This window comes from Stegodyphus dumicola, chromosome 2 (genome assembly GCF_044657685.1).
Source record: "Stegodyphus dumicola isolate Sdum_Otavi_A_Nest chromosome 2, ASM4465768v1".
Classification (NCBI taxonomy): Eukaryota; Metazoa; Arthropoda; class Arachnida; order Araneae; family Eresidae; genus Stegodyphus; species Stegodyphus dumicola.
The window spans coordinates 64,006,362-64,150,540 of NC_140769.1; the positions used below are offsets into that span (position 1 = coordinate 64,006,362).

The following is a 144,179-nucleotide window of genomic DNA, read 5'->3' on the forward strand; positions in this document are numbered from 1 at the left end:
CACTGAGTGGAATTTGAAACAAAGAGGACTTAACATTAGAACTTGGCAGCAGCTGTTAACCCTCTGAGCGATATGACCGGCTTTATCCGGTCATCAGAAGTTCTGCTACTTGACATATATTGGCTTATAATTTATGATATTTCACTTTCTTACTTTCTTTAATAATGTAAATAACATCTTAATGAATGTAAGTTTATGAAAATATGGACTAAAGTAAGTAATTATACAAATTCAATTAATAAATGCTGTTTAAATACTGGTTTTCATGATGGATCTAAAATCCTGTGCCGCTCAGAGGGTTAACTGGCAACATGTTGAAGTAAATACCAATATCATGCAGCAATAAATTGAAAAGATTCATAAATTTTCATTATTAAGAAATAAGATTGGGAGACAGACAGAAGCAGAGTGAAAAACAAAAACAATCGACAGTGAAATTTTTTAATTTTTATGTTTACACATTTATAGCTGCCAAACATGCTCAATATGAGAACTCGCATTGTAAAACATTTTCTCTAGCTTAAATATTGTACCTCATTATTTTATTAGGAAAGCTATATTTACACATAAACTTGTATAAATGTAAGGTTTTTTAACATTATGGAATTTAATCAAACTGTTTTCTGTAAAATTTATCCAGTTTATTAGTATGAACATAATGTACAAAAACATAAAATAACACAGAACTCAAATATGTTACATATTACAAATATGGTATACATCAATAGTATATATTTCCATAGAAAGCAATACATTTAAATGAATGCATAATGAAGGGAGAAGCATTATAATGACTAAATAAGTTCATGTTCATATTAAATTTACAGGAAATTTAAATTCAGAATTCAAGACAAATAATAATAATAATTATAAAGCAGTCATCTTCTTCATTCATATAATGACTGAGTTCCTTATAATTAGCCTGTTAAAAATATTAATACCTTTGTGTTCTATCTTGATGATGATTTTGATAACTATGATTTTTCCAGTCATCATGTTTTTTGTCTCTGTCCTGATTTTTATATGGCCTGTTATATGAATCATCGGAAGCATATCTTTTATCTCTGTAGTTACTAGGTTCTCCAGCAGGTGATCGGTCATGGTATCTATCCCGAGAATCATTTCTTTGATGCCTACGATCATTATGTCTTGAACCATCTCTCTCTTCTTGGTGCCTACCTGCATTATAATCCCTATAATGAGAGGGAAAAAAAAAAAAAAAAAAAACAGCAGCTAGAATTCAGAATTATAACATGTGACCTACAACAATATATTGATATTTCTCAAATTATTCACTTAATGGTAAAAAAACCTAAATTTTTAATCAAAATTAAAAGCTATGATATTTTATCAAGTCTTTTATCAATTTTCACAGTATGTTACTAATTTATAAAAATTTTAAATGGTAGATCTTTCACAGCAAATAATGTTAGGCTAGAGTTGCACAGCTGATGACTGCATTTAGTTTTCATTATTTCTTTCATTTTTAAATGGGATATGAAACAGTTTTCCTTAGAAATAAATATCCACAAGGCATAACCCTTCTTGTTTTATTTAGTGACGGTTGCGACCAAATTTTTAAAGCTTAAAAGCTACCATGAAGTAAAAAATTCAGCATTTTTTTTAATAATTCAAAATATTAATGTGAAACATACACATACATACATATTTTCAAACAATTTCATTAGAGAAGGGGAAAATGCAATTTTTTTAAAAATTTGTTAAAAATTGATTTATGTTTTACAACGTCAAATTTATTTCTGGATTTGCAGCATTAACAGTTTTCTTTGCTAACACATAAAATTTCAGTATGTTTAGCAAGATATTTAGACATTTTGGCTTTTTACATTATCAGGTTAAAACTTGAAGTATGCATATTAACATGTGTTGGAGATAAGGAATTGCTAGAAGGAAGAGAATGGTTCATTGAATGTATGGAACTTACACAAAATTATATCTAAAATCTTTACCAAAGCATCTTCAGAGTGATTTACTGACTCCAAACCCTTTCTTGTACTTTTGTGTAAACAAAATAAATAATATTTCAGTCTGCATAACATCTAGGTTATCAGTGCTCAAGGATGTTCCGTGTTTTGTCATAATGTTACTTATATAATTAAATAAATTTCAATAACAGGTTGGAAGTAAAGTAAAACAGATTTAATCAGTTCTGTCTATGCTAGGTATTTCTGTTTTCATCTCCTCTCAGTATGAAAACTTCAGCTCTCGTCTGACTTCTGTCTAAAAGTCTTAAATTTATGCTATTTCTAAATGATGTAGTTTTACTAAAAGAAAGTTTGAGTAAGATAATGAGTCTGCATTACACAAATTTGGAAATTCTGGATTTACGAAGGTTAAAAATCCAGAATTCCTCCTAACTCCAGACAGCAATCATCAGTTTATTATAAATATGAAAATAATCTTATAAGCCAGTACTAAATGTCTGTTACAATTAAGGCCATTAAAAGACCATCAGAGGGAATCAGAGTATTTGCAAAAAAGGTTTAATCCATATTTTGAAATAAAGTTTAGATACAGGTTGATACCACGAATTGAGCCACATAATATTGAATATAAAAATGTTCATATAAGTATAGCAAATTTTACATAGTGTTCATAAATCAGATTATGTTTGGTGAAGAAAGGTGCCTGAATTAAAAGAAATTATCTTCTGTTTGCCTTGTAGGATCTGATTTCATAGTTAACAAGCAATGCAAGTACATGTAATTATATACCACAATAATTACATATATTTCATTAATACAATTTGCTTGTTAGTAAAAATTTTCGGTTCTTATATATTACTAGTTTATTTTCCTGCATGGAATTAAGAATGAAAACTTGCACAAACTAAATATTAGTTTTATTGTTTTGAAAAATGGTTTCAGAGACTAGAAACATGGAACAAGACCTGAATATTTTTAAAAGATGCAATAAATGTTTCCTTTTAACCTTTTTCATCAATAAATATCTCAAAATTTATTGAGCATTCTTCCCAGAAGGAAAAGAAAATATTGATAAGGACTTGTGTGCTAGATAAATGCAATATTTTTTAAATAAAATTTTTTAAAAAAAGTTCATGCATTTGCAGATATTAATAACTACCTGAAAATGGCTCATAGACAGCCCCAACTACAGTATTTTAATAGCCCTAGGTAATCAAAGCAGCTGTCACACTAAAACACACTAATTCAAAGCAAATTATACAAAATACTTGTGTGAACTACTTATCTGGTGCCCCAAAGCAACTGCCTGTGTTGCCTATACTTGGAGTTAGCTATTTGTTTTACTATCGATTTCACATTTTGTAAAACTTTAACGAATTTTTGATTAACAAACTCAACAATTTAAAAGTGAGAAACGGCAATACTCTATTGGGAGGGGTGAATCTTTTTATCTCCAGCGCGTGGAACTGTGTATCGGAAATTTTAAAGATATGCTCATTTTAAAATTATTTTGTAACATTGCTGTTGAACTGAATTTTATGGTTTAAGTGCAAAGAACATGATATTTAATTAGGTAACACACAAAACTTTAAAAAAATGCCCCTTTGGACATAATTTAAAATCTGAAACATTTCAGACTTTTTTTAATTATAAGGGCACAGCCCCAATCTTCCTAGCTGGCTTATGATCAAAAAATGGGAGTGGCCAGAAAAAAAAAAAACAAATACAGTCAAAAGTCGTTAATTCAGACACCCATAATCCGGACCTCAAAGCTACAAACTTTCTGCGCATGCGTCGCGTTCACGCATGCGGACAGGCGTTTACGAGAGCGCTTACGGCTGCGAATATGTTTGTGCGCATGCGCGTTTAATGTGTAACGGAGGCATGTTCCTAAAACATACTCGCTGTACCTCCTGCTGTGAGAGCTGCTTCGCTGCTATTGGTTAGAAGAATTTAGACGTAACATAGAGCTTTCGATGTCATTTGTTTTGTCACGTGGTAAAGCTTCTCGTACTCCAGCCATACTTGTTCGGATTGGATCGCATACAGCGGTTATGTTTTAATCCTTTACAAAAATCAGTTAAGAAGTCAGAGGTGATTTTATGTACAACTGAATTAATTCATATGTTAATATATATTTTCACTTTATGCAATACACACTTGAGAAATACCGGATCATTACAAAGGAAGGAAAATGGGTTATTTGCTTGAGAGGGTTATATCCATATTGCATTTTGCTAATGGAATGTTGGAAAAACAATATGTAACATAGTTTATTATCTTTTATCGTTATACAACCACATTTTTAAGAACAAGATTACAAAGTTTACAATTATACACCTAAATTTATCTCAGTTTTCACTCTGAGATGGAATCCCAGGAAAAATATTGTTAATGATGGACTAGATCAAAGTAGTTATATAGAGAAAGCACACGTGGGATCTTTTCCTTTACTGAATAACATTTGCCAGTCAATTTACAGCAAAATATATATGCCTACATTGCCTAATGTCCATTAAATTAAATGTAACCTTTGAATCGCTCTTAATATTATTCTTGTTTTAAAAGTAACTATTGTCAGTTAATTCTATCAGTAACCTTTAGTATGCATTAGGTAGTAAGGAATATACTTTTTAGACACATAAACATTGCTTGGATTATCCTAAATTTTCATTTATATTTTTAAATACACAGTGTCATTTCCATTATCTATTTCTACTTCATTACTTTTTTTTTTTTTTTAAAGATGGGGATGATCTTGTGTGACAAATTGCATTTTGAATGTATTTTAAATGTACCATTAATATTTTAAACTACATTTTGCACCAATATTTATGTTTGCTCTACCATTAAGGGAAACAAATATAATAATATAAGTTATTAAATTAAAATTCATATATTTAAATTAAAATTCCTGTGTTTAATTTCATCTTTAACAAGAGCCATAAAATATATGGAATTTACATTCTTACCACAGATGTGGTAAGTCATGAACTCATTGGCACTGAAAAGTCATGAACTCATTGGCAACTTTGAAGAGCATTTGCAAACTTGTTGGTGAGTTAGGAGAGGGATGTTTGTTTGCATATCTTTAAATTTATTTCAATGATGCATCCACCACCACCTATTGTTTTACATACTTCTTCTTCAATACAAGACACGCACAATGCTAGGCTTTTTTTCAGCGTTGTTTTCCCTATAAATCTTTTTAATAAAAAAAAATCAGAAAATTGCAAAATGTTGGCACCAGAATCCTAAAATGAGAAAGGAAAGAGAGGCATGTGATGCCTTTTATGTTGTATGCATGCAGAAAGCAACATCGCCAAAGATTTTACCAGAGACAACAGAAACCGCGGTATGTGGTCCACCCTTATGCTGAAGTACTGAAATTCCCATGGGAGGGATCATAATCTGCAACCAGACTGGTGAAAATATCTGGGGAAGTGCTGTTTGGGAGAATGCTATGTGTATACTTGGGTTGCCATATAAATAATTTTTAGTGACATGTGTAGCCACATAAATTTTTCTTCGCATCATGGTTTAGATCATCAATACTTTTTCACAGCATTCTGGTGAGGTTCAGAAAATTAGAAAGTACCAAAATTCATCATTTTAGAATTATTTTGAGTAAGTTATACACTTTGTGAACTGTGATGAACAAAAATTAATAAGCTGTGCTTCCCTCAAACCAATTTCCTTTCTTCCACATAATGATTTATTTGCATATATCAGAACTTTACTATTGCAATATGCTTTTGGAATGATTATTATTTCAATCTATGAAATTTTTACTTTACCACCAAAGAAAACGCACAGACATCATTGCTGGGAAATAACTACCTCTAAAAATCTGAGATGTATTAATAATAAATAGGTACCTTTGTCACAATTTGAATTATTATTTTTAAAGCACATTGATACTTAATTATGTTAAAAGAAAAAAAAAAAAAAAAAGCACTATCCTACTTGATCTGGTTTTCCTACCTGAGCTGGTGAATGAACTCACTAGTTTGACTCATTGATTAAGATAAAATAATCTGTATGTATGGCTGTTACAGTTATATTATTCTTCAGTTCAAAACTAAGTAGGTGCTACATAGCAAAAAGTTAAAGTAGTTTTTTTTAAAGTGACCATTGTTTCAGCTAACTTTGGTAGAAAAAATAAGCAGCCCTTAGATGCTTTGCCATGTTCAAGTAACCTAACCAAACCCTCGTTAGAACATTATAAGTGACTACAGCTATAGTTGTGCATAGAACTTTGCAAATAGAAGGATAAATAATATAAATTCATTTTATCCAGATGAATCATAGGAGCATCAAAATTTTTAGAATTTTGGCAGGAACTGGAAGGCATAATTTGCAAGCAGCAGTTATTCTATTTAGGTGATAAAATATCTAGCTCTGGCTTTGCTAGTAACCAAGCAGTAAAGTAGTTGAATACTGATAATTCGACCTGGGTTTACATTCTAGCGAACAAACACCCCCCCCCCAAAAAAAAACAGCCTCCATGTTTAATGTGCAGTTGAACAGGCGCCATTGTTTAGGGCTACTGTAAATGATTTATCAGATTTAAAAATTCTAATATCGAAAATATTATGCATATTATAATGACTGAATTTAAGTAAAGAATGAGAAATTATCCAAATTTTCTTTACGTACAACAAATGTTTTGCTGTGTATGTTATGTGAGCACCAGCTACATTATGTACAAAAATACCATGTGAGCACCAGGTGCATTTTGTACATAATGTATTAACAGTACATTATGTACAAAAATGCACTCCTTAATGTTTGCCGAATGGAAGACTTCAAATGTGATAGATGATGCAGTATGGAAACTCGTACAAAAAATGTGAAATCAATAGCCATTTGGAAGTGTGCTATGTGATCAATGTTCATAAAATGTATGTAGCATGCGAGGTAATTTTTTAGTTTCTAGTTTATTTCCATAAATTGATTATTGTATGTATACTATTTATGAAAAGGCAGTGTTTTTAAAATCTGATGAATCATTTATTATTACTCTGAGGTTTTCGAAGCTCACTGCTGTCTATCTTTAGAGGTTGTCTAGAACTAGTGATCAACAAGGAATGTCTGGCACATAACAGAGAGAAACTCCTAAGTTCCCACCATTTTTTTTATTGATCTATTAATCCCTTGATCTATGATTTCATCAGATCTGTTACCTACTGAATATATCAGGCCTATGATTATAAAAAAACTAACGTACCACAGTCTACCCATGGCTACATCAGCTGAACACTGGTAATAACTGAAATCTACTTTTCTCACATATTCTAGGTGCACATCCATTATCTGTTTATCTACATGCAATGGCTGTACGAGGTGGTATACTTTAAGTTTAACTGTTTTTTAAACCATGTACTTTAAGTCTAACTGATTTGCTTACACATGTACAATTAAACCATGTATTAAAATTTATTTGTATAATAAATATGGCTTTATCTCCTGTCTTCAATAATGTTATGCTTTTAATGGCCATCAGTGTTTTATGATTACAACAGTTATTTATATTAATGTTAACCCCCTAAAATATTAAATCATTGTGGAAATCTACAAATTAGACAAACTGCAATTATCATTTTCTTCTAATATTTAATCTAAAGCAACGGTTCTCAACATTTTGACAAACGCGTACCATCTAAACAAAAATTGAAAACCTTTAATACCACCACCACTCTTGAACAAAGCTCAAATCACATAAATTTACGAGTGTTAGAAAAAAACTCAACCAGGATGTTGGGTTTTAATTTTTTAATTTAATAGTTAAAAATACTTTGCTTCTTTGTATACCACTGGTTGAGAACCCCTGATCTAAAGAAATGTTCCTATGTTGTTTAGATTCATCCACACTCATTCTGCAAATAAATTAGAAAATTTTTATATTTTTGTCTATTAACAGTCAAATGGTAACTGCGTTAAGTCATAATATCAGTAGAACATATTCGCTGTACTGATGATTTTCATACTCTTTCTCAAATGTACACATAACTACTAATAATTTATTCATAGTAAATCATTAATAGAAGATTTTACTCTTTGATGAAACACAATTTACTTAACTTATCTTTTTTGCACTTTTGTAACATACATGTTAAACGTCAGTTTACATATTTTCTAATTATTATTTCTTTCACTTAAATCATCATTTCTTAGAAACTGGTATTGCTGTTTGTTATTAATTTTTCATTAAAATGCTTTCATAAGTTTTTTTTTTTTTTCCTTCTCAGAATTTTACTTCATGTAATGAATAAGCATTATTTCCATTAAGTTGGAAAAGTTGGATCTAGGAAAATATAAAGTTTGTCCAGTTTTGTCTGACATCATTCTAAATCTCAAAACAAATCTATAGCGCATTACTTTAGAGACAATTTTGATTAAAAAATCTGTGCAAAATAACATTAACAAGAGAAGTTATCCTAGCTGTATCTAAGCAAATGTTCTGTGATACATATTTATGTAGGTATAATATATTTATGATATATTTTATTATAAAGATTAAGAGTTTTACTAAACATACATCACTTAACCTAGCTTCATATTTAAAGACACAAAACATTTGTACGCTGATTTCAGGCAGGTCATGGCTGGCTTGGTCTTTCATGTATTTTCTAATCGGAAAAGCAGGTATGACACAAATATCATTTAGTAGCTTCCATGAGAGCATCTCTCAAGAAAAATACTTGTCAAAATTAATTAATTAGCTTTTAAAGGTACATTAAAAGCATGATGTTACGAAGAAGAGAAAAGTTCCACAAAGCAGAAAAAAAATCTAAAGTACAAATTAGCAGGAAATCCAGCCTTAGTCCTACGAAGCTTTATTATAGCACTATTATATTTATTGTTTTAAACTCTAATTCATTTACTCAGAAAAACCATTCTATTAAGAAATTTTATATAACCATCATTAAGAAAAATATATTGTTTTTAATATGTTTTTATATGACTACTTCATTTTAGACAACATATTACTTTATGAAGCCAAATAATAGATATGCAAGACTTAGTTGAATATCAATTGTGTAGATCTTTTGAAATTTTAATATATAATTAGGTGCTTTATTAGTGTTGGAAACATGATTTTGTAAGTAATTATTTTCTTCTCAGATGACATGCTGTATTTTTGTCTTAAATCTGGCTGGTATTTTCTAGGGAAGATAATCTTTTAGAAGACTTTTGCTTACATTTTTGTTTGATTTACCCCTTAGAAAATTTCATGAATATCATGATGTTGACTGAGCAATGCTACTAAGGCATTAGTTTTATATCATTATGCACAACGGCAAATGGTATGAGAGCGACTAAATGGATAGTCAATAAGACAGTGATTATTTCTGGTGCTTTTTATTAAACACGATCTGTAGCTTTCATAAGTATAATAAAATGAGATAGAGTTAGTAATTCATCACGAATCAACTTGACTGCTTTATGTAATCTTAAACAATGCCTAAGACCTATGGAAAAGCCACTTTAATAAGGGAGTGTACAAAGTGTCTTTCTAAATTTACAGCTGATATCACTCAAAACAGTTTTATGTATCTTATCATGCACATAAATTATGTCATGATGCAAAATATTTTCCCAACATGATGATAATGTAAGTCGAGCCTCCAGCAATGCACACTTCACATTATCAGATATACCCCATTAATAGAGAATTCCTGATTTAAGCAGAGAACCACTGTACACATATATAGCAATCCTGTAACTGTCTAGTAGCGGGTGGTTTTACTATTCTTCACCTTGTTGTAATGATGCTATTAATTATATCTTCAAAGATATCCCTGCCACTCTATGATAATCAAAAACTGCAGTTGCTTATGATAGTGTCAAACTTAATTTTTCATCTGTTCAAATATTAATTTGATCCAAGACACTCTGATATTTATTAGTAACAAAGTGCCATGCACATATTATGCGAATATAATTATTTTGGCTTTGTATATATTGTTAATGTTTACTTCAGGACAGTTTGGCTATGTTGTAATTGTAAGTCCCTTTGTTTTTTATTTGCAATCTATCGGTAATTGGGAAAAGTATAAAAGAAAATCATCTAATATGAATGTGTTGTCAACTCCATTGATGGCTGCACGAAGTCTTTAGGCGCTATCTATTCTGCATCAATAATTTTTTATACAGAAATATGCAATAGTTTTATAAACTATGTAAAGTACTTACTCTTGAAGTCTCTTAGATAACTGTTAATCAATAATACACTAATAGCCATTAAAATTGCTATAGCATGAAGGAAAACAAATAAAAAAAATATTTGTTGTGCGTAAATAGTATGGCATGAAGACAAAAATGATTAAATTTGTAAGCAGCCTGGGGTTTACAAGGGTGCAAAATCAGTCGAAACAACAGCTCCACCTGGCAGCTAAAACGGCCCTTATCCGGTTAGGCACCGAGTAGAATTTCACTTGAATGACAGAAATCGGCATCTCATTCCATTCTGATTCAAGTCCATGCCACACTTCATCAATCGTATTAGATGGAGAGGGTTGCTAGGCCAGTCCTCAGCAAAAGCAAGTATTTTCAATGGGTGACAGATCTGGAGACCGTACAGGCCAGGGCAGCAATCAAATACACCTAGGAAGATCAGAACACAATGTGCAACATGTGGTCTTGAATTATCCTGTTGGAAGATTGCATTTGGCAAGCCTCAAAGATAGGGCACAACCCCTGGATGTAAGATATCACAAATGTACCGATCTGGCATTCAAATTACCATCGATCTGAACTAAAGATGTGTGTGCCATGTGCTCAGTGGCTGCCTATACTATCACATTAGGGTTCCTATGCTGATACTGAATGCAACCAGGTGATGTGCGGTCTCCTTGGAGCCTCTAGACACTTATACGACCATCAGAATAATGCACACAGAAACGGGACTCATCTGAAAAGACGACATTGTACCCCTCCTATATCCAGCTTTGCTGTTGGACACACCACAGTAGCCATCTCTGTCTGTGCTGCATTGTCAAGGAAAGCTAAAGTAATGGACACTGTGCTGATAATCCATGCTGATGCAAACGTTGACACACCATACGAGCAGATACTGGGCATGCTGCAAATATGCCCATTTTCTGACTAATGGTCTGTGATGTGGTTGTAAATTTGGAGGGCTGACCTCACAATATGCCTGTCCTTTCGGGTATTAATCATGGGACGGCAATGAGATCCTGCATGCCGTTCAGTATAATCCTCAGCATTCCATACATGCCATATTCGCTTAACAGTGGTTGGATGTCGACTAGTGCAACGGGCGATATCACAGAGCGATAATCCACATACTCTATAGGCAACAATCCTGGCTCTACTGAATTCTGACCCTTGCTGGTAAGCATTTCTTCTTATTATTCAAGGCATACCATGATATTCTGAGCACATTCCAACCTTGCAAAGTGCTTTCCGAATGACAAATCCACTACACAACTTTTTGAAATTATTAATTCACCATGGCAAACTTTGCTTAGAAATACCATAATGACTGTTTCCAAGTTTTTGAATGCTTATTTTTTTCCTGTGATTCACATAAATTAGTATGCAACTGAATACCCACATCCAAAAATGAAACAATGCTTTTTGATACATTACTTGTGACAATGACAAAGTAGTGTTCTAGTTTGCCTTTTTGTACCTTTTTAAAAGACGGACATCATCAGAAGTTGCTCTATATTTTTAAATAATCGAAAACAATATTCTTTTCAGAATATCGGTTATTACTGCAAATATTAACAGTCCTCCATTTTTTAATTTTAGTTCCAGAAAATATTAACACACCAATGAAATATTAAAAGGTTAAACTGTTCTTCTGCCAAAAATTTTCAAAAATACAAAACTAATCTTGTTTTATTATAAAATAAATAAAAAATCCCTTCATGCCAAGCTCCAACTCCCTCAAAATTGAATCTCTAATGTTAAATCAAAATTCTCTTACATTATATCACAACCTCTGATATTTGAAAATCTAAAGTACAATAATAGATACTTTTATGCTCCGGTAACGAAATTTCTTTTGCATAATTATATATTTTGTTTGCCGAAATTTGTCTTCCTAGTAAACATATCTTATGCCGTCCGAATAAAATACTTCAAGCGTTATGTCTGAAGAGGTTTGTGTTCTATATTCTTTACCAGCTGTACCTTTTAGTGGTTTATTATTAATTCAGAATTGTATATGCACACAAAATTTACTACGTCTTATACAGCAGACTACAAATCACACTTAAACAACACTTCAGAATCCATGCAATCGGCTTGTCACGTGACCAAACAAGTGACGTTTTTTACGTAGCAAGTCGGTCAGCCAATAGTGATTCAGCATTGTCACAGCAGGGGGTACGGCGAGTACTTTTTAGGAACATGCGTAACGGAGTTATACGCTAAGCTAAAGTTATCTAATTCAGTTAATGTTGCAGATTGCGTTGTTCCTTAATCTTCGAATTGGATCCGGCTTATTATTTTTTGCAGACTGTTAGAGCAATTTTATAAAAGTAAGCTTGAACTTTCGATGTTAAATAGAATTTCCGATATATATTTACTACAAAGCGAAAGTATGTTTTGAAATCCGAAATCTGTTTATCAATTTCACGCTGCTCTGCGGCAGAGGGGGGGGGGCAGAAACGTCATTATTAGATTATGATAGATTAGAAAGATAATGTCAAATAGAATTTCCAATATATATTTACTAATATGTAATTTGTATCTACAAAGCGAAAGTATGTTTTGAAATCCGAAATCTGTTTATCAATTTCACGCCGCGGATTGGAAGTTGATCTCTCAACACTATCCTTATCTTCAAAGCAGATGTTTTTATTTTATTTGGATTATAATTCCATACTAAGTTTAGTATTTCATCTCGATGTACTCCGTCTTTGATATGATTTAAATCAAGTTCCTCGTCATTATAATTCGCTTCCGATAGTGAAGAAAGTAACCCAGAGGTTATTGAAAACGAAAACATTTCGATTGACAAATTAGTCGGTATTCTCAACACAGCAATTATAGGACTTGAACAGCGGAACTTTGTAACTAAACAAGAAATTATGTCTGTTTAATAGAATTAAAGAGAAAGTATTATCACATGAAACGAAGCAACTTACATTGAAGGAAATGTTTAATAAAGTATACAAATAAATATTAAGCCTTTTCTTTTTGTAAATTTTGATACCCTTTAGATCATAATTATTTCATAAATTACGGTTTCATATTTTTAATTTTGTAATTTTTGCATGCCATCTTACCAGATTTAAACTGATGATCTATAATCCGGAAAAATCGATAATCCGGAATCGCCGAAGTCCCGACGAGTCCGGATTAACGACTTTTGACTGTATAAGAAAAAACATATAAAGTCCAAAATCTGAGTTTCAGTGGCAAATTCCAATTCTATCTTTGTCCGTATTTATAATCTTCATTATTGCCTCTGCAAAATATTTAAAATTTGAATAGTTCCTTTTAAAATCTTCCTTAAAATTCTTTCTATATTTCTCTCTTGCACTCTGGGTAAGCGTACATTCATTGACGAAGTGCCTGGCATCCACAAACTTATCACAAATTAAGCATTATCATTCTTCTGTAGATGGAATCAATTAAAATAAGGCGGGAAATGCACATGATTAGTCAGTACCTGATTTATATGAACATTGCTTATAATATCAATCTTCCTGTTTAACTTTATATTTTTCATTAACTCTTTTTTCTTATTAGACGACTCCCAGCAAAAACTCCATTTTGTATAAATCCAGTTTTCTATTTCAGCAATTGTCTTTTTTCTTGAATCTTAGATATCAAAATTATCGGTTTCATTCCCAAGTGAAGCCATTTCAGCAAGCGTGCCCGCTCTTTCACTTCCGACAATTCCACTATGTAATTTAACAATATGTTGTCTTTCAGCCTTTTTAAACAAGTCTTTTATTTCATTAATCAGTCAATTTTTATGATCTGAATGGGCGAGTGCCTGAAGCGCAGATAAGGCCATCAGTATAAATATTTATAAAACATCAAACTGTTAATTTTTATTAATCCAATTCAGAGCCTCTGGCAATGCATATAGTTCTGCTTGATAAACTGAATTCATTGGTTTAAGTTTTATTCTCACATTGTCTCTATCTCCACTACATGAAAATAAATTACCACAGCACTATTCACTTCCCCATTATTTTAAGAACCATCTGTAAAAACATCTATTTCACCACCAGAAGGAAACTCAAGATCATAAATTAATCCAAAGTCGTGTCATTGGGTGAATAATATCCTCATTCTCTTATTGAAAGGCCTTACTTGTGAGTACTTTTTGTCCAATTTCAATATCTATAATAATTTTATTAGCTAATAGAAACTTTTTGTAGTATAATTTGTATAAAATCGAGAGGGGCAGAACACCCACAAGGACGCAGGCAATTTCAGTCGAAACGGTTCTGAAGGCTCTTGTAATGGCAAGCATCCAGCCTCTCTTCAGGGTGTCCAATTACATTCTAATCCTAAGTACCTACTCTGCCCGGCAGCCCAAAGCTCCGACTCCATAAATTATCCAGAAACGGTTCTGAAGGCTCTTGTAATGGCAAGCATCCAGCCTCTCTTCAGGGTGTCCAATTACATTCTAATCCTAAGTACCTCCTCTGCCCGGCAGCCCAAAGCTCCGACTCCATAAATTATTTTAGGTATGATCACATTCTAAATATCTGCCTCAAGGTGGAACTCTTTCTATTCAAAGTATCAGCACTAAAATTATAACATTCTAAAATGTTATCTGTGATTCTGTGTATATGCTTAAAATGTTCCACAAAACTTAATTTGCTATTAATAATAATTCCTAGATATTTCATATTTTCACCAAATTTGATACGATTGCCCTTAAATTTCAATTGTGGGGGGATCTAGTCTTTGTGCCAACCCGAGGGGGGAAAAGTCCACAAGTTTTTTCCATTATTAAAATATATTTTCTCTCTGTCACTCTATTCTTTCAAATCATTTTCTACTTTTTAAAATACTTTCTCCATTTTTTCAAGAGAGTCTCCCTCCACCATAACCAATATATCGTCGGCATAACAGACAACCTCACAATTCGAAATATTGACTTTCTGCAGTAAGTCATTAACAATGAGGCCCCAGAAGAGGAGTGCTGCAAAAGCCTTGTGGGGGGGGGCAACCTTTTGTAAATGTCAAAAACCAGGTTCAGATTATCAGATGGACCCTTAAAAACCATCTTTCACCTTTTAACATAACTTTTTATAATTTCATACATATTCTTAGTAATTCCAATATTCTTCAAGTGTCGCATCAAGGAGAGCCACCTTACATTATCCTACTAAGGCACTCCTGGTGTCAAATGAAACCAGAGCCACATGCTTAGTCTTTCTTTTCTTTCTAATGCCAGATATGACTCTATAAACAGCCAATTCAGTTGGCCTTCCCTTTCCAAAACCAAACTGCCTTTTAGAAATAATATTATTCTTATTTAATATATATTGCCGTCTATTAACTAAGACTTTATCATAAACCTTTGCAAATGTTTTCAGTCCGCAAACTGGACATTATCCTTTGGAATCAAGATTAATTTTCTGATTTTCCATACATCTGGAAATATCCCCTACTCCAAGCATCTATTATACAACACTATGAAAAAGGAAGGAGAATCCTCAAAACAATATCTTTAACAATGTAGCCCTGATCCCATCCAAACCAGGAGCAGACGTTATCCATAGACTTTTCATCGCAATCAAAATTTCATTATAAACAGTCTTTCTCCTCTTCATCCTGCTTTATAATAATTTCTTCTTCAAAAACTATGGTTTTTGGTAAGAAAAAAAATGGGAATTTCTTTACCTAGTGTTAGTATCTTAAAAAAATGGAGCATTAAATTTTGTTCAAGAATTCAGAGCAATGTTCTCGCTCTAACAAAGAAAAGCTTCAAAAATTTTAGTTCTGTGGAAAAAATACGTGTCCTCAGTTTAAAAAAGGATACCAGTTCAAAGCTTTGATTCTCAACTAAAATCTTAGCTCATTTCAAAAATTTCAGTTTATGTTAGTTAGAAGTCTTTATTCACAGTGGAAGAAACCAATATTCTTTGATTTTGACACTCCAATGAAGAAAAAAAAATATTTTTTATTGATAAAACTTATTCAATTTAGATGAAGTCAGCAGTATTATCTGAATTAAGAGAATCTCATACTTTGTGGTATAAACTACAGATTTAAACTAATAGTTTTCAGTTTCCACATTCAGTTCTGAAAGCACAAAAAATATATCCCCCCCCAGATTTAGTGCACTTCTTCAAATTACTGAGAAACTGCTTTTTGGATAAAGGATTGGTTGAAGAACATGGAATGGTTTAAATGCTGATACTACCAAAGATGTTTTAAACAAAACAAAAAAAAAACAAAAAAAAAAAAAAAAACAAGAGAAATTAAATTATGTCACACATTTAAATTAGATTATTCAACAGTCTTGGTAAGACCAAATATCTAATTACCTTATGGCTAATGAGCATTTTTGTTCCTAGCCCTTCTTCTGAAAAATGAAACATTTCTTTTTGGATATTGTGAGTATTGCTTTGTCTAAATCAAGATAACAATCATGCACTCATTTAAATTTATACTAAACTGATCTAAAAAGTAAATACCATTTAGGCATACCTCCTGAGCATCTAATAATCTATACTTACATTGCTCAATTCGAATCATTGAATTAGCTTAACCATTCTGTCTGTTTATGTTAATGTTCAAAGTCACAGTTTGTCAGCTATCATGTTTAAGCTGTGATATAAGAGCCATTAGCAAGTTTCTGAATGCAAGAAATGTTCAACCTTGTGAAACTTACAGAGAGAATGACATGAGTAAAGATATAGTGCGAAAGTGGGTTAGGATGTTTAATAAAGAAAGCGAAATTGTCCACAACAAGGAATGCAACAATACCCATCATTAATCACTGAAGAACTGGTGCACTGCATTGACAAAAAAATTCGTTCCAACAGGCGATTCACAATTTCTGATTTTTTAATTGCATTTTCAAAACATTTCATAATCTTTATTACATGAAACTGTGACTGAACATTCGTTTTACAGAAAAGCATGTTTGCGAAGGGTACCAAAAACAGAAAAGGATGTTCAAACACAGAAAAGCATTACAGCAGCTTTGAAGTTTTTGCGGTGTTATGCAATAGAAAGAAATGATTTTTTGAAAAGTATTGTCACACACGATGAAACATGGATTTATTATAAGACACTTGAAATAAAACAACAGTCACTGGAATATATTGGTTCCCTGAAATCCAAAAAAGCCAACTCTATCTTCAAGAAGAATCATGTGCACCATGTTTTGGGATTGTCGAAGAACTTTATTAGTGGACTGTATGGAACAAGGCACAACAATCAATGCTACAGCTTACCATGAGACACTAAAAGTACACAACATAGAACAAAAGCTATGAACTAGTGACTTTTGGTATTACATTCGTGCATGATGAGGCACAACTGCATACTTCAAGCATGATGACAATGCTGAATTCATTTCGTTGGTAACAATTCTGGCACCCTCCTTATATAGTCTGGACCTAACTCCCTATAACTTCCATTTGTTTTCTCATCTCAAGAAATTTCTTGCCGGGATAGCACTTTGCAATTGATGAAGAAATCAAGGTTAATGTCCATAACTGGTTCAGGTCACAGGTGGCCAAATTCTACGAAGCAATTATGTTGTATTTAATGTCAAGATAAGACACTAGAAAATTATTTAAAAATATTTATTACATTTAATTGGAAAAGAAACATCACAATGTAAAAAAGTTAAAAAAATCTTAGACTAGCATAAAATAATTAATAAAATTATTGATTTTGAAAACCATCAAACAAAGGTCCCTATTCTCTAAGAGGGAAAAAAAAAAGTGCCACACAGATTATGCCAATCTGAGATACTTTTTTTTGTCCAAATTTTAAAAGATGTTATTATAGTTATCTTAAGAATAGTAAGAGAATTTTCCTACTTAATAAGTAAAGGAAGAAAATGTTGGCTTAATGGTTTGTAAGCCTCCCTTGCAAATCTCATCAGAAGATAGTCGGCCGTAAACTAATGTGGTTGCCACTTAGTGGCTGATGACTCATGTCAGGAGGATGTTTGTGCTACAATTAGCAAATTCTTGAGACTTGCTCTTTTTTCCCATGCTTTAATTTCCTGTAAATGTTGCTGTTGCAGCCTAGTTCTTTTAATTGTGAGTAAAATAAATGTTACTTTTGTTTTAGATATGTTCTGGCGTTTTATTTCTGAATAGCAAACTAGGCTTCCCATAAGATTGAAAAATCACCCATGCCATTAGGTTATGGACAAAGCAAATTGATGTTAAAAGAATAAGCGAAGGAGCCCAAAGCAAAGACAAGAAGGCAGACATATTGGTTCAAAATGTTGTGCTTATGTGTAATGGAAGACGTCACTACTACCAGATACGTTTGAACTGCTAAACCATGACAACTGAAATTGATAGAAAGTCGACATAAAAATGCTGCTGCTTGATAGATATTGTTGGAGTTTCAAAGAAGATGAATTGGATAAAAGTGCAACAAGGTATGAAAAGGATTCCATATTGAGAGAAAATGGAGCGTTCATTATGTTACACAATGGTATTAAAATGGAATTCAGACATTGATACACATGTTCAAGTGGTAAAGAAGCATGGGAGTTCTACAGAGGCAATTTCAACCAAAATCTTAAGCAAGAATAATTCAGTTACTGGAAGAATTTTTCAGCATTAGGCATAAGTTAGATGAAAAAAATGAGGTTATTCATTGTAAGGATAAAAATGACTGTGAACAAGTTGGCTGGAACAAGGATTTCAGCCAATTCCGCATTTACAACAGAAATACTCTGGGCTTGTATAATTGATTTATGGGTCAATGGACAAGGATTTTATATTGGGGGAAAAAATCACCAAAGAACTGGTAAAGGAAAAAAGCACTTTATCAGGTACATGCCAATTTAGAAGACAGCAAGGTAAGCATATTTAATACTATTAGTAAATTTTAGAAAAACACAGGGAATGCAAGGATAAGACCTCGTCACAAACTTAATAAATTTGGATACTTAAGGACAACGTAAAGAAAATTTGAATAAAAACTTCAAGTTTAAATCAGACATCAAAAGGGACAGTTTAAAGATAGAGAATTAATGCTAGTAGAATTTATTATAAGTGTTATCGTTATATTATAAGTGTTATCATTGTGATAGGTTGATTCACGGAGGTGAGGGGGGGGTCGCCATCTATGTAAGGTACTCACTGCAGTCCTGCCTAATTAGTGAAGAATGCAATAATGGCCAAGAATCAGTCACAGTTTCAGTGCTTCTCCCCTTTTATGGATTTGTGTATTTCAATTTATTGTACAATCCCCCATAGAACCTCTTAGAGATTAGCAGGCTGGAGAGCATACTGGACACGAATAAAAATGTAATATTGGCAGGTGATCTCAATGCCAAGAATACAGAATGGTATTGCCAGAAGACGAACAAGAATGGTGAACAGCTGTTGGAGTTCATTAATAATTACCCTGTGTATTTTTATGCTACTAGTGAGTATACATTTCTGCTGCACAACCCGTGTAGGGGTGATATTTTTACCTTGTTCCTTTCCACTACTGCCTTACCACTCTACCGTGAAGTTCTCCACGAAATGAGCTCTGATCACTGCCCAGTTGTCACCACTCTTGGCACTACTAAGAACATCGAGAATGACTATGTTAAGATCACTGACTGGAAGCTTTCCTATGACCTTCTGGATGATAACTCCCTCGATACTTACAGTCTCAGAACACCTTTGGATATCGATCTTGCTGTGAATCAGCTTATGATGAAAATCCACACTGCCTATAATAAGGCTATCAGGAGCATTCCCAAGCAAAATATCGCAGATTGATTTCCTAGTCATATCGGAGAGCGCATTAAAGACAGAAACAGGCTCAGAAAAAGGTTCCACGTCACTTGGAATCTGCACACCAAGAGGCAAATTAACAAGCTAAATAAAGATATTAAGAAGTTAATTTCCATGCACCGCAAGGAGCTTTGGGAGGATAAGATCATGAGTTTTAATGAACCTGATAATAACTTCTGGTCCTTTGTGAAGAGACTCAAGAATAACCCCACTGTTAACAAGACTATCAACACAGAGAATAAGAACGCCCTTACAAATAATGACGAGGCTTGTCTACTCGCAGAGCACTTTGAGAAGCAGTTTTATCCTAATAGTTGGCCATGTGACGACAACTTTGTTTATGATGTCAGTTCTTCTGTTAATGACTGGTTAAACTTCCCAAATACTCAAAATTCTCTTGAACTCACTTCTCCCCACAAGGTTACAGACATCATCAGGAAGTTAAAGAACAGAAAAGTGCCCGGATTCGACAATATTAACAATGTTGCACTCAAGTGGCTTCCACTTGGCATCATCACTAGGTTTACTGGAATTTTAAATGCACGTCTTTACAACAGCTACTTCCCCAGGCAGTGGAAAAAAGCTAAAATGATTGTCATACCGAAAGTCTGGAAAAGAATAGACAAAGCCGGAGGGCTATAGGCCAATTAGCTTGCTGCCCAGCATGGGCAAAATTTTAGAGAGACTGATTCTAAGCAGAATGCAGCTGTATCTTGAGAATGGTACAACTGCATTCTGCTTAGAATACCCATGGAACTTACCCATGGAAAAGTTTGGTTTCCGAAAGGCCCTCTCTACCACGAAGCAACTTGTGCATCTCAATGAGTTTATTGGAGGCATCTTGCATAATAAGCAGAAAGTCCCCTTACTCATGCTGGACGTGGCGAAGGCATTCGACCGCGTCTGGCATGAGGGGCTTATCTTCAAGGTAATTGGTTTCCAGTTCGGCAGAGAACTCATACTTCTCATCCACTCTTTTCTCAAGGAAAGAAAGTTTTTCATGCAGCTTATAAATGAAACTTCTGATTGCAAGCACATCAACGCTGACGTCCTGCAGGTTTCGATTATCGGGCCCATGTTATATCTGTTTTATGTTGCTGATTTGCCTACTATGAATATAGACTTCACTTATTGTGTTGGATGTTCCATAGATGATACTGCTATTGCAGCCAAGTCCTTCTGCCTGAATCATGGCATTAAAAAGCTTCAGAGACTCATGCCTCAGCTCGAACAATAGTGTTTGAAATGGAGAATTGCGATAAATGTGGACAAAATCAATCTATTAATCATCAAGAAAAAGCACGCACAGACACCAGTCACAGCTCAGCTCAAGCTTTTCGACACCCTTGTGCCGACTGTCACTAAGGCCACTTATCTTGGTGTAAAGTACACCTCAGCCTTTAAGTGGAAGGAGCATATCAGCTATGTAAGGATAAAAGTGATCAGAGTTATTCAGGGCCTCATGCCTCTGCTTGCTGCAGTCTCTAAATTAGATCTCAGGAGGAAGTGGCATATCTATATTGCCATTATCAGGCCCCATTTTTGACTGCACGTTGCCTGCCTGGGCTGCGGCTCGCACGAATGACTACAGATCACTCAAAATAAGTTCTTGTGCCAGATTACTCATGCACATCGTTTTGTCTCCAATGAAATGCTCCACAGAGACCTGCAGATCGAAACTGTGGACAAGTTTCTCCATAGGATGACTGACAATTTCTTCAAGAATGCTCTGACTTGTTCACATCTTGGACAATTTAATGTCTTCAATTATGAAATTCTTGAAATGACTCAGATATTATACCCCTCGTGGTCAACCTCACCTGTAATTCAAACTTCCCTACCAAATTTTTGTACATACTCCTGTATATATTGTTTTTACCTTATTTTATCCTTTATGCATCTTGTATTTCAGTAGTATTGTATTGTAATTTTCCCCATTTAGACCGTTTTTGGATTGTGAATCCTAATCACCCCCTTTTTACCGAACTTAGACCTCCACTTCACTACGTCCGGCATTTTCAAATGTCATGTGCCTTTTAGGCCTTGCTTATATTCTTTCGCTTTGTAGATCCTTTGGCAGCTCTAGAATCGGAAATTCTTTTTGACATAATCGAAAGTTCAAGCTTACTTTTGTAAAATTGCTCTAATAGTCTGCAAAAAATAATAAGCCGGATCCAATTAGAAGATTAAGGAACAACACAATCTGCAACATTAACTGAAATAGATTTAGCTTAGCTTATACCGTCCGTTATACATTAAATGTGCATACGTCAACGCATATGCGCATGCGTTAATGCATTATGCGTTGACGCATGCGCAGAAAGTTTGTAGCTTTGAGGTCCGAATTATAGATCATTCCGGATTATGGACGTCCAGATTAAAGTCTTTTGACTGTAGTAAGTATTAGTAAAGTATTGTCAAATCTGCAATGAAAATGCGCAATCGAATAAATTGGATTGAATTAGGAAATATGTTGTAAAAACCAAACTTATGAAGAGATTTATTATCGGGAGCAAGGTAAGGAAATGCCCATTTTGTAGGTTCAAATGGTAAACTGTGGATATACTTCATAGAATATACTTCATAGATAACTGGGATACATTTATGTTATATGAAACAGTATGATGCACTCTATCATTCATGAAAAGATTTATTATTGGGAGCATGGTTAGGAAAGGCAAGTGTCCATTTTGTAAGTTCAAATGATAAACTGTGGATATACTTCAATAACTTTGATAAAAATATGTTATGTGAAACAGTATGACGGTCTCTATCATATAAAACCACTTAAGTATGAAACAGATAAAAACGAAATTGGTTACAGTACAGAAACCAGAGGGTTAATTAAAGTAGGTGATGCAAATTTCTGGCATAGAAGATTTTGCCAAGTAAATTTTTATTATACTCAGAACACTAGTAAAAATCAAAGCATGAAGGGATTCCCGATATCGAAAACCGATGGAGAAGTGCAAACCATGTATTATTGCTAAATCTGATAGAACATCTTTTAAACCAATTCGAAAGAGATTCAATATACCATCAAAGTTGGTTTATTTAGACATTTGTAGTCCATTCCTATTTACATCTAAAGATAGGAGTAAATATTTCATCACTATTGTAGATTAGTAACTGTATATTATACGAGAAATAAAAACAAATTGTTCATAATTTAAAAAACTATCTTGGGCAAATGAAAAAATTTACGAATAGAAAATTTATCAATATATGCAACAAAAATGGGGGCAAATTCTGTAACAGTCAATTTGAATGATACTTAGATGAAAATGAAATTAATGTTGAATGTACAAATGCGTGCACCCCAAAACAGAATGGTGCATGTGAACATTTTAACTGAATGGCATTAGATACAGTTAAAGTTATGCTTAATGAGAATAGGAAAAGAATGGTGGGAGAAGCTCTTGGATGTTTCATACATACTTGGAACAGAGTGTGTCATAAGAATAACTGGACCCCTTATGATGTTCTTTAATATAAAAACCCAGTGTTATTTATTTCAAAGTGTTTGGATATAAAGCACATGTTAGTGTACCAAAACAGATTACAGACAAATTACAGATGAGATGCAAAGAAGGAATCATAGTAGGATATGCCAAGGATACTAGGCCTTATAGAATATGGCTACCAGAAGAATGAATATTAATAGAAACTTACAATGTGAAGTTTGATAAAAGAACGAACGCATCAGATAGCATTATGAAATCCAAAACTCAGTTTAAAGGACCAGAAAAATCACAAATGCTATCAAAATCAGATGGAGAACAACTAAAGTCATTAGAAGAGAAATCCATGCTGAAAGATGTTTCAGACTTAAACGGGTAAAGAAAAGTAGTTAAGAGGCAGATGGAACACATATAGATATTTATAACCATATGGAAGGAAAAGACACTCGGTTAAAGTAGACTTTAAGATACTCCTTGTATTATCGCGAAGTTGTTGTTTCATTTATGGTAGCCTGAGTAGTTGAATGTTATGGAAACCCTACTGTGACATAATCGGGTGCATGATTCTGGGAAATTTTGAATCATGGGATGTTTTGTAAGCATTTTTGTGGTGTGTGTTCGTTTGATTCTTTAGATGGTAGAATGGCTGAATGTAGTAAGATTAATTTGAAGTTTCTGTACGATTTAGAGCAAAAGGGTAAAAGAGCGTTAATTGAGTGGTGTGTAAATGAAGGTTTATTTAGTAGCCATTATAAGTGTCCTGTATGCAGGAAGTATAAGCGTCTAGTCGAACCTAAAAACCATTTAGATGGATTTGAATGGGTTTGTAGGAAGAAAGGTTTAGATGGTCACTATGTGAAGCGTTCGATCAGAAAGGGTACCTGGTTTGAAAAAAATCATTTGAATATGATTGATATTTTGATTTTTACCTGGCTCTGGGTGTAAGAAGCAAACTCGAAAATCATCAAGACGCGAAGTGTGGTGAAGAGAGATTGTCGAAAATTTGTGAATTCATGTGGCGACATTGATATACGTATTCGAGTTCAGATAATTTTAGGAAGTTTTTGGATGCTGTTAAGGAATTTTGTGTGCCACAGACTAAAGACGAAGGAACTTCTAAATACGGTAAGTGAATACAGTCAAAAGTCGTTAATTCGGACACCCATAATCCGGAATGATCTATAATCTGGACTTCAAAGTTACAAGCTTTCTACGCATGCGCGTAAGACCTTTACGGCTGTGAATATGCGTGTGCGCATGTGCATAATATGTTTACACATGCACGTTTAATGTATAATGGATGGTATAAGCTAAGCTAAAATTATCTAATTCAGTTACTTTCGTAAGTATTAAGATATGCCTGCTCACGCAGCTGAATTTTCTTCGCCCACGGGTTTTGGTACTTCCCTAGTACCATTTATTTGAAAATATCTTTGCCTAGTGCACTTTAATGCGATCTACTGGCGAAAATTCTTTAGTAGTTAATGACCAGAAAAAAGTAAATCATAAGTCTAATTCAGTAAATGTTGCAGATTGTGTTGTTTTTTAATCTTCGAATTGGATCCGGCTTATTATTTTTTGGAGACTGTTAGAGCAATTTTATAAAAGTAAGCTTGAACTTTCGATTATGTCAAATAGAATTTCCGATATATATTTACTAATATGTAAAGGATCTACAAAGCGAAAGTATGTTTCGAAGTAAATTAAACAAAAAGTAGAATTGCTGCAAAAAATGGATAAAGGCATATCCTTTGCTTCTAACTATTCCAAAATCTGTTTATCAATTTCACACTGCTCTGCAGTGGGGGGGGGGAGACGACGCTTGTGCACAATGAACTGGAAGTCGATCTGTCAGCACTATCCTTATCTTCAGGGCAGACGTTTTTATTTTATTCTGCTTATAATTCCTTACTAAATGTAGTATTTCATCTCAATGTACTCCGTCTTTGATATGATTTAAATCAAATTCCTCGTCATTATAATTCGCTTCCGATAGTGAAGAAAGTGACACAGAGGTTATTGAAAACGAAAAAATTTTGGATTGACAAATTAGTCGGTATTCTTGACACAGCAATTATAGGACTTGAACAGTGGAACTTTGTAACTGAACAAGAAATTATGTCTGTTTATAGAATTAAAGAGAAAGTATTATCACATAAAACGAAGCAACGTTTAATAAAGTAAACAAATAAATATTAAGCTTTTTTTTTTGTAAATTTTGATACCCTTTAGATCATAATTGTTCTTTATTTCATATATTACGGTTTCATATTTTTAATTTTATAATTTCTACATGCCATCTTACCAGATTTAAACTGATGATCTATAATCCGGAGTTGCCAAAGTCCCGATGAGTCCGGTTTAACGACTTTTGACTGTATTTGCTTTTGGTAGTGCTCAAATGTATAACATGTTTTTCCTTTTTTATGTTATTTTATTGTTTGGTTTAAAATGTATTTTATTGAGATTATGTATTTTTTGTTTGCCTATATTGTAGAATTGGGAGCTCCTTTGACTTTTTAAGTAAAATATATTGATGTGTACATGGACAAAGTTAAGAGAGTGCGCATTGCAAGTTTGTGCAATTCTGGGATTTTTTTTAAGTGAAAATAGGTCGATGTGTACATGGATAAAGTCAAAGGAGTGTGCAATGCCATTTTTGTGCAATTCGGGGATTTTTTTTAAGTGAAAATAGGTTGATGTGTACATGGATACCAAGTTTGTGCAATTGTTTGTCTTGTTATTTTGGCTTTGCGTAGCGAAGATTTTTGGTGCAAAAAACGCCGTTTCGCAAGCCAAAATAACGAGTCAAAAAATTGCACAAACTCAGTATCCATGTACCGCCAAAAATCGCCAAGGGGTACCCTAAACTATACTTTTAGAAAGACACTCATTTCAGAATGAAAAATACTGTGATGCTAGAAATATTAAGTCTGATCTGAGAAAGATATGTTAGACTTTAGTGGCAAAAACAAATACTCTGGAAAAGTCAATTTTGTAGAAAAAGGAGGATACTTCAGTATCTGAAGAGGCAAATTTTGGAAAATTATTATAAAATACTGAATAAGCATAAAAATCTGAAAATGCCATAGAATGGGATATAGCAAAGAAGGAAGGAAGTGTGCAAAGAGGGAAGGTAGTTGTGAAGCCAGAAAGGAAAAATATAATAGAAAACAAATAGGTCCATACCAGCGGTTCTAACCCGTTTGACTATTGCATACAATTAAAACAAGAATTGAAAAACTTTAGTACCACCACTACATTTTACAATGATTATTTTTCAATTCCTCAACAGAAACATTTTTAAAAAAAATTTTTGCCATTTGTACAACTTATTGGCTATTTGTATTAAACATACATACATAAAAACAAAATACTAGATTAAAAATTGGTTACCACTTTAGTTATAATACTTTAATTCTAAAATTTAGTGTGAAATTTGGATCTCTTGAAGAAAGATCAATTTCTTTATGTCTGGTTTTATTTCACCTAAATTTAATGGTAAATTAGGATCAACTTTTAATTTTGTTCTGTATTTATTTTTAAAATATAACATGGAAGAAAATCCAGCTAATCTTTGGAATATGGTAACAGGTAGTTTGGCGACATTTTGGTAAGGCGATAAAGGTTACTAGCCAGGACTTTAGCAGTGTACATGGATAAAGTCAAGAGTGTGTGCAATGCCATTTTTGTGCAATTCTGGGATGTTGTTTTAAGTGAAAATAGGTCGACGTGTACATGGACGATTCCGTGTATGTGCAATTCTTAAAAACGCGGCAAGCAGTGGGCAATTCTGCACTTTCTCCCAATTTTGCACCTAATCTTCATCATGATTAAGCACTTTTCTTCCATAAAAGTTCTAGCATAAGCGTAATTCGGCTAGCAGATTGTTGGAAAAAAATTTTGAGTAAAAAAAAAACATGCCTTTACTGGCTAATCTTTGGAATATGGTAACAGGTAGTTTGGCGACATTTTGGTAGGCAATAAAGGTTACTAGCTAGGACTTTGGGAATAATGTGAGACGTACTCAGTTCCGATTACGCATTATTTTGTGCGAGGGAAATGAGAGATCATGAGATATGTCATGTGACATTAATGCACGAATTACAGTTATTTAATCGGAAAAGGGGGAAAATCTGGAAATTTTGTATTTAGCTTTATTCTGTGTTGCGTGAAACAGTGTTGGTTAATTTTTGGATCCCATGGCCCTATCTAAAGTGAATTCGAAATAGGTATTTAGTGGGATTGAAAGGGGTAGTAATAAGTGTTTTTTTAAGGTTGTGCGAGATAGAAGTAAAGATTGCTTATTAAGTTTTATTAAGTTATTTATTCTACCTGGTACAATAATATCTGATTGCTGGAAGTCATATGTCTGTTTGGAGGATGAAGGTTTTCAACATCTTGCTGTGAACTATAAGTATGATTTTAAAGATCCTGAAACAGGCGCACATACGATTGCTTTTTATTTAGTGGAGGAAATAAGAAAAGTTTATCCGCCACGTAATCATGATTCTGAAGAAGATTAGGTAAGTTAGTATTTTTAATTATTTGAGGATATTATTTTTATGCATTGTTCTAAATGTAAGGAGTAAATAAAGTAATATGGTATTATTGGAAAATTGGGCTAATCTTTGTAATATGGTAACAGGTAGTTTGGCGACATTTTGGTAGGCGATAAGGGCTTTGGGAATAATGTGAGACGTACTCAGTTCCGATTACGCATTATTTTGTGTGAGGGAAATGAGAGATCATGAGATATGTCATGTGACATTTATGGACGAATCACAGTTCTTTAATAGGAAAAGGGGGTAAATTTGTAAAAATATCTGCCGTACTTTATAGCTTTAGGTTCATTCTATGTTCTGTGAAGGTGTTGCTTAATATTTGGATCCCATGGCCCTATGTAAAGGAAATCCGAAATTTTTATTGTGTTTATGTGTAATCGAAAAGAATTGCTTGAATGGTGTATGAGTGTAGGATTAATTGTGGATAAGTATGAATGTCCAACATGTGGGAATGAAATGAGATTGTGTGAAAGGAAGGATATTTCAGATAAGTTTGAATGGCGGTGCAAGAAATCTGGTGAAAATGGACATTTTGTGAAACAGAGTGTAAAGAAGAGCACATGGTTTGCTGAAAGTTGTTTGAGTATGGGGGAAATTTTATTAATTTCTTATTAGTAGGTGAATAGACTGCCAGTTGACAACTGGATTATTTAATCTATAAGAAAAGTTTATCCGCCATGCACTCAAGATTGTGAAGAAGATTAGGTAAGTTAGTATTTTTAATTATTTGAGGATATTATTTTTATGCATGTAAGGAATAAATAAATTAACATGGTATTATTGGGAAATTGTTATTAGCAATGAATTAGTTTAAAGTAATTAGGATTGTAATCTAATTTTTATTAATTTAATGTATGTGCTTATTTATATTTTAAGTAGTGTTTTTTAATTTAATGATCGTGATTTTGTGAGTTATATGTTTGTAGTATTTTGGAATACGTTTGAGTAGAAGTAAATGTGCATAGAAAGAATTTAAATATTTGACACTAAGTATTTGGAACCATTTTTAATGTTTGCATTATAAATTTGCAGGTGACGTTTATAATAGATAATTTAGAGGGAAAAGTTTTTGGATATTTTATTTATTTTATACGTGCAAATGTTCATCCTTGGAAAGGGCATATACTTTTTTGTGATCAGGTAATTTCATAAATATCCTTCTTACCGAATTTAAAGATTCACAAAATTTTCCTGCATTTTCGTGAAATTTTTGCAATTTATGAGAAAAAAGCAGTGTACATGGATGAAGAGTGTGCGCAATGCTATTTTTTGTGCAATTCTGGGATGTTTTTTTAAGTAAAAATAACTCGACGTGTACATGGTTTAATTATATTTTAATTAAATGATAGTTATTTTGTGAATTATATGTTTGTAGCAATTTGGAATATGCTTCAGTAGAAGTACACGTGCATGGAAATAATTTAAATATTTGACACTAAGTATTTGAAACCATTTTTAATGTTTGCGTTATAAATTTGTTGGTGACGTTTTATAATAGATAATTTAGAGGGAAAAGTTTTTGATATTTTATTTATTTTATACGTGGAAATGTTCATCCTTGGAAAGGGTATATACTTTTCGCGATCAGGTTAATTTCATATATGTGCTTTTTACCGAGTTTAAAGATTCACAAAATTTTCCTGCATTTTCGTGCAAATTTTTTTAATTTATGAGAAAAAAGCAGTGTACATGGCTAAAGTGAAGAGTGTGCGCTATGCCATTTTTGTGCAATTCTGGGATTTTTTTTAAGTAAAAATAAGTCGACGTGTACATGGTTACTGTGTATGTGCGATTCTGAAAAACGCGGCAAGGAGTTTGCGATTCTGCACTTTTTCCCAATTTTGCAGTGAATGTTTGTCATGATTAAGCAGTTTTGTTTGATAAAATTTCTAGCATAAGTGTAATTCAGCTAGCAGATTGTTGGAAAAAGTGTTCAGTAAATAAAAAGAAAAGAAACATGTCTTTACTGGCGCCGAAAAAAAAAAGTAGAAGGTTGATGTAGCAGAGTTGGTTGCCAAATTTTTGCCAAGAAATCGCCAAGTTACCATAATCCAAAGATCAACCCTTTACTTCGTGAAAACAAAATGGAATGCAAAAAAAAAAAAAAAAAAAAAAAAACTAGCAGGTTGCTGTAGCAGGGTTGGTCGCCAAAAAATCGCCAATTTACCATAATCCAAAGATTAACCGAAAATCCTTGTTCACACAAATAGGTTGTGCAAAAAGGCAGTAAAAATTTAATATATATATTTCAAATGCTTTTAAATTCTTTTTTCAGTTCAGCCAGAAGTTAACAAGTGTGTTATTTTTGAAATCTTCAGTTAGAGTTCGATTACAGGAAATTTCTATTAATTTTTCTTTTCCTTCGCGAGAAAAAATTTCAGGTACATTTGAACAAAATAGATTTCTGATACAATTTTCTTTTTCATAATAATCGGGAAAATACTTGTGAAAACTATTTATCAATGGAAAACAATGATTGGCTAATCTTTGGAATATGGTAACAGGTAGTTTGGCGACATTTTGGTAAGGCGATAAATGTTACTAGCTAGGACTTTAGCAGTGTACATGGATAAAGTCAAGAGTGTGCGCAATGCCATTTTTGTGCAATTCTGGGATGTTTTTTTAAGTGAAAATAGGTCGACGTGTACATGTATGATACCGTGTATGTGCAATTCTTAAAAACGCGACAAGTTGTTTGCAATTCTGCACTTTCTCCCAATTTCGCACCTAATCTTCATCATGATTAAGCACTTTTGTTCCATAAAAGTTCTAGCATAAGCGTAATTCGGTTAGCAGATTGTTGGGTTGATCTTTACAATATGGTAACTAGTAGTTTGGAGACATTTTGGAGGCGATAAAGGTTACTACCTGGGACTTTGGTAATAATGTGAGCAGTACTCAGTTCCGATTACGCATTATTTTGTGTGAAGGAAATGAGAGATCATGGGATATGTCATGTGATATTAATGGACGAATTACGGTTCTTTAATCGGAAAAGGGGAGAAATCGGGAAAAAATCTGGAAATTTTGTATTTGGGTTTATTCTGTGTTGTGTGAAACAGTGTTCCTTAATTTTTGGATCCCATGGCTGTAACTAAAGTGAATTCGAAATGGGTATTTAGTGGTATTGAAAAGGGTAGTAATAAATGTTTCTTTAAGGTTGTGCGAGATAGAAATAAAGATGTTTTATTAAGTTATTTATTTTACCTGGTACCTTGCTGTGAAATATAAGTATGATTTTAAAGATCCTGAAATAGAAACAAGGAAAGTTTATCGGACGCGTAATCAAGATTCTGAAGAACATTAGATAAGTTAGTATTTTTAATTATTTGAGGATATTATTTTTTTGCATGTTCTAAATGTAAGGTGGAAAGGAATTTGGTATTATTGGGAAAATTGTTATTAGCAATGATTTAGTTTAAAGTAATTAGGATTGTAAGGTAATTTTTATTAATTTAATGTATGTGCTCATTTATATTTTAAGTAGTGTTTTTGAATTTATTTATATTTTAATGAAATGATAGTTATTTTGTGAATTTTATGTTTGTAGGAATTTGGTATACGTTTTAGTTGAAGTAAACGTGCATGGAAATAATTTAAATATCTGTCACTAAGTATTTGTAATGGTTGCGGTATGAATTCTTTGGTGACGTTTATAATATAATAGATGATTTAGAGGTAAATGTTTTTGGATATTTTATTTATTTTATATGTGAAAATGTTCATATTTGGAAAGGGTTAATACTTTTTCTCGATCTGGTAATTTCATATATGTTCTTTTTACTGGGTTTAAAGATTGAGAAAATTGTCATGTGTTTTCGTGAAATTTTTCTAATTTATGAGAAAAAAGCAGTGTACATGGATATAGTGAAGAGTGTGCGCAATGCCATTTTTGTGCAATTCTGGGATGTTTTTTTAAGTAAAAATAAGTCGGCGTGTACATGGTTTATGTGTATGTGTTATTTTGAAAAACGAGTAAGGAGTATGGTATTGTGCACTTTTTCCCAATTTTGCAGTGAATGTTTGTCATGATTAAGCAGTTTTGTTTGATAAAATTTCTAGCATAAGTGTAATTCGGCTAGTAGATTGTTGGAAGAAGTGTTCAGTAGATAAAAAGAAAAGAAACATGTCTTTACTTAGTGAAGACAAAATGGCGGCGGGGAAAAAAAATAGAGGGTTGCTGTAGGAGAGTTGGTCGCCAAATTTTCGCCAAGTTACCATAATGTAAAGATCAACCCAATGATTTTTTAATGTCAGATGCTAATTCTTTTATTTTCAAATTAGTGGGCGATTCTGCACTTGACCCTAACATATTATTATCCAATTCTCTGATTTTTAGCTCCAGTTTTATCATTAAGATTGGGGTTCATGCAGTTTGTATTGGACAGTTATAATGGTAACAGTGTCTACTCGCTTACTGTAATCGAACATCAATTGAAAATAATAAATACAAATAATATTCCAGTCTTTCCTTATTAAGAAAAGAATACTATAAATAAAACACAATATCTTAAATATACGATTTGCAGATGTATGATACAAGTATATCAATAAATTAAAATCAGATTAAGTACCATCGTTTATTCCACTGTTTTTGCATTGGCTTCCAAGGATGGATCACAGACGGCGGAGGGATTTTTTTTGATTTAACTGCTACATAAGCTTCGTCTTTTTCAGTAAAACGGTCCTGAAACATTTCTTCAAAAGCTGCAACTTCCTCTGCACAATCAACATCTGTCATTATATTGCCGACACGTTTACAAAGAATATCTAAGGTTAGAGATTCTTTGACGTTTATACACAAATTACAGAATTTTCAAATTGTTTACACATACGTTTTTCTCTATTCACTTCACTTCTATCTGTTAGGAAGATATAAGTTATTTTAAATTTTAGTTTTTTTGCAAAAAAATAAAGTACTTATTCCACCATTAAATAAATGTGAACAAACAATTTTATATGGAATGAAAAAAAGTATTTTCATAAAAATCCCACAATAAATAAAAAGTACATAATGAGTACTTTTTTATTTGTTTATTCCGGTGTCAGCTGTGCAAATACATTGTTTACATTAATGTGTATGAGCATTATTGTTTATAGTTCTAAATGATCAACAAACATTCTTATATTAGAGAGTAATTTCTAAATTTTATTCTTGAATTAAACAGCATGTAGGAAAAGTGTAAATAACCGAAGTATTTTTTTATAACAGTGCATTTTAAAGTAAAGAAGGTTGACAACATTTGCTCCGTAAAATTTATGTTCATTGAATGCGTATTGATACTGCATAATTTTTTGTTCTAATTCAAAAGTTAATATTTTATTGTATTGACAGGATAATGGCTCACTATTCAACTTGTAGAAATTGTATTTGTCTTGGACAGCGAACATGACTAAAAGACTTCTAGATAAAAAGGTTATAGAGATGTAAGTTTTATTTTTTTTTTTTTTTAATATTATTTAGCTCGTGGATAATCATTGTAAACAAATACTGTTTGTTCAAAGTATCTGTCTTTGAATATGCATGTAGGTTTGAATGAAGTGAAGTTTACTATACATACATAGTGAGTGTGCATGTTCATAAAAGTTACCACTAGAGCATAAAATTAGGCTGAAAAGTAAGCGTAATCATCAGCGGATGTATAGTGTATTGTTTTACTAGGTAATTAAGAGTCATCTTCTATTATCATAGAATTAAAATAGATAAACTATTCAATGTTTTTGTGTTTATACAAATGCTGTATTTACTGATGCATTTGTTTTCAAACAAATTAAAAAGTGAATCCAAAGTATTCTAAAAAGCATTTATACATGTACAATTAATAACATTTTGATGTCATCTTGGGATTACTTGGAAAGGCCATTTTGGAGGCATTTACCTGAAATGCGACATGGAAGCAACAAAGCAAAATGTCAATAAAGTTTACATGTGTGACTAATTATTTATGTTACCTTGGAAGGCTAGAAAGATAACTGCTGAGGTGTTAATGGCATTTAGAAGTATTGAAATAAATACAATTTAAACAGTGGCGTAGCTAGGGTGGGGGCAAGGGGGTGCAGCATCCAGAGGGTGCCAAATTGATGTTACAAACTTTAGAAGAAAGGTCTTCTATTCTTGTCCCACAGAAAGGGGGGCAAAATCTCCATTTGTCCCCAAGCACTGAAAACCCTAGCCACGGATCTGAATTTAAATATGGCTAATCTTTGGAATATGGTAACAGGTAGTTTGGCGACATTTTGGTAGGCAATAAAGGTTACTACCTAGGACTTTGGGAATAATGTGAGACGTACTCAGTTCCGATTACGCATTATTTTGTGCGAGGGAAATGAGAGATCATGAGATATGTCATGTGACATTAATGCACGAATTACAGTTCTTTAATCGGAAAAGGGGGGAAATCTGGAAATTTTGTATTTAGCTTTATTCTGTGTTGCGTGAAACAGTGTTGGTTAATTTTTGGATCCCATGGCCCTATCTAAAGTGAATTCGAAATAGGTATTTAGTGGGATTGAAAGGGGTAGTAATAAGTGTTTTTTTAAGGTTATGCGAGATAGAAGTAAAGATTGCTTATTAAGTGTTATTAAGTTATTTATTCTACCTGGTACAATAATATCTGATTGCTGGAAGTCATATGTCTGTTTGGAGGATGAAGGTTTTCAACATCTTGCTGTGAACCATAAGTATGATTTTAAAGATCCTGAAACAGGTGCACATACGAATACAATAGAGGGCACATGGAGTGCTATAAAAAGCGCCATTCCGAAGCATTATGATAAAGAGAATTTTGCTTTTTATTTAGCGGAGGAAATAAGAAAAGTTTATCCGCCATATAATTAAGATTCTGAAGAATATTAGGTAAGTTAGTATTTTTAATTATTTGAGGCTATTATTTTTATGAATGTAAGGAGTAAATAAATTAATATGGTATTATTGGAAAATTGTTATTAGCAATGATTTAGTTTAAAGTAATTAGGATTGTAAGCTAATTTTTATTAATTTAATGTATGTGCTTATTTATATTTTAAGTAGTGTTTTTTTAATTTAATTATATTTTAATTAAATGATAGTTATTTTGTGAATTATATGTTTGTAGCAATTTGGTATACATTTCAGTGGAAGTAAACGTCCATGGAAATAATTTAAATATTTCACACTAAGTATTTGCAACCATTTTTAATGTTTGTGTTATAAATTCGTTGGTGACGTTTATAATAAATAATTTAGAGGTAAAAGTTTTTGGATATTTTATTTACTGTATACATGCAAATGTTCATCCTTGGAAAGAATATATACTTTTTCGCGATCGGGTAATTTCATATATGTCCTTTTTACCGAATTTAAAGATTCACAAAATTTTCATGCATTTTCGTGAAATTTTTCTAATTTATGAGAAAAAAGCAGTGTACATGGATATAGTGAGGAGTGTGCGCAATGCCATTTTTGTGCAATTCTGGGATTTTTTTTTAAGTAACAATAAGTCGACGTGTACATGGTTTAATTATATTTTAATAAAATGATAGTTATTTTGTGAATTATATGTTTGTAGCAATTTGGTATACGTTTGAGTGGAAGTAAACGTGCATGGAAATAATTTAAATATTTGAAACTAAGTATTTGTAACCATTTTTATTGTTTGCGTTAGAAATTCGTTGGTGACGTTTATAATAGATAATTTAGAGGTAAAAGTTTTTGGATATTTTATTTATATTATACGTGGAAATGTTCATCCTTGGAAAGGATATATACTTTTTCGCGATCAGGTAATTTCATATATGTGCTTTTTACCGAGTTTAAAGATTCACAAAATTTTCCTGTTAATCTTTGGATTATGGTAACTTGGCAATTTTTTGGCGACCAACCCTGCTATAGCAACTTGCTAGTTTTTGGTTGGACGCCATTTTGTTTTCACGAAGTAAAGGCATGTTTTTTGTTTTACTCAACATTTTCTTCTAACAATCTGCTAGCCGAATTACGCTCATGCTAGTACTATTATGGAACAAAAGTGCTTAATCATGACGAAGATTAGGTGCGAAATTGGGAGAAAGTGCTGAATCGCAAATTGCTTGCCGCGTTGCACATACACGGTATCCATTTAAACGTCGACCTATTTTCACTTAAAAAAAACATGCCAATTGCATGAAAATGGCATTGCGCACACACTTGACTTTATCCAAGTACACTGCTAAAGTCCTAGCTAGTAACCTTTATCGCCTTACCAAAATGTCGCCAAATTACCTGTTACCATATTCCAAAGATTAGCCAATTTTCCTGCATTTTCGTGCAAATTTTTGTAATTTATGAGAAAATAGCAGTGTAGATGGACAAAGTCAAGAGTGTGCGCAATGCCATTTTTGTGCAATTCTGGGATGTTTTTTTAAGTAAAAATAAGTCGACCTGTACATGGTTACTGTGTATGTGCGATACTGAAAAACGCAGCAAGGAGTTTGTGATTCTGCACTTTTTCCCAATTTTGCAGTTAATATTTGTCATGATTAAGCAGTTTTGGGCTGATCTTTGGAATATGGTAACTGGTAGTTTGGCGACATTTTGGAGGCGATAAAGGTTACTAGCTAGGACTTAAGTAATGTACTTGGATACGATAAAGGTTACTACTTAGGACTTTGGTAATAATGTGAGAAGCACTCAGTTCCGATTACGCATTATTTTGCGTGAGGGAAATGAGAGATCATGAGATATGTCTTGTGACATTAATGGACGAATTACAGTTGTTTAATCGGAAAAGGGGGGAAATCTGGAAATTTCGTATTTAGCTATATTATGTGTTGTGTAAAACGTGACATTAATGGACGAATTACAGTTCTTTAATCGGAAAAGGGGGTTAATTTGGAAAAGCTTCATTGTGTGTTGTGTGAAATAGTGTTGATTAATTTTCGGATTGCATGGCGCTATGTAAAGTGAATTCTAAATTTTTAATGTGTTTATCTGATAATAATAATCAGTTGAGATTGTGTGAAAGGAAGGGGTTGATCTTTACAATATGGTAACTGATAGTTTGGCGACATTTTGGAGGCGATAAAGGTTACTACCTGGGACTTTGGTAATAATGTGAGCAGTACTCAGTTCCGATTACGCATTATTTTGTGTGGGAGAAATGAGAGATCATGGGATATGTCATGTGATATTAATGGACGAATTACTGTTCTTTAATCGGGAAAAAAATCTGGCAATTTTTTTATTTGGCTTTATTCTGTGTTGTGTGAAATAGTGTTTATGAATTTTTGGATCCCATGGCCGTAACTAAAGTGAATTCGAAATGGGTATTTAGTGGTATTGAAAAGGATAGTAATAAATGTTTTTTAAGGTTGTGCGAGAGAGAAATAAAGTTGTTTTATTATGTTATTTATTTTACCTGGTATCTTGCTTTAAAAGATAAGTATGATTTTAAAGATTCTGAAACAGAAGGAAGAAAAGTGTATCCGCCACGCAATCAAGATTCTGAAGAAGATTAGGTAAGTTAGTATTTTTAATTATTTGAGGATATTATTTTTATGCATTGTTGTAAATGTAATGTGGAAAGGAATTTGGTATTATTGGGAAAATTGTTATTAAAAATGATTTAGTTTAAAGTAATTAGGATTGTAAGGTAATTTTTATTAATTTAATGTATATGCTCATTTATATTTTAAGTAGTGTTTTTGAATTTAATTATATTTTAATGAAATGATAGTTATTTTGTGAATTTTATGTTTGTAGGAATTTGGTATACGTTTAAGTTGAAATAAACGTGCATGGAAATAATTTAAATATTTATTATTAAGTATTTGTAATGCTTGCAGTATGAATTCTTTGGTGACGTTTATAATATAATAGATGATTTAGAGGTAAATGTTTTTGGATATTTTATTTATTTTATATGTGAAAATGTTCATATTTGGAAAGGGTTAATACTTTTTCTCGATCTGGTAATTTCATATATGTTCTTTTTACTGGGTTTAAAGATTGAGAAAATTGTCATGTATTTTCATGAAATTTATTAATTTATGAGAAAAAAGCAGTGTACATGGATATAGTGAAGAGTGTGCGCAATGCCATTTTTGTGCAATTCTGGGATTTTTTTTAAGTAAAAATAAGTCGACGTGTACATGGTTTAGTGATATTGTAAAGAAATGATAGTTATTTTGTGAATTTTATGCTTGTAGGAATTTATTATACGTTTAAGTTGAAATAAACGTGCATGGAAATAATTTAAATATTTGATATTAAGTATTTGTAATGCTTGCGGTATAAATTCGTTGGTGACGTGTATAATGTAATAGATGATTTAGAGGTAAAAGTTTTTGGATATTCTATTTATTTTATATGTGGAAATGTTGATATTTGTAAAGGGTAAATACTTTTTCGCGATCATGTAATTTCATATATGTTCTTTTTACCGGGTTTAAAGATTGAGAAAATTGTCATGCATTTTCGTGAAATTTATTAATTTATGAGAAAAAAGCAGTGTACGTGGATATAGTGAAGAGTGTGCGCAATGCCATTTTTGTGCAATTCTGGGATGTTTTTTTAAGTAAAAATAAGTCGGCGTGTACATGGTTTATGTGTATGTGTTATTTTGAAAAATGCGTAAGGAGGATGGTATTGTGCAGTTTTTCCTAATTTTGCAGTGAATATTTGTCATGATTAAGCAGTTTTGTTTGATAAAATTTCTAGCATAAGTGTAATTCGGCTAGTAGATTGTTGGAAGAAGTGTTCAGGAGATAAAAAGAAAAGAAACATGTCTTTACTTCGTAAAGACAAAATGGCGGCGGGGAAAAAAAAATAGAGGGTTGCTGTAGGAGAGTTGGTCACGAAATTTTCGCCAAAAAATCGCCAAGTTACCATAATGTAAAGATCAACCAAGGAAGGATATTACAAGTTTAAATGGTGGTGCAAGAAATATGGTGAAAATGGACATTTTGTGAAAAGGAGTGTAAGGAACAGTACGTGGTTTGCTGAAAGTAATTTGAGTATAGGTGAAATTTTATTAATTTTTTATTACTTGGTGAATAGACTTCCAGTTGACTACTGGATTTAGGATTTAGAAATTAGCAGTAGTAATGAAGATTCTGCAGCGACGTAAAGAAGATTCTGAAGAAGATTAGGTAAGTTAGTATTTTTAATCATTTGAGAATATTATTTTTATGCATTTGTTCTAAATGTAAGGAGTAAATAAATTAAAATGGTATTATTTGAAAATTGTAATTAGCAATGATTTAGTTTAAAGTAATTAGGATTGTAATCTAATTTTTATTAATTTAATGTATGTGCTTATTTATATTTTAAGTAGTGTTTTTTAATTTAATGTATGTTTATTTATATTTTAAGTAGTGTTTTTTAATTTAATTATATTTTAATCTAATGTTCGTGATTTTGTGAGTTTTATGTTTGTAGTATTTTGGAATATGTTTGAGTAGTTATACGTTGAGTATTTTCATGCATTTTCGTGAAATTTTTCTAATTTATGAGAAAAAAGCAGTGTACATGGATATAGTGGAGAGTGTGCGCAATGCCATTTTTGTGCAATTCTGGGATTTTTTTTAAGTAAAAATAAGTCGACGTGTACATGGTTTTAGTGATATTTTAATTAAATGATAGTTATTTTGTGAATTTTATGTTTGTAGGAATTTGGTATACGTTTTAGTTGAAGTAAACGTGCATGGAAATAATTTAAATATTTGACACTAAGTATTTGTAATGTTTGCGGTATGAATTCGTTGGTGACATTTATAATATAATAGATAATTTAGAGGTAAAAGTTTTTAGATATTTTATTTATTTTATACGTGGAAATGTTCATATTTGGAAAGGGTATATACTTTTTCGCGATAAGGTAATTTCATATATGTTCTTTTTACCGGGTTTAAAGATTCAGAAAATTGTCATGCATTTTCGTGAAATTTTTTTAATTTATGAGAAAAAAGCAGTGTATATGGATATAGTGAAGAGTGTGCGCAATGCCATTTTTGTGCAATTCTGGGATGTTTTTTTAAGTAAAAATAAGTCGACATGTACATGGTTTATGTGTATGTGTTATTGTGAAAAACACGCAAGGAGTTTGTGATTGTGCTTTTTCCCAATTTTGCAGTGAATATTTGTCATGATTAAGCAGTTTTGTTAGATAAAATTTCTACTATAAGTGTAATTTGGCTAGTAGATTGTTGGAAAAAGTGTTCAGTAAATAAAAAGAAAAGAAACATGTCTTTACTTCGTGAAAACAAAATGGCGGCGGAAAAAAAAAAATAGAGGGTTGCTGTAGCAGAGTTGGTCGCCAAGAAATCGCCAAGTTACCATAATCCAAAGATCAACACAGTTTTGTTCCATAAAATTTCTAGCATAAGTGTAATTCGGCTAGCAGATTGTTGGGAAAAGTGTTGAGTAAATAAAAAGAAAAGAAACATGTCTTTACTTCGTGAAGACAAAATGGCGGCGAAAAAAAATAGAGGGTTGCTGTAGCAGAGTTTGTCGCCAAATTTTCTTCAAGTTACCATAATCCAAAGATTAACCTTAAATACATTATTATACTTTTGAAAGCCATAATGTTTTGAATGTCAGAATTTAATGAAAAAGGTATTTTACATTAATATGTATTATTAAAAATACAATTGTAATTCAAAACTAATGTTATTTCTTGACATTATCAGTTAAAAATCTGAATTTTGATAATAGAAAATGCAGATTCTAGATCAGTGGTAGTGTAGAATTTAACTCTTCTGCATCGAGAGAGTGCAAAATCTCTTTTTTCTAAACATATAAAACATTCATATTAACCTGGAATGCTTTTCCTTCCCCCATGACAAATTGAATACTACAGCGCTAATAGTAACCTACTTAAGTAAAGTGAGAACTTCTTTTTTGGGTGCTTTCAGCCTGGGTGAAGTGTCCCCTTGGGAGGGGATTCCAACTTCGGGCATCAAAAGCTAAACATTGATAGTAAACAAAGGAAAACAAAGGTGCATTGAAATAACAGAACTACTTTAAGTCATTTAAAAAAAAATGACTGACATGCCATTCAACAACACCTGAAAGCAAAGAGCAATGCAGTAAAGTGATGGGGGAAAGCACTAGGTAGGAAATTATTCAGGCATTTGGGCGTCCAGCCAATGTCTGAATGCTCAGAGGTTTGAGGCGACTTTGATGTGAAAGAGTTAATGAGAAATTTATGCATAATTCTTTCATAATAGAAATCATATTAATATTAAATTACCTCCAATTATTGTACACATGCATATTTTAACATAAATTATTAAAATGACTGATTTATGAAAGTATATTTTTTGACGAGAATAATATCACTTATCAAAAACATTTTTGATTTATAGCAGTTTAATGCCAAAACTATCAGCACTGGAAGTGTAATTTGTTTTATAATATCTAAAAACTATCATTTGATTGGTTAGTTGCTTTAAATAAACCTGAGATTTGATGAATTTGAGCAGTTTGCTATTTAATGCATTTTGTCTAAATTTGTTATTTAATGCACTTCATCATACTTAAGTTACTTTTCCAATTTAAAGTTACAAAATTTGGTTAATCACTGAAATATATTTATTTTATGGAAGGTAACTTCTGCAATATAAATATAAGAAGGCAATAAGCATGTAATTAAGTTTATTATTAATTAAGTTGCAGTTTAAAGTACACATGATGACTGTATAATTAATTTGCAGCTGAGAGTACCCATGTGTTGACATTTAGTTCAACTTTGAACTAGTGGCAGGTATGTAGTCAGTCTAACTACATGTGGCTGGCAGTTTTAATTTTAAATCATTAGGCCATTTCATACATTGGCTGTATTTTGGGATTATAATCTCATGTGAGATAAAGGAGTAAAGTTAAAAGGAGGGTTCTAAGGAATTGAAGATGAACAGAAGTATTATAATAATTTTGTACACAGAAGATGTAAAACAGACAAATTGTACGTACTTTTTTATGATATAATAAAAAGAAAGAAAGAAATATGTATGAGTTAAGTGTCATTATGTATGTTTGGTATTGCACTATGCATTAAAAAATAGAATGTTTCTTAAATGCAGTTCTTTTCCCTGTCATTCACCACTTTATAATAACTCTTGCTGTATACTGTTCTAAAATGGTGACCTCAGCCTTTATTTACTTAAATGTCCATCTTGATTATACATGTATACTTTGAATTGCAAAGATGTAAAAGAAGCAGGAAAATATCATAACTGTTTCAGTGCTATTAGTTGGAAAGTTGTCTAAAATTTTGTATGTCATTGCTATAGAACAAAAATCCTTATTAGTAAAATTAAAATTTATTTTTCTGCTTTAGTTTTTAAAAACAGAAAGTTACCTGTCTGTTGAGTGCCAATTTATAGAAATATATCAAATAAATATTTTCAAAGATATCACCTTTTCTAAATTGAAGATGGAATTATACTTGCCAAAATGAACAATTTTTATTTTGTCACTTCTTAAATTTTTTCTCGAATATTTTGAATTTTTTTGGCAGCAGTAATGGTAAAAGGTATGTATAAAAAGGATGTATACAAAAAGGTGTGGAGTTTTGTTTGTTTGTTTCACATTATGAAATGTTTCTGTGAATTTTGTTTGGTGAAGTTTGGGATATTTTTACCTCTTTTCTCTTCAGTTATTAAATATTGTCTTTAGGTAACCATATGTCCTGAATTTCCTGGGGCAGTCACGAATTTTCAGGCCCTCTCCTGATTTTTTACAACTTCTTTTTTGATCCCAAATATACATAGCATTTGCCCTGAATTTCCCCGAAAAGCAGTAATGGGAGAATGTAAAAGTTTAAATGCATATATTTATTTAATTAGTGTATGTAGCAAACTAAGAATACAAACATAAGTTAAGAGATGCATGCCGTACCTGCTGCATAAACAGAGGATTCCCCATCTAGTATTACCTTAGAAAAATTTTAGTTGAGGAGTTCTTATTCCTATATTTCTTTCTCCAGCCCCCACCCCGACATACAGGAATTTTCGCTCACAGTCCATAGTTGCAGTTCAGACTTTCATTTACAGACAACACTACAATTTTTAATTGATATATTAATTTGATTGTGATTTGAATTAATGATGTATACATATATTTTTTAATTATCACCGGTCCATTAGATATGTATGTGTTCAGCAGTGCACTCATCCCCTTGCACGTTATTACACGGCATCTAAAAACAGTTCTTTCGTCATTAGCTGAAATTTTATTATAAGTATATCCATCTAAAATCATTTTTCTTTTGTCATCTTCAGATTGTAAAATTTTTACTGCATTGTCATTTTGATTTTGCATAAGGGTTAAAATTTTTTTTTAATCTGCCAAAATGATGATGTGTAATGATGTTTCCCATTTTTTAACGACATATATTTTTTAATTATCAATAATGCAATATATATGTCCTAAGGGTATGCATGTTTTAATGCAGTTTACTTTAATTCATTATTTATTTTTACTACTTATTTTCTTAGGCATGGGTTAAAAAAAAGGAAGTGTGCATTTAACAAAGACATACAAAATGAATACCTGTATATTGAAAAAAAAAAAGAAGCAATTCCGATGTAGGATGCAATACATGTTCTTTGGAGTTTTCAGTAAGCCATGGTGGATGCACAGATATTAAAATTTATATAAATAGTAATAAACATAAAATGTGCTGCTGCTGCATCTAGTTTGTCTTTAAAAAATGTCTTCAAACAGGAGAAAATGGGTGATAAGAAAGAAGAATTAGCTGCATTAGAAGGTACTTTTGCGTACCATACTATTTGCCACAACTATAGTTTTAGGTCTATGGATTAAGTTTAGGCCGCTTCAAATTGCATTTGAGCCTAAATTTACATGTGCGTGAACCAAGGCCAAAGCAATAACACTAAATGTTTCCATGCCTTATGCATTAAGAGCCTTGCAAAATGATTCGGAAAAATGTTGATTTGTTAACTGATGTGACCAACCACAAGGAAGTAACAATTTTTCCAATATTTGTTAGATTTATAGTTATGGAATTAGAGTAAAAATTGTAGAATTTAAATCTTTACCTGAGGCTTTTTTCAATCTCAAGCAAAGTGTCCAATGCTTTCTTTGAAAATCCAGTGGCAGAAGCTTGGCTACATTTTATTAACACTCAGGCTTCAGTATTTCCTAAAGTTATTACAACAGTTGAAAATCAAACTGCATTGATGTAATTGCTTCAATGGACGCTCTTAAAGCTTAAAGCTCTTAAAGATAGAGGATAACTTATTTCCAATAAATGTTAGAAAAGCTTGAAGAGAGTGGAGACGTGCTACCATACGAAGTTATTGAATTTCAAGAAGCTATTGTTGCATTTTATCAGGCTGCTCTTACTTATTTGGAGAAGTAAGCAAAAAGAATGTATTTCAGAAGATGGAAACACACAGCTGGATCATATGAAATGAAATGCTTTCTTGGAGTCAAGTTGGAACAGCCTTTTTGTTAATTAATAAAATGATACCTGATCATAAATTATTGGAATGATAAGTATGAGAAATATATTAACTTTAAACAATATATCATGGAAGAAAAAATATTGGAATGGTCAAAAAATAACATGTGCCCATTTCAGAGATGGATGGAAGTAAATGCATATTTTAATAAGAACCAGATTCCTTGTTCAAATATTTTAAAAGTGCCGTAGTTTGTCTTTATCTTCCCGGCTCTAAAGCTGTGATCAAACAAGTATTTAGCATTATGACCAGTTTTGGGACTAGTAGATAAGACACAGCTGAAAAAGGATACTTTGAGGCACATTTAGCATTATGAACAGTTTGAAACTAGTGATAAGACACAGCTTAAAGTGAACACTTTGAAGTGTATGTTAATTACCAAAATAAATTTTGATGAAAATTGTATAGGCTTTTATAAGAAGATCAAAAAAGAAGATGATGTTCTCTAAATATTCATGCCTTGGACAAATATTAGTCTACTTCATCAAAATAATTTAGAAGGTTACAAATTTATTATTTTGTTTAAGAATGAATACTGTATTTTAATTTATTTTTTATTTATTAAAAAAACTATAATGGATCACTATTAAAAATAAAACAAAAATTAGTTATTTTTATGTATGTATATTATATATTATATAAGAATAAATTGAATTTAATTAAAAAATTTAAATTTAAATATATATTTAATTAAATATTCTTTGTGCATTGCTGCAAGGAATGAAAATTTAAATTCTTAACAAATACGTATAAAAGTAAAAAAAATTTAAATTCTAAAAAAAGGAAAAAAGCCAAAATAATTTAAAATAATTTTTTTTAAAAATGTGCAAATATGTAAAAGATTTAATTCTCAAACTAATCTACAATATCATTTAAATTCAGAAGCATAAGCTAATCAAGTACAAAATCTATCCATGAAAAAAATTATATTATATAATTATATAATATAATATATATATATATAATTATAAAATTATATTATATATTATATAATTATATTTTTAATATTATTTTATATAATATAAAAATATAGATTTTGCACTTGATTAACTTATGCTTCTGAATTTAAATGATATTGTAGATTAGTTCGAGAATTAAATCTTTTACATATTTGCACATTTTTTAAAATTATTTTAAATTATTTTGGCTTTTTTCCTTTTTTTAGAATTTAAATTTTTTTTACTTTTATACGTATTTGTTAAGAATTTAAATTTGTTTAAATTTATATATTATATATATATATATGTATGTATGTATGTATGTATGTATTTGGACTTACATACCACTTCCACCACAATAACAATAACGATAAAATAATTTACTTGTTAAAAATAAATATTAAATATACAGTGTCCTGAAATTCAAACTTCGAAATTTAGTAACCTTAATTGTATTAATCAAAGTTTTTACTCTACCGATATTATGCAAGGTGTTTAAAAAAAGATGGGTAAAAATAAGTAGAACAAATCAAAATAAATATTTTTCTTTGTGGAATACATATTATATAGGAAATCAAATGATGCTTTTCAGTGAGGATATAAAAGAGCATTTTTCACACTGACTGTCATTTGCAACCTTGATACCTAAAGACATAGATCATTATTTCAGTGCTGAGAAGGCTGATGTACATTTTCCTGTGACACTCTCGATGGCAGTACTCTGGAAATGCAGTCATTATAAAAGGAGCATATTCTCAATGGACCAGTTCCCAACTGAAAAAATCTGAGTATTCTGGCAATTATGTGAGATAGGATCCCTTCTCACTGGCAGAGATGGTACAGATTATTCAAGCATGATAAGAATGCCAGATATTATAAAGACCAATCTACTCATGGTGAAAAGTCAGTCAGAACTAAGCACATAAGTTATATGTTGTAGCCTTGATGTGGCTCGCATCACTGTATAGAAAGTGTTACATGAGGAATAGTTGGAGGAAGTCAAGACTTCGTCTGCACAAGGCTTGGATTTTCCTCTTCATCAGGAATTTCCCTGCTGGTGCTCGTGGCCAACAATTTGGCAATCACATTTTCCTGCATCTTTCCTACGCATTGATAAAACTGATTTCACCTGTGATGGATTGTTTAACATGCATGATGCTAGCAACCATAAATTCACACAGTATGTCAATCAATTAGTAGTTCTGAATGAATGTTTAGACAGGAATCTACTACTCAGTTAAGCTAGTCTTAAATGAATACATATATACTCTGCAAATGTTTTTGAAAAACAACTCACCGAATTAGCTGCAGAATGTTCCAGCAGCCAACTAAGGATGCAGGTAGTTCCAACATGACTGCCCATTTTTTATTATGAAATGTGTGAGTAGGTAACATTACATTTTCATATGAATGGATTTAGCACACTGATCTTCCTCTCTGTCTTTGTTTTGACCTTTTGTGGGAGCATCTCAAAAACATTCCATTAGAGATTTTATGAAAATTTGGCACAAACATGTTATACAAGTGTTATTTGCAAAAATGTACAGGATTCACTTTGATGATGCGTTGAAGCATGCATCATGGTTAACAATTGTTCTTTTGAGTAATTACTATAAGTATCCAAGATTTTTTCCGCTTATTCTGTATCATGTTAGCACTATACTTCTTTAAGTGCTGTCCTGCTTTTGTTTGTGCCTCTGCCCAGATGGGATAATGGTTAGTTACACTGACTGTGGTACCGAAGGGCCCAAGTTTGGATCCCAAAGAAGGCATGGACACTTTAAAGTATGTAATAATGCAAACAGATGAGTATAAGAAAATGCTCATTCTTTTGAGAGAGTGATGGTAGAGGAAGAGAGATGATAGACCCTGGGATCTCTTCCCAGCCATTCTTTCTCAAAATTCCAGTGATTCAGCATGGGGCGGAAGTTTAGCAATTAGCAAGACCTGATGATGCCTAATACTACCCGCATGGAAGCGGGTAGTATTAGGCATCCTCCATGCCTTCCTTCAACCTGTACTTATAAGTTTGTGTTTCACCACTTCCTAATTAACTGATTACAATAATAATAATAATAATAATCACCTTTTAAATTTTTGTCCATTTTTTAAACCCATTGCAAAAAGTTAGACATTTTGGTACTCCTCTGTTAATGGGACCAGATTCCAATTGTATGTATATATGCACATGTATATGTGTGTATGTGCGTGTGTATAGATGGATGCTTATATACATACATACAATGCAGGAACACATTCATCCGTACATGCATGCATACATAAATTTCTCAATCTGGTTCCAATAACAGAAGTGTACCGACTTTTTCTCAATAGAAACCCTTACTCTTGCATTGAAGCTATTTTTATGAATTTCTCTATTCTATTTCAAAGGGCTTTGTGAGCGAGCTTACGTGTCAAAACCAGCATTATAGAAAATAAAGGTTGTAGTTACTTTATTTCAAGCATGTTATAGGTAACCATTTTCATATCCTGGCTAGGAATGATGCCTGTACAACAGTTAAAAACACATACATCAAAACAATAATATTTGAAGTATATATTAAAATAAAAATTTCAATAATTAGTGGAATTTGAATCTCTTGTTTCTTACAGGAAACCCCCATAATAATTATTTATTAGGGCATATTATAATCATAATAATTATATACATACATATAATGCTTAAAAACTTTGTTGAGATCTTAATTCTGGAAATAATTTTTATTTATAGATCATTCTTAGACTCATCTAATGAATATGGAGATAATTTATTTCCAAACTGGAAACTGGATATGTCAAGGTAAAGCAGGAGAAATTTGAGACTAAATTGTATTGCAGTTAAAATAGGCGGTGATGTTAGATTAGCTTTTATTTAAATATATAAATAGAAAATAATTAAGTGTAGTATTTTTATACATTGATTACTATGTTAAAATATTTTTTTGCATAGAAATGTAGCTATTTTTACGAATTCATAATTTAATCATTTGAGAGCAAACCTGTTTCTGCATGTCATTTGATATAAGAAAGCATTGTTCCTTGGTTGTGGTCAGAAAATGTATGATCCAAATAAAATAGTATTATAGTTTAGGGTAGTACCTCTCCCCCAAAAAGACAACTTACTTACTTCCCCCCTCTAAAAAAAAGAATGCAGTCATAAATAACCGCAAGTTTCTTCTTTCAGAAATTATTTTTGAAAAAAATTTCTCATTGAATGAGAAAATCTGTACGGGATATGCAGCAGTTTTCTTTTGTGTAATTTTTTGCAATTTGTCATGTTTTTCTTTTTAATATTAATTTTTTTGAAGAATTTATTAGCATAATGCAAATTTTGATTGACGTAATACGTCAGTAAATGTAGATGTAGGTATTTTCTGGGTGAGATATGTCTCAACCTTATGTGTTCTATACTTGCAAATAGTTTCCCCAAACTCTCCATATAGATAATTTATTATTAACAAATTAACAACTCAGAAACTAATTTTTGTACTTTCTTGTTAAAGGGACAATCATATACATTTTACATAGAGGTGACATTTTAGGTTTATTCATTAGAGATTAGGTAAATAAGTTTGCTAGGTTTGGGGACTAATCACAGTGAACTTTTTACCAAGGAAGTATTTTAATTTCTTCTTCTCTGCAGAAGCAACCAAACCAGATTTTTTCTCACAGCAATAGACTTATCTTCTTTTTAATGTTAGCATATTTTCTTAGTTCGAAAATGCCCCAACTGACAAGGAAGATATTGAAGGTACATTAGATTAGCATTAACTTTTAATACATGCAGTAGTTTACATTTATAGGATGCTTATGTTTTTTAGTTACATTTCTAAATATCTGTCATTAAGTATTAACGAAATGATTTTATTTTTCTTTCACACATGTCATCTATTTTTAAAATTTGCTTGTTGTGAAAAATGTTATTCAAAACATATTTGCTTTTAAAAAAAGAGAATGAAATATTAAAAACATTCTGGAAATTTACTCCCATGAGTATTTGGGCTGTTTGAATAAACAGTTTATATTTAATAAAAACATCAAAATAGCGGATTATTCAGTATGTTGTTGGATGTTCCTTTAGCTATACACATTTCATGGATTTAGCATGGCTTTGACTTAAGTTTTATATAAGAATGTTCCATTAACTTCATTCTTATGTAAGACTTGATTTTAATAGAGCTTTCGAAGAATTATCATTTATATCTTTATTCTTTTCTCTAACCCATTCCATACACATCCCTTGGATTTTAAGTCCAAAGACTATGGAGAAGTTTTAATAAGTTGTATAACAGGACAGTTGTATAATTGCAAGCAAACATTTTAGGGCTAAGAAACCGCAAGTAAACATTTGGGCACATAAACACAAGCAAACATTTAGGACTGTATGCTTAAGATTGTTATTCTGATAGAATTTGAATGCATTTTGCATTTTAAGTTAAGTTGTTTTTTTTTTTTTTTTTTTTTTTTTTTTTGCATATGCATTCAGTTTTTATTGAGAATATTATATATTTCTACTAATCAATATTATTTTTTATAAACACTAAGTTTTTAATTCTAAAGGCTGCAAAACATCCCCAAATCATTATGCCTCTACCCCTGTACATAACATAAAGTAATAAGATTCTTTAATGCAATTATTAATTTAAATTTTTCCACCTATTAATTCATTTCTAGGACCCAATATATTAAATGTTCCAATGTAATAAATCGTTGCTTATTATAGATATTGTGAGGATCAGGTGTATTTATCTTGTTTTCTTGTTGATGAAGAATTTTCTTCTTGCTGATCACCCATTTTGTCCATGTACCCTAAATTACTATTCTAAAAGCTTCAAAGTTAACTTTTATTGTAAATCATTCTTCTAAATGTATTGAACATTTTACAGTTCTAATTTTTAGGTGTTGTTTGATTTTTTTAAGAATAAATTTGCAGTTCCTTGGTGTTAACATGGAATGTATTCCAGACTCTAGTACATTTTCAGCAGTCCGACACGATCTTCATCATTACATCAAACATAGTTAAACGCTTTATTTACATCAAGGAATTTTTGGATATTTGGAATATTTTTACTTTCTTTAAAAAGATGAATTATTAAATTTGTAACAGCATTGGTTGTTAATTTGTAGCATCTTGTCATGCTTACTTCAGATATGGAGCTGTTAATATATTTTGCTAAACAAGGTAATGCTTTCCAAATGCAGATGGAAATTCTTATGATGCATTTTCATTTAAAATAAGAAACTGTAAAAAGAAACATTGACTAGCAAAACATTTTAACAAAAATTTTTGAGTATCCAAATTATTGATTAATGCAAGTATCCAACTTATGCAAATATTGATTAACACTTTTTAAACAAATTATATTTTAGTACAAGGAATATTTTGATTGTATTTATTTTGCAACAAGGCTTAAAATACAGAAAAAATAGTATATCAGAAAAAAAATTGAATTTTAATTTATGTTTCAATATTTAGTACAAGATGTATATGCAAATCACTTTAAAAAATACAAGTGTCTGAAAACAAATGTGAGCCACTTTATATTTCAAATTTATATTGCCTAAACTTTGCCTAAATTTATATTGTCTAAACTTTGTGTATGAGTTTGTTTTTATACTGCATTTGAATTAACAGAAAGAGCACAATATTTCTGTAACTTAAAAGTGTAGCATAGAAGTTATATTATTATTATTAATGCATTTTAACACATTATAACTGCAGTACAAATTCTGGAGTGTCCAATATCTGGACAGACCTGCAGACCACAGCTTTTCATAAAGAAAAGTAAGACTTCTTGTTGTTTTAGAATTTTTTAAAAACAGTTTATATTGTCATAGTGCTAATAATAATCAAAGTGTGTTGGTTACTAGTCTGGAATAGAATGATGCTTCTCGCTTTACAGCATTTACATTTAACTGAAGTATTGTATTATGTTCTTGCAATAAGTATTTTTAGAATTCTTCATGTCATATATTTGAAATTATATTTAACTGTAATGATCCACTTAACTGAACATATTAATAGGCAGTTTCTGCCTTTTGTCTAGTGAATGTTGGTTAGAGAAAGTGCTCTTTTAGTCACTGCATTACTGTAGGGTATTGCAAAGTAAAATTGACAAAATTTGAGAAGTTCCTGAATGTTTCTATGCTATTGATACTTTTGAAAAAATTACACCATTTTTCATCAAGAGTTTAATTTTTATCAATATCAGAAGTTGTGACATATTTTTGAACATTGTAAAGCTGATTAAAAGGTTTTGAGACATCTGTGATAAAATCTTTTGCATAGCTTTGTGCTTATTCATTGAAAATTTAATATTGAATTTGTGACCTAAATATTACTTTTCTTACTTGTGTATGTAGGTTGGCAATAGGTATAAATGAATTTAGAAGAACAGAATGGCATAACTAATCCTGAAGTAATAAGTATATGTAATATAGGGGCAGGACTCAAATTTAAAGCTCCTAAAAGTTGTAAACAGATGTTTGAAAAATGTGAAAAATATACTTTTTTAATATTTTGCCCTTTTTTTTTAAAATTGTAATGTATTTAATATGCACTTAAAAATCTGTAAAAAATTTAGTGTCTGCAAGAAAGTAAAAAAGAATTACTTTTATGTCCCTTTGTTTAATTTATTTTTCTTTTTTCCCCCTTCTCCTTTTTTTTAGTTAAAAGTTAATGAATTTTCATTTATGACTTGAAATGTACAAAACTCTAAAATACACACAGCCTTAAATCTAATGCTGTGTAAAGTTTTATTTTCTACTGTATTAATTTCTTCATGAGGAGAAACTGAATAGTGAATAAAGATTTCAAAAAGACATTATGGAATGTATTATAAACATGAAACCTGAGTAAACTTAAAGACTACTTTCAAATGAGTGATGATGAAGTCATTATATTGTGTAAATCTAGCACAAGAAGATTCTGATCATTCATGAAGATAATGATGTAGAAAATGCTGAAAACATACTATTTGATGAAGGTTTGACTTTAGGAAAAAAATGTTTGAAATTTCTAGAATACTAAAGCTGTGGGACTGTCAGGAAGTAATAACTATGTATAATTTGAGTGGCTAAGAATAACCTTTCAATCCAGAACATTCTAAAGCTTTAAATAAATGTTTGACCAAATAAGTAAATAAATAAATAAATATAAATAAATATAAATAAATAAATAAATATAAATAAATAAATAAATAAAATAAAAATAAATAAATAAAATAAAATAAAATAAAAAAACATATGTATATACTTTTTATTTTCATTTTCTTTTTGTACGCTTTGCTTTTTGTTACTCTATAAAAATGTCAAAGAAATTAATCCTTTTTGTATACTGTCTTTTAATTTTCTATGCTTTTTCCTTTCTTATTAAAATATTAAATGTAATGATTTGATTTTTCTTTTATGATCTTAATTCTTCCCAGTTGTAGTTCCCGACTTGCAAATACAGCCTACTACACTGTAGCTATTGTTGCTATAATCACTTTATACATCCTGTTCTTCAGTAATTTAAGTTACATACAAATCCAATGTTCTCAAGCACATACCTCATTTTTCATTCATACCTCCTCAATTCAAACTGGAGACTTCCTACATTTCGTCTATACCCATCTCCTATATAGAGATTTTATGTTTTGATATATTTTATTATAATGCACAGAGGTCATTATTTTATGCAAGAAAATAATTATTTATTTTCATCATAAAAATATAAGTTTTATATAAATAGATAAAGATGACATTTCTGAGGGGGGTACTCACCATTTCAATGTTACTTTGCATTTGTTGCACTTTTTTGATTAGGCAGGTTTTAGTTGAGTAGGGTTTTATTGTGTATTTCAGTTTCTATCTCAGATGGCAAATTCAAGGCCCTTATAATTTCAAAAAAGGGAGTCAAGAGGAGTATTAGACCTGGAATCACAATCAACAATAGCAGGATAAAAACCATGAAAGAATTAAAATACCTCAGCCTTACATGGGATCAGAGACTGATTTGGATTCCTTATATTAAAGAAACAATGTACTTGGCATCAATCCCAAGGAAACAGTTGGAAATGAAATTTTTACATTCAAAAGACTATCTACTCAACTATCATAGAAAGAATGGTTAAATATTTTTCTCCAGTTTGGACCCAGCTGGTGCAAAGAAGTAAAGAAAAACATCTCAGCATCCAGCAGCCTTTTGCTGTAAACTTCACAATGGCATTTTTCACAACAACAACTGCTTTGGTTAATGTCCTGGCAGATTTAACACCATTGCATATACATGTTGAGCAAAAAAGCAGTTCACAACAACAACTGCTTTGGTTAATGTCCTGGCAGATTTAACACCATTGCATATACATGTTGAGCAAAAAAGCAGTTCACAACAACAACTGCTTTGGTTAATGTCCTGGCAGATTTAACACCATTGCATATACATGTTGAGCAAAAAAGCAGTAATTCAATCAGTATTTAATCTTTGCACGCCCATAAGCTTCTTCGGTGAGTTGAATAATCCAAAGAATCAAGAAATGCTAGCGATAACGCTACATGTTCAACTAGCACTTAAAGGGTAAAGTGTAAACATACATCTGCACCATTGTAACACCCCAGCAACAACACTTCGGCCATATACATGTATAGAAGACAAAGTTGTCAGTGCACCAGTTCTTTAGCATGGAGGAGTAAGCTTACTGGCATGCTAGGGTGAGTGGAAATAAAACTGGTGACAGCCAAGTAAGCAACATCAGGAAGTATTCATTATCTTCAACCAGCATTATGGTCACACTTATAGTTGAAGAAGCAACTGAAATGCAAGGCACAAATCAAATGGCAAACAGAGTTGGATGAATATGAACAAGGCTGCAGTACATACTACTATATCACACATGTAGACAAACACAGCATCACTTTCCCACAGTTAACAAGCTTTATTATAGGACATGGTCAGTTTCCCAAATATTTTAACATACACAATGTTAACACTGATCTTTGTGTTTGTGGAGAAATTGGTACTCCTAACCATTATTTTACCATCTGCTCACTGACCGAAGAACACCACCTTAAATCCCCAGCAACAATATTCAAGGCTTTTGCAAGTTTATGTTAAAACAGTGTCATCTAGTGGCAAGTATTGCTTTGATTATCGACAAGTTTGCAAAACTCAAAGCTGACCTATGTCTCATTATATAACAAAAAACAAACAAAAAAAAAAAAAAACCACTTTTTTTGGGTGTGTGTATGTAATAGAACCAGTGCTTAGAGTAGAGTAAGAATTACTCTACTCTTACTCTACTCTAAGCAATATTTACCCAGTTTGTTTCTAAACGTTTAACTCTCTTCTTTGTAGTATTACTGTATTTGGATGTCTCTCAATGTGCATTTATAAATTTCTGTGCAGTCTGTAAGTGTGTATTCTTCTGTAAAGCGATGAGGATCAGAAATAATGTAATAAGTATGTAAATTATGTAAGTATGTCCTAAGCCACAGCAGCTACACTATCTTACAACGTTATTTGATGTATCTTTTAATGCTAGATATGTGAGGACGAGAGAATGTTGTCTCCATCTCTCATTAAATGTGTATATTTCTGTCTGAAATGGGTTGTATAATTACTTATTTAAATATAGAGAAATTTCTCTTAGTTACCATCTCCCTAAGACAGTCAAATCTGAAAGAGCTTGGTATTTTTGAGAAAATAATGAAATATTGGTACGGAACATTATTGATAATCATATTTTCTAAAAAACCTCCTTCAGGAAAGGCTAAAATTATCTTGAATCATTGGATATCATTCTTTTAAATTATGCATAATTTGGGGGGGGACTTTATTAAAAAAGATAATGAAATGGAGTTTACATTCTACATATCCTGAATATTTTCCTTCTGTTATCACTGCTTTTATTGCTTTCATGTTTTCTAAAAAAATCACTTAACTTTGTTGTTGGCTATCATTTACTAATTACAAAACTTTTCGTGTTGTATTTTGGAATTATGTTCTGTATTTGTAAATATTTTGCTTTGATTGTTATCTCCCTTTGGAAAGCAGCAACTAAGTTTTAATAAAACATTTTTTATAAATTTATATAATGATGTAAAGAAGTCCAAATGTATTTTTTACTGATGTCTTTGAAAATAATTTCCAAATAAATAAAATTTATGTGTTTTCTGTATATATATGTGTACTTAATTGTATAAATTTAATCAAGTGCTTAATTTAAACTTTTATATATTCATAGTGAGGAAGAGTTATTTATTAAAGATAAATCAGAAATTTTATGGTCTAGAGATAACAACAGTTTTTCCTCAGAGAATGAAATATATAGAGAAACATTGGAAAGTTTTTCAGATATGACTACTAGAACTGCTAGTTCTTGCTCTTGGCATAATGATGTAAGTTTTCTCATCTTTATATGCTTTTAATTATACAAACCTTTTTTTAAGCTATGCAGACTGAATTTAATTTCAAATTTATACTAAATATACATTGTATGAGATGTTGTATTTGAAAATGGCCATGAAATTTTTGTGGTTAGAGTCTGAAGGGTACCTCTTGCATTATCGCGAAGTTGTTGTTTCATTTATCGCCAAGTTGTGGTTTTGTTTATGGTAACCTGAGTAGTTGAATGTTTCATAAATATACTTTTACCTAGAATTGGATGCTCCTTTGACTTTTTAAGTGAAAATATATCGATGTGTACATGGACAAGGTCAAGGGACTGCGCAGTGCCAAGTTTGTGCAATTCTCTGATGTTTTTTTAAGTGAAAATAGGTCGATGTGTACATGGATAAAGTCAAGGAAGTGCGCAATGCATAGTTTGTGCAATTCTGTGATTTTTTTTTACGTGAAAATACGTCAGTGTGTACATGGATACGGAGTTTGTGTAATTCTTTGACTTATTATTTTGTCTTTGTGTATTGGCGATTTTTGGTGTTAAAATTCCCGCTACACAAAGCCAAAATAACAAGTCAAAGAATTGCACAAACTCGGTATCCATGTACCGCCAAAAATCGCCAAGGGGTACCCGTAAATATACTTTTACCATTTTCGTGATAATTTTATTGTTTTATATTGTAACCTTTTCTAGATTGCGACTGCTTAAACTAGGAACCAGTGTATGAGATTCTAATTTACTATTTGATTTACAAATATTTAAAGCTATTATATTCTCAGACATAGTAGAGTTTTGTGAACCCATTAGTTTTTAACCTACCGAACCACAGTGCAAATGAACATTCAGTTATTTTGCTGTTATTGCATTCCATTGGTATTCTTAGAAATGAACCTAAAGCTGAGGCGATTATTTCCTGGCATTACTTACTCCCGGAAGATTAAATAGATTTTTAGATGAAATGGCATTAGTTTTGCCTTACAAGCTGAGGTATAAAAACAGTGCTGTAATTTTAAATGTTTGCCTGAGTAGCTGACTTAAATAGCCGAAAATTAGGCAAATGATTTTTAGTCTTATGTTATTTGGTCAGAAACCATTCTATTGCTTGATAATGCATCTTTCCACCTGTCAGTAACCACTTCACAGAGCCATTCTCTCCTGAAATAAGTATGTATACTTAGTGATCTCACATGCTTTCCATTATTTGTCTCCTTGCAGTACTTTTGCTTCTAAAAAACTATGTATATTTACAAAAGTATTCTTTCAAAGGAAAGTTTCTTTTCTGACAAGGAAGAGATTAAAGGAATGCAAAACATTCTGTTCTTAGAACTATGCCAAAACAGACCTCTGTAAGCTGTCTTTTTAATTACCTGTCATATTTGTATTAAGCTTGGAAGTTGCATCAATGTAGACTCTGCAACATTTCCGTTTTTTTAAAACACTCTGACTACTTTGTAGAATCTTTGGGGTATTTTGATGCTGAAATGCGGAAAATCGGCAGTGCCCTTGCCAGGACATGAACCTGGACCTCTTGAATACACACCGAGTGTGCAATGAAGGCATACTGGAATGAGGGAGAAAATACCTTAATTGCCATACTGTGAATACCTTCAATTACTTAATCTTCAGTTAGTCAAAAATTTTTAAGTGTGTATTCCTTCAATTTTTTCTTATTGAAACTTGATTCTATTTGGAATAAGATGTCTGACCTAAATTTGTTGAAGAATCAGTAATTTATACAAAGTAGTGTATGGATATCACAAAAATGTTTTTAGTGTTAATGTAAAATCATTAAGTCATTAAGAAGATAAAATATTTATTTATGTATTTTTTATTTTTATTTATTATAAAATAAGTCTTTTTATGTTATGCTATTTAAAAAAATGCAATTTAAAAAATGAAGAATTTCAACTTATTTGGAAATATGGATAATATTTTATTTAATTAAATGTAGAATGATAAAAATGTGCAAAGCAATAGCACAGTGATAAAAAGATGGAAATTTTTTTGTATGCATATCATTCTTAATTAAAATGTAGATTATGTATCTTTCCTAAAAATGGTTCACTGAAAGGGATATTAACCCTGCTTTATGGTATTTTCTATTTTAATGTTGAATGCAGTTTTTTAGAGTATCATGATGAATACTGGATCTTGGGTTACAAAGTATTCTTTTGAAAGAAATGCTATTCAATAAAGTCAAATTAAATTTTTTTTTAAAAAAAAAAAAAAGAGGATTATGTGAATAAATACACAATGGGAATGAATAAATAGAAACTTTTTAAATAGCTATTTGAAGAACTGCTGTAATTCAGTTGCGCAAATCAAATAATTAAAATAAAATTCTTTAAAAATAAAATAAAAAATGTCTAGGATTAAAAATTGTATTATACAAATGTAAATTATAAAATGAAAATATTTCAAAGAAAGAAAAAACACAACATTTTTTCCACACATTTAAAAGAGAGGGAAAGCAAAAAGTTTAACATAAATTAAGAATTTGCCAAGTGAATTACTCTTCATAGAAAGTGAAAAAAGTGTGCCAAACTATATTTTGGGATTACTCAGTATGTTTCTGACCAAGTTTTACTAAATTAGGTTTTTAGATATAATTTGAGTTGTATAACTGAAATATAGAGAAAAAAATTGGCATATCATTAAAAAAAATTGATTTTGTGTCATAATACATGTGTTAGAATAATGCAACATATAAATCTAATATATATTTTAAGTCACTCTTTTGAGACTTGAAAAATGCATGGCCAAGTAGAATGGAAAAACTCTACCCCTTTTTTTCTTTTTGTATCAATGTAAATAGCCTTTAAAAATCCCAATAAATTATTTATTCACAATTATGATGTAGATAAATTACAATGTGTCTACATGAGAGACATTTCTAATCTCTATAATGTTTTTGGAGTCAGTAGCTATGATGAGTAAATGGCCAGTAGATACAAAAGAATATCCCCCCCCCTCCCGTTACTAAAAGAGCAGCTATGAGGCTTCTTAAAGTCAACAAAAAGTTAAAAAGTATTTAAAATTTTGTAATTTATCATAAGCTTTGTAATAAATTCTAAATTCGTTGCTTATATATTCAAGTTAATTATATTAAGCAAATATTAACGTACATGCTTTTTGATAATTTTTAGCCCAAAGGGCGTTAGTCCAGAAGAGCTATTAATTTTGTTTTGGCATTTTGCGTCAATTCACTTTCTGTGTTCATACACTTGTCAAATTGTTGCCGTCAAATATTGCAGCCCTGTATCATATTTAAAGAAATAATGAAGAATCTGCATAAATGCATGTTTTTTGCATTGTGATAAAACAATGGAGCCATCAAATTTTGAATAACGTAATCCTCCATTGAATGTGGACATCTGGAAGCCATAATTTGGAATTTATTTTATTACCTATTTCATATTTTGTTAGCCATTAGAGAATTTTTTATTAAAAAACTCAACGATTTAAAAGCAAGGAATGGCAACATTGTATGAAAGAAAAAACATTTTTATCTCCGGCATGAGAGACTCTGTATCAGAGTTTCTAAAGAAATGCTCATTTTAAAATTATTTTGCAATATTGCTGTTGAACTGAATTTTTAACATTCAAATGCAAAAAACATGATATTTAATAAAAAAAGGTAACACACAAAATGTTAAAAAATGCCCCTTTTGGGCCTAATGTAAGATCTGAAAACTTTAAGATTTTGTTCCCTTCTTTTCCTTTTTTTTAATGGTATTTAATGCATAGTTCATAATATCATTTTTGAATGCAGAGCTAAAATTACATTAAGAACAACTGAAATTTTCAGAAACATTTTCTCATCAGAAGCCTGTGTTACTTATCAATCAAATAATCATTTTAAAGCTTTTTAGCAATAGAAATTCCTGTAACTAGAGCATTATAACATTAACGGGTACTTTTCGTTGCTCATCTGCCATAGTTTTTAGCACTTGTAAAAGAGAAGGCAAACACACTCATGAGACCCAACAATAGTACCATCTGGGGACTGTGTGTATGTAAACAGAAATAATTAAATACACACACCTATTATTACAATAGTATCACTAAAATGTGTGGCATGTGTATAACAGTAGAGTACAATGCAAATTTCTGATATTTAATATTCGAACAGTCATAATTTGCAATGTTAAGATTTCTTTCTTCTTTTGTGTTATAGGAATTTGACATAAAATCTGTCAACAAAGTAAATGCATCTTTAGAAGCAATTGAAGATGCATTATATGAGCGAAAAGAGTCTCCTTTTATAAATCAGGAACTATTTCGAGAATGTTGTGATTGGTCTGATAGATTTCCTTATCTAAGGTATATCACTTGCATATTCTCCTCTGTATGCATATTTTTAAAATTTTATATTTAGTTTGTTATTGTTTATCATTTAAATCTTGCTTGCCTGTTTGTACTATGTATGACAATAAAGTTTGGGTGAATGAAGTCCTAGATGCTCATGCATAGTAGTAGGTAAATGACAGTGCTTAAAAATGATGCTTCATACCATGTTTGATCTTGTCCGAGTTCAGCATAGAAATAAGCATTAGGGATTTCTCACTCAAGCAGATAGCAGTGACTATAAAATAGAGCTGCAAGCGAATTTAAAATTCTGTTTCATTTGTAGTAAACAAGCCATGACATGCTGAAACAAGTTTATGGAAATTATATCTTAAAAGTACATTTATAAATTATTTAAACATTTTCTGGATAGACAGGTTTCCATTGAAAATGCTGCTGGAAGTAGCAGGCCTATTGATTTCTCATACTGAAGAAAACATTTAAAAAGTAAAGAAGCTTTGGATCATCATCATATAGTATGAAGAATAGTGCATATGTTAGAAATGCATTTCCAAATGAACTATCATCTGCATTCAGAATGTGATGAGAGTAGGCACTTAGATCCTTCATGAAGATGCTCACCCACATATGACCCTTGTCGTGAAATAGTTTATGCTCTATAGAGGAGTTGGAGCATTCAATCTCCACAGCACTCACTTGAACTCATTCCAGCAGACATTTTTCAGTTTCTGCAACTGAAATTGAGCTCTTACAAGAAGAAAGATTTTTAGATATTCTATAATTCAAAGGCATGTGATGAGGGTTTGTCATGCAGCATTGAAAAAGAACTTTTCTCCAATCAATAACTTTAAAGTCATTATGTAAAAAGTGTCTTGCAAACAACAACTTCAAAGTACTATAAATCATTTTCCTTGATTTAAGTAAGAATCTTTTGTTTATGAAGTTCATGAACTTTATTTTTTTACCATACTAGCAAATAACAGATTATGTTGTTTCTTCAAATTTGTAAATGTTGTAGATATATTTTAATTTGTATTTATTTTTTTTTACTTGATTGATTTGTTACTTTTTAGGAATTTTAATGTAAAAATATTGCTTTGAAATTTTTCCATTGTTTTTTAATTTAAAATTTTAAATTCATATAATTGAATATTTTAGAATCAACATATTAAAATCATCAAAAAATATGTTAATTTATTGTCAAAAAATATTATGGACAGTATTTTTAATAAAATGAAAAAAAATTAAGTATAATCATGCATATATGTATGGTTTAAGCTCAGATATCAGTGTTTTATATAACTTGTAGCATAACTGTTATTAATTAGCAAGTATTGGTCATCTCCATATGCTATAATATGTTACTTTTGAATAGGCACTTTGGAGGCATTTCCTCACATCTATCTTGCCATCTAACTATGTTAACAACAGCTGCAGCAGGTGGTTAAGTTCCGTAATTGTTTTTCCCCACTTCATGTCCATTTAGGATGTTTCATTTAATGGAAAGTGCATGAATGAAGATTGACTTAAACTAGAGTTTCAGATAAGATGAATTAAAATAACTGTGCAGTGATGACAACATGTGTTACAATTACAAATAAGAGAGGGTTGGAAAAGCCTTAGCTGCCTATATTAAAGTAACTAGACTATAGTTATGGAGAAGAACCTGGTAAAACTATAAAAATCTCCTGGTTCCAATACAAATGCATTTTTTTTTTATTTAACATAGTAAATAAAATTTTAGTAATACCAGTAAACATTATCTGCAACTTTGAAAAAAAATTTATAATTTTTTTTATATTTGTTTGTATGTTTATGTATAATTATGTTTTGATTCAAATGATAACTTGTCATTAAATTATACCTATATGTATTGTTAACATATGCTTTGTAAAATATAGTTAAATTATGTGAACTAACAATATAGCCGTGAAGTCTGTTGCTTGTTCATAATTACAATTTCAGATTTTTTTTAATAGATTAAAGGGAGAGCAAATTGTTAAGCCTATAGATGATAGTGTTATGTTATATTCTTCAAACGAGTGCAGTGTGAAACCATGCAGCTCTGAAAATACCAGTTTGTGGTTGGTCATATTTATAATTTTTCTTTAACATTAAGTGCATAACTTTTTTAATTAATTGAAACAAATCATTTAAGAGTTTTTAAGTTGTAGATTGCTGGAAAATTGTATAAAATATTGTGTCTCAATTTTATGTACTATTGAGTGTAAATTAGTTTTCTAATAACTTCGTTATTTGGTATTAAATATAATTGTCTCCAACATTTAGCTCTAAACTAAAATAAGTCAGCAAACGTGCTTGAAACCAAGTTTATTTTTATTAATATTGTTGTATATGTATGGGTTTATAATAGACTGAATGCACACAGAACCGATAATATCTTGATAATATTTATTTTGCAAAAAGAAACATTTTACAGTTCTGAAACTTTCCACAAAAATATTCATGCAGCTATTTTCAGTATCACAGAGCAAAATCAAAAGTTATACTTCAAACCACCTAAAATGTTAAACACAACACAATGCAAAGTGCATCTTAAAGGTAAGGCTGCAACGATATCTCAGTACTCCAAATCCAGCTCTGAACTAATAACTGAGAAACTGATGCCCTCTCCTGTCTTATATAGTTTTCCCCAAGTGACCAAGAAATCTGTAGTACCTTCCATTTCTCTAAATTACTGGAGGTCATATGAGGGCCAGTTACAGTTACATGTAGAGATAAATTACAGTTATTCAATTACAATATCAATTACAGTTATAAAGGGACTGAATCAATATGTCACCAAATGGTTGCCAAGTTTGGTGGTTTATCAGCAAATAAAAAAAAATAAAAAATAAAAAAATAAAAAAAAAAAGTTGCCAAAACCATCACCAGCTTGCCGATATCTCGCCAAGTTAGCAAGATAGCCATTTACATCAATGTTAAGTAAATTTGCCTCTTCAATCATATTTATCCAGCAGAACTTCATCTCTTTCAAGTATTTCACGTTAGATTATTTTTAAAAAAATGTTACAATTTCTCATATAATTTCACTGAATTTATTTACGCATATACAAAATTTGTAACATTGCCCCCTACCCAAGGACTGCACATTTCGAGCAGTACATTCCCTGGACAGGAAGCCTTTCTTACAATATTGAAAATGAATGTAGTACTAAAGCAATAGTTTTAATAAATGACATAAAACAAATTATGTACTAAATTGATAAATAAATGCATAAATTTGCAAGTTTATATACAAATATGCCCATGCTCTAAGTGTACTATTTGCATTATATACACTACGAGGACTGTGTACTATGGCTATAGTAAGGGCTAGCTTGTCGTAATGAATGACTTTAGGCTTACAATTTGATGAGTTATGGATCTAAAGATGTCATTCAACCTGTTTAGGACTGTGTAAGGACCGTCCCAGAATGACTAGTTTAGAAGAGAGTCCTTTTCATTAAATCGGATTCCATAACCATACCTTATTACCTTCGTTTAATTCATGTCCTGTAGCTCTCATGTTGTATTGCGTCTTCATCTTCTCTTTCGCTCACTGTCGTGCGAAATTGTCTCTTCAAACCATGCCTGGAGATCTTGGATGTACTCCTCAGGCAATGTCTTGCAAAGTGATGATGGTTTGATAAAATTTATTTTACCAAAGAAACATTTTATAGTTCTGGAACTTTCTACAAAAATACCTGTACAGCTCTTCTCAGTATCACAGAACACAATTAGTTGTTACATTTCAAACTACTAAAAATGTTAAACACAACACAATTTCAAAATGCATCTAAAATGTGAAGCTAACACAGAAATATCAATACTCCAAATTCAGCTTTGAAATAAACAACTGAGAAAATAACAGCCTGTCTGGTCTTATTCCTCTGGCTGCTGAGAAATCTCTTGTACCTTCATGTCTCAAAATTACTGGAAAGCGTATGAGAGCTGGATACAGTTACTGTTACATAGAGGGATCAAGTTAAAGCGTATGAGAGCTGGATACAGTTACTGTTACATAGAGGGATCAAGTTAGTTATTCAATTATAATACCAGTTACAGTTAGTTATAAAGGGACCAGGTCAAAATGTCACCAAATGGTCGCCAAATTTGGAAACTTTGGCGATTTCCCACCAAATTTGGCAACAAAAATTTATCATCAAAACCATTACCTGCTTGGTGATGTCTTGCAAATTTATCGATATAGCCATTTACCTTTAAAATTGACTTTAAAGCCAGTTAAATTGACTTTGCCCTTTAATATTATTTTTCTGGCAGAGCTTCATCTTGTTCAAGCATTTTATGTCAAATTATACAAAAGAATGCTTCAATTTTGGATATAATTTCATTAAAATTATTTATATCTATTACATAGCATTGTTACACTGTGTATGAAATATATGTATTTACAAATTAACTTTATAGCAAAACCAGTTAAACTTCAGAGTGCCAGTCTTTCATGTATGCCATCTGTAAATCACTGTAATTGCATGAATATGAGATAATAAAGTGCAGCTAACAAATGCGGATTTTATGTTAAAATTACATTAAACCTATTAAATACTACCTATTAAATGTTAATAATAGTTTTGTTGTTTCTTATTTGCTGCTATCTTATATATGTAGACTTTTAAATAAGAAAATATTGTTTTATAACAGTTGTTTAAAATAAAGCAAACAGACCTGTTTTTTAATATTAAGAGTTTGAATAGCATTAATTAAAAATATTTGTTGCAATAATAAGTTCTTGGGTTGTCTTCAAATCAAAAGTTTTAAACAAATATTAAAAAAAAAGACTTATAAATAATAACATATACTGAAATTTCTCAGGATATAAAGAAATTTGAGTTTTTGAATCTACAGTCAGTGTTACATATAATTTATGAATCATTAAAAATTTTCTAAAATAACAAATCTGAATAACAATTTAGTTTGGATAGTTAGTTTAGTTAGGCAGTTTTATTGTAGCATACCTTGTCTCTGCTAGAAAAGATTTATGTGCATTATAACATTTCCATAAATTTAGTAGTAAAGTATTTTGTTTTGTATTTGAATTTAATCAGAACAATCTAACTTTCAGTAAAGAGGCATGTTTTTACCCTTGTATAGCTATTTTTTTTTTTTTTTTTTTTTTTTTTTTTTTTTATTATTATTATTATTGCAAAATAATGGATGCTGCCATACAGATGAAAAATTGAGAGTTTTTAAAATGACTACTATCTATTAAAAAAATATATTTATTGTCATTAAAACTTGATTCCAAAAATTTGTATGTCTCAAAATAAATTGAAGGACTATATTGAGCTTTATTTTAGTTACATTGGGTGTAGATTATTTCAAAATGTTTTGTAAATATTTCTATTTCTTTGTAATTCAATTTTTATGTATTTTAGTTTTGTTGTGTATTTTTTATTTATTCGTTTATTTAATTAGAACATTTTTGTATGCCAATTTTATGTTTATGTATTGTTTATCTTAAGTTTTTGTCTACTTATTGTATTTGTGAGTGTTTTATTTTCTGTATAGTAGATCTGTAAATTATAAGTTGAATGACTTTAGAATTGTAAGGATTGGTAACTAGAATCAGAGACATGGGTAGAAACCATCCTACTGGGCTCTAGCAACAGTTTCCATCACTGGCTTAGCAACAGTTGGCTATTTTTCTCAATCCTGGCAACATTCTGAAAGTTTCCAGAAAATGATTTTTTGAGACACTACAAAGGATTTTTCTTGAATCTTCTAGAAAAAGCTACCATCTCCATTTAACAGCCCTATAAAACTAGAGAACTGTGAATGGCAGTGGATCAGTTGGATAAAGATTCTTCATCTGTTTTATGATTTGCTTTGTAAGCGATTTTGGTGATCTGTGATATTCCTTGTATATGAAAGATAAGATAACATGATTAAAATTATATGCTAAATCTCTGTTTGCTTCCTTAGGCTATTTAAACTTGTTTAATTATTTAAGGAGCTCCCTTTAAGACCACAATAGAGTGTTTTAGGTTGTAATAAATATAATGCTGTTTAGAAGCAAATATAACCACCGACATAGTACATAGTATAGATTTTCTGTAATGTATTTATTTCAATTCATTTTATCTTTTGAGATATGAATGTAATTGCATAAACTATCATATTATTTCATTATATTTAATACCATTACTAGGCTATGTTTTGACAGTTACAATATAAAAGTTTGAAATAAAAGCGATCATATTCATGTGGGAATAGAGCTGCAGCCCTCCATCAGATGGTGCAGCTTACATCTGTGGTAGGAGCACAGTTGGTTTTAGGAGTACGAGAGAATCGGTCTAAGTGCTCATGAAGGAGCTACAGCAAAGTGCTTATTGATTGCACATAGGCGATCAGATCTGGACTGATCTAAATTGGCCACATGCAGATGGTCAACTGTTATCATTTACCTGTACATGAGAAAGTGGCTACATTTGAACTAAATGAGCTGATGTGATCCATAGAATTGGAAAATGATTTAAAACTGGTCATTTTAAAATATATTGTATACATCTTCTGCTTTATCTAAATAATATTGATTTATTCTAATGATAAGGTTTTAATATTCCTCATTTCAGTGTTATAAATGTTGCTAAAAAATTTTAAAACTTTAGATATGTAAATGAAGCTTATGATTGGATGTTCTGGTTTCAGTTTGCAGGTGGAAGGTAAGAAAATGTCTATTCATACACCACGCAAAAATCTGCCAAAAATGTTCCTTGAAGATGCTTCTGATAATTTTGATCAAATACCAGATTACATTGAAGAAATAATGGAAGAAAATGGTAATTATGAAGAATATCTTGCCTTAGACAGCAGGTAATATAATTTTCTTTTATAAAATATTTTCTCTTATAAATAATATTTTCTAAAATTCAAATAAATGTTTTTATATATAATATATTTCTAATATTCAAATAAAATTTCGGTGATAAATAATGTCAAATAAAGTTAAGTAGTATTTATACACTTTATAATAACTTATATGTATAATAATGTAGTATATATAATGATATGACAATCTCTGTCCAGTGAATAATCCCATAAACAAAAGATTCTTTCCTATATTAAAAAGAATTCCTCCGAAGTATATTGATTTTTTGCAATGCACTTTCTTTGCCAATGACTGTACACTTCTTAAAAACTATGGGCAAATTCCTCTTTTGGTATCACACAGAGAACATTTTTATTTTTTATGTATCAAATGCCTGTCGTTTGGTCATTAGGCCATAGACAACGGGCTGTCTAATATCTCGTGACACACACAAAAAAAAAGAGATAGGGCAAGGCACCTGTCCACAATCATATCTTGTCCAGTCATACAAAGAAAACACGTAGGAGAGTCCACAATGTTAAAATGAAAAAGATGAGCAGAGGCAATTGTGTCTAGTTAACATTCTAAAAGCTGCAATTGCAGCTGCATGAAGTGAGTCAGGAAAAAGTTGTGGTCTAGAAAAGGAGCATTCCAATTTCTGCCATTTGAAAAATGTTAAACTGTATCATGAAGAAAGCACCTAGAAATCCTAGCTATTTCCGGTTTAGCTGAATGGATTCGCAATTTCAAAAGGGATTTCTGAAGAATGGAAGATCTCTTTTTGGCAAGATAATCAGGCCTGTCATTTCCCTCAATGCCACAGTGGGGGGGGGGGATTGACTGAAATGATACCCTATTATGAAAATTCTCAAGCAAAGTCCTGCATCTTAGGATGCAGGTGTTCTCAACCTCTTTATTAGAAGAAAAGCCTGTAGTACAAAAACAGAATCAGAAAAGATCAAAGCTCTTTTAAAGGAGTTTTGTCATATAAAAAGTTGTTCAGTTGATATAAGAAGAGACTCCATCTCTTCATCAAAGCGAGTTATGAAATTTCCAACTGGAAGGTGAAAACAAAAAAGTTCACTAAATATGCTAGCTCTAGTTGCCTTATGAAAAATCAGAAAGCAAACCATCAGTATAGACATGTAATCAGTTATCGGAAGAGTAATGATTATGGATGGTCTTCAAAGCGATCGTTTACAAGGCCTTATGAGGAAGATCCAACTTTCTAATTTTCTTAGTTAGATCCTACCTGACATTGAGATCCATGTAATGAAACAGGTAGGGAGGAATAAGCAACTCAATTGGCAAGTCATTAATAATTTGGTAACATTTAATATCACGGATACATTGCATAAAACTTCTCTGAGTCTTCAAATTGCATTTTGAATTAAATTCATTGTCATTCCAAAAAGCATCGTTTGGAAGCCTGACTAGCTTATTATCTAGAGCAGTAGCCCTTCTTTGTATCACATTGATCATGGTCTCAGTTTTGGTCAAAAGTTGTAAGGTCAACACAGGGGTAGTTTTAACTCCATCAGTAATGATTCTTAAAGCTTGGTTTTGAAAGACTTCCAAAAGCCTTATCACATTAGCAGAAGCAGATACAAGCACCTTAATGCAATAATTTAAGTGAGAACTTTTGTCACATGACTATCTGGAATATCCAAAAATCATTCTTCTTTATGACTGTATGACAGCTAAACCATCACCAAAATTAGCAGCATTATTTTTGTGTTTCCTACTAAATCTTTTCTTTTCAAAACAGGTCATTATCATGACTGACATTATCATTACATTTAAATAAGTAAGTTTGTTTTAAAACAATCCTGCTATTTGCATTTAATTATATTGAACTTTTCCATTTAGTGTAACAAAGCATAATGGATATTTTAATAATAGGATCATACAAAAGTAAGGTTTTATTTTTGCAGAATCTTTCTGCCTCTAAAGCTAAATCTATATTAATAAAATTCTTCATTTATTTTATGAAACTTTGTAATTCATAGTATCTGTCTAGGATTAATATTAATGAAAGTATGCTTATAATCACTTTTTCAAAATCCAGTGTTCTTCAAACTGCGAAGTCCTTAAAATAATTTCATGGAAGCAGTCTTAACATTAATAAAAAAACAATATAATAGTGTAAGGCAGCGTGGTGCAACCCATGGCCCGAGGGCCGCATCCGGCCTTCTTATTTATTTTTTTGGCACTTACCCACCCTTCTTTACTGGAAAAAGATTTTAGTTAAACATTTGGAAAAACAAAAGACCCTTCTTTCTTCTTTAAATAATAAATAATAAATAATTATATTAAATATAATAATTAAATAATAAAAATTATAAGGCTCAGACAATAAAAACTGTTGCAATTTTAATGAGGCAAAGCCCAGAGACACTGAGCATTTATTGCATTTGTGGACAGTTTGGATGCTGAGTATGGTGACATTTCATTGTACTGTCAAGTGCGCTGGCTAAGTGCTGGAGAGTGTCTGCAAGAGTTTTTTGGGTTGAGGAATAAAATTCTTGCTTTCCTTAAAGAAGAAAACACTGGGCATGAGTATCAAGAAAAATTGGAAGAAATCCAGTATTTAAATAATCTTGCTTTTCTGACGGATTTAACAACCCATCTAAATGCTGTAGACTTGAAACTACAAGGCAGAAAATAAAATATATCCCAGCTTTATGGACATATTGAAGGCTTTCACAAAAAACTTAATGTAATGCAAATTGCACTGAAGGCAAATAATACAGCACACATCCCATTTTTGTCAGCAGCTGAAAGAAGAAAATGACACAAATTTTAGTTTGTTTCATGAAATTACTTGTATCAAGAAAGAGTTCCAGAACAGATTCCAGGATTTTGATTCCCTAGAAACAAAATCTTCATTGTTAAACAAACCCATGGAGATTGAAGTAAGTGAGGGGCCTTGCTACCTTCAAATGGAAATTTGTAATCTTCAGGCAGATCCGTTCTACCAGACTAAAAAGTGTGATGTCACTGAACATTTCTGGAAACTGATTTCTAAATAACGTTTTCCCAAACTGCATAAATTCTCTTTGCAAATGTTATCACTGTTTGGCAGTATATATGTGTGTGAAAGTGCTTTTTCTGCTATCAAACAAATTAAATAAAAATGAGAAATTGCATTGAAAGTGCTTCATTGGAATCGAAACTGAGACTTTGCCTTACTGACGTTACAGTGGAAATTGATGAACTTGTATAAAAGAGCAGTGCCAATCATCACATTGATTTCTAGACTGTAAAAAAAGTGATCTATTAAACTAGTTATTAAACTAGATCTATTAAAAAAAGAAAATGAATTATATATAATTCATTTTCTTTCTTTAATGTCTCTGGCCCTCACTCTCCTATACTAACGTTTGATTGACCCTCGGGTAACTAAAGTTTGGACCACACTCGTGTAAGGTGAAATAGCTATTACTAATGCATAATAATAACAGTAATAATAATAAAAATAAAAATGATCTATGAAATATAATTGGGAAATAAAGATAACCTTGTAAACTGTCTTGAGAGTTCTTCCAAAAATGAAATCCTATCAATTGTTTTATTAACACAATACAATAAATTGTAAAGTAACGCAGTATAGATGAAAGTGAGTTGCATATCATAATGCTACACCTTTCTCAGAGTGATTGCCCCCCCCCCAAGCATTCACCAGCAGCAGTTAGAGCTCACAAAAATTTCCAAGTTTAAATCTTAGGGGAAGAAATGTAAGGAAAACAATCTCATTTTAGATTTTTCCAAAGAAGGACAAATCCAGAATAAGGAGAAGGTTAAGTAGTTGTGGCTAGATTTGATTAGATTTGATTTTTTTATTATAGTTATTTAAAATTAGACCAAAAATGCAACATTTAGATTGATTTGAATTTTGAATAAAATTCCATTGATTTTGAGTGCACTTAGACATAGGCTTCTCTTCTTCCCATATCTGATCTCTCAAGTTCAAATTCAGAACTTGGCACATAAATCAGACGTGCTGTATGCACCTGTGTTTCCGCATAAATACTCTTTGGTGACGTTGTTTGCCACACAACTAAAAGGCCTGCCAGAAAGTTCTGTCTGATAATGTTATTTCAAATTTCAGCACACATATAAGTGTTCATTTGAGGCATATATGGCTATCTCTCTTTATCATTGCATTTATACATATGTGCTCTTCTAAATTACTTGAAACAAAAGTGTCGTGTCATTATTAAGTGAAAATGCGATTGTGCAAATATGGCTACTAATAAAGCTCATTTACAACATTATATTTGTACAAATTCCAACAAAGAAAAAATGCCACAGAAGCGTGTTGATATTTAGTGAAAGTTTTTGTTGGAGGTGCAGTTTCCAATACAATGTGCAGAAGATGATTTGAAAAATTTGAAGCTAATGAAGTTGATCTTAATGATAACCCATGCTCTGGGTGGTCATGTTTGATCAGTGGCGTTATTGTCAAGACCTTGATAGACAAGATCCTTTTTTGAGAACATCAGAGAATGCAGAAAATTTAGCTCAAGAAATGATTTTGGACCATATTCAAAAATAGGATTGGTCATATTCAAAATAGGATGCCTCATGATAGACTAGATGGTAATTTGTGATTAAAAATGGATTCATATGAAAACATCATTAGGAAAAGAGCATGCTACCAGTCCAGACAATTTGGCCCTTCCATCTGTAAACCAAGCTTGAGCGCTCTGTATATGATGGGATGTCCAAGAACCAATAAATTACGAGCTTTTGAAACCTAATGAAATGCTCAGTTTGGAGAGATATTGTCAGAAAATGGATGATGTAAACAAAGCAATCAAAGAAAAGAGGCTGGTGATGTTCAATAGGATGCACATCATACTCTATCATAATAATGCAAGACCACATGCTGCTTTGTAGACTGTAGTCAGAAAATCCCAGAGTTAAGTTAGGACATTTTGCTGCATTCACCATATTTCCCAGGCGTAGTACTCTATGATTGTCACTTGTAAAATGTCTCCTTGCAAAATTTTTGAAGGGGGGGAGGGGAATTCAAATTTAAAGAAAATGCCAGCCAAGCACTAATTGAGTTTTTTGCCATTAAGGACAAGACATGTTTAAAAAATTGCCATTATACTGGCAAGACATCATAAGTAAGAACAAAAATTATATTGTTCAATAAATGTTATTAATGGTATCAGGGTTGCCACGCTACCTGGAAAACCGGGAGAACCGGGAAAAGTCAGGGAATTCGAAAATTGACCAAAAAATTCAGGGAAAAGTCAGGGAATTTAAGTATTTTTGTCAAAATCTGGAAAAGTCAGGGAAGTTCATACAATGATCCCGCCAAATAAAGCGATTTTTGCGCCGACGTCGGAAGAGATAACTTTTTTGGCGAATTGCGTACCACGTGAGTGTCATTCGGGCAGCTGGCATAGAGCCAATTTTCGCAGCTCCAATTTGATTGTCTTTTAGAAAGGCAAAGCAAGTTTCCCGCAACTTTTGGTTTCCAGTATTCTCGAGAATAACATGTGCAGTGCATGAACTAAAGAAAGTACCTGTTCTCGTATAAAACAAAATTATACGAGAACAAAATGGGTTTAATCTTAGTATATGGTACCATGGAGGTTAGAATCAAAGAATATGTATTGTAAAGAAGGAAAACCTCTCTGCAACAGACGTGGCTCCGTTCCATCATAGAGGGAAACAGCTGTGCATGCGTGATATATCTGCTGCCAAAGCTCGAAACCGGTGTGGAAGTTCGAAGGTCACGTTATCAAGAGTTCATTAAATGAATATCCTTTAAAATTTCTTCAACCACTTGCGCTAAAAAGACGTGCCACGCACGTCGAGATGTTTTTGTCTCAAACTGCGAGCGACGTGAACACCACGTCGATAAGCATTTATCGCAAAAATGAAAATAACATGGTGCACACGTCGCCTAACAACGAGATTGTTTATTTTTCGAGTTACAGCTCTGGATTGCACTCGCAGATGCGGAGCGGCGTAAATGAGACACTTTACTGCTTGCTATATTGTAGCGCACGGCACCGCAACCGTGAAGTTTAGTCTTAGCGCAAGTGGTTAAACTCTAAAGGAAAAGAAAATATTTTTTGGCGCAAGTAAATTAATTCATGGGTTAGTAATTTTCAGGGGGGGGAACTACGAACATCCGTTTTTAAAATTATTGCGACAAATCTAAGAAGAAACGTCCTTTGATAAAACCTTTCTTTCCTTTTATAAATTTCCTTTTTGCAATAATTTAAAAACGAATTTTCGTAGCTTTCTTTTTGTCAAAGAACGTTTCTCAATTTCCGGTACACATCGCGGAGAGGGAAATTCTGGCCGCCAGGTTCCGTCGCCAAATCCCTTGGCATATTTTCCCTCCGCATTCTAGCGGCGTAATAGCATTTTACTTGTATGGAACCTTTTCTTCTTTGCATAGACGTTCTTTAGTTAGAATAATCTCCAGGTATGGTACAATGGGATTTGGCGACATGATGATGCGCAGTAAACAGGTCATTTTGGTCTTGGCGACAATTTTCAAAATCGTGCCAAAGCCTTACCGTATACTAGAATTTTACCGCAAAATCTTTTTAAACTTTTTTTTTCTTTTTAATAAATACCTTGCCATTTTGCAGTAAAATAAAAAAATAGTAATCTGTCATCTAGGCTAACCATGTAATATAACTATATTCGCTAAAATATCGTTGATTATTCTAATTCAATTTTTAAGTAATTATCTTTATTTTTATGTTATTCGTATAATTTAATGATGCTTCTTCCCTCTAAATTTATTTATTATTAGTAAATAATATTTCCAAATTTCAGGAAATTTTCTCTGGCATAATCTTGAAATTAATTCTAGCAGTATGATGACATACCATCACGAAATTTAATGCACATATTTTTTCCTTATGTATGCTGCGAAATAAATATAAAATACCTCAATTTATTAAAATAGATTTCTTTCTTTCATTTAGCTGCAGAATGTCTGCAAAAAAGCCTTATTTTATTCCAGATTGGGAAGATTCTAATCTCAATCTTCAATGGAGAAAACAACAACTATTATAATTATATTTGTGTTTTCAAGTGTTAAGGTGCTTTTTAAGAACATACCTCACACAAATTAAATTTACCTAAAATCTAACCTAACTATTTAGCATTGCATCGTGATTTATAAGGACCGGATTAGCCTCGCGTTGAACTGGTGATGATCATGAGTAATAATTAAATAAAACATACATTTGTTATCCAATTTATATATCTTAAATTTTATTAAGTTTCTTAAGTGGAAAAGTAAACAAAATTATCAAACAAAGTATACCAAAAATAATTAAGAATAAATGTCCTTTGGGATTTATTGAATAATTAAGTGAATTTGCTACACAATACAAGTAATACCATAATTAATTTACCTCTTAGCTTAGCCAAAGTACATTACGCGAATAGACTGGAATTTTCTTGAAACACACCTGGAAAACCTGGAAAAGTCAGGGAATTTCATTCTCCTGTTTGAGTGGCAACCCTGTGGTATGAAAAATGTGTTATTTTCTTTTGTTTCCAAACAGAATTTTCCAAAACTTTATGTTTTAATGGCATACTGCTTTGCCTCGTAAATGCTGTTTTGTAACTTTTCAGCAGGGGGGGGGGAATTATCAGAAAGTGCTGAATGTTTTTTGGCCCATGTGGTCCTCTCAAAGGAAAGCTCCACTTTTTTAAATCTAAAAATCATCTGCAGTATTTGATTTTTTTAATTTTGATATTTTTGATTGATTAATTTCTGAAATTGATTTTTTCCCCTCTTTTTAGTGAGTTCCTTGATAAAGAAATATTATCTACTCAACCTTTTCATGAATCTTCATCCAGTGCTACCGTTAAATCAATTCAAGAAAAAATCATTGATAGACTAGCTCTAGAAATGTGGCCAAAAGTATGCTTTTTTATTTTACACCATGCATGATAGCTGAATCGAAATTAACTTTTTTCCTTGTAAAACTACATTTTTTCCAGTAATATGTATTTTGCAGGTCATAGATGTTTTGAATAAATTAAGTGAAAGCAGTAATTATGGTAAGTTATGTGTTTAAAAGAATTTATGAATTTAGTGGAATAATTAGTTGTCAGAATTTTTTAAGTAATTAAAAGTTATTTCAGTAGAATTTGTTTTTCATGACATCTAAAATAATTAGCTATATTTGTGCAATATTAATACTGTAATAATTGATTTTCATATCTAGTTTTTCCAATTTTATATTTTTTCAATTTTAATGTCTTTCTAAAGCAAAATTAGTGATTATTTTTCAAAAATAGATTTCTGTTTAAGTTCTAGGGGAAGTAATTTAATACATTTTTCTTTTATGTTAAATAACTTTGTAGTCTGAAATTTTGTACAACATGGGCAAAGCCTGCCATCTCTTTATATGTAGTTCATACTACTTTCTGCTAGCTGCTTGAAGCTTGGTGATTTTCCTCATGTGTATAAAAAATGCAAATCAATTTCTCGTAGATTAATTCCTTAGACCAGATACTCTTTGCTTTAGAATAGTTAGATAATCTAGTTCAGATCTCCACTTCATAATTATTACTTTTCTGTCTAAAATACTGTGCTATCTTATTTTCTTGATGAAACAGTTTTATAATGTGTGTGCTATGCTATGAAAATAAATAAACCATAGATTCAGTATTGTCTTTAAATACTGTGTAAACACATTCATTTATTAAGAAAGCTATATAAGTTATGAAGGACCTGGCCATTTGATGGATTAAGCAAACTTTATTGTTAATAATAATAAATGATCAAATTTTTAACTGAAAAAAAAATTAAGAGATTTTAATATATATATATATATATTTATTTTTGGTAGTTTTCATACAAATTAGCAGAGAAAAATTGTGACTTAAAACATATTAGGACTTTAATGCAAATAGATGGGAACATATACAGTCAAAAGTCGTTAATGTGGATACCCATAATCCGGACCTCAAAGCTACAACCTTTCTGCACATGCGTCGCGTTGACACATGTGCGCGTAAGACTTTTACGGCTGCGAATATGTGTGTGCACATGCGCAAAATACGTTTACGCATGCACGTTTATTATATAACACACGGTATAAGCTAAGCTAAAATTATCTAATTCAGTTAATGTTGCAGATTGCGTTGTTCCTTAATCTTCGAATTGGATCCAGCTTATTATTTTTTGCAGACCTGTTAGAGCAATTTTATGAAAGTAAGCTTGAACTTTCGATTATGTCAAATAGAATTTGTGATATATATTTACTAATATGTAAAGGATCTACAAAGCGAAAGTATGTTTCGAAGTCCATTAAACAAAAGTGGAATTGCTGCAAAAAATGACCTAACCATTCTGAAATCTGTTTATAAATTTAACCCTGCTCTGTGGCGCGGGGGGGGGGGGGGGATGATGCGACACGCAATGTATTGGAAGTTGATTTGTCAGCACTATCCTTATCTTCAGGGCAGATTTTTTCATTTTATTTGGCTTATAATTCTTTACTAAATGTAGTATTTCATCTCGATGTACTCCGTCATTGATATGATTTAAATCAAGTTCCTCGTCATTATATAATTTGCTTCCGATACTGAAGAAAGTGACACGGAGGTTATTGAAAACGAAAAAATTTTTATTGACAAATTAGTCGGTATTCTCGACACAGCAATTATAGGACTTGAACAGCGGAACTTTGTAACTGAACAAGAAATTATGTCTGTTTATAGAATTAAAGAGAAAGTATTATCACATAAAGCGAAGCAATTTAAACAACTTACATTGAAAGAAATGTTTAATAAAGTAAGTAAATAAATATTAAGCTTTTTTTTTTTTTTTTTTTTTTTTTTTTTGTAAATTTTGATATCCATTAGATCATAATTGTTTTTTATTTCATAAATTATGGTATCATATTTTTAATTTTATAATTTCTGCATGCCATCTTACCAGATTTAAACTGATGATCTATAATCCGGAATCGCCGAAGTCCCGATGAGTCCAGATTAACAAGTTTTGACTATTCTTATTATTTAGTTTCAAAATGTATGTTTCATTTTTATAAATTAATATCAATTAAAATATGGTACATACAATCCATCTACTGTAACAAAAAGGGAACATCTCTTCTCTACATATAATAAAACAAAGAGTCTGTCTCTGTGTGTGTGTCTTTCATTCGCGCTGCGCATAAGGTAATAGACACACGGCTACAAAATTTGGTACATAGATGCATCTAGAGAAGAGCCGGTGCAACTCGAAGCGATATTTTCGAAATTCGAATTAGAATTTTTTAAATTTTATGTTTGGTGATGAAATCGCGTCATTTTGAGACATAATGGGCTATAGGAAAACGAGATTTTACTTTACACACTCCATTTTCACATTGTCATGAAACGTAGGCACTTAACTATTTTACGAACTTAAAATAAATTTTGTGTTTCAATAAATCGATTAAATATGAATTTATTTAACAAAGTGAGCTTAACACCTTTTCAACGGGATTTTTTCTAAAAAAGTTTATTTTTAAAAATGTACAGTTTATTTTTCGTTGATTTTTGGACACGTTAAACTTTTATTCTTGCGACTGCTTTTACAGAAAGAATTTTGGAAAAATGATAATATTTTGTATTTTTAAAAAATTTTTTAAATGAAGCTTCCGATTACACTTCGCACATCCCACATCTTTAAAAATGTGATTTTGGCAACAATTTCCTTTCTTATTGTTGTTGATAGATTTTTGATGAAATCGCATCGTTTTGAATAGTTTCATTCTTTTAGAAATATGGGTTTGGTGACAATTTTTCATCATATTTCTTATATCACTGTTTTTAAGAAATTGGCATTATTGAGTTTCTTTCATGTTCTGTTTGTAAGATATTGAAAAGTTTTGCATGATTTTTTTCCTTCAATGCTAAGTAGGTTAATTTTTTTATGAGGATAATTAATATTTGTATTAAGGGATATTGCTTATTTCATTGTAATTTTTTTATACGTAATAACTTTTTTTATGAAGTTGTTCTGCAGAGTAAAATTCTACGCAGTTTTTAAATTTAATGTTTGGTGTTCCCTTCAGCCATTTTTTTGATACATTTAAAAGCCAGACGAAGGCTGGCAGCGAAGCTGCTAGTTATACAATAATATTGTTGTTCAAAATAAGTGAGGGTGTTAGCATTGTAAAGATATGTACTAATGATATAACTATTATTATGTATATGTACTAATGAAATAACCATTATTTTTGAATTATTTAATTTTATTATATTCTTAGAGATAAAATTTCAATTGCTTTTATCTTCTTCAGCTTCTTATTTGTAAATGGGTATCTTGTTAAATTAAAAAAAAAAAAATCTATTAAAGTTACCTATTAAAGACTATTATCACAAAGTACATATCTTTACCATGCTAACTTATTTTGAACAATAATATGATTGTATAAGTTCTCTTTTTGTTACAGTAGATGGATTGTACAGCCTGAGTAAAAACTTTAAGGCCAGTAAAAATTTTTGAGAAAATGTAAAATGAAATAATAGGGATTCAAATTATATTAATTTTTAAAGTTCATTGATAAGAAATAAATGCTATAAACATAATTTGTAAATACATAATTATGAGAAACATGTGGTTATTTACAAAGTTAGTATTTCTGCCTGAGTAAAAACTTTAAGGCCACCAGTCAATTTTTAAAAATAAATATAATAAATCGTGTAATTACCATTGCAACTACTAGCTTGTGACATCGCTGCAATTTTCATATTTATCATACGTTTCTTTGAAGTATTGGTGATCTTTGTGAAGATGGCGAAGGATAAGAAGTGATTGTGAAAGAGGAGACATCGAAGCTTTGTCTTCAACAGGAATGAGTAGTCGTGCTATTGCGATAAAGATAGGAAGATCAAAGACTGAAGTCAACAATTTCTTTTAATAAAAGTTTCCTTCATTTTTAGTATTTCTTTTTAATATTCCTTATGTCTTGCTGGAGAAAATTGGAAATATCAGCAAGACAATGCATTGATCCATTTGAGTAACAGCACAAAAAATTGGTTCCAAGTCAACAATGTTGAAACTGTGAAATGGCCATCTAGATCACCTGACCTCAACTCAATCTAGAACCTTTGGGGTGACTTAGCAAGAAGAGTTTATGCAAATGGGAGACATTTTACATCAACAACAGAGCTGAAATCTACTATCGAAGATGAATGGTATAAAACCGACCCCACCCTTTGTCAAAAACTCGTTTCATCCATGAAAACAAGAATATTTGAAGTAATTCGAAGGAATGGCTCCACAACCTTCTAAGAATTTGTAATTTTTTTCTTATATGTTATTGTCTATGTTGGCCTTAAAGTTTTTACTCAAGCTCAAATATTCATCTGTGTGTTCTGTAATATTTTCTAATAATAAAATATTTGCAAATTAATTTTTCTACTTTTTTTACTATTATTTAAACTCAGTAATTATCAATGAAATAGTATTTTAATTCCTCAGTTTAAATGTTTCCATTTTCTCAAAAATTTTTACTGGCCTTAAAGTTTTTACTCAGGCTTTATGTACCATATTTTATATGAAAAATTATGCACTTTGATTCTTGAAATTAATTTCTTGGAAAAGTAGACAAAAAATTGCTTGGGGGATCTTTGTAAGCATGAGAGTGACAACGATATTGAAAAATATCTGCTGAAAGAAAAATTTATCTAATCAATTTTCCTTTCTCTTATTCTCTTTTGGCAAGAACAAAGTTTGTAATATAAATTGCATCAAACTGTGTGTTAATTCGTTGTTCATGCTACTGCTAAGACTTCTTATAAATAAATACAAATGCTAATGATGTATCCAAATTTGATTAATATTTTTTTAAAGGAAGAAGAAATTAATTAGCAGTAATGCCTCTAGAATTTTTTCATGCAGCATTCATACATAGGTACTGTGTTCATACAATAGATACTTTTTAAATGAGAATATATTTGCAATTGACCTTAAAAATGTGCAACAATTAGGGGCATTAACATCTTGAGCAGTTGAAAACCAATATAAAGTTTTGACTTGCCTAAAACTTAATTTTTAATAATTTGGTAGTTTTTAAAAGCCTTAACCACCAGAATGAACAGTGAATTAACTCATATTTTGTATGCAATTCTTCTTGTTTCAGTTGATGGCAATGCTGTGCTCCCTGAACAATTTTAAAGTACCCACCATTCAAATATCTTAATTCTAAATTTTAATTATTTGGACAATAAGCACTCATAATTGTAATAAACAATTTTGATAAAAATTCTTATTTTATCTTTACCATTTTCACAGTGGTACAGATTGTACAATTAAACTTTTGACAAAAACGTAAATTTTAGTGACATTTAGATGACACTATTTGACTAGATGAATCAATTTTTGATTGGTAGAAATATTTAATTCTACGTACAGTGAACTATTATCTGTGTTCATTATCCTTGTATGCTCTGTCCAACTACACTTTACATCCATAACCTCAGTTTGTGCATAAACTTCTCATTTCACGAATTTGTATTTAGAGTCGTAAGCAAAGCATGTGTTCTTTTCAAATTCAAAGATAACAAAAAGGCTTAGACATAATTTCTTTTGCAGTGTCTGATATTAAGAAAATAATTTCATTTCAGCTGATTGTTGTGTTCAAATTATTTCATTTGCACAATTGCAACAGTTTGCAGTTTTCTTGCTTGGCTAGCAACATTCATGAACGTTTCTTTATTTAAAAAAAAAAAAAAGTATTGGAACATTACAACTTTTACAGTCTGCATAACATAACTCTCCTTTGATATAATTATGTATTTTGTTATTATTCAGTGCCAAACTTTCATATTTCTGAAATATGCCCTTCTAGTAAAAAAGGGTTGCTAACCCCTCCTCTAAGTCGGAGGGAAAAAAACTTAATTTTTTTCGAAATACCTATTTTTACAGGGAGGCAAAACAATGTAAAATGATATACATATTATTAATACTAAAAAAATAAAAATATTTGAAAAAAGTATTTTTTTTTTCAATAGGTTTAAGGATTTATGCATTGATAACAAACTAGAGGCAATAAAATTTCTTTAAGATAAATGCAGTTGATGTGATTAAAAAATACTTCATTGTAGTCTAGCTTGTAACCTAATGAATAAATTATCGTAAACTTATTACTGCCATATTTATCATATACAACTAGAAACATTATAGCATTACAATTTTTTATAAATATATCAGGTAATTTAGCTTTCTCTTGAAATGTTTTAGATACGTTTTAGGAGCAGATGCCATATGTCTTAAGATAATTATGAACTAATTTACAATTGGGAGCTATGGCATTATTTAAGGTTTGCAATATTTCACTAAACATGGTAACAAATACAGTTGCAAAATCATTGTATTGAAGTATATACAGTATGTATGTTAATTTTTTGCATGCATGATTTAATTTCACATCTTTACCCCCTCCCTATTTTTGCATCATTGTAAATGACATCACCTATAGCAGGTATGTCAGACTCATTATCTTTAATGGTCACGTAGTTACCAGTGCAATTGTGTAAGGCATAAGGAAAGGGGGAAGCCATTTGTAGTTCTTCAAAAAAAAGGGGGGAGAAGAATATAAGGAAATTGGATAGTAGATGGATACCTTTGCTGGCTTAAGCCTATGAGATCCTTTGAAGTTGATTATTTTTAATTGGTTTTGTGATGTTTTGTATGCTTATCACTTTCGAAGAAAAGACTTCTGCTGTGATGGAATGGACATGATGAAAATTAGTTATTTCATAACATTTATTTATCTCTATGTACAGGTAAGCTGTGAAGCCATTATTTTAAAGGGGATGCATCTGTGGTTACACAGGACAACTTGGAAAGAGGTAGATTATAGTTTTCCATAAGTTTGCAAACTGTTCCCTGTAATGAATTCTCTGTAGTCACAGTTGTTATGTGGTTTCGTGTGGCACCTAAAGGGTTGCCTACTAAGTTGACAGTAACACTTAAATTTTTCTAACAACAGTAATATATACTAATACCAATAAAACCTGTACATTTGCGTTGTGTTTCGGATTAACCCTGAAATCAATCTGAGTAGTTGACTGGTGAAAGACATGAGCGCACACACACACACAAAAGAAAAAAAACATGTTGACTGATCCAGAAAAGTAAGCCTATTTATTAAATTCTTAAACAGTTAATTAATTAATTAAATTTGTATGCAATTTATATTCAAGCAGAACTGTAACATATTGATTATTTCAAAATGTATAATTAAATTTGCATGCAATTTATATTCAAGCAGAACTGTAATATATAGATTACTTCAAAATGTATACCCCTACCAAATAATCTTACATCTTCCTTTTAGACTCTACAATATCAAACTATTATTTCAATTACATTCAGGTAAGCATAATCAAATAAAACTTTTGGATAAATTAACAATACTTTCCCCGGGGAGAAAAAAAAAAAGAATAATTAACAATTTACACTTTCAAAAAAAAAAAAAAAAAAGAAAAAAAGAAACATTTCACACAGAATAATCAATAAATGAACTGGGTACAGAATCTAATGGAATTAAGGTTATTGTACATTGTAATCTACTATTTTCAAAAAAAATAATAATAATAATAATAATAATAAATAAATAAATAATAATTGAACCGGGTAAAATATTAATTGAAATCAGGCTTTTACATCTTACAAACAATTTTAGTCCCTAAGCGAAGTAAAGAAGCTCAATTAATGGCACCTTACATAACAATCTTAACTATGAAAAAAATTCACTGGTTCAATAAAATAATTTAATGAAGACTATATTTTCCTTAACTAATCTAACCAAGTTACAAGAAATTCACTGGTTCAATTAAATAATTTAATGAAGAATATATTTCCTTAACCAATCTAACCAAGTTACATTCACTGTTTCAATTAAATAATTTAATTAAGGATATATTTCCTTAGCCAATCTAATAAATTACTTTGTCGACAAACAAAAATTATTTCATTAGAATTAAGTTAATTTACTCAACTACAAAATTTTATTTCAATCTAATGAAGTTAATTTAACACTATCAACTGCAGTATTTCTTTAACAACAGACTATCGAAGAAAGAAAAGCAAAAAAAAAAAAAAAAACTTATCTGGAAGAAGGATGTCTGGTCGGCGAGCTGGAAGAGGTGAAGACATTCATATTGAGAAGAATTATTATATAAAGCTATTGTCTTTAGTTGAACTCGAGTCCACACTATTGAAGTTACAAGTCCTTAAGTTCCAACATGGAGAAGAATTATTAGATGATCTATTGTCTTTAGTTAAACTCAAACCCACACTATTGAAGTGACAAGTCGTTAAGTTCCAACATAGAGAAGGATTATTAGATAGCTGAGGGAAGATGGGTTAGCGGAATCGATGAGAATCAACCTCACGGAGAGTAGAAACATGGAAAATGAAGCATCCTATTTTACTGAATTTAGTTAGCATCTGCTTTGCAGGGGCGACCCTGGAGAAAACAGCGAAATTTTCTTGCATTGGGAAGAATAATTACATAGTGGCGTAGTAGCATATCATCGTAACAGATGACGTCCCAACATTGAGTGTAGAAACTGATATATATATATATATATTTTAACAGCACAAATTTTAGGAGGCCCTTTTTCTTTCCATTTTTATGTATATTTTTTTTATGTGTATTAGTTAAACGTTAAAGATTTAAAAAAACACCGAAGAGAAAATAAATCCAGCGAAGACATGTTGCCGAAGCTATGCCCATCGTTCAATGCTCAGGGGCAAGAAGCCCATAGATCCAACTGTTGGAAAATTCAGCTTACTCCGCGGCCTGCGAGTAACAGCCTCCCATGTCAAGTCAATAGTCCAAAAAAATGACCTTGTCCCTCAAAACTGCCCGTTAAAAAGGAACGCGTGGGAATACCAACTTGGCAATGCTCACGCCCCGCCACAAATGAAACCAGTTGCAACCTCAGCATTCCTTCATGCTAACGATCTCGCCAAAACAACCACTTTGAAACTCCAACGGATTTTTCAAGTCGCCAACCAGCCACGCCTAGCAAAGGGGAGAAACGTGGAATTTCAATAACCCTGTAAACAGTCCCAAAGAAAGTGCACTGAAAACTCGAAAAAATGACCATTCTACCGGAAAGAGGGAGATTACTTCACCCAGAATAGTAATCACAATGACAATGGTAAAAATCTATTAATTAAAAGCTCATAACTAAAATGCAATTGAAGTTAGGAAAACAAAAGTTATCTCAAATTAAAGAGCTAATTTTTCTGCAACTATTGATATTAAATACTAAGAGTTTAACTTAATTTTTATCATGAAAAATTGAGATTATTACATGAAATTTCACCTATATCCATTGTCTGAGTGTACAAGTTTGCAGACGCTGTTCGCGTAAAACCAAATAACCCAAATAGATTGCAATAGAATTTATAATAGCCAAATAAATGAATATATCCAAACTTGTTGTGTAGCTAAAATTTTGAATATTTACACATTACAATTTTGATTTCTATGATTCATTTAATTATATTAAATTTGCTACACAACACAGTGTACATAATGGTATAATGTTCAGTAGTTTCTTAAAACTATGGAATTTTGCACCATGAGTTTAAAGAAATATGACTGATTGATCTAGATTACTAATATCTGTACTCTTATCGTGTAGCGGAATATGCAATAAACCTTGACACTTTTTTTTTCATTTAATGACTCGAATCTTACACCAATTCTGTACTCTTTCTGTAACCACGTTCTGGGTTAGTGACATGCTTTGAAATGCCTTTACATATCCAGGGCAAACTATTTCAGTAGCTTACGAAACCATCATCCGTGAAAGATTTTGAATGTTTGACTATCATCTCTGATATTGCGTAATTTGCTTGAACTGCATCTTTATCAAATTTAATAAATGTATCCTGCTGCTATTTCAGTTCTGCCTTCAATTCTTTCAACTCACTATAACATAAAAGAACTGCAGTTTCCATTGTTCTTGGAAATCTGGAATACCATTGTTTGGTTCTCATCCCAAATAACACACACTATGATAAATTCGCTGGTTCGGTTCTTTATTAATTCTCATAATTAATTACAATCACTCATTATTAACTCATAGCTGTGACCAGCCCTCTTACACTGTCGATGGCGATTCTCAAACTCGTCTGATCATAATATTACAGCTGCGCATGCGCAGTATACGTTACAGGTGTGCAGGCGCGAACATGCCACCCCGTGTTGCAGTGCATAGCATTCAACTATTGTAATTAAGATATAGTATTAAGAAATTTGAACAAGTATATCATAAACAATTTTGAATAAGTACTATTACATAAAATCATTATTATAATTAGACATTTACCATATACATTAGCATATAACTCAAAACAATACAACATTTCAGTTACATAATGACATTTTATGTGAAGCACATTCAATACTATGCAATAACTATAAAGACAATACTCATTTTTGTATTGGTAAGACACGTAATTTGGTAATTGGTTGTTTGAAAGTTCCATTTTGAGTTTTTACATTACACACGTGAACCTTTCCATCTTTACCATAAAATACTTCTATTATACGACCAATTACAAGAAGGCATTATCTTTAATTAAGACCATGTCTCCAACTTGTATATTGTTTTTATAGCTTTGCCATTTAGATCGATTTTGTAAATGACTTCATTTGGAGTTCCATTTTTTCCAGATAATTTGTACTAATCTTGTGATCTGTTGCCACAATTTTAACCTGTTAATGTTAACTTCCATGATATCTGGCTTAGGAATCGAATTAATTGCTCTAACAATTAAAAAATGCCCAGGTGTTAGAACCTCTAAATCATCAATGTCTGAAGACAAAGGTGTCAATGGTCGGGAATTTAAAATTCCTTCAATCTGAATCATAACTGTTAAAAATTGTTCAAATGTCAATTTTGCATTACCTACGACACGTTTGAAGTGGCTCTTAAAAGATTTAACTCCAGCCTCCCAGAGGCCTCCAAAATTGGGTGCTCTGGGAAGGAGAAATTTCCATTTGATATTCTCAGAGCTCAAATAACCAGCTAAAAGCTCATCTTGTTCATTCACTAGTTTGTTTAACCTCTTTAATTCTGCATTTGCACTTACAAAATTAGTAGCGTTATCACTAAATAGTGTAGAACTTTTACCTCTTCGTGCAAAGAAAAATTTCAAGATAGCTATTAATGCTTCAAATGTTAGGTCTGTTATCAGTTCTAAATGAATGTCTTTAGTAACCATACAAATGAATATACACACATGAACTTTTTGATATATACCTTTCCTGTGGTTTTTGTACTTAATTAAGAATGGGCCACGGAGATCAACTCCAGAACAATTAAATGTAAAGATTAGCTGTAATTCTTTCCATGGGTAAATCACCCATGATTTGCTGAGCTACAATGGGATTAGCTTCAAAACATGTTATACAGTTTTTTACAACTTGTCTACAAACATTTCTACCACTTACAATCCAAAATTTTTGCCTTATATGATATAACAAAGATTGAGGACCCACATGCAAATATTTTAAATGATGGTAATTAACTATTAACTCTGTTAATTTATGTTTAGAAGGCAGAATAATAGGAAATATTTTCTCATAGGTTAAATTGCTATTTCTTAATCCACCTCCAACTCTCAACAGTCCATTACTGTCAATGAAAGGATTAAGACTTTTAATAGAGCTATTTCTTGAAACAATACCTGATTTTTTAAGATCATTTATCTCATTTATAAAATACTCACCCTTTACTAGTTTTATTAAAGCTTCTTCAGCTGCTCTCAATTCTCCCACTTGTAAATTACCTACCTTCTTTTGTTCTTGCTTACAATTCTTATAAAACCTAAAACAAAAACTTATAATACGAATTAATTTTAAATATTTATTACTGCAATTCAATAAATCATTAACAAAATTATTCACATTTAGATTTAAACATGTTGATAGTTCAGAATCAGCAAAGTTTCAAGTTCATTACTGTCTTTTTCTGTTATTGCTTCAGATATAACTCTTATAGGGTACTCATCCTTCATTAAGAAGTCAGACCCATTCCACCACAGTTGACTTAGTTGCAGTCTTTTGGCATCCATAACTCTAGATATGAGATCTGATGGGTTTTCTTCAGAAACAATATGATGCCACTGTGCTATTTCAGTCGGATCCTGTATCATTGAAATCCGGTTTGCAACAAATGTCTTTGAACAGATGTGGCTCTTTGTTGATCAATGACAGCACAATCATAGAATCGATCCAAAGATGAATAGCAGTAAGCTCCAATTTTAACGATGATTTCACTTGATGCATTAGTTTAGCTAATAGCACTGCTGCGCAAAGCTCAAGTCTTGGGATTGTAGTCTTGTTTAGTGGGGAAACATGCGATTTACTGCACACCAACCTCACTGATGTATGGTTTGTTGCTGATGTTGCTTTACAGTAGATAACTGCTCCATAGGCGGCCTCTGAGGCATCAGAGAAACCATGTAATTCAATCTTGATTGTATCTGGTAATAAAATACATCTATGGACTTCAATGTTGTTAATTAAATGCAAGGTAGTGGAGAAGTCTTTCTATTCTTTAGCTTCCTTTTCTGGCAGAACATCATTCCAGTTCAATTTTAATAGCCATCATTTCTGCATAAATATTTTTGCTATAATTATAACTGGAGAAACTATACCCAATGGGTCAAAGATGCGAGATATGACGGATAACACTTGCTGTTTCGTAACCTTTTCGTTGTCTTCGATTTTAACGTTAAAGCTCAATCTTTTTTTGACTTCCATAAAATACCCAATGCTTTAGATTCTTCTAATTCACCAAAGGGATATGTTTTGTTGTTTGTTTGACACAGTTCAGTAGCATTACTACACTACTTATGGAGTAACATACTTCCACTCTTCGAAATGCCTATTAACTGATTTGAAGTTCTAACGCAGAACCTAGCTACTCAGCTCCAGATAGAATATCGTCCATGTTCATGCCTTCTCCCAGTACAGGTGCTGCTAAAAGAAATTTATCTCCTTCGTCCTTTGACAGCTGTACAAGTATTCTCATTGCTAAAAATGGTGCACTCACAGTTCCATAGGTAATTGTGGTTAGCTCAAAGTTTTTAACTGGCTTATCAATGCCTTCTTTCCATAAAATCCTTTGCAACTTCTACTGATTTGGATGGATAGAAATAGCTCTATACATCTTTTGTATATCTGCAGTGAAAGCAAAAATATATTTCCTGAATCTTAGCATAATTGAAAAAAAATCATCTTGTATCACACCACCATTATACTGTATAGAATTTAGAGAGTTTCCTTTGGTTGTCAAAGAAGAAGCGTTAAATACTGCACTCAAGGGAGTCGACTTACTTTTCTCTTCACCCCTATATACTCCAATATGAGGAATGTAATATGATCCTTGATCCTCCTCGCTTTCACTCACCTTAACCATATGTCCTAACTGTTGATATTCTTTTAAAAAATCTGAATATAATTTTAAATATTCTGGATTCTTTACTAAGCATTTCCTTAAGGAATTTAACTTACTCATTGCAATTTGTTTAGAACTTCCTAAAGTGTTCGGATTCTCCTTTAATGGCATTTTAACAACGTACCTACCGGTTTAATCTCGTGCATAATTTTCTACGAAATGTTTTTCACAAATTAAAGATTCTTTGTTTTTGGGTTTATCAGTTTCAATATTATCTAATTTCCAAAATCTTCTAAGAATTTTATCTAAATTGTTTTCTTCCTTTATCAACCCACAATGTACCCTGTTTTCAGTCTCTGTTGGAATACTTCTAGACACGATAAAACCAAAAACTGTATCTTGAAAAATAAGATCAGGATTATTCATTTGAATTTGACTCTGTTTCAAAAGTTCATAAAAAACTTCCGCTTCCAACAGCATATCTATCCTTTCTGGAGCATGAAATCCTTCATCTGCTAATTTTAAATTAGGAAGATCTTGCACTGAAATTTTAATTTTGTGCAAAGGTGTTAAATCAGCAGTTATTTTTTGAATTACCAAAAAGTCCAAATTCTGTATAAAAGTTTTTTCTTTATTGCATATCGAAGCATTAATTTTATGCTTTATTGTTAAAGTAGCATCATTTATTCCCGAAACCGAAATGTTTGTTTTTTCTTTCTCTAACTGCAAATGCTCAATAAGATTCCGTGTCAAGAAGTTCGACATACTGCTGCCGTCCAGCAGACACTTCACTCTGTGTTTTCCTCCCTCGTTATCAATTAAAAAACATACGACAGTTGAAAGCAGAACTGTATTCTGTTTGTTCGAATAATTGCTAATAAAGGCCTTTTGAACGAACTCCTGCGCATTAACATTTGAGGTTGATGAGTCATCTCATTTGGGAACGCTGCAGACAGATACATTTGTTTTGTTTTTATTGTGTTCCGATGAAGAACATTCTTTCTCCTTTACAGTATTTGCTTTTGGAAAGTGAATAGTTTTGTGGTGCCGTTTTTGACAAAAACAAGAATATTTCGAAGGGCAATTTGATACTGAATGCATATGTAGACAGTTAAAACATAATTTATTAGATTTCACAACCTGTACTCTTTCTTGTACCAGTAATTTTAAATACGATGGGCATTTTGCCAAACCGTGATTCTCGTGGCATAAAATACAGTTCTCTGTTTTAACATCTGATAAAAACACTTTAGCTACACTTTTTGAGCTGTTGTACTTATGATTAACATGAGAGTTCTCAGTAAGAGGTTTTCCTCATGACGTGAAATATAAATCTATTTCTTTACCTAATTCACTAGGTGAAAACCATGAATCACCTTGCCTCACTGCAATGTGAGAAGCTGTTTCCGTATCTAAAGTTTGGTATAACCTGTTTGAAACTATTAGTTGTTTGAGGGTCTCGAAGTTAGTTACCTTCCTAAATTTTAAATAATAATCCTAGGTAGTTATTAAGCGTGAAGCAAACTGCACATGAGTTTCATGTGGTCGTTTAACAGTTTTTCTAAGGTTTTCTAAACACGAATATGGTTCTAAAGGCTGAAACTCCTTCAGAACTACTTCTTTTACTTTTTCATAATTCGTGATATCCTTATCATGTAAATAGGTTATTATATTCAAAGCTTTGTCTCCTAACAGATTTAACAGAATTTCTGCTTTATAGTCTTCCGAAACATTTTTTGTAATAAATGCTCATTCTAATGACGAAAAGAAAAATCCCCAACTCTCAGGCAGTATAAGAATTTGTACAGTTAAGGTTCTGATACTTTTTATTAATTGATTTTGTTTTGGTTTCACTTACACCATCAAGTTTAGTTTCTGCTTTAAGCTTAGCTAACTCTATCTCATTCTTTGATCTAATTTTTATTTGTTCTAACTCGACAAGTTTTTACTCTTCTTGTTTCCTATTTTCGATAATAGAGTTTGCTATCTCTTTTACTAAATCTTGTTTAGTTTTAAAGATTTCACAATTCTCAATAATATAAGTTAGATCTGCTATAGTCATTTTTTTCGTCAACATTTAGATTTATTTCTAAGGCAAGCCTTAAATCTTCTTTTTTAGCACCCTTAAATAACATTGTTATTTATAACAGAACAAGCACAGAATGCACAGTATTAACAAGAGAGGAATCACTTACCTCTGCAGTGATTCACTTCTGATGAATATCCTTATTCAAAATCAGTGATATTCGTTGAAAAGAACAAGCTGGGAATACTGGCAAACACAAACACTCCTGCGTTCTCAAAAATGAAACACTATTTATTCAGGCGCAAAACTCACACTCCGGCTCGATGAACCAGATATGTTTGGTTCTCATACCAAATAACACACACTATAATAAACTCACTGGTTCGGTTCTTTATTAATTCTCATAATTAATTACAGTCACTCATTATTAACTCATAGCTGTGAACAGCCTTCTTACACTGTCGATGGCGATTCTCAAACTCGTCTGATCATAACATTGTGTGTGTGTGTGTTACCTGTCGGTTTTTGATTGAGATATAAAGCACAATTGCTGGAAATTGTACAGAAATTAGTTAATGCTAGCTGAATAACTGGATTCCTAGGATTATATTCATTGCAATGAATTAAACTGCCTGAATAGCATTCATTATAGGTTTACTGTGAAATCTCTGAGAAGAGTGTGGTAGCTTGTACAGAAGCTTTGGGCTCTTGGCATAAGATGGCAGGACTGTGCTTTTGTTACTTAAAGTCTCACAAATGTGCTAGAATTAACACCACTTATTGACCATAAAAAAATCACTTAATTTTATAAATAAGTAAATTATGGTAATGGACTCCTACAGTGTGACAATTATGGGTGAGCAATGATTTGAGATCAAACTTCTAACAAGCGCAAAATATTTTTGTAAAGAGACTAGCTGAAGAGTCCTTTTTAGCACCTGAAGCTCTATGTGTTTTGATATTTGGCTGAATTCCATACATATGTATATTTATTATTGTTATGTAGACTGTAAATCAGGCATGCCAAATCTGCAGATGAGTTAGCTGTGATTGATCTACCTACTGCAAGAGTTTGTAATATATTTTTATATGTTTTGTGGTAATGAAAATTCAGATAGAGAGATATCTGCTAAAATTTTATGAATTCATGACTTATTTAATCTATTAAGTATTTTCACATGACATGTCAGGTACTTTTTCAAATTACAACGGATCTTCAGAAACATTTTTCTAATATGTGTTGGAAAAATGTTCACATGTAAATAGATTCATGGAGCTCAAACTAATGTTTTTGAAGAAATAGTTTATAATTTTTTTTTTTTTTTTTAATTTTACTTTACTTACTTATTGTACATTCTTACATGACTAATTTATTTCTTATGTAGTTCAGTTTGTTTTGAAATTTAAGAAATCTTATTTAATGTTTAGTTTTTGTTATCTAGACTTTTGTGGTATTTTTATTTATAAAGAATTGTTTCCTTTTGTAATATTCTTTCTTAAATTTTTTAAAAATCGATGGAGAAATTAACTTTCAAAGCTGTTTTAATTCATTTTAATTTATATGTCATTTTATAGAAAATTGTTACATGAAAATTCATATTTGGAGATAAAATATAATTATTGCAGGCACAAATGAAAATTTCCAGTTGCCACCAATACTTGCCACTACAGAAAGAAAGCCATTCTCGCTTCAGAGGCCTAAAACTGAAGGCATGAGTTTGGAACAAACTGAATTTCCTAAACTTAATAGCATACTTTCAGTTTCTCCCAAAGTTTTGCAGCAACGGAAAGATTATGGAAATGGGTAAAAAATATCTATTGGATCATCAAAATGACTTTTTTTTTTTTTTTTTTTTTTTTTTTTGTTTGGCTAAAACTCAAAATGTTGTCTAACATTTAAGATAGAAGCCTAAGATGGCATTAATACATGAATATCATAAAATGTACATTGACAGAAAAAAAAATTGCCAACACCAAGAAAGACTTGTGTTAGATGAAAAAAAATTGTCTGTTTATACATCTGTTTATACATTGAAAAAAAAAATCTGTTTATACATTTGAAAGATGACATCGATTCAAATTTCGCGCTTTGAGCATAAGTGTGGCGCTAGTAGCGCCACTCAGAACGTGCAAATCAGGTTTTCTTTAAATGTGTGCTGTAAAGTTCATGAATGTTATTTATCTTTGAAATTTGATGTATTGAGTTGATATTAGCCAAGAATGCCTTTAAAAAGATGAAGAAGCCATTATCAACAGCTCACCGAGTTTGAATGAGGTTATGAGAAGGTGGATTTTCATTCCTTAAAATTGCAGAAAGATGTGGCCGGAATGTATCCACTGTGCATGATTGTTGGAAGCAGTGGTCAAATGAAGGTATTGCTTCAAGAAGACCGGCCAGCCACGTGGAACTACCTAGAGGGAGGACCGCCGTATTTGGTGTACAGCTGTAGCGCATCGTATTGCGTCTGCGCCAGAAATTTGAGCTGCAGTTGGAACCACAGTAACACAATGAACTGTTACAAATTGGTTACTTCAATAAAAGCTCCGAGCCAGGTGCCCTGTAGTGTGCTTTCCACTGACTTCAAGCCATTTAAGTTTGGGACTCCAGTGGTGTCAAACCAGAGCTCATTGGAGGACGGAGTGGAGATCTGTTGTGTTTTCTTATGAAAGCAGGTTCTGGTGATAGCCGTGTGTTGGTCAGAAGGAGGCCAGGGGGACGCCTGCAACCAAACTGTCTGTGGCGTAGACACACTGGACCTACACCTGTAATCATGGTCTGGACAGCAATTTCCTATGACAGAAGGAGTACTTTCATAGTTATCCCAAACACACTGACTGCAAATTTGCATGTCAGTCTGGTAATTCAACCTGTAGTGCTGCCATTCATGAACAGCATCAAGGGGGAGTTTTCCAACAGGATAATGCTCGTCCTTATACCGCTGTTGTAACACAACATGCTGTACAGAGTGTCGACATGTTACCTTGGTCTGCGAGATCACCAGATTTGTCTCCAATTGAGCACGTATGGGATATTATTGGACAACTCCAGCATCATCCACAGCCAGTACTGACTGTCCCAGTATTGACAGAACAAGTACAACAAGCATGGAACAACAAGTACAACAAGCTGTATGATGCATGCATGTTTGCAGGCTTGCATTCAAAATTCTGGAGGTTACACAAGCTATTAATGTAACGGTATTTCACATTTGAAATGCATTTTCATGAGCTTAACCTGTGATCTTGAAAATTTAATCAATTAAACAGAATGTTAACTAGAGTTAACTAGCATTGTCCAAATTTCATTACTCTACAATAATTTTTCCATATTATTGGGATTTTTTCCCCGTCAGTGTATTAACTTTTTATTGGATTTTTTTTTTAATTCGAAAACATACAGACTCTTTGTGCATCACAAATGTACAACACGGATCTTACAGAAGTAAGTTAACAAAAACATTGAAAGCTACATGCATAAATAAAACAAACAAAAGCAGAAACAACAGTCTGGACTTCATGAAAACATATAAGTTCACTGACCAAGTCACTTTTCAAATCCTTCTGCAAGCATAATCTAGGGCCATCAAATGTAGGGCATGAGAAAATCAAATGCTCCACATCCTGAGGTTCTCTTTTTGAACATTCACATAAATTGTTTGATCTCAGACTAAAACAAAACAGGTAATTTGCAAATTTACCGGGGTCAGTTAAAAACTGTGAAACTTTAAAATTAATTGAGAGGAATGACCTGGAAGCAGTCTATGGTAAATAGAAGGAAAAAACATTTTGGTGACCTCAGCATTGCAAGATGAAATATATTCCTCATTCTACTTAGCTAAAAGCTTCTTATAATGAAAGGACTTCCATGTTTAAAAAATATTTTAAAAAAGATTTATAGGAAGAACGTTGGAAAGAAAACAGTAGTTCAAGTGAAGTTGCATGGAGCAAAAATATAATTGCCAGTTACATTATATAGGTCATCATGAATATTTTTGTATATTGATCTCCCATAGTGAAATGTTGCATGGGAAATAACAGCAGCTATATAACTTCACATAAATAAGTATGGTTCGCATGTACATGGGCAACTTAGGTGTTGCTGACAGTAAGTCCTGTCCCTGTTAAGCTCATCATGTTTCATGTCAAAAAAGCTGTGTTAAGAAACTTTTCACAATATCGTCTTACCCACACAATACTTTAAATTTCTTCTTCATCTTTTTTGTTCTTGTTGTTGTACGTGTAGGAGAGGGAGGGGAGAAGCTAAAAATTAATTTTTGCTTTGCAATTGATAATATATGTGACTTTTAGTTAGGTTATAGGTCTGAAATTAAAGCTAATTTTATACTTAAATATTATAAGATGAGCAAGAAATATTCCTTTTAATAATATTTAAAGATAGTCCAAATTTAATATGTATTATGAAAAAACATTGACAGTTATTTATTTATTTAAAAAGTTAAAATATTGAGTGTTAAATTTTCATTTATCATAGTAGATTTTCAGCATTTTTCACATTTGGAACATCTTTAGTGGAGTTGTGGAAAAATTTTGGTTTATTGCATAATAATACTATGTATTTATCATTCACACAGTTTGCTAAGTAATTGGTCATCTAAAGAGTTGTGTGTTTCCCCCCCCCAAATTGAAGCATTTTTCCTATATTATTTTGTTACTGTTAATATGGAGTGATCTTGATTGAAGCAGATGTTTAAATATGGTCTTTTCTGCTCTCATTGCATAATTCTATTATGTGTTGTGGTATAATTTTTGTTTCAGTCCAGTGCTAAGAATGGAAAACCCAAAAGTTCATTTTCATCATATTATGCTCTTTTAGTTTAAAAAAATGAAAAATGCTAGTCATACTGCTCAAACTTGTGCTAAAAATTAAAAAAGTGCTGTTTTCAAAGACATTTAAAGGTGGTTTTAGAAGTTTAAGTTTTGAAATTTCAACTTCGAAGATGATGCCTACTCTGGACAATAATTCCTTGTAAAAAGACCTATTAAGAGAAGCTTTTGCTGAAAATCTAAGTTATGTAGCTCAGGAGCTGCCAGGGAGAATAAATATTCTAAAAAGTATAGTACATGATCATTTGAAGAAGAATGGGTATATATGGACACCCACATTTTAACAGAATGGAATATGGAATATGTTTGTTTGAGTTTTGGCATGTGATTTTTTATATTAAAGACGGGAAACCTTTTTTGAAATGGCTTATTACTGGAGATAAAAAGTGGATACTGTACAACAGGCAACCTTTTAGTCCTCGAGGGCAAAAAATATAATTTTAAATTCTTAGCTGATGCCACCCATTCAAGTTTCATAATCAAACATCATATTGCAAACTAGTTTTGTCTAAAATATGTATAACTTTATTGAATTAAATAACAAATATTTATAATTTATACTCTTTAAACAATTTTTTTGCTAAGTCAGTGTCAAATTTGTGTTTGTAATTCATCTACTAACTTTTTATAATCAAAAGTATCATTTCAGTTGCATGCTCTTAAACAATTATCTAAGTGCTAATCGGTAAGTTTTGGATACTGATTTCTGTTTACCAAGCTCCAAAATATCTTATTAGATTCGTTATATTTTCACCCTTTTACAAGCTTAATATTTCGAAGTTTTCCATGTTATTAAGGTGAAAATAGTTAAAATTTGCTGTAGCCATGTTTTCTCCATCTGTAATATTAAAGGGATTTATAAAGAATTTTGAAATAGGCTCTAAATTTTAAAAATTAACAAATTAATAGAATTAAATTCAATTTGAAATGCAGACACAGTTTGAAGATATGAGTCTGTATTAATATTTCTTTCTGACTTTTTAAATTGTTGCCACCAAATATTAGAGCCCTGTATCAGATTTAAAGAAATTAAATAATGAAGAATCTGCATAAATATATGTATGTTTCTCTCATTGTGATAAAACAACTGTACCTAAAGCTATTCAAAAATATATGTCTCCAGCTGAATATGGGCATCTGGAAGCCCAAATTTGGAAGTTGTTTTATTATCTATTCATATTTTGTAAAGCATTTATAAGTTTTTAATTAAGAAACAACGATTTCAAAGTGAACAATTGGCAACACTATACGGGAAAAAAATATTTTTTTAAATCTCGAGTGCGCGAGACTGTTGTATCAAAAATTCTAAAGATATGCTCTTTTTTTAATTATTTTGTGATATTGCTGTTGAATTGAATTTTATGGTTTAAGTGCAAAGAACATGATATTTAATAAATAAAGGTAACACACAAAATGCTAACAAAAAGACCTTTTGGGTGTAATATGAAATCTCAAATCTTTCAGATTTTTTTTTAAATTAGTTTCATTTTTTGAGAAAAGAAATGCAGGAAATTCGATAAAAATATTGGAACTTAGCTAGATTCCATTATCATTTATATATAGTGTCTCACAAAAATGACCGGGTATTATATATATACAAAATGTATTTTTTATATTAGAGATATGCGTTAACAGTTTTCTTAAGAGATGAGACCTATACAATTCTAACACTGTCTTGAAGCTATTGGTAGTGTGGATTATATCAGCAAAGTGATTATTCCTGCCCTGTAATTTCAAATTTAGCTTATTAAATTCCAATGTTAAATCGGTCAAAAAAGCTAAATTTGTCAATCAGTTTTTGTCTTTCAGCTGTTCTTAGCGTTTTCCTTGGGATGCTAGAATCTCTTTTATTTGTCATAACAAACTGATAAATCGCTGAAGCATATGTCCCTTGCTCTGTCAATGAACCTCAGTGTGCAAAAGAAGATCGGTAAATTGTTTAACTTCATCATTTTCTAAAGCAGTTTAAATAGTGTATGTTGCAATTCACTTGTCTTCGTTATTGAGTTAATTATTTTTGTAACAACAGCGATTACCTCTTGGAATTCAATGATTTTTGCACAAAATGGTTGCTGGTGTATAATGCAGTGATATGCAATAATTTTAATGAAAAAAGAATTGTTTTGACATAAAGCAATGAATCCGATATTCTTCTGTGTCATGGCTTATGCTGCATGCTCTTTAAGCAGTAGAATTTTTAGAAACTCTTCTTTTATGGTAAAATCATCAACGTCCATATTGACTGGTATTGCCAGTTGTTCTGTAACTTTCAAATCATCCAGGTGTAAAGGGGAAAGAAAATGCAGATTTGTTCATATCTTTTATCAATTGGGTGTCAAAGTGCCCTGTGATTGTCTCAGTTCTCCTTGTAACAGTTTTAGCTGTCAACTGCATGGCATTTATGGCCGAGACAATTTCTTTTTTATTTTAAAATCTACAAAAGTACGTCTGCAGATTCCAATATTGCTTCTTTTATTATTGCTCAGTCCCTATACTCTATATGGCTTTTTTTTCTTACCAAGTATATGCGAAAATTTAATCGACATGATTGTTGTGTCCTTTAATGTTTCCAACAGTTTGGTAAAAGTAATTCAAAGTTGAGGACTTTAATGATAAAATTCTATTTCTTCGAAGTTCAGAAAGTTGAGGATACTCTGAGTCAAGCTTCATATGCACTGTTTTAAAATGTTTCTCAAGGTTTCTTTTCTTTGGAATTGCTCTACTTTTGTTGTATAATAAGCATATATATTTGTCTTTATGATTTATAAAGCAAAACTAGTGCTCCCATTCTTCATTAAAATTATAAGTGCATGCTCGCTTAGCTTTGTTCATCATGGGTTGTTACCGTCATCAGTTTGTAAGAGAGATATCTATAAGAAAACATCCTGGATGATCAGAGAGTAAACAATTCTAACAAGAAAGCATGATAGATTACAGACACACTATATACCGTGTAATTATTCATTTCACTGTCTATCTAAAAGTTGGAAATTCCGAGTATGTTTACAAATTAATTAAAAATGTCATTCACAGACAGAAAAGTAGACATATGTCTTGTTTTGATCCAAATCTTCTTGTCTGCACGTACTGGCAATTGTAATTATTGTAATTTGATTGTAAACATTATTGCAAGTTGTTGTCAGAGAGGTTACAGTTAAATGCATCAACCACACCACACTGTCAGGTCGGTCAGATTTTAGTTGGTTCCGCTCAACAATGAAATGTTTCAAGCAGTGGCAATGTATTACAGTGGCAGTTTGATGCATAGATGTAAAAATATATAATTTTAATACATATTATATAAACATTAACCAAAAACTACATACAAAGCAGAATAATTTAGCACAGGTGCCATGTTGCCAACCCCTGCTATACAATATTATAAGAAAAAGATCACAGGATAAGCAAAAAGAAAAATTAAATTCAATGGTGTAACAGCCCTAGTGGGCCAAGGCCTGCAAAACCCGAATTCTGGTTTCTTGACCGTGGGCCCCGGGGTGTGTAAGCATATGCCCTGAACAAGTGGTCAGCTTGTTGCAGGACCCCCAGTGTTTAGTCCCCAAGCGAATTTGGTACTCATTTTATTGACCCAAGTGATAGAAATCAAGGGATGAAAGGCTGAGTCGACCTCAGTATGAAGTTAGTATGGCCAAGATATTTTGTGTGCCCAAGCATATTGGTAACTTCTTTATGAATACCAGTATGTCTTTTTTATGACTTTAAAATCTGATGTGTACACCACATGACTTCCTTGTGTGGAATATTAAATTGTACACATTTTTCTTGCATTTCATTTAAACTTATTAGATTGAATTAAAGCTACTTCGCCGACACCGCATAAATCACAATAGAATAAATGCATTCTTTAAAATTCACTTTGTTTCCCAAAGCAACACTCTGGTGTTAGGTTCACCTAACAGTATTATATTTCGTTCATATTATAACTCAGAATGCACAAAATTTATATCATTTAAAGAATTATCTAATTGTTGCCACATGTTCTATTCAAATACTATAATAAGCCTAGAATGATGTATAAAAGAAATTAAGCAAACAAACAAAAAAAAAATAAATAAATAAATAAATAAATAAAAGACAGTTTTTCACAGACTATTGAGTATTTCTCATTCAATTAATTCAGTTTTCACTTCGCGACAAGGCAAAAATATTTAAAAACTCAAAATATCTGTATTAAAAATTACGAAGTAAATCTTAAATGCTTATTTCCTCGAAAAAATTCCAAAATGGATTAAGCATGATGTAAATAATAAATGAAGGTGTTATCTTTGTTGTTGCGAAACTAAGTGTCTCTAAATTGGCAACAAATCCGCTATCCTCCTGTTTCAAATGTAAACAATCGATGGCCGCCATAAAAAAAGGCTTAGCGGCACTTAAACAACTTTAAAATTGTTCATAATTCTAAACATATTGCATACAGATTTACTAAAGGCATAAGAACCTTAACTGGAAGATAAGAACAACATAATTCAATCATTTTTAAAGCAAAAAATGTACAATTTACAAACATATAAGAGTAAAGAAACTGAGATCACTGAGCCGGGTAACAGAGTGGATATATATATAAATATATTTATATATGTTTGATGCGGCCGATTGCAACCAAAATACGAGGTGTACATCTACATGTTATAGCTGTCCTATATACAAAATTTCAACGTTCTGAGGCTACTCGTTTTTGAGTTATGCAAGATACGTACGTACGCACGCACGCACATACGTTCGTACAGACACCACAAAAAATTCTCTTCAGAATTCATTTTAAAGCAGTTTTATAATTTTTTTGGAGGAAAAGAGTGTTTTATTCTGTCCTTACGTACATATATCACGGAAATACATCGTTAAATTGCATTTGAAAGAGGTCAAAATGGGATATTTTGGTGGAAATATGCTGCCTGAAACTTTTTGCGATTACAATACTTCCTTTTTACTTCATACAAGGAAGTAAAAAGGAATTTTACAGCTGCCTGAGAGATGGCAAAATGTCATGGAACAAAATCATACTTATGTGATTGAATGGAAGTTTCTTATGTTTTTATACTGCTTCCTTTTTTTTTTTTTTTTTTTTTTTTTTTATTATCAAAAACTCAGAACTTTTCAGATGACCTAATATTATGCAAAACATAAGCTCTTTAGCTTTTCTGCCATACTGCTTGGCAAAGAGTGACTTTCCAGAGTGCTGTCTTTCAACTTGACGTATCACTTACATATCATAATTTCTTTTCTAAATTGCATTACTTTATTTAACATACTGAGTGATTTAGAAGCAAAAAAGCACATCTTGATAAATTAAATCCTTATTTTATTTTTAATGATGTGTGTAATTGAAATCATTTAAAATATATGTAATAGCTATTCATATAATAATTTTATGATCAATTGGAGCATTATTGTAATTTGTTGTTGTAACTGCTATTGAAAATTGTTCTAACACCATATGTTATGCATTATTCAGTGCAGAATCATTTTTTTAAATTTTTCATTTTGATAGCCTCTAATATCATATTCATTGTTTAAGCTTGTTTTTTACATACATATGTGTGTGTGTGCTGTGCATGCTTACTGTGTGTAGATTAGATTTAATTTTTTATTAAAAATTGTTTAAATTAATAATTCTAGAAATCACAGGATAACAAGACCAAACTCTGAAATATCCTTGCTGTATCGGTTTCATGATGTCCCGAATCTTAATGACAAAAATGAAAGTTCGAAAGAATCTGAATTAATTTTCCAACATAAATTTCAAAGCTCGGATTCTAGGCAGGAAAAATTGATACTCACAAAAGTGAAAAAAGAAGAGAAAGATAATGGTAGCTTTAACTTGTTTCTGCCTGTATTAGAGGTAAGTAAAACTTAAAAAATCTTTCACATATATTACTTGGTGGCTAGATGTATTGAGGTAAATCTTAGAAATAGAAGTTTCTGTTCTTGATGCCGGAGGCAGCATGAACTGTGTTGTAAATATTACTCTTTGTCTTGACAGTGTAAGTCAGTATTTGTTACTTCAAACTGAGTTGCACAGGTCTGATTGACTTAGAATGTTGCATTGTCTTTGGTTGCCATATACCACTATGTCCAAACCATGGCTTTTGGGCTGCCCAAAGCAGGTACCAGTGTAGACCAAGAAGTCCACACTGATACCTGCAAAGCACAAAAGAAATGTCGAAACCTTACTCCGATGATACATATTACTGTTGCAATCAGGTTTCGATGATTCAGTGTGGATGAACAGGTTATTTGATAGTCTGAGTTAAAGCAAAATAAAATGCGTTTTGAGTGTAGTCATATCTTCTTTGGACCTGTGCACAAAGTGATTATTGACCCAGAGACAAATGTCTCACTGTAATGTCATGCATTATTTATGTCATCATAATTTGGCAGCATGTAGATTTGTGATCAACTATTTTCAAGAGGGAAGCACATTAAGAAAAAAATTAGAAAAAGAATATCAGATAAATACGTAGAAAATACCCTGAGAATGTCAACCACTTAAAATGAACCAGATATTTATGCATCATTTTCTCAAATTCAAGGGTAAATATCACATTAACTGCATGATTTCTTGTTACCTTTATAATTATAAACAAAATTTGTAATGAAATAAATATATTGTATAAAATGTGAAATATTGTGTCATAGTAATTCACTGTTGCTGGCATTATATTAAAAAAATATAAATTAATAGAGTATAAATTACTTAAATGTGTTTTAACATTCCTTCCCCCCAATTATCTATCCTTAGTGTTAGGAAGTGGTGGCTGACTTTTTGAATCAAATGAATCACTGTTTCACTTAAAATTGTTCTATGTATGTTTTTTCATATACAGTCAAAAGTCGTTAATTCGGACACCCATAATTCGGAATGATCTATAATCCGGACCTCAAAACTAAAAACTTTCTGCGCATGCGCCGCATTGACACATGCGCATAGGCGTTTACTCGTGCGCGTAAGACCTTTTACGACTGCGCGTGTGAGTGTGCGCAAGTGCAGAATACGTTTTCGCGTGCACATTTTATGTATAATGGACATATAAGCTAAAATTATATAATTATCTATTTCAGTTAATGTTGATGATTGCATTGTTCCTTAATTTTCGAATTGGTTCCGGCTTATTATTTTTTGCAGATTGTAAGAGCAATTTTATAAAAGTAAGTTTAAACTTTCGATTATATCAAATAGAATTTCCAATATATATTTGTTAATATGTAAAGGATCTAAAGCGAAAGTATGTTTTGAAATCCGAAATCTGTTTATCAATTTCACGCTGCTCCGCGGGCCGCGTAATGAATTGGAAGTTGATCTGTCAGCACTATCCTTATCTTCAGCGCAGATGTTTTTATTTTATTTGGCTTATAATTCCTTACCAAATGTAGTATTTCATCTCGATATGCTCCCTCTTTGATATGATTTAAAACAAGTTCCTCATCATTATAATTCGCTTCCGATAGCGAAGAAAAGTGACAGAGGTTATTGAAAATGAAAAAATTTCGATTGACAAATTAGTCGGTGTTCTCGACACAGCAATTATAGGACTTGAACAGCGGAACTTTGTAACTGAACAAGAAATTATGTCTGTTCAATAGAATTAAAGAGAAAGTATTATCACATGAAACGAAGCAAAACTTAACAACTTACATTGAAAGAAATGTTTAATAAAGTAAACAAATAAATATTAAGCTTTTTCTTTTTGCAAATTTTGATACCCTTTAAAGATAATAATTGTTCTTTATTTCATAAATTACGGTTTCATATTTTTAATTTTAGAATTTCTGCATGCCATCTTACGAGATTTAAACTGATGATCTATAATCCGGAATCGCCGAAGTCCCGACGAGTCCAGATTAACGACTTTTGACTGTATATAGCAAATTTGAGCAACATATATAGCATTGAGCAAATTTGGGCTAATGTGGTCAAACCGATACATTTCTCTCTTAGAAGTAAAATTCAAAAATTTCTTTCAAAGGTTGTACCTGAGCAAATCCAAAAATTTTCAATGAAACTTATGCAGTTGTCTGATTCACCTACTTAAGAGGTCACAAGCTGCCACTGATTTTAGAAATAATTAATTTGTATGGCCCAAAATATCTCATCTTCTTCCAGTGGGGCCCATAGAAGGTAAAAGGTTGGATACATGAAATCATGATAAATAGTGCTCAATAGATAGTATAATAGTACAAAGCTTATTTAATTGTACTATATGGCAGAAGAAATGTATTATAAAAGTAGTAAATATTGTATGCACTAATAGTTTGATAGTCATGGCAAGTGTAAGTAATGCTAAATTTTGCTATAAAGTCAGGGTTGGGTTTAGACTTGATAAGGTCCTAAGCTATTTGAGCTATGGCACCCTTTTTAAGTCTGTTATACTATATTTATACTATTAATTGTTTTTTTTTGGGGGGGAGGCAAGAAAGTGGAGGGCCCTAAGCTATAGCTTGTGTTGCTGATACGTAAATCCTGCACTGTATAAAGTTTGGTTGTTGTGGCACTATATTCTGGGATTGTTTCTTTTGTAATTGGATGATTTCTGTAAAACCTTATATAAATTTCTGGGTTAACATAGGCATTGTTAAGAAGGTGCAGGAACAATTCTGTATTATTGGACTGTTTTGTGCAAGCTGAAACGTATGAATTATGAAAGTTAATAGCTGACTGTAACCAAAATATCATGACAACAAATGTTATAGTGGGGCAAATTTTATTCAGTTTTATTATATAGCAATAAATATGCATCATATCGACAAATGGAATATTGTACACCTTCAGTGACTTGCTGTCTTTAAGAACATAAAGAAAGCCAAGTGAGTGCTATATGCCTGATTTTTCTTTTCTGTTAAAGGCCTACCAGCGGCCGAGCGGTAAAATCGCTGAACACTGGTAGTTCAGTCCGAGGTTCAAATCCCACAAACAGGCTGGCTGCATGGACGTTTTCGGGGTTTTCCCCGTGTTTAACGTGTATACGAGCCAGTTTCCTTTTGGGGTCTTTCAGTTCCTGAAGATCGAAATTATGAACTCTTAAATTTGTGTCGACATTCATGCTAATTTCTTGCTGCCTACACCAAGAAAATATTTCAGCATAGATCTATATCTTTATCAATATAATTATGTCCTATTTACAAATCAAGGTCTGTATTGTCATGGTTTGAAATTATGAGTATGGAGGAACTCAGCTAACTTTCATGAATTGAAAAACTTATTCTATGTTTACTTGTGAAATGAGTTCCTATTTGATTAATCTCAAATTTGTGCCTATCAGCTGGTCTGAAGGAAGAATGTAACCAAATTCTATCTTCTGCAAAGAAAATTCTGTAAAGCAGTAAAAGGGGGATTTTTTTGTCTCTCAGATACGTAGAATTTTGATGAAGTATCAAGAAAAAGAGGCAAATGATACAAAACATACAAGCCTCCCGTGCCCCACCCCTCCAAAAAAATTCTAGTAAGCAGTGCATTTGTAACTACAGAAAAGAAGTAGAGCATTCTCAGCTGCAAAAATAGCTTTTAAAGATCCATAGTTGCAATAATCAGGATGCTTGTGAAATCTTTGTTGAATGACCAAAGAACTGGGTTGAGAAATAAAGTTAGTTTTTATCTGTACTTCTTATAAAGTTTTTGAATAAATGACATCATGACCTTACTTTTCAATTCACCTTCATGCATTGGTATATATCTAGAAACTTAAAAAAATTGTCACATCATATGTATAGTGGTAAATATTTGCATTTTAAGTACACTGTTTTATATCCTTTATTGTTTTAAACTCTTAAATATTAATACACTCTTTCTTGACTGAAAATATTTGCTTTGATAGTAAATATGCCAGTTAATGAAAAATAATACCACACTGATTTAAAATCTAACGAAGTTTTGTTTTTAAATAGGTGATAAATCTGATAACCAAAAAGGTGCTAAAAATATTGCTAGGTGTTTCTAGAGAAAAATCACAAATAGCCTTTTTCACAAAAACTTAGACCAGGAACCCTTCTCTGGCAATGACGATTTTGTTATCTTACCTCAAAGAATCACACGATATATTCAGTAGATGCGACTTGAATCATCTATTTTATAGGCAGTGCTGTGCATGCTTCGATGCCAGTGCATCAGAAAAATTACCAGTCTTGTATAGTTCTCTTCATTCTTTTATATTTAGTATTAATATTTATAAAACTACAGATATTGTTGTTAAAATAATTTATGTATGTGTGAATATCAAAATTTATTTTTAGATGAAGAACTCTTACTTTTTTAGAACATCAAGTTTTAGACTAGTAGTATTCCAAATTTATACTTTATGTGCAGTAAAAGCTTAGCTATCGAACATTCATCTTAATAGAAAGCTAAAGCATCTCGAATATTTCTAAATTTTTGAATTTCTTCTAAAGAGGAAAGATTAAGGAAATGTAAGACTTGCAGCACCATCATAAAATACATAGTAATAACTATGACTATGAATACTACTACTTGATTTACCCCACTTACAACATCTAAAATGTGGACACATTAACATGGCTGTTTTTCAGAAGATATTGATTATCAGTTTTCGGCACCATTTTATCTATTGCATTGTTTTAAATTCATACTTTGAGCTAGACAGTCCTCATAGTAAGAGACATGGAAAGATATGAGAAGTTCCAAAGTTCATCACAGGTGTTGAGTATGTCTGTTGCAAGAATTGCTGTTTCCAATATATTTATCATGGACCATCATTCTCACAAATTTTAAAATTATGAGTTGCAATGTATGCTCATATTTTTTGTCTTGTAGAATGAAATCTAATAAAAAAATCATCAATTGTGGCATCAGATTGTTTTAAATTTTACATTAACTTTAGTACTTAGAGTCAGAAATTTTCCTTTGAAGTATGTATGATTGGCCAAATTATTAAACAACTATATAAATTATTCTCAATTTCCAGTTGTTTGTTAAACTGCTAACATTTCATTTGTTTATTATAATATTCTTTCAAATACTTACCAATGTTTTTCTTTAAATACAGGAAGATCATATAGATCCTAGTGATGTATTAAGGGGGTTTCACATTGAACCAGAAGCAAAAGAAGTTTCTTCTAAAACTGTGTGGTCCTCTAGATTAAGTGAAATGTCAATAGGAAAGAAGTCACAATGTTTTCTCCCACCAATTCACTCTGCAAATAGTCTTCCTACAAATGCAAATATAGTATGTACTAACTTGTGTAGTATGATTTGTAGTATTTTTGAGTGTTATAATTATACTGTCGAGTAGAGTTAAAGGTTGATCTTCATATGTAAACAAAGTAAGCTTTGATTTTTCAGAAACTTCATCATAGCAAATTTAAGGGTAATTTTTTTTTCTTATACGTAAATTTTGTACTTTCTGATTACCTGACTTCCCTCACAAAACCACTGCGAAACTCAGCAGATTTAAAAAATTTTTTTAAAGATAAATTCCTACTTTGAGTATATTTTCTGCTGTTTTTCAATATAAATTTTGAATTTAGGTCTTTAAATAATTTTTAAATTATGTCACATTACCAAGAATTTATTTGTTCAAAATTTTGCATTTTGTAGCTAGTTTGATTGCATTCAGCCCAACAAGCAAGCACGTAACATCAGCAATATATATATTTTTTATTGTTGTTTGTTTTTGTAGAGTTAGTAATCCAGCTGCACATGAACTCACAGAATTACTGTAGAAATTCTATTTAGGGGAATTGTTACTATTAGGGAGTTTGGTAAACATTGTAATTATTTATTTTTTCTGTCTAGTATGAAATTTACTTTCTTTTTTTTTGGGGGGGGGGGCGAAGCTGTGTGTGTGCGAGTGTTCTCCATTGCAATTTGCTGATTTATTTGTTTGATATTAAAAATTAAAACACTTATGAACTTTTGGACCATCTTGCATAAATTTTGCCTTTTTTTTTTTTTTTTTTTTTTTTTAATAAAAAAATTTCTTTTGAAAAATAGAGTATTTCTTCAAATATTCATGAGTGAATATTTGATTTTTTTATGAAGAATGAAAATTGTAGTAACATTTATAATATAAAAACTTTTTAAATACGGAATTTCTGCATAAAAATTCTTTCTAAGTCAGTTTAATAATCTGAATTTTTTTTTGAAATAAAAGCAAAAGAAATACATGATTTTTTTCTTCTTTCTTAATGAAGTTTCTTTGTATTAATCTTTCCGGGAAAATTTAATTCTATGACACCAAGAGAATGTTTATTTATAAAATTTTGCTCGTTTTCACAACTTATTCCAACAACCAGCCAGTTGTTGGCATTCATGTCTATGAAAGAGAAAGAGCGATGTCAAAAGACAATCACTTCCTAGGGAGGTTCCAGCTGTCCAGAAATACCCCCTGCTCAGAGGGGTTGTTCCCCAGATTGAAGTAACCTTCGATCTAGATGCAAATGGCATCTTACAAATCTCTGTGATGGAGGAGAGCTCTAGAAAATCATAGAGCATCTGCATCACCAATGATAAGGGCCATCTGTCGAAAGAGGAGATTGAGAGGATGCTGGAAGAGGCAAAGCAGTATGAAAAAGAACGTGCAGAGCAGAGAGAGAGAGTAGCTTCATGCAATGTCCTTGAAAGCTACATGTATAGCGTAAAGCAAGCAGCTGACTCTGCATCGGAAGACAAGCTATCTTCCTCAGATAAACTCAAAGCTAAGCAGACTTGTAATTCTGTACTTCAGTGGTTAGGCAAGCATTCAAAATATGTGAAAGATTACCTAACCTTTCAGGGAAGCCGGGGATGATTCAATTCATGGGAAGACCTCTAGAAGTCGACTGAAGTCGCGAGCTCCTCGTACCTCTTCTTTCAGAGGGTCCCACCGGAATCAAGCACCTGTGAGGTGGTCCACCTTCTGTGGCAATACTCATTAAACCTAGCATTAGACCTTGAAGTCTGATCCTCCCTCTTGTCTTATAATGTGACCGGGAAATGTATACTAGGCACCTCAATGTAGCTACGAGACCACTTGGGATTTCAAAAGTTTCATTCAAAATTTTTCTGTGCTTCCATGCCACTCAGTGGCGTGCAGCACAGGGGAGAAAGGTGAGCCTCCCTTTCCAAGTTTCACCAGTGTTTCTTGCCAGACAAATCTGACCATCGGTAATGATCTTTCCGCAGGAACCTTGTTACAACTTTTACTTCCACTAAATGATCTAGTTTGGTCATCCTTCCGGAACTCCTACATGACCCGAAAGCTGCTTCGAGAGCCAATCCAAAGACCTCACTAATTCATTCCATTGGTAGTAGCAACGGGCAGTGTGTACAAAGGGCAAGGATGTAATTAACATGAGCTTATGACTTGTGCTTACTGGGAATTCCTCATCAAAGGGAACACTTACAGGCCTTTATCCACAGCATGAAGGAGGTTCAACAGGTTCAGTCCTATAGTACATTAAAAGCACACGCTGCTTCCTTCAATGTAGCGTGCGTGCAGCCTCGGTCATCTAAGGACATCACAGACCTGTTATTGCACTGTCTCATGAAGCTTAATTTTTCCAGGAAAATTTTAATTCCATGACACTAAGAGAATATTTTTATAAAATTTTCCTCATTTTGTAAGTAATATATATATATATACAGTCAAAAGTCTTTAATCCGGACTCGTTGGGACTTCGGCGACTCCGGATTATAGATAATCAATTTAAATCTGGTAAGATGGCATGCAGAAATTATAAAATTAAAAATATGAAACCGTAATTTATGAAATAAAGAGCAATTATGATCTAAAGGGTATCAAAATTTACAAAAAAAAAAAAGCTTAATATTTATTTGTTTACTTTATTAAACATTTCTTTCAACGCGCGCATGCACAAAGCATACATTACACACAGTCGAAATTAGAAAATTGCAACCAAAAAACTATTTGATGTGCATTCATGATATTTATAATGACGAGGAATTTGATTTAAATTATATCAAAGACGGAGTACATCGAGATGAAATACTACATTTAATAAGGGATTATAAGCCGAATAAAATAAAAACCTTTTGTTTGATGGACATCGAAACATGCTTTGGCTTTGTAGTTCCTTTGGCAGCTCCAGAATCGGAAATTCTTTTTGACATAACCGAAAATTCAAGCTTACTTTTATAAAATTGCTCTAACGGTCTGCGAAAAATAAGCCAGATCCAATTCGAAGATTAAGGAACAACGCAATCTGAAACATTAACTGAAATAGATAATTAGATAATTTTAGCTGAGCTATATACCGTCCGTTATACATTAAACGTGCATACGTAAATGCATTATGCATTTATGCATGCGCAGAAAGTTTCTAGCTTTGAGGTCCGGATTATAGATCATTCTGGATTATGGATGCCCGTATTAACGACTTTTGACTGTACTCATTTTAGGGGTTTTATTTTCTTACAACTCAAAATTTTAATGAACTGATTATCTTTTGCCATCTAACTACCAACCTATTAATATGCGTTTCAAATCAAATAGTTTTTAGCTATGAGGCCAAAAAATTTTTTAAGATTTCACATGGTTTTCAGTTAACATAGCTTGTTACGGGAATTAATTAACTGATAAAATCAGTCAGTGTATTTGTGTTAATGTGTACCATAATTTATTGATATTGATTCCTGAACCACTGAATATTGTTGGAATTATAGTTATATGCACTTTGTTAAACAGGCCTTTTTCTGCAGTGTTATATCAAACTGAAAGCATACACTTAATAAATTTATTATACTTAATAATAAAAATCTGTAAATTATTTCTTTTGATGCTTTTGGCAAATTTTAACCATCATGATGATTTTAATAAGTATTATTGCTTAGTAAGTATCATTTAAGAAGTTTTTAACTCTGTATTCCCTGTAGAATTTCTTTACCAGTTTTTCCATATTGTTGTGTTGGTGTATTTAATTATGGCAAAGCACACTAGGGCTATCTGCCTAAGGGGAGGGATGCCTTCGTGGAGGACTTTCTAAGGGAAACTGGCTCGTATACACGTTACACATGGGGAAAACCACGAAAACACCCATGCATCCAGCCCGTTCGCGGGATTCGAACCTCGGACCGAACTACCAGTGTTCAGCGACATTACCGCTCGGCCGCTGGTGAGCTTTTTCCATATGGATTGACATAGAATCATGTATAATAACATAGAAACAGTTTTTTCTAAGCTAAATTCTTTAAGTCATTTGTTATGTCATAACTAATATTTTATTAGTTATTATTTCATTCTAACTTGAGAATTCCCATTTAGCTAAATTGCTTTTCAGTTTTTTAGATCTTAGTTCATATTTTATGTAATTAGTTCGTTTAAGCTGAAAATTCTGAAAATGCCTAAGGTTATTGTTCTTGATTTCCAAAAGCACTTTTAATTAAAATGGAATATTAGGATGGTTTTAACTATCAAGAATGATTGGAACACTTTATAGGAATTCTAGATGTAGCAAAGAAAACTTTTAAAGTATATATCCTCTGAAGATGTCTGCTTAAAGTGTTTAGATTTGTTACATCAATTATTATATTTTTCAATTCTGTTCAACTTTTAGGCAGTTCACTTTTTTTTTTTTTTTTTTTTTTTTTTCAGCCCAAAATGTTTTCACACACATTTATTTCTCAAATGAAATTTGTTTTTATTTTCAAGTAAGATAAAAAATATGAAAGCAAACTTCTAAATTTAATTCACTATAACCTCTTTTATTTTCTATTTCATTTGGAAACTTCATCTATTGATCCTAAAAATAGCACTTAAGTCTAAAATGCGTCATTCAAATTAATCATGCGATCTTATGTAACCCTTAATGCAGGTGCCTCTTGACCAATCACCAAATTGCAAACCAAAATTTTTCTCTTTGTGTCCCCATCTTACATAACTTTGCACTTCAGCTTTGCTCTTTACTGTGATAAGATGCAATTCCACTGGCTTCCTTTCTATCTCAACAATATCAAAAATGTAAATCTTCCGTGGAAAGGCACGACTGGTGTACCAAGTGATTGTGGCTACAAATATCAATTGCAAATAAAAATGGAATTAAAACTGCCGCGACTGCCAAGTTCTTTAGATACGATGCAGTCAAAATTCTTCTTCAATATGGGTCTAAGCACTTTTCTTTGTGCTTTTAATATTTCTTATATATATATATATATATATAATATATACACACACACATACTGGTATCAAAATTAAGGGATAATGACAGAAATAAAATGTAACTAATGCTTAAAGAAAAATTATTACTAGAAATTCATACTAAAGCATTAGTTTACATAAATTGCAATGTTTGGTGGTTGATTATTCACAAAATATTGAAATTAAAATCAAATGTATGGAAATTGGAGAATGATGGAAAAATTAAGTCACCTCCTCGTAGAAAAAAATTTCTTTAATACGGTGTATGGTCACCTCAGACAGATATGCATACCACCTTGAACCATCTTGATTTCATAGACCTTACCAAACTGTTGATCAAGTGTTGTGGAATTGCACGACATTCTTCTAAAAGTGTACCTTTTTAGCTCCTGGAGGGTCCAGGGAGGAATATGGTAGATTGAAATTCGGCCTCCTAAGGCATCCCATGAGCTAGATGAGTAAAGTGACTAGTCCACTCCAGTAATATCTTCTGTTTGTAAGTATTCTGATACCACATATGCTTGATGAGGCCAAGCATGACATCCATTAGCAAAAACTTTGGGCCTACAGCATCCCTAAACAATCTGACTAGGGGTTCCAATACCTCGTCCACATATCTCCGGCTGGGTACAGAACCTCTTTGAAAGGTATACAGCTCAGTATAGCCATTTGTAATGACTCCTCCCCCAATTCATTAAACCATGGTCACGGAAAGGGGATATTTCATTGACAACAGAAGACAAGTTGCATGGTCTTTCCTCTCTCCAGATCTAAACACATCTAGAATCATTGTTCAGACTATATCTGGATTCACCAGTAAACAATACGTGGGCCCAGTCGTCTTGGATCCATTGACCATGACAATGGCACCAGTTTAAGCAAACCCCTCTGGAAATTGGAGTGAGTGGAACACAAACCATTTTTTTTTTTTTTTTTTTTCTTTCATACAGTCCAACATCGTTAAACCTTCGTGCAGCAGTAGAACGGCTAATTTGTGTTCCTATGGCTGCCTGAAAGTTTAAAACCAGATCTCTTGTAGTCGCTTTGTGGTTTCTTCAAGCCCACAATGACAGAAAATTAACTTCTGTTGCAGTTGTTGCTCTTTTTCACCCTTGACCAGGCTGTCTATTAACTAATCCAGTGCTTAAAAAGCAGCTCCAAACTCTTGATATGACACTTTGAGGGATATTCTAATCTGGAGACCTCCATTTATGTTTGACCTTCCTCAATTCTACCAATTTTCATCACTTTGAACCTTCATTTTACATGATGCCTTTGAGCCATAACTACTGAATAGTAATCACTGTCAGAAATCGCATTCGCTTTAAGTAACACTACAGATTGGAATTCCGACATGCGTCCATTACACACCACAATATCAGTCACCAAATTTGCATGCATATTTCCAGCTATAACGTATGCACGGAAGTGCAATTTTGTCTTCAGTTTTGTGTTAATTAACATAAATAATTACAGCATTGGGCATTGGTTACAACATTAACTTAGTGAGCATATTTTTTCTCATTATCCTTAATTTTGATGGCCAATATATATATTAATGTGTTACTTAATTTGCTTTTCCAGCATAAAGATGTATTCACATGTTATGGAAATGATGTAAAAAATGAAAAAATTAAAGATACTGGGCCTGATCTATATATGCAGGGATGTCCTATTTCTAGACCAAATACTTCCACATCTAAAAAAGTAAGTCTGATTTTAAAATATTTTAAAATTATTTCTGTTCAGATGGTGTATAATAAAGTTCTGATTTATGATTTGCAGGGAGTGAAAAGTCGCAGAATTTCTCATGAAGATGCTTCTGTAATTAACAGTGAGTTCAAAACAATTTAACACTTTTACTTAATTAATGGTGTTTTATTAAAATTTTAATGTTCAGTAACCAACATAATTCTTATTATCAGAGCATATGAACTGTATTTTTTAAATTCACTAAATAAATTTCTAAAGTTTTAAATAATTTAATGCTCTTAATATATGCACACACACACTGTTTTTTATACATGATTATAATTTTCTTTTTTATAATTCCATATATAGCTGTGTTTTACAGGTTTAATTCCAAATAACAGCATGTTGTTATTGAAAATAATGTGAGAATGTTTTTTCTGCAGTTGCTGTTCCTAAGATTATGAGTCAAATCAAACAATCAGACAGCAAAAAATAACTTTAAATTTCCTATTTTAAAGTAACAAACTAGTAGATAGGTAAGAAAATGAACGTAATTTTTATAAATTAAGTTTCTAGTAGCTTTTAAACTTTACTGTTATAAGAACTATTATATTGTGTCTTCAAATCTGAATTAATCCTAAATTATTGTTACATTTGTTTGAGGTTTCTGTGTCTTCTTATATATATATAAGAAGGATGTCAAGAATAAAGCAGGCCAAAGGAGAAAGAAGATTCAGTTCACTAATAAATAAACAAGAAGTAATTTATATTATGTACAAAATTTTATTTGCAATTCAAAACAGAAAGTTAAAGAAAATTTAAGAAATCAAGCATCTAATGATATGATATTCTATTACAGTTATATGTAATGTTCTTCTGTTTCACTTATTTCTTAACCAAACCATAAGTAAACTGTTTTCAAATAGTAAATGATAGAGAAACAAAGTTGCTACTTGTGTGGAATATCTTGCCTTGAAAGTGAATGTGGAAGCAGTGAAATGAGAGAATCAGAGGAGCAAAATTTTGGCTGTGAACCATGAAATAGCATGCAAACATTCTTTTATGGAAGATTTCCTTGACTATAACCATACATGTCTCAGGCTATATTGAATACATTAGCATTGTTTTCTGATGAGTGTTGCTTTAATACAAGAGTATAGTCGTGATTACGTGTACATTAGACACTACTGTGGTACATCCTTTTCCATTTAACTTGTTAGATTGTCATACTGGATGAACAGTAGGTATGGAGTCACATTGCATGTGATCCTTCCTGCCATAAACTACAGTTATTTTCAACAACCATTCTTTGCAGGAAAGCTGAAGAGGCTGAGGTCATACCCTTATTTCAACACACTCTTGGCACTATATTGCAACAAGCTGATACCTGACTACACTCTGTCTGGAAAATCCAAAATCTTCTTCACAATATAGCATAGGGGTTATCAGCTTTCATAGCTTAAAGGAAGAATGCATCAGCCTGACTCTACCTGCTTTCTGTTGCACTCTTAAAAATAATCTAAATCTAAATAAATGTATATGTATTTTTTAAGTTTAGGGAAGGAAGGGTGGAATGATTTCATAGCAATGGTGAAAGGGGTACATGGGACAAAAAAAGTTGAGAACCACTGGTATAGCAGATACTGCTTCTTTTGTGGCCTACTCTTTCACGAGATATATTGCCTATTGAACATATGACAAGTTTATGCTGTACTTTCCTTAGTCAGTACCAGTGAATATGGAGTTGGATCAAAGACTTTGGGAGGCCTTGGTTGTACCTCAGGAACACATGAGTTGGCTCTTTGATTTGAAGCCCTGATATACAAAAGCTTTTTTTCCCCCGCTGGTAGCAGCTTCACAAAATGTTGACTTTATACCAATAGAATAGTTGCATTACCATTAGTAATACATATCTTAAATTTATTTCCAATCTGTTGGTGTTGCAGTTCTCACAAACATAATTGTATTTTATGCTGGTTTTAATTAGTGTGCATTTACATGTTTAATTAGTTTATTTGTATAATTGTAATTTGTATGTGCTACTTAGATGGGATAGTGGTTAGTGCTTCTGACTGCCGTACCAAAGGGCCTAGATTCTAATCCCGGAGATACTAAGGGGAAGGATGCCTTCCTGAAGGACTTTCTAATGGAAACTGGCTCGTATACACTTTACATATAGGGGAAATCATGAAAACACCCATGCAGCGAGCACGTTTGTGGGATTCAAACCTGACTGAATCCTGAGAAGGCATGGTGTTTATAAATGTATAGCATGTTTATAAATGTATAGCATTTATGTGGCAAATAGGACTTGAAATATATGGTGAGCTGAAATCCTCTTAAGAGGTTGGTTGGTAAGAGACCTCAGAACGCTTCCCACCGTAGATGTTATCCATTGGAATTCTGTCTGGGATGGAAGTTTAGCAGTTAGCAAGCCCTGATAGATGCACAGGTGCTGCTTTTCCTTAAACCCGTGCTTGTAATTTGTACGTGTTTGAGATATTGTATTGAGTGTATAGATGTTGAGATATCACATCAAGTGGATTATTGGACAAATGCATTGAAAAATATGTCAGACATTAAGAGAGAGGACTTATTGCCAGCTCAGTGACTTTCTGTCATTATCAGAAGCATGCCTTGGAGTTCATAAGATAATTCTGAGGGATTTTAGCAGCATATTTGAATTATCCTCTTCTTTTAGCTTACACTTATAATAAAACTATAAAAGGTTGGGAAGAACTGTTAAAAAAATGGTTGTTTTGGTGCAAATAACTTGCACAATTTGGAATCTGATAGTAAGTTTTTGTCATCCTGAATTTTAGTAAATTAACTGTGTTCTGGCACAAAAAGATAATGCAAGACCACATGTGTCTGCATTCACTGGCTGGATTCTGTATGGACTCAAATGGGATCTTTTGCCACACCATATAGTCCAGACATCGCTTCTTCGGACTTCTACCTTTTTCACACCTGCAGCTATATCTTGCTGGTGCTATCTTCCATTTGGCACAGGATGTCCAAAATGAGGTTGATCTGTTTTTGGACTCGTGGCCACCAAGTTTCTGGGCCGAAGGCTTTGAAAATTACCTAAGAGTTGGCGGAAAATCATAGATTTGGGTGGTGATTTGGGCCACACTAAAGGTACTCCTTTCATGTATTTTTTTCTAACTTTATTAAAAAATGTTTTTTGGCGGAAAACTTTCATTACAACCAGATAGATCTGCAATAATAAGTTTTCTATTCCCAATCTGTTATGGGAGATTGAGTACAAATTGACCATTATGCAGCAAAATGTAATATTACAATTGAGCTATTAAACTATTTTATGAATTTAAAATGATAGGCTTTTATATTCTTCTTTATCTCAAATCAAATTATGCACAATTATAGCATAATTCTAGTAATAAATGTATTATTTAATAATATCTATGAAAGCTTTTAATTCATAAATTGCAATCTGCTTTTTTCAAATTTTTGCTGTTATAATCATTTTATATTTATAGAGGAATCCATTCAAGAGAATCCTGCCTTGAATTTCCAGAGCAATTTGAGTTTTTCTCCCCATATGGTAAGAAAATTAGATGAAGAAGATAAACCTTTAACATTATTTCCTATTGTTACCTCATTGGTGCCAAGTAAAGACAAAAACTGCAGCAGTGTCAGAAAAGGTAATCATTTTATTGGTCTGTGTCATAATTTCGATTACTAGGGAAGCAATTTTTGTCATACTTATTAATTATAGATCTTTGCGATAACTTCAATTAAGTCTTTATTGATAAAATATACTTGTAAAAAATATGATACTAGGATCAGAAACTTCATTAGACTAGTTATTAAGAAGAAAAAGTTTTCTGCTAGCCTTTTTACTAAGCTTAATAATACATGATACAGATATATTTGAAAGCTGAAGTTTCTGTGTTATATGTAGGGTTCTCATATACCTGGTCAATCCTGGGGAAAGTCAGGAAAATGAAAAAGGGTCAATGAAAATTTGCATCTTTTTTCTAAAATCCAAGGAAGTTAAAAAGAAGATATCAGTCTTCTCAGATAATAAAAAGTTAACATCTTTAATAACTTTAAAAAATGTATTTAAGAAAGGGCAAATAAAGAATTTCTGCAAGTTTTTGTTTTTCTTCCACAACATATTTTACTCAGCTTAAATATTAGAAAATCAACTGCACTATTACTCCTTTCTGTAGAAATGGAATTGCCCTGAAATATTAATAATACAACTTAGAAGTCAGAATACTGTTAAAGTATTTAATATGAAATTATTAAGCAAAATATTTGTTATGAATGAAGTATTATTGTTTAAATTTATTTGCAGTTGAACAGTTTTTCTCAGAATTTTATATTTTTTAAAAGCCTTACTTATTTTTTGAATGGTTTAGATGCATGTTCCGTATTTCTTTTATTTTCTTTACAGCAATGAGTAAGATAAGTTTTTATATTGTTTTATCTATTTCATTGTATTTTATTATAAAGCAGTAAAATATTTATTTACTCATATTTAATTTGATAACTAGCTCATGGTGCTTGCTCAGAACATTATTTCATTTAATCACGGAAAGACAGGAAAACTAAAAACTGAATTCTAGTGAGACTGCTAGAAATTACCTGTAAAAAAATAATGAATAAATAAATAAATTCAGTATCACTTACATTTTTTTGTATAGGTGTACAAACATATTCAAGGTGTTTCAACAAGATTGTGACAAAAAATTTTTGTGAATGATTGATCAAAGACCTATTGTGTGAAGACCATTTTAAAAAATCCAGTTATAATATGCAGAAGCTGCTGTGGAGGAAAATATCAAAGTTCTAAGATTAAACCATCATCACTTGCTAAAAAAGGTCAAAAGTATCTTCTTGGAGACCATATAAAAGTTTATTGTGTTATATAAAAAAATAGTTTGAATTTTAGCATTTCAACAAAAAGGAAATCAATCTTATTTGAGAAAGGAAAATAAGTTTAGAGATTTAATTACATATTTAAAAATATGGCCTATGCGAGTTAAGTTTCTTACGAGGCGTATTCGGAAACAAAGTACCATTTTGGAAAAAAAAAAAAAGTAAAACAATTTTTTCAAATCCAATTTTATTTTGACATGAAAATACATGTCTTAAACTATTTTTCAACATAGTTTCTGCCAGTGATCAAACACTTGTCATAGCGGGTGACCATTTTTTTGTATACCATCGTCATAGAAACTTCCCACCAGTTTCGATAATTACGACTCCACAGCACTTTTCGTGTCATCATCAGATCCAAAGCGATTGCCACCAAGCTCGCGCTTCATGTGCAGGAAAAAGTGATAGTCGGACGGCGCCAAGTCTGGACTGTACGGCGGGTGATCGAACTGCTCCCAATGAAACTGTCGAATTAACGATTGAGTGACACCAGCAGTATGGGGCCAAGCATTGTCATGGAGCAACACAATTCCTTTACTGAGCATTCCTCTTCGTTTGTTTTGAATCTCACACCTTAGTTTTGTTTAAGTCTCACAATATTATGCCGCATTAATGGTTTCACCTCTGGGAAGAAATTCAGTAAGCATCCTATCCCAGAAGACAGTGCACATGATTTTTTGTGATGACATTGTCACTTTGAACTTTTGTTTTTTCGGAGAATGAGTGTGTCTCCACTCCATCGATTGTTGTTTCGATTCTGGTGTGAAATGACACACCCAAGTTTCATCACCTGTTATAATTTGGTTTAAAAAGATTTCTCCCTCATCACTGTACCGCGTGAGAAATGTCAGGGCACTACCAAGTCGCTTTGTTTTGTGAACATCAGTGAGCGTTTTTGGAACCCATCGGGAACACAGTTTGCGATAATTCAAGCGGTCAGACACAATTTCAAACAAAACAGTACGTGAAATTTGTGGAAATGCCTCTGAAAGAGTTGTCATTGTGAAGCGTCTGTTCTCGTGAATTGCTTCATCAACTTTCCTTACCAAATCATCGGTGACAACAGGAGGCCGACCACTCCGAGCCTCGCCGTGGACATTTGTTCGACCTGCATTAAACATTCTTACCCACTTTCTCACAATTCCATCACTTATCACGTATTCACCGTAAACTTCTGTCACTTGACGATAAATTTCGGCCGGTTTAACATTTCTCGCGTTCAAAAATTTAATCACGGCATGAATCTCACAGTCAGCGGGAGAACTAATTGTCTTAAACATTTTGAATGTGCACAGCAAACTGAAAACACAACATAGAGCAACCAAAATAGCGACAATTGAAAGTCAGTGAACAAGAAAGACTAATGCGCATGCGTGGGACGCCTACCACAGTGCTGTGACGGCGCTAGAATGAAACGGTACTTAGTTTCCAAATATGTTACGTAAAAGATCTTAAAATGTTACATATCACATATTTATAAGTAAATATTTTTCTGTTATGCCATTTAATACAGTTAATTGGATTTATTACGATACTTAATTTGTCAGTAACTAAATGCTTATTTAAATACTTTTAAGTCAAGGTAAGGCTCTTTTAGTTTATTTTAACAAAAGATAAATACAGTTTGATTAATGAGTATTAGCCTGAAGGAAAATGAAGAAATCACTTAAATAACTACAATCATAGCTTTTATAATAAAACAGTAATATCAAGTCATTATTTTCTTTTATGTAGGAGTTTCTTGTGCAGTAGTTTATAACACTTGAATATGCAAAGTAATAAATTTTACTTATGAATTCAATTACTTGTATGTAAATAAAACTGCATTCATGAAAGAATCATAACTGTATTAAAAAACTGAAGTTTTCAAACTGTTGCTTTTAAGTACTTTATGCATTTAAAAGGAAAATTAGATTTGCTCATATATTTATTTGGTATATTATCATTTTAGGTATTCTAAATGCTTTTGTTGGTGGAAGGAAGAGGTGACAGCCAACATTATTTGTAAATGTACATAGAAAACGCCAAACTATTTTTTGTATTTATTTCATTGTGAATTACTATGTAAATTTAAATAAATTTTTAATATATTCATTAAATGTCTCATGATTTCATATATGTTCCATAATATAAAAAATTTCATGAAAATATGGAACAACTGTTTTACTTAAACTGGGATAGAGCAGTTTTGGATAACCCTTTTTTTTATCTCTCCATTAAAAAAGAAAAGAAAAGGCAGGTGTTTCCACACTATATATTTAATAATAACTTTTTGAAATATGTGTAAAATTAAAAAAAAATATTCAGAATTTTCATTTTAATCTTTAATCTTATGTGGAGATTTTAGTGAGATTTCCATATTTTAAATGTGTAATTTTTTTTTACCTAAATAATGAAACAATAACAAAACTATGATTAAAATATGATTATTAATATTAGAAGAATTATTTATTATCACATAATCTGTTAAAAGTGTCCATCTTTCTCATGGAGACACTTATTTGCCTGTTTTCGGATACATGTTTCAGCATATTTAAATCAACATGTTAATTTTTGTCCTGATCATGAATGATTTGTAATTTAATTTTATGCTATTTTATACTCCTTTTATATGGCAATAATGGAACTGATAAGTAATGATTCTTCACAATAAGTGAAATGTGCATGACATCATCCTTACCATGCTGTGAAATTTACATGTTAGGCTGAGGGACAGCAATTCAAGCCATAGTGACATCTGCAGGAAATTCCTATATTCTGCTTACTCTTTCAATGCATTATGGTTTTGTATATTACAACAGTGGCAAAGTGATAGTATGTTTGTAAATCGATAGGAAAAACTGCATAGTGTATAACAGTGGTTTCAAACTGGTGGCAAGCAATTTTAAATAAGATGTTAATATTAGGAGAATTATTTATTATTATATAATGCATTAAAAGTGCCAACCTTTCTTGCTTGTTTTCTGATACATGTTTCACAATATGTCAATCAATATGTTGATTTTTGTTCTGATATTTGCTTAACAATTGTGGAATGATTTGTAGTTTAATTTTCTAGCATTTTGCACTCCCTTTATATGGTAGTAATAGAACTGATAAGCCCTGATTCTTCAAACATGCCCTTATTTATATTCTTGTGCATGACATTAATTTTACTGTGCTGTAAAATTGACATATTAGCTCAGAAACAGCAGTTCGAGGCTATAGTGACATCATTTGCAGAAAACTCCTATATTGTGCTTGCTGTTTGAATGCAGTTATGGTTTCGCAACAGTGAAATTTCAATATTATGCAAGCAGCAGGAGGGGGAAAAAACTTAAGTTCTTGTAGTTAACACAAGGCTTATCAAATTAGATATAGCAAAAATTCATTTCACAGTTGACTGTAGTATAATATTAGGAGAATAGAAAAGCTCTAGCATACATTAGAGTGATCATTACATTCCAGTTGAGTTCAAAGGTAGCGTTAGCACACGACCAAAAGCACACATGTAATGCATATAACAGCACTCTGACAGGTATGCAAAAGAAGATAAAGAATTTAAAAGACATCTCAGGAAATGACAATTAAAAATATAAATAACATTAGAGACATGGACCAGAGCTTATATGCATGATTGTGGTTGAATGAAAAGAAATAGAATGTGACTGGGTCAAGGTGGAATGTCAGTACAATCAGTAAATTTAGTTTATCAGCTGAGAAGTTGTGGAACATTCTCATCCCTCCCATAAGCTAATACTTCTGATACATAATTTCCTGAAGTCAGTTACTACTTGTTTAGCTGGATACACGGTGGTACTCAGTCCATATTGTGTAAAGATGAAGACAAACTAAGATTACAACTTATAAAATCTGTTTATGTGTGCTTTTTTATTATTTGGTTAATATTATATCAATACCTATCATTTAAAACTGTGTGTAATATTTGAGTGTTGCCTTCATGTGAAAATTCATCTTGGTGAATTAAAATTGTAAATAAAATTAAAATTAGACAGGCTAACATTATATCAATACCTATCATTTAAAATTGTGCATAAGTTTTGAGTGTTGTCTTCATGTGAAAATTCATCTTGGTGAATTATAATAGTGATTTTAATTAAGAGATTAAACTTCAAATCAGGTCTTTAACGAAGAATACAGGAAAAATAAGAGGACATGTTTTTCAGTATAAATGGAAAATTATGTACTTTGTGATGGTATGCGCAGTCAAAATTGTATGTTTTATTTATAAAGAGGGAAGTTCAAAAAGATATAAGTTCCAAAAGAATGCAAATTACATTGACATCAAGAATTTTAATTGTTGGAAGGCAGTTTGAAGAAAGAAGTTACAGTGTCTGAAATCTAGCTTATGACAACAATTTCTTTTACTGGAGGATTTGTTAATAATTATTTGTTTAAATCTGCTAAACTTTTGTGTTCTGACAGACAACAAATACTTAAAAATATTAGCGTGTCAGCCAGCATGATAGTGACAGGTATTAACAAAATCGCTAGTTATTTATGGTGTTTATTAAGAAAAAAGTACAGATTTTGCAGCATTCTCAGTAGCAGTTGATGAGAGTACTCAGATTACAGATATGGAAGCAATTTGAAATTTTTGTACGAGGTGTTTCTGATAAATTTGAAGCAGTTGAGAAATTACTGGAAATAATTCCTAAAGAATAACTGTAGCACAGAATATTTTTTATGAAATAAAAAACTGTTACAGAAAAATATAAATGATGTTTGGATAAAATTGTTGGATTTGCAAGTAATAGTGCAGCTTCTGTCATTAGTAAAACTATGGAATAGAGGCAGAATTAAGAAATACAGCGAAAGAAAAAAAGTTTCAGAATATGCTTTGCACTATATACTGCATTATTCGTTAATAAGCCTTCTTTAATAATTCATCAATGCCAAAAAAAATGCAGATGTAGAAGGTATGGAAATAACTAAAACAGTAAATGTTTTGTATGGGTAAGCTTTAAATCATCAAGAATTTGTTGTATTGCTTGAAGAAACTGGAATTTATTATGGAAAAATTATTTATTATAAAATGTGAAGTGGTTAAGTCAAGGAGCTGTATTAAAATGTTTTTTAATAAACAAAATCAAAATTTTCTACATAATGATGCATGGATAACAGATTTAGCATTATCTTGATTCAACTGGCCATTTAAATATTCTCAATAAAAAACTGTAAAGAAAAGAGTAAACTTATCACTGATGCTTTAAAGCTTTTAAATTCCAAATATGTGAAGGATAAGTGGAATAAAACAAAAAAATTACATATTACCTGTGTCCTTAAAGTCTATCATATTATTATTACAAATGCAACATCTCAAACAAAGTACACAAGAAAAATAGCATTACGACAGAATTTTAAAGAAAGATTTACTTTAATGATTTCCGATTTTACATTATTTTCATTGCCATTATGATGCACCAGACAGTCTACAAATGAAGCTAATTAATTTACAGTATGATATAAATCTCATTCAAAAATTTGAAGATACAGATCTGATTAACTTTCATTCTTCCTCTCCCCCCAAGGTAAACATCCGAAGTTAAATTTTTTTCAATAAGAATCATTGCCTTGTTTGGAAGTACATTTATATGGGGGTAAGTTTTTTTTTTTTTTTTTTAGTTGAAAATTAATAAATTTAGCAAAAGGATCCAATTGACTGATAAGCATCTACAATCCATGATGAAGATAGTATTAAATTTTCTCCAAAGCTATAGCACTAATGAAAACTGAAATTCTGTCAAATTGTAATAAGAAATGGATAATTTTATAATTATTTACATCTGAACATTTGCATTTTTCCTGCATTGAAGAAAAATTTAATATAGCAAATGGGTTGTCTTTTTTACTCCCAAGTTTTGACTCATTAAAAAAGCTTTTATTTTTGTTTAATTGTAGTTCATATTACAAGTAAGTTATTCAGTGGTAAATTTTAACATATTAGAATTATCTGAATAATTGTCCACCTGAAAATCTAATATTTAGCTGTTAGAGCATTTGAATTACAAAGTGCAACCAACAGAAATACACTGGAAAATAAATATCATAAATTTGAGTTTTTTCCTTTACATTATTATTTATGTATATTTAGATAAGAATAATAATACCTGAAATTTGAAATTAAGATTAAATTTTATTTTATTAAAAAAATTCCCTCCCACCATCTGCTTTCAGGTCATGCATTCAGCTTGCATGCTATTTGAATTTGAGACCACTCATATATGTAGTGTTTTTAAGCTAAACTTTTATACTACCAATATGAATAGATGCAGTAATATTTCTATTGATTATTTGTAGGGATTTATATTTATTTTAACTAATAAGTTAAAGTTTAATTAAGCCTTCATTTCCCTAATTGTAAATGCCAGAATATTTAAATTTGGTAGTGCGCGTGAAGAAATACAAATTCTACCTGGAAGAGAAAAAGTTTAAATACCAGGTTTTTCAGAAAGAAAGAGCTATGCTGTTGCCATCATCTCAGTAGTGTGAGCTTATACTCCCAGAGTTATTACTGGTTTATGTGGCCTAACAGCATTTACTTTGCTGCCACTAATTTCGACGTGGGTTTAAAAAACAGGAATATCTCAGTTCTGTAGCTTAATTTTCTACTACTTGTGAACATCTTTGAATTTTAGTTTAGTTCTGTGATTTCATTTACCGCCCATGGAAGACATAGTGTGTTAGCATCAAATTAACTCATTGTAAATTTTAAAGTTTAATAAAGGGTACTTTTAACCCATCTTCTGTGTAGTTCCTACCAGAACTTACTACATGTACAGTTGTCACTTAGAAGATAAGCAAGTAGACCCTACAAATGATTTTAGATATGTACTTCTGAATACTGTTTCTTGAAAATAAGATTTAATTGTATCAAACTGCCAACTATTTGTCATTTTGTAAACAAAGAAAGTGAAAAATTTTTCAGTAAAGCATTTCAAGTAACCTGCTCATTTTTCAGACAATATGGATTATGTGATTGCCGAAGGCAACTTATACATTAGAGCTTATATGACACATATCCTTCTCAACTCCGTAGTAAGATAAATATCAACCCTCCTATATTTTATGCTGTTATTTTTAATGCTACTGTGTAATATATTCACATCAGGTTTCTTCACATTTATCTTAGATTTAGATCATGAAATGTAGCTTTGCTTTAAAGAAATATTTGATAGTTACCAGTAGTTTATACACGACAACTTTTTATTTATGTTCTTACCCTAACCACATTTTTCAGAAATTAAATTACTTACATAATTTTCCCCTCTTGATTTTTGAATGATAAAATTAGTTAAAACAGGAGGGAAAATACATGTGGATAAATGGTTTATTCCAATAATTTACAATAATAATAAAAAAATAATATATTTTGTAGTGTCCTTTATTGCGAATCAGATTTGGTAACCCTAGAGAGTTTTGATATTTGGCTGAAGTTTATTAAATATAAAAAATTATGTTATTTAAGGAGCATTTAAAATATTCCTTGGTTTATATTATTTTTACATAGTTAATGTGACATTATGGGGCAGAAACTGCACAGCATTGAAAAGTAAAACTTTAATCTGTAATTGAATGTCTTATACTTTTTAACTTGAAAACCTAAATGCAATCCTCTTCGTAATTCCTTGACTGAGATACATTGCTGTAAGGTAATATTTTCTAGATGTTCAGTAAAGACAAACATAGAATTTCACAGCAAGATGAACATTGAAAAAAATGTCACATTATTGTAACTAAGTTATGAAACCTGATCTCTGCATTTTGAAAAATGGCAAACTACTAAAGTTGACAAAGACTGAAAAAAGGAAAAAATAAATACTAAGATTTACAAACAATAACTACTGATAAATCCAGATTTATTAGAAGTTTTTTATTACATATTAAAGATAAAATTAGACAGTTGATTGCAAGTTACAATATTAATATTTGATAATTACCGTATTTATGCGAATCTAATGCGCATCCCCATTTTAAAACTTTAAATAATAAAAAAATTGTTAATTACCACTACCGTATATACGGTACCTATCGTAAAATATGAACATGAAATAAATCGTAATATTTCTATCTAGCTAACAGTTTCTACAATTAGTGATTAATAGTAAACGACTTTATTCACTGTTTTCATCACTGGAATCCTCGCAGCTCTTTTCGTCAGACGCAGATTCATTTCTTCTTTCCTCATCATCATCATCGTCATCCTCGGCGTTCTAGAGCTCGTCATCTTCACTGCCATTCAATGAATTTGAAATGCAGCATTTCTTGAAAGATTTCACAATCTTTGGTGCTTCGATGCATTTCCAGGCAGCAGAAACTCAGTGCAACAATGTGCGGTGCAGCACGCTTAATTTTTCCTGTCGGGGTCAATTCACGGTCATCGGCGAACTTTGCACTCGAATCTAATGCGCACCCCAATTTTGAATACTACATTTGGCCAAAAACGATGCGCATTAGATTCGCGTAAATACGGTAGATTAAGTATGTGAATTATTAAGCAAAGGTAATGAAATTTTCAGTACTCTGCTGAAATTAACACTAACTTATAGGACAAAATATGCATATTGGATTTAGATTGTTTACTTCTATTAAAACCAATGGCTAATGATATGAAATGCAGGTAGTTTATTCAGATATAAATTCACGCCAACTGAAAGAGCAGGCTAGGGATTTTCATGTTTTTCCTTTTGTGTACTGCAAATCTAAGGAAGGTTTGCTTCGGAAGTTTTCAGGACACAATTATTTCCATTATGAAATTGAAAAACTGTTCCTAAACTATACAGTATAAAAATTTTGTTTTATTTGTATTGAGTATTATTGATGGTAAAATTATTTTCTTGCATTTTTTTTTCATTTAGCCTTCATTTTTCAGCCAGGATTGCCAATTTCTTTTTCTGAAGTACCTTCTTCCCTTTCCCCATCCCCAATTAGGACTTTCCTCTTTTGCAGCTTGGCAATAGTTTGATAATACTGCATGATACTTTCTAATGTTTTGTCATGGTATAAAATATTTTGTTGTACCAAAGTTTAATTTTCTAAATGTAGAACCAATACCTCTTTTGCCCTAATTCATTTTTAATATATATATATATAGTAAGAAATTTAGAACTAATTTTTCACAATGACCAAAAATTGAAATTTGTAATTAATAAATTTCATATAATTATTAATTTAAATCTTATAAATGCAAGAATTAAAAAAAAAATTTCGAAACTTTTCATACACGCAAAATATCATTTTAAAAAAATCAATGAAATTTAGGGGTAAGGGGAGGAACAATGAAACTCTCTTCTACAAAAATCCTTGCTTTTCTGTATCCAGAATTAGCTGATGAACCATATCAATGTATTTCAATTATATAGTTCATCCAAAAATTCTGGCCCTTCCCCAATGCAAGGAAAAAACAAAGTAAATTCAAATTAGAATGATTAAAATAACCTTTAATAAAGAAAATTCTATTTTATTAAAAGAATTGCAAACAAAAGTGAAAAAACAAAGTACTTCAGTGAAAAATTTTAATCCAAATATTTACCTTTCAACAGATAATCCAAAGACTAAAACTTGAGTGAAATTAAAAAACGTAGTAGAAAAAACCTAATTAAAACACAGAAAAAGTAATTAAGAACTTCAAGCACTCTCATTAGACTATGAGATGCATAACTGAAGGTATGTACAAGTTTGCCATTTTGGCTTCATTGGCGAAACTAAAAAACCCTGGCGAGAAAGTAATCGCTCAAAAAGCTAAAATCTGGTACGAAAGATGTGATTTTGAAACCGAAAGAGAAACTTTAAATAGTTCAACGAAAATTCATTTTTATTTTAGTAAAAGAAAGAGATTGGATATTAATTGGAAGAAATTTAAGTAAATTCAGACTTAAAACTCACTTAATCCTTAAAAATACAGACTCAATAAGTTGCCCAAAAAGTGATAAAAAAGTTTTTGATAATTGTTTTGTAGATATGAGTAAAAAAAAAATTTATAAAGTCGAATTTTAGTTTTTGACTTCCTTGTACGAAGTAAAAAGGAAGTACTGTAATCGCGAAAAGTTTCAGGCAGCATATTTCAACGAAAATATCCCATTTTGACCTCTTTCAAATGCAATTTAACGATGTATTTCCGTGATATATGTACGTAAGGACAAAATAAAACGCTCTTTTCGGGTTTCCATCCGCAGAGAACCCGTTGGCGCTTCGGGAAAGAACCCTATGGCGCCGTTGCAGTTTTACTCGCCAAGCTCGCGGCTCATTGAGGATGAGCCGAGCCGTAAGCGTGATATTTTGTAAACGTGATTTTTAGTGATGTAAATTTAAGTTAGCAGACAATGATAGTAAAAATTCACAGATAATAAGTATGTAGATGTAAAACTAACAGGTTAAACGTGATATACGAAAATAAATTTGTATTAAATTCAAGTTAGCACAGAAAACAATGTATCAAACATAACGGGAAGTAAAAATTCATTTAAAGAATAACAATTACTATTCTTATACTTACGTTTACAACATACTTATATGTATTTTCTCTAATTCATATAGAATACTAATATTTCTATTACAAGTGTCTTTTTTTCACTATTAAGTACTTTGCCTGTTGATTGATGTATTTCGGTTAAGAGCCATGCCCATGTAATAAATTAATGAATGCATGACCTTTAATATATCCATTTTACATAGTTTTAAGTATTTTTTTTCAAGTTACTTGCATACAGCTTAAAGCATTTTACGTTGAAACAAATACCTATCCTTTTTTCATAATATATTTCACAATACAAATAACCTTCAACAGTAATCAAATTTTCTTCAGTAGCATTTTTAATAAAACTAGAACTTTATACATTTTAAAATTATTATAGGGGTTGAAAACCTCATGGTTCTGCGTGCTTATAGCTGCTAATAATTAAGAACATAACGCGAACAGCCATGCTACAAATTAGCATTCACCCCTCCCGCCATAATTTCTTCCTTTCATCCCGAACTGACGACCCGAGAACCGGCATCTTTCGACGAAAACTTCTTTAATTATGCGAAAATATTTCTATCTATTCCTTGTTAAAAAATTCAGAAAAAATAATAATAAATAAGAGAAAAATAATATAAATCTCCAAATGCGAACAACGACAACCTTCGCATAAGCGAATAGGATGATTTAGCTAGGTTACCAGGTTTGAGCTATTATCGCCAACGTTGGCGATGTTTACATTTACCGGGTTCTCTGCAGAAGTGCTTCCCTCTTTTCCTCCAAAAAAATTATAAACTGCTTTAAAATGAATTCTGAAGAGAATTTTTCGTGGCGTCTGTACGTACGTATCTCTCATAACTCAAAAACGAGTAGCCTCAGAACGTTGAAATTTTGTATATAGGACAGCTATAACATGTAGATGTGCACCTCGTATTTTGGTTGCAATCGGCGTCTGACGCAATCGGCCGCACCAAACGTATATAAATATATTTATATCATGGAGGTAGGAAGTAAGATGGAGTCGCCCTAAACAAGTTTCTCCGTACCCTGCTCTGAAGCACCGGCGAACCCTACGTGGTGACCAAAACATTGGGTCATTTACCATTGAATTCTATGGGATTTGACGCGTTCGGGTGTAAATATTTTGTAATTACGTCGCAAATATACATATGTTGTAATTTTATTTACAACATATGTATATTTTCATAACATATGTATAATTATAAATATTTTGTATATATTGAAAATATATACAAAATGTATATATTTTCTTTTTCTACAACACTTCAGAGTCCTAAGTATGTGAAAACAACATATTTTTAAAAAACATTTCATTCTGAACGGAATTAAATGCTATACTTTTCACAGGACAGTTTTCTCAGAATGGTTTAATTTGAATGAAATATTTTCACAAGTTTTCGTTAATTACATTAGAAAAAAAAAAAAAAAAATAAGGTAATTCGATTTTATTCGGTTAAGGTACAAAAACTAAGATCAAAGTTTATTGTATTATTAATATTAAAATTATGCATTATTTCTTTTCTATTTATAGAGCTTCTTCCTAAAATACTTTCTTAAATATGACATGATTTTTTGGCTTCTTTTAAATCGAAAAATGTAAGTCAATTTATAATTAATGCTCTATTCGGTTCATTTTAAATTAGAGAATTATTAGGAATTAGCGAAATACTTTAAAGAAGTATTTCGCTAATTCCTAATAATTAAATAGGTATTAAATAGTATTTGACTTTCCCTGAACATTTCTGAAAGGGAATAAAATAAGTTTTTTTTTTTTTTTTTTTTTTTTTTTTTTTTTTTTTTTTTAAGTATTATTTAAAACTTGTAACTGAGTTATTATAAAATGTAAAGGGAATAATTCTTTTAATTATACTTATCAGATTTTTTTTTTACCCTTCATTTCAACAATACATATTCCAAAACTCTATTACGTTCTTAAGTGCGCATCTCATAGGATTTGCTTTAGAATACCTTTTAACAGATTGCTTTCCAAAACGAACAATTCTTGCTTAAATAGTTTTATAACGTATTTGTCAACAGGATTTCAATTTATGTTTACAATTCAATATTAAGGTTATTATATATTTGGATAACATTTATAATCATTATAAATTAGATACATTTAATCATTAGATTTCGTCACAGTACTTTCACAGTTGTTTATAAGTGAATAAATTCTTCATTTCAAATACATTTATAAATAATTTAATGAATATTTAAGTATTTTGTCAAAGGCAGATACATGCTTTTTGCAAGCACATGCATAAATACCCATACATATTTCCTAGTTATCATTTCCGGCATGCGCAAATCTTTAATTTCTGTGCATTCACTATATTTTTCGTGTAAAGTAATTTACACTAATTTAGCTTACACCCGAAAGTTTTACATAAAAATTATATATGAATATAATTTGAATGAAAATTATAAGTATTATTTTTAATACCCACTCAAAGGTCAGTTTTTCTTCAAAATTCCTCCACGATGGCATCTCTCTCTTTAGGCAGATAGCCCTTGCATGCGTTACTCTATTTAATAAAAACTTAATCTGACCTAAGTGCCTAATTACAAATATTTTAACATACATAATTTTATATTTACATTTAGCCATCAAGTTTCAAACTTTTCAAATCTTCTAGAAAATAAATTTTGCTCAGTGATCTCAGTTTCTTTACTCTTATATGTTTGTAAATTGTACATTTTTTGCTTTAAAAATGATTGAATTATGTTGTTCTTATCTTCCGGTTAAGGTTTTTATGCCTTTAGTAATCTGTATGCAATATTTTTAGAATTATCAACAATTTTAAAATTGTTTAAGTGCCGCTAAACCTAATAATGTTTTTGATGGCGGCCGTTGCTCTTGTTTACATTTGAAACAGCAGGATAGCGTATTTGTTGCCAATCTAGAGAAACTTAGCTTCGCAACAACAAAGATAACGCCTTCATTTATTATTTAAATCATGCTTAATCCTTTCTGGAATTTTTTCGAGGAAATAAGCGTTTAAGATTTACTTCGTAATTTTTAACCCACCGGGCGGCTCGCATTCAAATCTATTTACGTCTCGAAAACTGCAGTAAAAATTAACTATGTTTACAATTTTTTTTTTCATTTACTGTGAACCAAAATTGTCCTGAAAACGGCCTTTGTTAGATTTTCTTCCCCCCCCCCTTCATGAAGGGCGATCAACAAGTCGTTTCACTTAAGTGATGGTTTCCTACTGTCCTTTGACTACGGCCTAGAGGCGAGTAAGCAGATGGGCTGCTTTTGCCCTTACGGAGGAAGGAACACGTTTTGTGTCCATGCTTTGGTTAGACGAAAAAAGATATCTTTTTCTGGAAATCCAAAACAGAAAAGGAATTTTTGTATTGCCTTGTTACTAATTTTGTGCATATTTCTAATCTTAATTGCTTATCAGAGCCGTGCCAAGATAAATTTTCACCTGAGGCAGAAAGGTCAATGCGCGTCCATATTAAACAAAATATGAGTAAATCTGTAATAAATCAGACTGGATCGCAGTTAAAGTAATAAACAGAGGAGCGTTCTTCCACACAACATTTATTCACAAACACCAAAGACGAACTGATACATATACATAATTGACATCACAGTTTCTTTTTACAAACAAACACTACCGCCATCTATTGGCGATCTATGGATACACAATCCTAAACTTAACACTTCCCCCCATGCATCCGTAACGGATGCTTCAATTTTATTGAACTTCAAGATTATAAAGTCTTTCAATCGGTCTTCTAACAACACCCTTATCCAACTGAATCTCACAAGATCTAATTCTATCATCTCTTCCATGAAATAATTCCTTAATCCTACCTATCTTCCAGTTACAGCGTTTCACATTATCTTCTCGTACAAGTACAACATCATTAATTTTAAACACGGGAGAATTCTTTGGAGTTTTTGGAAACATGACTGATCTTAATTCTAACAAATATTCTTTATAAAACCTTTTCCAAAAATGCTCTAATATTAATTGCCTATGCTTCCATCTTTTAATCAACTGAGATCTTGTAGATTCTAGTTTAGATTCAGGTGAAGGTAAAACAGTCAATCTAGATCCAGTTATAAAATGAGATGGTGAAAGAGGATCAGGTTCATTTGTTTCATTGTATACATACGTTATAGGTCTAGAATTAATAACAGCTTCAACTTCAACTAAGACAGTATACAGCTCCTCATAATATAAAGAAGCTTTACCTAAGATACGTTTTAAACAAGTTTTTACAGATCTTACCAAACGTTCCCAGAATCCGCCCCACCAAGGAGCACCTTCTACAATAAATTTCCATTCAAACCCATTTTTACCAAGGAAATTTAGAACCTTTTCATCTTTACATAATTTATACAAATATTTTAATTCACGATCAGCAGTCTTAAAGGTTTTAGCATTATCAGAATATATAACTCTACAAATACCCCTACGTGCAAAAAATCTACGTAAGGCTTGAATGAAACACTCTGCACTTAAATTTGATAACAATTCTAAATGGACTCCTCGAGTCACTGCACAGGTAAACAATGAAATATACACTTTTGTACCATCCTTTAAATACAAAGGGCCAGCGAAATCTATGCCACTTACCTCAAATGGTTGAGATTTCTCCACTCGGTCAGCTGGAAGTGGAGCCGATATCTCGTGTCCAGCTTTAGCATTATATTTTTTACAAAATCTACAATCATGTAACACAGATTTTACAAAACGTCTAGCTTTTAAAATCCAAAATTTCCCTCTTACTTGCACTAAAGTTTCATTTACACCACTATGAAGTACCTTTTCATGACAATTCAAAATAATTAAACGAGAAAAATAATTATTTGGTAATATTATAGGCTGAATTTCATCGACATCTAATGATGATTTTACTAATCTACTTCCAACTCTTAAACAACCCTTTTCATCCATTACTGGATTTAACCCAAACAATTTGGAATTATGAGACAATGGTTTTTTACATTTAACATCATTCAACTCTTCAAAAAAATACTCACCTTGTGATAAGATAATCCAATAACACATAGCATTACATATTTCATTTTTGGTCACAGGACCAATCACTCTATTCTGTGACTTTAAATTATTAATGAATCTAAATACATATGACGTGACTCTTAAAAGTTTACCTAAGTCACTAAAGTTTTCTATTTTTAACACAGGTTGTAAAGGTTGAACACTGCTAGTAACTTGAGTCACAACTCTTTCTTCAGCACTATCTACTATGTTACAATGCTCGTTCACTTTAGGCCAATTTATTTCATCTTGATGAAGCCATGGAGGTCCATGCCACCACACTTGATCTACTACAAGATCACTCACTTTAACACCGCGTGTGATTTTGTCGGCTGGATTATCTGAGCCAGGACAATGATGCCACATACTTGGGGATGTTTTGTCTTGAATTTCAGACACTCGATTTTGTACGAATGTTTTCCATCGCCGTGGTGTGTTCTTTATCCAATGAAGCACAATAAGAGAATCTGTCCATAAATGAATCTTAGCTTGAGGAAAATGCACATGGACGGTAGTTACAAGGCTTGCACCTAACACTGCTGCCATGAGCTCGAGTCTTGGTAAAGATAATTTTTTCAGGGGAGCCACTCTGCTCTTGGCTATCACTAAACTTGTTCCACAACATTTTAAGCTACGGAATTTCACGTACACTGCTGCTCCGTAAGCACTTTGAGATGAATCACAAAAACAATGTAGTTCCAGTGTTTCAGGCGTTTCATCAACATCACGAAAATACCACCGAGGTATCTGGATATTAGGTAGATCACATAGTTGCCTATACCATTTATTCCACTTGTCTTGCAATTCTGGTGGGATAATTTCATCCCAATCAACACCTTTCAGCCATAAATCCTGAAACAGAACTTTTGCTTGAATAACATATGGAGCAAGAAACCCAACAGGATCGAAGATTTTTGAAGCAGCTTTTAAAACACAACGTTTTGTTTGGTCATTTGACTGGATGAAATCAATAACGTCTTGTGCATTAAAACAGAAGATATCCTTAATTGTATCCCATTGAAGTCCAAGAATCTTTGAGGGGGAATCACAGTCAGGCAATTTAAAGCTAACGAAGTTGTCACTTGATTTATACTGGTTTTTTACAGTATCCGAATTAGAATTCCATTTGGTCAAAGTCATTGATGCCTTTTTCATTATGTCATTGGCTTCATGATATATCTGTACAGCTTCCTCCTCCGTATCTGATCCACAAATAAAATCGTCAACATACATGAAGTTTTCTAACATTTCTACAGTTCTGGGATGGATGTCTTCAAATTTCTTTATATGATGCTTAATGCAAGCGCTCAGCAAAAATGGACTTGATTTTGCTCCAAAAATTACACGACACATCCGATAAACTTGAATTCTCGGATTGCTCAAACTTGAATTCTCATCAATCCACAAAAATCGCATTGAATCCCGATCTTCAGGTGCAACAGAAATTTGTAAAAACGCTTTCTCAATATCTGACGTAAATGCAATTCGATGAAGTCGAAAATTTATTAAAACTTTCAAAAGTTCAGGAAGAAGATTTGGTCCTTGTAGTAAATTATCATTTAGAGATTCAAGATTTTTTTCCTTTGAAGAAGCATCATAAACAATGCGAAGTTTCGTAGAATTATGATCTTCACGGATGACAGCACGGTGAGGTATGTAGTAAGTTCGTCTCCCAGATGGAGTACCAAGATCGACCTTTTCTATGATTTCTTCCTTAAGCTGATAGTCAATCACTTCTTTATATTGCGCATAAAAGTTAAAGTTTGATTTAAATTGTTTGATCAGATTTAAGAACCGTCTTTCAGCATTCTTAAAATTGTCTCTTAAAGTCACATTCTGATCTTTCCATGGAAGTCTAACTTCGTATTTATCACCCTTTTGTGTAATCGAGTTGTTTAATATTTGCAAGGCCATTTCATTTTGTTCTTCGTCAGAAATATTTTTAATTCCTATAGATTCAATATCCCAAAACGATTCGACGCTTTTTAGAAGTTTCTCTTCTGCACTTACGTCTAAACACGCATCATGGATTTCAAAGTCTGATGAAGAAAATTTGCCTTGTATACACCACCCAAACAAGGTTTTCATCGCTACGGCATTTCTGTTTATCCTTTTTATTTCTTCGCTTGCTATTTTCCACATGATGTCCGCGCCGATTAAAACGGAAATATGATTCATTCCATCGGCGCCGCCGCAGTCTGTCAAAGTGACGCCGAATGCTTGGAGTTTGGATTTGATTTCTACATCTGGTACTCGTATATCGGCATTTGTTATGACTGGTACTTCAATGACTTCGAGATTTATGGATTTTTCAGGGTCATTAATATTCCGGAGCGTAAGTTCAACTTTCTTTCGACGCCAATATTTCCCGTTCTTTTCACCGAAGGTATGTAGATTTAAAACAGTTTCTCCTTTCACTGGCAATTGTAATTTTCTTGATAAATCTTCTCGAATTGCAGAGATTTGGCTACCGCCGTCAAGAAGACATCTCACAATACAATTCTTATTTCTGCCCTCAGCCACAGCATACACCGTTTGAAGCATAATATTAGATCCAGTTTTGGCAGAAGAATTTTGAACAATTTCCGCCGATGTTTCGGTTTCCTTATTTTTTGCACTGGAGACAGCTGATGCGGGATTCACACACACACTTTCATGATGTTTACCGCGGCACTTTTTGCAGGAAAACTGTTTGTTCTTACAGTTGATAGCTAAATGTTTACATCCAAAACACAGAAAACATTTTCCTGTACATTTCAAAATGTTGCGTTTCTCATCAGCGTTCACCTCAGTACATTTATATTTCGTATGATCTTCTTTGTCACAAAATATACATTTATATCCAATTGTTGATAAAGCTGAAGCAGTCGGAACTTTCGGTTTATAATTCGAATAAACTTTCGTGCGTTGTTCATTTTGACGAAAGTATGGTTTCTGATTCGTTTTTGCAGAATTCATTAAACTTGCAGCTTCTCGACAGTTAACTTCCTTTTTTAAGAATTCTATAAGTTCCTTTATATCAAATCCTGCTTCCATATTTCGACTTCGATTAAATTCCAAATTTAATTCCTCTGGAAATTTCTGCAAAATGATAGGACAGAGAATATTTCCATAACTTCCAGAAGTAACGTTTAACGATTCTAAACTTCGAATGTTGACTTCGCATTCATCGTACAGCTTACGCAGTGCTTTAACATTTGAAATGTTTCCCACTGGTTCAAGGGATAATAATTTATTCATATGCGAGGTGATAACAACATCTTGTCTTCCAAAACGTTCTTTCAATATTTCTACTGCGGAATCATAATTCTGGTCACTTAAAGCGAAACCGGAAATGGCAGCTAAAGCATTACCTCCAAGTAAGGATTTTAGGTACGCAAATTTTTCAGTTTTTCTCAATCCACTATGATTATGAATTGTATTTTCGAACTGGTTCCAAAAGTCTAACCATTTACACGAATCTCTGTAATAAGTTCCGATTTGCAGACGTGGCAACTTCACTGTTTTCGCTTCAACTGGAAGTGCAACATTAGCCGTTTCGTTCTGATGAACTGTTCTAGAAGATTCCGAATTCTTCTTCAAAAATCGTTGCATTCTTCCTCTCCATATAACAGTTTTATCCTGGTATTCTTGACTTAAGGTAACTTCATTTTCAATCTCCTCCGAAGTTACTTTCGTTTCTATTTCTGAATCTAAACTTTTCAGCTCATTGATTTTCTCAATTAACTGTTCATATAAATCCTCGATTATCTCAATTTTCTCATTTAGCGGAATATGATTTGCTAAATTCGATTCGACTTTGGTTATCAGTTTCGTAGTTAATTGTCTAACAACCGATCGTTTCTTTTTCAAATTTTCAAGAACGCCCTCCATTTTCGAAATATTCAGTCTGTCGATTTTGTGGTTCGTAATAATCCCGGTTTGCAGGCACCATAAACTAAATATGAGTAAATCTGTAATAAATCAGACTGGATCGCAGTTAAAGTAATAAACAGAGGAGCGTTCTTCCACACAACATTTATTCACAAACACCAAAGACGAACTGATACATATACATAATTGACATCACAGTTTCTTTTTACAAACAAACACTACCGCCATCTATTGGCGATCTATGGATACACAATCCTAAACTTAACACATATAAATATAAAAATAGCTACACTTGTATTAAGCAAAAGTAATTGTATTAAATCAAAATGTCATAACTCTTATAGCATAATTATACCATAATTCTTAAAGTATTTTTTAATCGTAGTTTTATAAATTCAGAGAAATAATGTAGCCAATTATTTATAATTTTCAAATGAAAACGTTAAAAAATTCGTTTTTGATAAATAAGAAATAACACTGAAATGCATATTGCATTAATTTCTAGGTTTTCTTGCAATTTTTTTGGTTTGTTTTATTGATTTAAGTTTGACGAAGCCTATTTCCTCTAATAATTAAAGTAATTTTCGAATTCGTATAGCCAATTTGGCGCCTCTTCTAGTGATTCACATGAGCCCGGCTTTGTTGCTTTTTAAGTATAAATGTTATTGATTTTTATTGCGTTTCGGTATTTTAATGTACGTTTATAAAATGTTAATTTGTTTTTATATGCATATTTCAGTAATATAATCTTACGACTAGTGAGACAGTGTAGTTTAACTAATTTTCTGCTTTTGATTCATGTTATCGAGCTTTAACGCTAAGAAAAAATTTATAAGAGGCTTAAAATACCTAATTCCTATTGAAAGCTACATGTAATTGATAATTAAATTACTATTAAAATAACAAACACATGCTCAGTGTCAGTCATTTCGACATAATGTTTGTAATTCATTTTACCACATATTTATTTCGTTTATCTTGTTTCATATTTATAAAAGGTGAGTTTACCTTTATCGCATTTATTGGTTGATAGAAGTTATGAAATATTGAATATTTTGAAACAAATTTCAGTTATAATAACCTTATTAAAAATTCTCTACATATAGACAATAAGTCACAGATACCTCTCAGTTTCCGAACTAAATTACATGGTACTGAAATTCGGTGCATTTTCATATGATTATTTTTGACAGAAAGAGTTACCTTACGTTAATCACAAAAGAACATTGTTTTAATTCTTAATTAAATATAGCACTTGTATTAAATTGCTAAAATTCATTGTTAGGAAAATCTCGCTCTAAAAGTTAGACACTTTTACCTTTCAAAGTGGAATTTTTGTGGTTTTCTCTGTGCATAATGTGGGCGCGAGTAAGTTTTCCTTAGAATGTCCTCCACGGAGGCATTCCTCCCTTTAGGCAGATAGCTCTCGCGTGCTTTGAAGGAAAAATAAAGCAAACCAAAACAAAAGCTTTAAAATTGGTGTTTAACATTTTTTTTGGTTCAAATACGCAAATCACTTCTTGATCTCAATTCACATTATCAAATGTTATTATTTAAATAAATAAAAGCAAGCTGAGGATTTCCATTTAAATTGTTTGTTTTAAAATAAAAAATAAGAACAGAAAGTTTTGAATAAATCTTGTCAACATCAAGCATTGACAGGAACATGCCAATGTAAAATTTAATATTAGGCCAAAAAGAAACGCTTTGACGTAGATTTTGGATAAAACTTAATCAAATTCGCAGGTAGTCAGAGACAGGCCTTTCTTCAGTAGAGAGAAAAAAATGTTTCTGAAGTATTTCTGTATTTATTACATAAATGTTTTAATGCTTCCATAGCACTGCTAATCGATAAAATTTATTTGATGAAAAGTAGGAAGTTTGCTTTTAAAATTCCGATTTTTCAACTTTTTCAGTGACATATGTGGCATCGAAAAACACGTCTGGCCAGGAGGCAGATTAATGGCTGAAAAATTCTTAGAATTTAAAGAGGCATCGAACAAGAAAATTTAGGGATGGCGAAATTCTAAGAATTTGGCACTTGACAACGGCAAAAGTTTCAGAATGTAGAGAGCTACAGAATTTAGGCAGGGCAAAATATTTTAAATTTATAGAACATCGGTCAGTAGAATTAAGATCCCACAGCGATTGCACTGAAAAACAAATCGACCTGCTCCTCGATTATGCCAATGGATGCAGATTAACTTCTGAAAGCTGAGCGAAGCAAGAGCTATACATAATGCAGCTATTTACGATTTCTGCTATAATAAACTGAAATTTAATATAATAATTTAACACTATATATCAGTTTACGAAAACATGATGATACTTTTGAGAAATTTTCTTTAATTCTCCAGTACACTAAAAAAAAAAAAAAAAAAGAAAAAAAAAAAAAAGTACAATAGATTATATAATGGTACAAAATGATGTCGATGACGCATTTAATTTTAATCTTTTTATTAATCTAAATAAATATGTCATTGAGTTTTCCATAACTTATAGTTTTGCAAATTAAAAATGTTCAATAATATAATATGTGATTATGGTATTATTGGTATGGTGCTATTCAAGGCAAAGCACACGAGGGTTATCTGCCTAAATGGAGAGATGCTTTCGTGGAGGACTTTCTAAGGGAAACTGGCTCGTATACACCTTACACATGGACAAAAACACGAAAACGACCATGCAGCCAGCCCGTTCGCGGGATTCGAACCTCGGACCGAACTACCTGTGTTCAGCGTCTTTACCGCTCGGCCGCTGGTGGTAATATGTGATTATGAAAGCTGTGTAAAAGAAGAAAAATTCTTGCACATTCGTCAGGCAGCATACGATGGGCACCTGCTTGAGGAAAAGGATGCGTTTGTAGATGACTTTTTCAGGGAAACTGGTTTGATATATTCAACCTAAAATTCACCAAAATACCAAGCAACGAACGCATTCGCCGGAATTCAAACTTAGGCAAAACTACCAGTGTTCAGTTGCAAAAGAGAGTTAACAGCATAAACAGGCAACATGTCTGAAATAAGTATTTATTGCATCCATCAGTGATATGATTTTCTGATATAATTTAATGGAATATCACTGTAAAAAAATGGGAATCTTTTTTTTTTTTTTTTTTTCCTTTTGTAAGGAGATTTTTTTCCGCTTTGTTTTCAACATTTGGTTGAAATTCAAAATTAATAAATATTTACAAATGCAGAATATTGGATAGTTAATGATTTCGAGATTCAGTTTCTGAAATCCATTTCATGTGTCATTTCCTTAAAAAGGTGATACTGAAACCAACTTTCGAGGAGTAAAATGATTACTAGAAAAGAGTTTCCGATTTCTTTCATTCTTTTATTCCCATTATAAATTTATCTCGTAGTTCTTAGAACATTCTTCTATCCGTAAGTGATGATTTGCTTTCCGAGAAAATTTTCTGAAAGGAATAAATTACTTAGTCTTCAAACCATGGGAAAATCTTGCCATCGCCGGTACTTAATTCCCTTCATTTACTGAGATAACCTGCTTTGTTATAAGTATGGTACTTGTTTTCTGATTTTTACTGAATTTGCATGCTCAAAGCTATCTAAATAAAGAAACGCTATTGTGAATATCAGGGTATGAGTACATATATGAAAGGGTTTTATATTTTTCAGAATTCCCCTATGAGCTGTTTATTCTTAGGGCAGAAAGAGGAAAAAGCTTGCATACATCGCCATTCCCGGAAACTAGACAGTACCGAAAACATTACTAGACAGTCCGGTTTACCAGACAATAGAGTTTATCTGATTCCTAGTTGTAAAAGCTGACAGTTATAAATTGTTATGTTCATGGCGACCTTCAGAAGGCATGAAATTACTTCAAAAGTTCCGCTGCTATAAATTTTCAGACTGCAATTTTGTTCCTTTAAAGTTTCGAAAATACCTATTTTTTAAGTATTTTTCGGTACTTATATTAATATTGATACAAATAATATAGAAAGCACCAAACGTAGCTATGATGTATTTCAAATTGTCCTTAGTATTTTCTCAAAACATATAGTATTAACACTTTGTCTACACGTTTCTAATGTTTCACCATAGTAAGCCTTCTCTTTCCGAATGTATTCAGTTCCTTTTCGCTTTCGTTTTCTGCTTCTTCTTTTTTTTTTAAATTTTATTTATTTATTTATTTAATGTTACCATATCCTGAGTTTTACTCTAGCTATTAACTAGAGTATCTACTAGGTAGCATTCATTATAGTACATTCATTATATTCATATAGCTACTAGCTAGCATTCATTATAGTACAAAAACTAATATACCTTGTCAATATCAACACATTTTTATCTTCAATAAAATCCACTAATTCGATTGATGCTGTAAAAATTACAATTTAATACTTTAGCCAATTATTCTGATTATAGTGATTTAAATTCGATTTTAGGCAACATATGCATTCTTTCAGAAAACGCGATATATTGAGCACCGCTGTTACAAGTAAATACTGTACATTCAACCGTTTCATAATATGTAAATGTAGCATAACTTCTTTTCGAGTACTTGCTCTAAGAGTCTCCTTCAAGTAAACTTTAATGGAACTTTATTTCATGAAAATTTAGAAGTATTATAAAAGCCTCAGAATTATTTCCATTGCAAACATTTATGAATTATGCAGAAAAATATATAAGAAAAACATCAATGAGAACTATTATCGAATATACATTTCATGACAATAGTAAAACATTTTTTCAGTACCGACGGTATTAAAAAGCTCAATATTGTGATAAGCTAAATAAAATAAAACGGCATTAAAAGTTTAATATTGTGATAAGTAAAAGTATACTAATCTATAACACTCATTTGATATTTTTGCCATTAGAACTATAATGTATTTCTAACCGTTAAAGTAACATTGTATTTGTATTAACTAAAATTATAATTGTAATTTCAATTAAATTTATCAGTACTTGTTGTTTCCTGCACCTTGAGGAGATGCATTATTATTATTTTCTTTCTATTATATAAAATACTGTCCTCAGAAAAAAATGTCTCTAGACATGATTCTGCTCCAAAATTAATGGATGAGGTGAACAGAAATAATCTTGGAACAGCCTTTGGGCAAGTGCTGCGAGTATGCGAAATGTAAGACTCTAATTAAACTTCGACCATCCTGGAGACTACACTTTCTTAGAATATTGCCATTCGACAAATTATAAGACCTCCCATTTATCTTTAAAGTTTAAGCTATCTGTTATTGACTGAGAAAAGCTGGTAATTCATTGTAGTTAAAACTACAACTAATGCAGTTATAATTGCAATTGTGCCGCCCAGATGGTATAGTGGTTAGGGAAGCCTGACTGCGATACCGAAGAGCCTGGGTTCGAATCCCGGAGAAGGCATGGCTTTAGCTGTTCGCCCTTCCATAGGAGGCGATGATCCCACATATTAGATGCCGCCATAATAAAGTGACTGCAACTTCTGGCCTTGTATAGACTAATAGACTGTGTTGCACTGTAACTGTTCACAATCTGCCATTGGGAAAAAATAATAATAATAATTGTAATACAATGATTGTTCGAATTACAATATAACTTCAAAAGCAATTAGATTTTTCGCTCAGCAGAGTAATAAATCGTCTTTTGAATACTACTAGTTCAAATCGGATGCCCATTTTGGCAAACAATCTAAATGTTTAGATAGCTCCGTGGATTTCCTTATGTGTAACATGAATACAAATCATTTTATTTCAGAAAGTTCTCTATGAGTACATCATTCTTCTTAAACGTTTCGATTTGCATTCAATTAAGTAAAGATCTTTTTCTGCTTTTATTAACGGGTGATGTGAACATGAGCCAGTTTCCCTTAGAAAGTCCTCCACAGAAGCATCTTTGCAGTCTTTACCGTAATCCAAATAATATGACAATCACAGGTGCATAAGAAAATTGTACTTTTATTTGTTCTTACGTGAAACAATGATGGAAAATAGTTCACGCAAGTACTTTCACTTGTAACTGAATAATGCATTTTAACTATTTATGGAAAATGTGTGTTATGTTGAATAAAAGACCAATTCGTAAATTTTTTTTTCCAATGGCAGGTAGTAGCCGTTTATAGACATTGATCACTACTAAGGCCGGTCATGTTATTAAGGAGGGAACTAATACGTGGACCACCGTTGCCACCTATGAAGAGGACGAAGAAATTACATTCATGCCCTATCCGGGATTCGAACCCAGGCTCTTCGGTACGGCAACCAGAGTCACGAACCGCTTTACTGTCTGGGCGGTAATTCATAACAAATGGATTTAGCAAAATGTCTAATACACACAGCAATTAAGCATACTGATTGCTGATCAGAATCCTTTTTTACCAGCTAAAGCAATAGGTTAGATAAAATTATGAGGCTTAGTTTAGTCCTTGATGATCTCCTTTCTGAAAAGAGACCCACCAGCGGCCGAGCGGTAAAGTCGCTGAACACTGGTAGTTCGGTCCGAGGTTCGAATCTCGCGAACGGGCTGGCTGCATGGGTGTTTTCGTGGTTTTCCCCATGTGTAACGTGTATACGAGCCAGTTTTCCTTAGAAAATCCTCCACGAAGGCATCCCTCCTCATAGGCAGATAGCCCTAGTGTGCTTTGCCATAATTAAATAAACCAAACCAAACCTTTCTGAAAAGAAAAGAATAAATGTAATTTTTATGATTTATTTCTTGTGTAATGTAAACAAGACAAGCGTCCCGTAACAAATCCTTTGCGAAAACATCCCTTTGCACTGGCATAAACTCTTTGCTTGCTTTCCCTTAATCTTGTAATTTAAGTTCACATGTATATCGAAGATCATAAACATACATATTTGCTTACTAACGTTATGTGCATTTCGGTCTATATAAAATATTTCCTTTAAATAAACTCCTATTTATGCTGGTACCACAAACTACAATATATGTAAAATGCTTCAGAAGACATGACAGAAAATATTAATATTTTTCTTATAGGTGATTATCCCGTTGTATTATTTAAAAAC

At 31.6% G+C, this 144,179-nt stretch overlaps 2 protein-coding genes across 15 annotated transcripts; one reads left to right on the forward strand and one right to left on the reverse strand.

Moving 5' to 3' along the window:
• Positions 1 to 426: 426 nt before the first annotated feature.
• Positions 427 to 32,763, reverse strand: LOC146998459 (uncharacterized). Its single transcript, XM_085810730.1, has 2 exons — positions 32,486 to 32,763; positions 427 to 1,193 (listed from the first exon to the last, which is right to left on the reverse strand). The coding sequence occupies exons 1-2, from the start codon at positions 32,650 to 32,652 to the stop codon at positions 935 to 937; spliced, it is 426 nt and encodes a 141-aa protein (XP_085666856.1). The 5' UTR covers positions 32,653 to 32,763; the 3' UTR covers positions 427 to 934.
• On the forward strand, positions 22,068 to 119,913 carry LOC118200022 (uncharacterized). 14 transcript variants are annotated; one of them, XM_035371937.2, is made up of 17 exons: positions 22,068 to 22,281; positions 33,247 to 33,338; positions 48,021 to 48,089; positions 51,012 to 51,074; positions 55,513 to 55,666; positions 59,846 to 59,991; positions 61,956 to 62,060; positions 66,649 to 66,813; positions 74,603 to 74,723; positions 74,821 to 74,863; positions 91,890 to 92,067; positions 100,746 to 100,968; positions 106,124 to 106,303; positions 112,796 to 112,918; positions 112,997 to 113,045; positions 116,407 to 116,571; positions 119,766 to 119,913. In XM_035371937.2, the coding sequence occupies exons 2-17, from the start codon at positions 33,301 to 33,303 to the stop codon at positions 119,801 to 119,803; spliced, it is 1,860 nt and encodes a 619-aa protein (XP_035227828.1). In that variant the 5' UTR covers positions 22,068 to 22,281; positions 33,247 to 33,300; the 3' UTR covers positions 119,804 to 119,913. The 14 variants fall into 14 exon arrangements, with proteins under 14 accessions (XP_035227828.1, XP_085666851.1, XP_085666852.1 ...); XM_035371933.2 differs by lacking the exon at positions 22,068 to 22,281 and adding an exon at positions 32,996 to 33,143; XM_035371935.2 differs by lacking the exon at positions 22,068 to 22,281 and adding an exon at positions 33,009 to 33,046.
• Positions 119,914 to 144,179: the final 24,266 nt, after the last annotated feature.

Bases quoted from the DNA above. Each gene is read 5' to 3' on its own strand.
- LOC146998459 (XM_085810730.1), bottom strand. From the start codon at position 32,652: ATGACAGATGTTGATTGTGCAGAGGAAGTTGCAGCTTTTGAAGAAATG. The intron at 1,194-32,485 runs GTACTTAATCTG...CTCTCATTATAG, and splicing joins AAACAGTGGAATAAACGATG to GGATTATAATGCAGGTAGGC.
- LOC118200022 (XM_085810722.1), top strand. From the start codon at position 37,309: ATGATTTTAAAGATTCTGAAACAGAAGGAAGAAAAGTGTATCCGCCAC. The intron at 59,992-61,955 runs GTATATCACTTG...TTTTTTTAATAG, and splicing joins GATAGATTTCCTTATCTAAG to ATTAAAGGGAGAGCAAATTG. The intron at 74,864-91,889 runs GTAAGTTATGTG...TAATTATTGCAG, and splicing joins AAGTGAAAGCAGTAATTATG to GCACAAATGAAAATTTCCAG.